Source organism: Felis catus, chromosome E1 (assembly GCF_018350175.1).
Source record: "Felis catus isolate Fca126 chromosome E1, F.catus_Fca126_mat1.0, whole genome shotgun sequence".
NCBI lineage: Eukaryota > Metazoa > Chordata > Mammalia > Carnivora > Felidae > Felis > Felis catus.
In genome coordinates this window covers 36,021,669-36,162,882 of record NC_058381.1, presented here as the reverse complement: position 1 = coordinate 36,162,882, position 141,214 = coordinate 36,021,669, and the positions used below count along the sequence as shown (strand labels likewise).

Here is a 141,214-nt window from a genome sequence, read left to right as displayed (position 1 = left end):
TCGCTGTTTTCGTCCACGATCGTCTCGTCGAAGTCGAAGGTCAGGAGGAAGCGCGGCGCGCCCTGCGCCGCCATCCCGCCGTCCTGGGAGCAGGGGGGAGAGGAGCAGGAGGAGGAGGAGGGAGCAAGCGAGAGGGGGCGCGGCGCGAGCCGGCCGGGGAGAGGCTGGTTAGCGGGCCACGGCCAGAGGCGCTGGCACATCCAAGACCTGAGGAGGACCCAAGGCTGGTTAAGCTGGTCGGAGTCCCCAACGCCGCCGCCCTCTCCCCAGCCTTCCCTGCCCACCCCGTCGGCACCTCTCTGCGAACTGTGCGGGGCGGCTGGCCTCAGAAGACCATCCTCCTCCGGACCCCAGGAGGGGCGTCCTTGGCACCTGTCTCTGCTACTCTCATCTGGGGCCACTGAGACTTAACGGGGTCAGCTTAAAAGAGGAGAAGAGCAGCTTCCAACGGGTCACTCCTTTGGGGAGGTTTCTGGACGAGGCCGTTCTGGAGGCTCCCAGGGACCCCGGTTGTTGGTGTGGAGTCCTCTCCGCACCCTTCTTCCCTGACAAACACAGGCAAGGGAGGCTGGGCACTCATCCCACTGAAGCAGCCTCCTCCTTCCCTTTTTGGGCCGTGCCCCCTCGATGGGACTGTGGACAATAAGGAGCCAGGCGCCAGGGAACGCTGTTGGTATCGGCCAAGGCATGTGGATTGCGAATGCCAGGCCCTTGAGCCTCGATAGGAGCTAAGGGCTGCCAGAGAACTGGAGTTTAGCTCTTGGAATAACCAGGCCGGCGAGGTGACCCAGGACGGCTCTCTGGGCGCTGTGGCTAGCGGGGGTCCAAGGATGGGACACTGCTTCTCCGGGGAGTTGCTAGGGCCCTGTGCTGACAGCTCATCGTCACTAATCACTTGCCAGTTCCCTGGGAGGAACACGTCAGCGGGTGGGGTTTCTGCCAGAGTCCGAAGGAAGTGGGCACCAAGAGAAGTAGTGGGGCCTGGGGAGGTAGGAGCTTCCCGAGCCAGGCTGCGACATACCTGGGAGACAGGTGAGGGAGAGGAAAGAGAGCCGCGTGGCTGAAAAGGCAGAGGGGAGGGGGAAGGGGGCGGGCGCCTGGCAGGGAAGGAGAAGGCTAGGAGGAGGTCGTGCCAGGGGAGCCCGGAGGCGGACGGGACAGAGACACAGAGTGGGGATGGGGGCTCCGGGAAGTGGGGGCCTCGGGCCAGCGTCCCCCACCTCCAGAGGACATGGGAGAGGATAGGGGACCACAGGGCATGTGTGAGGCACAAAGAAAGGCAAGCAGATGGAGATTGCAGAAGCCCTCAGAGGCCTGTCCCTGCCCTGCCACCTTGCCTGCCCGCCGCGGTACACGACCGGGTGGCAGAGAGCAAATCGCGTGCAGCTTCAGAATACCCGCCACGCTGCCTTTCTCCCGCCTGGGCCTCCCACCCCAGTGAGTCCAGACGGGCCCACCCTTCCTTCTGGTTTCTTCCTAACTCGCTCTCTGATAGTCCTGTGATGCTTCTGGCCCGGCCCGCCTTGTGAAACAGAAGTCCAAGCTCTCAGTTTCGGAGCTGGGATGTGAACCGAGCTCTCTGCCTCCCTAATAGAACTGTCCCTTTGAACTCGTCCCTAGGGTCACCCTCTGGTCTCACTGACATCCATCTGGGAGTCTCAGGGGCCCAGGATCCCTGGAGGTGAAGATGTAAATAAAGCCTCAGGCCCCCACACCTGGGATGGAAATTTCCAGGGATTAGTGGAGGCCCAGGAGAGACGAGGATAGGCCAAAAAGGGGCTGGATAGGGCTCCTTCCACCGCAGCAGGGGAAGGGGGCTGAGGCCTCATCCTGAGAAATCCCCAGAGGGACCCACTTACCCTAGACAGGCATCGGAGGCCAGCAACTGGGAAACACCCACTCATCGTTGGTACATCACCCTGGGCACCGCCTGCAGGGACTCTGTGGGGCCTCCAGCCGTCGTCCAGAGCTCCTGACAACCACACAAGGTCTGTTGGAGGGTGCCCGCAGCTAGCTTTGTTTCCACCACGAATGCTTCCGTCTCCCCTGCTGAGGATGAACCACCCCCAGGGGCTCCGTAAAAACCCCTCAAATAGACACAGTTCTCCCAGGCGGCCAAGCCCTTGCGAGGCATCGTCTTCACAACCCCCCGGCAACATTCGAGAGGTTAAAGGTGACATTATCGGAGACCCAGAGAGAGGTGAACCGACTTAAAGGTCACTCCCTGTAAGTGGCAAAGACAGACCGCGAAACCAGAACTTGGCGTCTGAGGTGAACGTGCCCCAGGCTGTGCTGTTTCCACGGGGAGCCTGGTTCACGAACTGCTGGCCACAGCCTTGCGTGCTCTCTGCCCTTAAAGGGGGAGGGGCAGGTGACCAGGCTCATTGTACCACAGGTGGCCGGGGGTGGGGGCAACAGGACCCCTGGGCATCACAAGTGATCAGAGACTGGCCTCCCTGGTGCCTTCAGAGCTTGGCAATCGGCCAGGAGTCAGTTTGGAATTTCTGCGGGGCTTTGCTGTGTGGCTCTGGGGACAGGGTTTAGCTTTGTGGGGGTTTCACCAACTCGGCTACAGAGGATGTCACTTACAACTCCCACTGCCTCCCCGTGCCCCATCCCTCCGCTCTGCCCCTGGGGTTGAATGAGCGACTAGAAGAAGCTGGGCCGGATCTGGAAAAATATTGAGAACCCACGACTAGCCGCGCAAAGGAACAAGTGTCTGGCTGGTTGCTGCCCTCTGGTGGTGACGGCGGATGACACTGGAAACCCCTGACTTTGTCAAGGTGACACTCACCCCAGATCATCCCAGAACATCAGGGAGAACCTCTTGCCCCCAAGACAGTGACTGGGACATCCCAGCAACAGGACACAGGTCAGAGGGACAGGCCGTATCACCTCGAGCCACCCCAATCCCACCCACCCCCACTCCCGAACCGTACGTGCACTGAGCCCTTTTGACAGGGATGGATGTGGGTCTCAGCCTTTCCCTTAAGAACTTTTAATCTAGGAATTGGGAAAGGCAGCCGAAGCCGAATGGGGCAGGGGGCAAAAGAGGGAGGCGGTTGGGGGGGGAGGGATCAAGAAGATGGGGGGGGGAAGGGGAGGGAGGCATGGGGATGTTGGAATGGCATGTTTTGGAGGATGGGAGGGCTGTCCCCAGGCCCTATCTGGAGGGAGTTCCAACCTTCCAGAAGCCTGCCTGATATCCTGTGTCCGTCCCCAGGCCTAGTGCATTGGAGGAGAAAGGTCAAGGGATACCCCTCCCGTGGTAGAAACAAGCAGGGTCAGACACAGACAAGTGCCGCGCCGGGCACGGAGAGACAAGTGAGCGGGAAATACAAAGATACAAAGAGAACACAGGCTGCTCAAGCCGAGAGCAACTTTCATCCCATAGAAAAGGGTCTCCTTGTGTCGGTTGCCCCTTGTTTTTCTTTCTTCAAAAATAAAAAAATTTGGTAGAATATTCTACCGATTTTCAGTTGTGTACAAAACTTATGCATCAGAGCAAACGATACAGTTACATGTTTTTCATCTATTCAGGGAAAATGAGTTGAATATTTACTCTTTGGTGAACTGCCTTCGTTTCTTTTCGTCCCCAGAGCAGAAAGCCAGGCGTCCTGGGTTTCTTCCCCCAGAAGCTGAGCAGGGCCAGGCAGCCACCCCCCGCCCTTCCCCCCACAGCAAGCAGAGGGACCCAGGCCCTCCTGGGACCTCATTCTCGTGACGTTCAAAAAGCGTACTCACCTCTGGCAGCTTTGTCCTAAGTGACCAAATTCTTTTGTGGTCACCAGAAAGAGTCCCTCAGAGAAAAGGGAGACGGGGTCTCTGAGCTTCTCCAGATGGCTAGAGCAGAGAGAGGAGAGAGGGGGTTTCGTTAAGGGTGGCAGGGGGTCCATATTCTAGTCCCCTCGAAAAGCGGCGCCTGCCTACCCGATTCCGTATCAGATCACCGATTCCTCTTTGCTCCCTCCTGCCTTTTACAACAAATGCTTATAGATGACATTTGTGGGAATGGGGTGGCAGACGGGGCAGGGAAACAGGCCCCTCTTTGGCATGGGCCCTAAGTTTGAAAGTCCCCTCTTAATGAATGGGTGGAGCTCACAGGACAGGCTTTGGGGACAGTTTCCCCCAGGAAACGTGCAGAAGAGAGATGGGGGTGGGGAGTGAGGACCCTGGAGATATCATAGTGACAAGCCCCCTGCCCAAGACCGAACCTTCTGGTATCAATCACTAGGAATTGGATGTCACAACTAAGCTGAGGTTTTCTCCCTTTCCCAGGCAGTATTCCCAACGTCACCATGGTCTCTTCCTTCTCACTACCACCAGCAGCAAATAGGAAAAAACCCGAGGCCCAGAGAGGTCAAGCTAACATCCTGGAGGTCGCACAGCGTCAGGTTCAGGATTAGAACTTAGGAGTCCCTGGTGGCTCTTGGGACAGCGGCAGCCAGAGAGCGTCCCCTATCGCCCCGGAGACCCCCTTGAGCTGTGAGCTTACTGTTCTGACTAGCCGGCGTGATGACCTGTAGCCCCGGTGTCGGTGCAGAAGCTGAGACCAGGAGCCTCCTCTGGGCTCACCCTGCCTGGGTGGACAAGCTGGAAGGGGATCCTCAGTGGACAGGGAGGTGGCAGCTGCCGGTGGAGTGGGGGGAGAGATATTTTTAGAGGTGGCTGGAAAGCAGGCACTCTGGCACACCCCCAGCTGGCCGGTGCTTCGCTCCAATGCGGGGCGGGGGGGGGGGGTGTGTGCGCAGCTCGGGGAGCCCAGGGGGGCTCGTGGGTGGCGGGGAGCAAGGGGGGGCACAGATTCCTTCGCTTTGCCCGAGTAGGGGACAGAGGGCTACCCGGGCACGAGGTTCCCGAGGTAGCAGAAAGAAGGACTCATTTCTCCGCTCCAGGGGCTCCCCCCACTGACACGCGTGAAGGAGCGCCCTCAAACTCCACGCAGCCCCCACCCCGCACTGGGACCCCAGCCCTCCCCTGTACCTCCGGGAGCGCAGGACTCACGCGGGGAGCGGCGGCGGCAGAGGTCTGTCCCGGCTTAGTTTGGAGTGCAAAGAGTGGGGGAGAGGGGCTAGCTGAGGTATCTGGGCGCAGGATGGGCTAAGGGGTGCTTACGGGAATTGGAGGGGACGCGGTGTCTTGTCCACCCCCGGATTTCTGGGCTCCGGCTCACGAGTCCCTCCAGTCCCGAGGGGCCGTGGATGATGTGCGTCTGGGCCGTCCCCTCCACCTGCCCCCCATCCCCCCCCCCCTACCACGGGCTGCCGCCGCGTCCCCTTTAAATGCCCGGGAGCCGGAGCCCGAGCCGCGGCCGGCGCTGCGGCTGCCGCAGCACCCGGGCCCACCGCAGTCCCCTCACGTCACAAGCGACTGTCCAATCACAGCGGTGCCGGTGCACATCAAAGGGGCGGGCCGCCCGCGGGCCACGCCTCCCGGCTGCCCTGGAGGCTCCCGGAGCTGGAGCGAAGGTGGGATTGCGCGCAGGGCGGGGAGAGGGCAGGGGAGAGGGCAGGGGAGGCGGGACGGAGCGCGTCCCTCCCGAGGAGCGTGGGTGGGGGACACCCTCGCTGGAGCGGCTGCGGGGCTCTACGTGAAGCCCCGCCCGTACACCCAGAAGTGTCAGGGCTGTGCCTCCAGGGCGCTGAGCCCTGAGCTTTGCAGAAATGCACCCCCACGCCCAGCTCTCCGAAGCCTGGCGGTAGGTACGGCTTGACCCAGCCCAGGGAAAGCAGTTCCTCTCCCACGTGCGCGTCGCTCTGTCCTCCGCGCGCGGAGTCCCAGCACCTCGCCTCTTGGGACCCTTCCCCCGTTACAGGTTACAGGGGATGGCCGGGAGAGAGACTCTCCCACTCCCCCTACCCCATAAACCCTGATTTAAGGACCCAACTGTTTGCCCTTTGCAAGTGATGTTGTAAATAAAAAAACCCGCTTTCGAGAGTCCGTGCCTAGCCACGCTCCCCTGCTCCCCTACCCCCGACTGCCCTGCAGCCGGATGGTTGAAGAGAAGATTCTGTTTTGAGAGCAGAGAGCTGAAACTTGTATATAGTGAGTACGTGCTCTGAACCAGACGCTGTACTAGGTCGCTGCACTTAACGGTTGAATATTCACAACAGGGGAAATTATTTGCCCCGGTTCAGACCCAGGCACACCTGGCTCATGGAGTCACAAAGGAAATGTGTGGATGCAGAGATTAGGCGCTGCCTGGGTCTAACCGCCCCCCCCCCCAACCCCCACCCTGCCCCTGCTCCACTCCTCCAAGAGAGCCAGCAGATGCAAAGGCCCTGTGTGATATGGCATCCGATGGATGGCGCTGGAAACCAGAGAGGGAATGCGGGTCAGCAAGGAATTACCCTGTGTCGGGGTGTGGGGGAGGGCTGGGGGTACATGAAAGAAACGGACAGATGTGTGCCATGTTTCCACATACACAAAGGAGAACGAATGCTTTACGGCTGCTTAAAACCCTCGACAGTGACTTCTAGTGTCCCAACTCTGTCCCTGGCTGGCTGCTCATGCCTCTGTCCTCACTGCCCACCCTTTCTTCCAGCACTCCGGCACACCTGATCTTTCCTGGGGACCTCCGTCCTCAAGTACGCTCCTGCCCCATTTGCTGGGCAAGTCCAGCCTCTCCTGGAGCTCCTTCTTTTTTGTTTTCTTCTTTTTTTTTTTAATGTTTGTTTATTTTTGAGAGAGTGAGAGAAAGCATGGCGGGGGTGGGGGGCAGAGAGAGAGGGAGACAGAGAATGACCGGAAGTAGGCTCTGTGCAGACAGCAGACAGCCTGATGCGGGGCTCGAACTCACGAACCATGAGATCATGACCTGCGCCGATGTCAGGCGCTCAAATGACTGAGCCACCAGGCGCCCCCTGAAGCTCCTCCTGAAACTGACTTGTGTGCTTCCAGAACTTGTGGTTAATGCGGTCAGTATGTTTCCATGTGTCAAGTTCGTGTGATCCTCACCACTCTGTGAAACCGCTCCTTTCGCTGTAGGGAGATCAAGGCAGGAAGAGTGGAGCTGACCCAGCCGGGGATCGCTGGAGGTGGTCTTCCAGCCTGGTTGTCTCAACCATTACCCCACACCTTCTGGCCTGTAAGCAACAGGAAGGCGGAGACCACATTTGTATTATTGGTTCTACCTAGTGCCTCGTTTGTGTCTGCTCGATTGTTGAATCTCCTGGCTACCAAGTCACTCCAGTATCATCCCCATTTCACAACGGGGAAATTGACACTCAGAGAGGTCAAATGGCTTGCCCAGGGTCACATGCCCCAAGGAGGTACCGGATTCAAACCCTGATCCTGATGTAATTAACAGCCCTCTCAGCTATTTCCAGATTCACTGCTGGGGCTGGGGCTGGGGCTGGGGCTGGGGCTGGGGCTGGGGGTGGGGTGGGCGGGTAACTTTTCTGGTGCTGCCTAAGCGAGTTCTTGCTGCCCACCCCTGCCTGCTAGCCAGGGGAGCACCAAAACTCACAGGAGCCACGTGCAAGGCGCCTTTGTGGAATAAATCTAGAAACTCCCAGGTCCCCCTACACGGAAGTTTTCCGGACACAATCCTGCCTCTCTTAAACTTTCCCCCCTCGTTGTGCCAATGAACACAGTTGGGCGATTGGACAAGCCTCCTCCCGTGGGATTCACCTTAGAACTCTCCGGTCGGTCCATCTGGCAGAGAGCGCTTGTGGGGACAGGGGACTCTGGTGAACCCTGATTCAGGTGGCCGGGTACGGGGCTTTCCAGGTGGCCTTCACAAAGAGGGTGTGACTCTTTTTTTTTTGTCTTAATTCAAACTCCTGTGTCTTTCAAACTCTCGTGTCTGACTTGCAATAGATCTCTTCCAGGGAGCTGAAGAGGGCGTGACTCTTGCCTCAGGTTTTGGTGTCACAGCCAGAGAGGCCAGGAATCCAGGACCAGGGACTCCAGCTCCGCAATAGACCTGGTGGGGGGAGGGGCCAGGGCTAGAGGGAGGGGCCGATCCTACACACTCCACCTGCGGGAAGGAGGATTTTGTGCTGGGCACATAATCAATCCCCACAACAACCCTGGCAAGATGGGTTTTTAATATTCTCCGTAATACAAGTGAAAAAGCAGAAGCTTGGGGACATTAAGAAAGCGCCTTGCCCAAGGACGCTGTGTGGCAAGTGGCGGTCAGCCCAGATGTTCAGGTCTGCACTTCTCCGTAGAAGGCGGAGGGCCTTCAGTGACCTGGCGCCGGACGCAGGTGGGCTTAGCGCAAGAGGCCCCCGGGAGCGCCCCCTTCAGGCAGTTCTGCGAGTTCTGTTGTGGGTCCCTTGGGTCTAAGGCGTTGTGCTTGGGGGGCTTAGGGACCAGAGCCGAATACATCCTCTTTCAGGTCTCTTGTCTTCTTCCTAGCCAGCAATCACTAGCATTGATGGAGCGCTCGCTGTGCGCCAAGCGGTGTTCTAGAAGCCTCAGCTCTCTTCCTGCTCGCATCAACCTAGGACTTGTTAGCCCGGCCATTTTACAGACGGAGACAAATGAGGCACAGAGTGGTATGTAATTTGTCGAAGGTCACAGAGCTAGGCAGTGGCGAAAGCAGGATTTGAGCTCAGGCAGTCAGCTGCAGGGTTCCTTTTTTTTTTTTTAAGTTAGTTAATTAATTTGTTTGTTTGTTTGTTTAGAGAGCGGAGGGCAGGGCAGAGAGAGAGAGAGAGAGTGAGAACGGGGCTCCGTCTCATGAACAGTGAGATCACGACCTAAACTGAAATCGAGTCCAATGCTCAACCGACTGAGCCACCCAGGCGCTCCCCGTGTGTGTTTGCATTCATTCCACGAGTATTAACTGTACCAGGCACTGGGAGATCAGACACTGAGGAGACATGGACCCTGCCCTCAAGGAGCTTACAGTCGAGAGAGGAGACGGAGACCAGCCAACAGGCCTTCCCGAAAGAGTGGCGGAGAACAGATCTGTTCTACCTGTGACCACCAGGGCGATTCTGTCGCGGACTTCAGCAGGTGAAGCAGCTGTGACCTGAGGTGCCTCCGGGAGAAGGAGGAGACTCATAATCCAGGGCTCAGTTCCCCCAGGGGTGCCCCCTTCTGACCACTCTCCTTCCCTGTCCCACCCCAACTCCTGCCCTTGCTGTGGCTGCTGGCTTCCCCTCCTGTCTTTCCCCACGTCCCCCTCCCCAAGCAGCCTGGAGACACTCCAGAGCAACCTTCTCCCCACGCCAGGCAGTCCCTCTCCCACAACAGACTCACCCCTAGCTACCTGGGACACACACACAGCAGGTGGAGTGAGAGAGTAACCCCCCAGGGTCCCCTCTGGGCCAGGAAGTCCTTGCAGTCTGACTCAAATCCCACCTGCTAGGGCACTGCCTCTCATTTGGCCTCTAAGACACCTTCCCTCGGGGTAACGGCTATCGGAGACTTGAAATGCGCCACTCCAATTCCTTCATTTTTGCAAATGTCACATTAAAGTGAACAAGGTGATTTCGCCTCTGCCTGCTTCGCGTCCTTGGTTACTTCTTGCATCCTTGTCCCCCTCCCTCTGTGTAATAACCTTCTTTTGGACTTACAAATGTGCTACCGCAGGCCCTTTGCACTTGCTGTAGCCTCTTTCCAGAGGACTTTCTAGCCCATCGATGACCTCCCACTGAGTTCAGGGCTCAGCTCATCTGTCACTTCTTTTTTTGTTGTTTTTAATTTTTTTTTAACGTTTATTTATTTTTGAGACAGAGAGAGACAGAGCATGAACGGGGGAGGGGCAGAGAGAGAGGGAGACACAGAATCAGAAGCAGGCTCCAGGCTCTGAGCCATCAGCCCAGAGCCCAACGCGGGGCTCGAACTCACGGACCGCGAGATCGTGACCTGGCTGAAGTCGGACGCTTAACCGACTGCGCCACCCAGGCGCCCCTCACGTAAACTTTCAAAAAGCTTCCACGACTCCAGCCGTCCTTCCCTCCCCGCTCTGCAAAACGTTTAAGAATCACCGGCTAACTCGGTATTAAAGGACAGCAGCCCCTGTGCTCGTCAGCCCGTCCCGCCTGTTTGGGTGACGAAGGCCCCAACACATGACCACGTCTGGTCCAAGTGATAAACCCGCTGTCTGGCCCGCATGACTCACCCAAGGCGCTTCCGACCTGGGACAGCTGCTCTCAGCCAGTGCTCTGGGAAGAGAACCATATAGAAACACACACACACACACACACACACACGTGCGCGCGCGCGCCACCCCCAGCTCTAAAACGGCTCCTGCCTCCAGGAAGATACTTTGGTTTTTCCCTCCTGTATTAGCAACAGCTGCCCACGATGGTGACATATACTGAGGGCGTGTGTGTGTCAGACACTGTGATGCCTAGCGCCTCATCTTTTTACATCCCCACGGCAGGCCTCCGCGTCTAGGAACTTGCCCAAGGTCACACGTCAGGGGAGAGGTGGGGGTGGGGGTGCGGGCGCCGAGGAGAGCGGCAGGTGTTTATGATCCTTCGGGGCTGAGCCCACACCCTGGTGTCCACACCGTCATGCCCGCGCCTCCCATGCTGTACCAGAGTCGGTCTGAGTGACCAGTGGCGCTGGGCAGAAGCCGAGGCCCGGCTCAGCCGGTGCGGGGTCAGGACAGACGACGCTTCATCTTAGGCGCTCTCTCTCACTCTCTTGCTCTGCCCTCTTTCTGGATCGCTCGCTCGGCTGCCAGGCTTCCCCACGGGGGACGCTCCCAAGGCGAGGAACTGAATTCAGCCTCGGGCCAGCAGCCAGGGCAGACCCGGCGACAACCACATGAGTGAGTTTGGGCGCAGCCCTTCCAGCCCCAGTCAGGCTTCGAGGTGACTCTGCCATCTCGTCGGGGCTCTTGGCTCGCGGGCACTTGGAGAGCTAAGCGCTGGTTTTCAGCTGCTGGACTTTTTGGGGTGATCCGTGACTCAGCAATAGAGAACCAGAAATACACCTGTAAACACAATTGCTATGGTTCTCACGTTCTATTAAAGGAGGCAGACCGTGGAAGGAAGGAAGGAAGGGCGGGGGGGAGAGAGGGAAAGAACCCAGTATGTCAGATAGCAGGAAGTGCTATGGAAAAAAATAAAGCAGGGAAATGGTGGCGGGGGTGGGGGGGAGCTTCGATTTAAATAGGGTGCCTAAGGAAAGTCTGACGGAGAAGGGGTCAGTTAAGCAAAGACCCGAGAGAGTGAGTGCTATAGAAATCTGAGGGGAAAAGAGAATCAGGCAGCACGAACAGCACGTGCAAAGGCCCTGGGGTGGGAGCATGTCTAGATCACGTGACCCGCCCAGGGCACAAACTTCGTATATTTTGCCACTGGATTGATTGTCCTCACCAGGCCTGTCTTGGGCCATCTCATCCTGCGGCCTCCAGGAGTGGGGAGGTGGCCTGCTGAGCCCCCACTGCTCTCTTCTTCTCTCCCTTGACCTTGGCTCCATGGCTGTGGTCCTGGGAGTGGGTCTCAGGTTCTCAGGACGTGGAAGTGGCCGCACAGGCAGATCTTCCCGGCCTCCAGGCAGGGCGGGTGACCTGGGGCAAATCCAAGCGAGACCGCAGGACAAGAGAAATGACGGAGGAAATGCGATTTGGACACACAGATACTCAAATTTCAGGGGCCCTCCACTAATTTATGGGGCTGACTGGTAGAAAAATCTAACTCCAATCCTACTGCCATAGTTGTAGGTTATTCTTTGCCATTTTCCTTTTTTGAAGCAAGCAAAATACAAAGCGTCTCCGTGTCATAGCAGAAAGTGCCCCAAACCGCCCATTTGATATGCACACTCGCCCTCCTTCTCAGTGACAGATGTTGCTTGTAAGCGACCCATGGCCTGAGGACTCCCTCTTTCTGTGCCCTCCTCCTCCTCAACCCAGGGATGCCTGCCATGTCCTTTCTGCATCCTCAGAATCCCTCAGGGCTCCCCACAAGCAGGCCCATGGCCATAGCCACCGTATTTTCCAGATCAGGACGGACAGATCAGTGCAGGAAGCCTGAAGTTACACACAGAGGGCGAAGGGACAGAGCCTGAAGACGGGGTTTCCTGGGACAATCAAGGGCACAAAGTAGCAAGTCTTTCTCCAAGAGACCCACTCATCCCAGGGGACAGAGGAATTGTTTATTTACGTACTCATGTATTCTTTCAACAAATTTTTCATGAACCAGGACTGGCCTTGGTTCTGGAGGAACAATATAAGCAAGACAGAGTTCCTGCCCTGGGAGTGCTTACAGTCTGCTAGGGAGACAGACAAGGCGCATCAGCAGGGGCCTAGTGATTCTGGTGAACATGGGAGGGACATCCAACCCAGTTCAAGGGGGAGGACCAGAGGCGTGTATATGTGTGGTGATGTCAGGGGAAGATTCCATGAGAAGTGCTTTCTAAGCCAAGACCTGCAGGATGCATAGGAGTTGGATAAAGAGGAAAACTTTAAAGAGGGAGAGCTCGTGCAAAGGTCCTGAGGTCCGAGAGGTGGTAGAAAGGGCAGAAGACGGAGGGTCTTGTGAGCTTCCTCCCTAAGGGCCATGGGGAACCGCTGCAGGTTTGGAGCGAGGGGGTGACACAATCACATCTGTGTTTTAGAAAGATCACTTGTGTTGCTGTTACTGGCTGCCCCTCCTTCTTTTCATGGCCCTGTGGCTGAGCAGGGCGGCCTCTGGGGAGACCACAGCCCAGGCCAGCCCAGTTCTCAGAGTGTCGGGAAGATGATGGCAGGCTCTTCTCTTTCCTGTCCCCCCTACCCCGCCACGGCCGACTTCAGGGTCAGGTTCTGAGATCTGCTATATTGGGCTCCCGTGGGTGAGGCTTCCATCCCGCCTCTGGCCACATCAGGCCAGCTTCCCCCAGGATTGAGGGGTTATTTGTATCTTCAGGGTGGCAGGGCCTCCTCCCCAGAGGCAAGGAACCCAAGATAACAGGGCAGCCTGGGAGCTGTTTATGAAAAGGCAGCGTCGTAGGGGGTGGGCAGGGCCCGCGGGCACAGTGACTGCTGCCATAGATATAGCAATTGGGGCGGGGAAGGCCGTCTAAATTACAGCTCCCAGAATAGAGGGGCCCAGAGGGAGTGGTGGGGCATCCTACCAAGGGAGCTGGCGTCCTGCCAGCCATGTCCAGCCTCCGGGCCCTGCCGCAGGCAGAGGTGGGGTGGCCACGGGCCCGGTGGCCGCGAGGTGGAGCCAGGCGGAGGCGCGGAGGCTCCTGGGGGTTGGGAGAGAACCAGCCTGGGGTGACCTTCTGGAATAGTGAGGGTGGTGAGGGAAGGGGGGAGGCGGGGAGGCGCCCGCTTGCCTGCCCCTGGAAGAGACTCACCGTCACATCCCTCCGTGGATATTTCACCCAAGTGTGAGATACGGCGAAATTAACGAGAACGGCGGGCATCCTCATAGCCGCTATGGGCCAGGAACCGCTCTAAGCAATAATGTGCGTCCGTTCCCCCTCCCGGCTCCCTGTGACGTAGGTATCATTGGCCCCATTTTATAGATGAGGACACTGAGGCCCACTGAGGCCCAGTATGTGCCAAGTGGAGCTAGGGAGTGAAAAACTAAGGTGTGTGAGCCCAGGTTTGTCTGACTTCAAAGACCAGGCTTCTGAGCCAGGGATCTGTTCGAAACCTTCGCCTCCCGGAGTCGGTTTTCTCACCTATGACGTGCGTCACGGCCTCTTGCTCTGGATCGGCCTCCCAGAGCTGTAGGGATCACATGGGGACAGTGTGGTGCGCTGGGAAGAGCTTCAAGGCGGGAGGCTTGGCCAGACTCTGTGCCGTGCCCACTGTAGGCCTCTGTTTCCTCCTCTGTAAAATGGAGATCATCATAGGTAACCCACAGGGTCTTCTGAGACTCTAATGGGAATATATATATATGAAAGTACTCATATCTTTGAAGGCAGATTGTAAATTAGAAAGTGCCACATTTCAGGGGCGCCTGGGTGGCTCGGTCGGTTGAGCGTCCGACTTCGGCTCAGGTCATGATCTCGCGGTCCGTGGGTTCGAGCCCCGCGTCGGGCTCTGTGCTGACAGCTCGGAGCCTGGAGCCTGCTTTGGATTCTGTCTCTCCCTCTTTCTCTGCCCCTCCCCTGCTCATGCTCTGTCTCTCTCAGTCTCTCCAAAAATAAATAAATGTTAAAAAAAATTTTTTTTAATTAAAAAAATAAAATAAAATGAGGAAGCATCCCTTTGATCATACTTGGTAGATATTCAGTTTTCCTGTGGGTTAAAGCAAAACACATCTACGTTCTTTTTTTTTTTTTTTTTTGTGAGGATTTGCTGCCTTGAAACTGTATTTCTTCAACTGCTGTACCTAAGGTGCTGATTTTCAGCTGAAACTGAGGACCACCCCCTGCCCCATCCCCAAGTCCCCCACACCAGCTGTTTCCTGGGCTGGGGTGGGGGGTGGGTCTTGGTACAGAGACATAGGTTTGGACAGGATGACTCTTGTGCCGCTGGCTCTCTGAGCCTCCTGCCTTCCTAGGTGTGTTACTTAATGTTGTTCAAGATCCTCTGGCCCGCCCCGGGGCAGGGGGGGGGGGGGGAAGTGCTGCAATGAACCTCAGAGACCGGAACTTGCTGACTCATCAGGGGAGCCAAGGGCAGGTTAAGGGCATTGAGTCCCAGGAAAGGAGGCGACACCCGTCAGGCAGCCTCACCATCACTCCCCTCCTGCCTGACTGCCTCCTCTCTCTCTCTCTCTCTCTCTCTCTCTCTCTCTCTCTCTCTGTGTGTGTCTGGGGTGACCAGGCAGCGTGCAGGGAGCAGGGAACCACGCCTTGCACTCGCTCATCCCCAGCCTTTCCAGGGCCGGTCTTCCCCTCCCCCCCAGGGAGCCTCACCGTCCATGTGAGGAGCTGGTTCAACGTGGCACCTGTACCTCCTGGGGGGATGCGTGATCGGGCTGGTTACCACTGCTCACGACACGGTGAAATCCCACCGGGATGTAGCTGCCTCCCGCCGCCGTCCGCGAAACCCAAGCTCTTGGCCAACAGGAGCACCCGCTCTATCCTAGGGAGGATTCTCTGGAGATTCACTAAGACAGACCGTTCATGCGCTCATTCATTCAACGTTTGCTTGCTGCTTACCTACTGCGTATCTGGGACTGTTGTAGCTCACATCTGATGGGAGAGGCAGCCAACAAGTAAACATATTGAGTGCCAGATGATGGTAGGTGTAATGGGCAACGTAGCGCAGGAAAGGGTACTGAGCGGGAGGGAGGGCTGATACTTAATCAAGGGCAGTTGGAAGCCTTACTGATGAGGTGTGGGGCCCAGTGAGGGATTCAGCTGTGCGGATATCTGGAGAAGAGCCTTCCAGTAGCGGGAAACCAGTGTGGGCTTGGAGGTGAGTGAGGCAGGTGGAGGGAGGTATTCCCTAGGAAGAAGGTATTCTCCCTCTGGGGAGGGAGGGGGGGGGTCTCTAGGTTTGAAGGAGGGACGTTTAGTGCTGTAAAGATTTTCCTAAACTCTAACTCAAGCCCCTCAAGCCAGTGGGTTTAATGAAGCTGGGTTAGGCATTCAGGGCCTGATTTGCTGCTCCTAAGACTCTGACCTCATGTCGAATCTCCAGGGAGCGTGGCCGCGCCTCCTTGGAAGGCAGTGCCTCCTGAATTCCTTCCCTGATCTGCTCTTCCTTCTGTCTCTCCATCCCCGCCCTGTCCCGCTCCCTGGCATCCGAGGATGACCTACCTGCCTGCCCACCTGCCTTGACCCCTCACCCAGCACACGCCTGCCTTATGTCCTTACCGCTTCTTTTGTGTCTCTTCTCTCCCGCCCACGGGTGGGCGGGACTAGTGTTAAACTGCTTGGAGCTTCTTGTGCCGGGCACCTCAGAGGTCTCCATAAATACGCTCGAACTGATCAGGACGCAGATGTTCAAAGGGGACACAAGGGCTCCAAGCAGACTTCTGTGCACAGCAGGCTTCCTATGGACTTGAAGGATGGTGGGGGGGCGCGGCTGGAGTTAACCAAGCACTGGGGGTATCCGGGGCCCCCATTGGGAGAGTTGAGCTGGAACGCCTTCTCCTACCTTGAACTTGACCATCGGGATGCTAAATTCCTGTTGCCACTAGGATGTCCCCCCCCCGCCCCCCGAAGATGAGTTGAGACTGTGTGGTCTTTCAACCCCTGGGTTCCAAGGAGGCAGCCACTGGGGCTGCCAAAAGGCGGCGGGGGGGGGGGGTTCAGTAAATTCCCTCTGCCCCCCCTCCCATGCTGCAGGGGGGGGAGGGGCTTTGCTTTTATTTATTTTACACGTATGTTTCCAGGGATGGTTTCGTTTCAAAGGGGGATTTCCTTCTAAGGACACACATACAGACACGCCGTCTTGAGAACATCAATGGAGCGGAAAGTGATAGAAACCCTGGGTCTAGATCCGGCGTTATTGGAGCGGGTCTGGCCTCAGCCTCCTCCGTCTAGAAACAGGAGGAACATATGGAACGATCTCTCCAACCACAGGACAGTAGCCGTCACAGTCCTCAGAGCAGTTATTTTCTGACTTTAATGTTTGGACCTGGGGAGCAGACCCTCTGGCGATTGTGAGGCAGGTCGTCCGTCCACCACGGCTTGACAGACACTACTTACTGAAAAATTCCTAAGAGAGGATGACTTCTGGAAGGACATGTAAGAAGCTAGTAAGGGCGGTTACCTCCTGGGAGGAGAGCTGGGAGGCCTGAAGGCAGGGGAGGCACGGAGACTTACCCACCACTGTATTCTCGGTTGTACCTTGTGAATTTCGTAGCGCACGCGCAGGTAGCCGAACCGCATACCCGCATAAATAAACGTCGGTTTATTTGAAAAAGACCTTGTAAACGTTTAAAGCACCGCTCAAGCACGAGGTAAAAAAAAAAAGCAACACGCCAAATATAACCCTTGCCTTGTTCCCGCCGCGGACTGAAGCTGAACCGCAGGGAAAGCCAGCAGACTTGTTCCCGAGGCCTTTGGGGTGACAGAGCGACCCAGAGACCTTGAGAGAAGGGGGACGGGGGAGTCACCCAGCCAAACTCTCCCTCGGGTGTGGCGCCCGAAGTGAGCGAGGCGTGGCAAGCCGTGAGCTGTGCGTGTTTCCCTTGAGGGAGCTGCTAATGATGGCAGGGGTGTTGAAACAACAGAACAGGGGCGCTTGGGTGGCTCAGCCAGCCGACGTGACTGCCTCTTGATTTCGGCTCAGGTCACGATCTCACGGTTGTGAGATCGAGCCCCGCGTGGGGCTCAGTGCTGGGCCTAGAGCCTGCTTGGGACTCTCTCCCTCTCTCTCTCTCTCAAAATAAATGCACTTGAAACACACACACACACACACACACACCCCAAAATAAACCCAGTACACCCGGCGGGGAGGCGGTGCTCGTGCCGCACGGCTGTCTGCTTTATAAAAACTGCCTTGAGGTGTCGTGCGAATCGGTGGCCTGGGCGGTTCTCTAGCTCCAGTCTCAGTTCCTCCAAGGCAAAGACCGCGTCTCGTTCATCCTGTGCGTCCTGGGCCCGCGCCCGGATGCACGTGGCTGAGAAAGCTCCCCGTCGCCCCACACCGGGAAATCAGGGGCACCGTTGCTGCCACAGGACCTGCCACCCGGCAGCTGACAGCTTAACAGCCTCTTCTGTTCCAGCTGGGTTTCCCAGAATCCTGTAGGGCAGGCGTTACTATTATCTCCATCCAAAAAAAAAGAGGAAACGGTCTCGTGCCCACCCTCTCGTGTTTTGCGGTGCGTTCTGGGCTGAGTCCCTTCACTCCTTTGGTTTGGTGATCTGTAAAAACGGGAGCCACGGTTTCTGACTTATCCGCGGGCCCGGGAACACCTCAGGATGCAGGGGCTCCAAGAGGCGATGTGGCCCAAAGCAGGAAGCGAGGGGAAAAGATCGAATTCACACCGGCTTCCGCCCCATCAGCCTCGGGAGGTGGCCGCGTCTGCTCCTTGTCCCACGAGGTGATGCGGAGATTCCTCGGAAGGACAGTTAAGCACAGCTATTTTCTCTCGTTGCTTTGGTCATCGTCAGGCATTTGTTAGGAGACAGGGACAGGCAAAGGCAGACCTTTATACTTACTCAATCGCCTTTGCGGAACACCCTCACTTGCACAGGCACTGGGAAGGCAACTGTAATTAAGATACAGAGAAAAGGAAGGAAGGTTCATTCCTCACGGCGGGCTGGTGCCTGCAGCGAAAGTATCCAAGTATCCTGGAATATGAGGGCTGGAAGGCTTCTTAGGGGGTAACATAGCCTCTCTTATACAGATGGGAAAACTGAGGCCCAAAATGGGGTAGGGGCTTGCCCAAGTTCCACAGGTTAGAACACTCGAGCAGTCTTTAATCGGATTTATGAATGAGAAAGTAGGAGAGTTGGTTCTCAGCCTCCACTCCTGATGGACTGAAGCTGGTAAGAGGTGGAGCCTGGAAGACAGATAGGAGGGGGAGGGTGGTGTCATCGACAAAAGGAAGGCGGGGAGCCCCACACAGGATGGGAGCCCTCAGTCTTCCCTCCCTCGGGGCTTGGAAATCCTTGCTGATGGCCAGTTCCTTACCAGAGGTCGCAGAGAAAGAGGGAGATTTCTGAGCCCAGGGCATCACCCCGGGGGGAGGGGGGAAACGGCAGTGAGGGATGGGAGTTCTCTTGTTTCTGTTACTTGTATCTCGAGATGTGCCTTTGGCCGAGTCGCTTCTCCCCTCAGTTTTGCCATCCGTAAAATGGGGTCACCGTCCCTGCCCCGCAGCCTGTGGGGCCAGGATGCCCTAAGGGGATCAAAAGAGGGGAGCACGGAGGCAAGGTTGTGTGCCTGGCTGCTGGCAATCAGATTCCTCCCCGCTCCCCCCGGACCTGCCCCAAAGAGGCGTCTGGAAGTTGCACAGAGCCAGCCAGTCTGGGCGCGAGACAATCAGCAGCCCCGACGCCGCCGCCGCCGCCACAGAACAGCAACTGAGACGGCGGCGGGGGGCGGTGACCCGGCCCAGCCGCGCGAAGTGGAGACGGCCGCGCGTCACCGCGCCTCCTCCCCGCGGTCTACACCCGCGGACGACGCCCCTCCTTCCCGGGGCTCCGTATGCACGCGACCCGCCGCCGCGTCGGCCCGGGCGCCCGCCGGGCGTCCCCCCGCTTCCTATTTGTGGCCGGGAGCGCGGAGCGTGTCACGTCCAGGAAGGACGAGCCGGGCCGCGGCGGGGACCCGGCGTCAGGCGGGCAGCGGCCCCCGCCCAGCCCCGGGCACGCCTCTGCGGGCGCCACGTCCCCGGAGCGGGTGTGGTCCCAGGGCTGACGGGGAGCAGGGGTGGGGGGAGAGGAGCCCAGCGCCCGCAGCGGCCCCGCCCCGCGAGAGGGGGCGCCTCCCGGAGCTTCCTTTACAGCCCCCGCCGCTTGGTCAACGGAGAGCTGGCAACTCGGGCGCCCGAAAGCAAAGCCAACGGGGAAGAAGGGGGCGCCAACCGCCTGAGCTGGGTCCCCTCCTCCGCTCCTGCACTCGGTTCCGCTGCCCCTGCCCCTGATCTAGGACCAGAGCCAGCCCTAGAGCTATAGGATGACATCCTATGGCAGAGGAAGGTGGGGACAGAGCCTACGTACGGGTCAACCCTGTGGTTTGACGGATGCGAAAACCCAGGCCCAGAGTGGCCCCCCGCCACCCCGCGACGTGTTCAAGGCCCCCCACTGTAAGTCAGCGCCTAGCCCACGTTTTTGTTGCCCAGCCCAGGGCCCTTTCTCCAACACCCCGTACCCTACTTCAAATGAAATCAAATCCACCCTTGGGCTAAGGACAGCCAGACTTTTTGCCAAAGTGTGGTTTGGCTAAATTAGTCAAATGCCAGGAAAACAGAATGAAAGGTTTCTAATAAAATCTGTCTCCACCGGCCGGGCAGGAGTATTATAAGGGCTCACCCTCTGGTTCCACAAATCACCTGCACAACCTTGTTTGACATTTGCAGCCTGGCAGCGACAGGCACACCGCACCCCCTCCTTTCTTGCGGCACCCCCCCCCCTCCCGCCCCCGCCACACACACACAATGGCATTTTCTTCTCTGGTACCTGGAAGGGTCAGAAATGGGCAGTGACCTGGTTTGCCCGGTGTTGCCCGTGTTTTTTTTCTCTACCTTTAAAAACTGGCCAGGGCTGGGAAAATGGGGATAGGAAATGGATTCGAATCTCCTACTATCTTATACCTCAGCTTAGGGCTCTTGCATTCTACCCACGGCGAGTCTCAAACGTGTCCCATGATTATATTTAGACCTCCCTTCTTTCCCCCGTCTTCATAGAGGGCTAATTTAGCTATTGTCCAAGCACAGCCAGAAGGCGCAGTTTCAAACCACACCAAGGATGACCCTCTACTTAAAAGGCCCACATCAAAACTAGCGCCTCCCAGATCCCCGCCCTGCCCCCTGGCAGTGCAGTGAGGAAATGGACAGCTGCCCGTGGCGTAAGTTGCAAGCCTTAGCTTGTCAAGACTTCCTTGGTCAACGCCGATCAAGGGTCAACCCCACAGGGGGAACTGCGAATGCTCAAAATCTAGATCACCCTCGGGGCGCCTGAGTAGCTCATTTGGTTAAGCGTCCGACTTCGGCTCAGGTCATGATCTTGCGGTTGGTGAGTTCGAGCCCCGCGTCGGGCTCTGGGCTGACAGCTTGGAGCCTGGAGCCTGTTTCCGATTCTGTGTCTCCCTCTCTCTCTGCCCCTCCCCCGTTCATGCTCTGTCTCTCTCTGTCCCAAAAATAAATAAAAACGTTGAAAAAAAATTAAAAAAAAAATAAACATTAAAAAAAAAAAAGCTAGATCACCCTCAACGTGCATGTGGTTGAGGAAATCACTCGACCCTTCTAAGACATTCTTTGCCTTCATCCCCACGGTCTTGGAGAACCACTCCGTCTTCTCACCTGTTAGAGAAACGCCATCTCGTCTCACAGTGTGATGACTGACCTCAAAAATGCTTTCAGATGACCCATCTATACTCGCGGCAGGAAGAGAGGCACGTCTGAACCCCCAAATCCTTGTCATACCTGTGTGTATAATGTATAAATCTAGTTCTGCGTCCCAGAGACCGGCTTGAGGGTTTACGGATCCTGGGTCTCTCACCTAATGCCTCTCAGCCACTAGGGCCCAGTCTTGGGAGTAAGACTGTGGTCGTCGCAGACTCTTAAATGGGGAAGCCACCTTCAGGATCCCATCCTTCTCATCCTGAAGCAGTTTCGTCATAATTACTTTGCATATCGAATACCTGCCATGGGTTACAGCTAGAGAGTGTTCTTTTCACTCAGCCTTGCAGTCGGACTAGGAGACAAACAGGTCAGATGCTAATTATAAATAATGTGAGAAGTGTGACAGTCGTGGGCAGAGCGTAGGAGGGACAAGCTTGGGGAAGACCCCCATACGCAGAGGGGGTGATACTTGAGCTGGGTTTTTTTTTTTAATTTTTTTTTCAACGTTTTTTATTTTTGGGACAGAGAGAGATAGAGCATGAACGGAGGAGGGGCAGAGAGAGAAGGAGACACAGAATCGGAAACAGGCTCCAGGCTCCGAGCCGTCAGCCCAGAGCCCGACGCGGGGCTCGAACTCACGGACCGCGAGATCGTGACCTGGCCGAAGTCGGACGCTTAACCGACTGCGCCACCCAGGTGCCCCTTGAGCTGGGTTTTGAAGGATGAATGGTTGGCCCAGGCAGGCGGGTTGGGATAGAGGCTGAGTTAGGAAAGGCAGTTTCCATTTCTTTCTCCCCTCGTAGGCACCGGAAGTATAGCCTGGAGAACCTGAGCATTGGGGTCTTGATTATCTGTGTGTGGCTTCTCCACTGGTGGAGAAATTGGTGCCCAGACTCCCCAGTCCCTGCCATCCGGCATGGGGTGCTCAGAGGAGGCAAATGCCTTAATACAAGGCAACTTGCTGTGTTAAACATGCAACTGAGGAATAACTATCCGACAAAAATGAGGTTGGCATTTATTGCTTTTTTGGGGTCCGTCTGTATATTGCTTCCCTTCCTTTAAAATATGCAGAAATTCGGATTTTTGTATTATTTTTAAAGACTGGAATAAGAGAAATACTACTATGCAAGCAAAGGGACGAGAAAGGGGTGCCAGACGGAAGTCCTGGGACTGACTTCCTGAGGGAAGGAGCTGCAGCGAGGCCGTGATCTTGGGATTCGCCAGAGTGGGTTCCCCCAGGTCCGTGGGGGTTTCAGATTCTCCATCCACGGTCTCCTGAGCCCCAGTCCCCAGCTCCCTCCCTGACCTGTCCCTAGGGTCTAAAATCCTGGATCAGAAAGAAGTGGAAAAACCCAAATCCTTTGAAAAGGGTCCTGTTCTTTCATTCAAGACAGTGGGTGTGAGTCCCGACAGAGCCAACCCAAACATGTCACATCATCCCCAAATACATAATGGCGTTCATTCTCCTTGTGGTAGGGATCTGGGCCGCAAGATGGGGCTCCCCACGGCGAGGGAGGTATATAAAGGAGTCTTAATTTGTAACTAGCTAATGTTTGACGTTCTAATTTTGTAGTTTTCCAGGCTGAGCATTATTTTGTGGTCTCAGATTGTCTGGGATATTATTTGCTAACCCAAGCCACCATCATTCACCCCAGCTGGCCTACATGCCTGTTCTTTTTTTTTTTTTTAATTTTTTTAATTTTTTTTTATTTCTTATTTTTTCAACGTTTATTTATTTTTGGGACAGAGAGAGACAGAGCATGAACGGGGGAGGGGCAGAGAGAGAGAGGGAGACACAGAATCGGAAACAGGCTCCAGGCTCTGAGCCATCAGCCCAGAGCCTGACGCGGGGCTCGAACTCCCGGACCGCGAGATCGTGACCTGGCTGAAGTCGGACGCTTAACCGACTGCGCCACCCAGGCGCCCCTTGGCTTGTTTTTTAAATAAACCTTCAGGGAGTGGGGCGCCTGGGTGGCTCAGTTGGTTAAGCCTCCGACTCGATTTCAGCTGAGGTCATGATCTCATGGTTTGTGAGTTCGAGCCCCACATCAGCTTCTGCGCTGACGGCCCGGAACCTGCTTGGGATTCTGTCTCCCTCTCTCTCTGTCCCTCTCCTGTTTGCTCTCTCTCGGTCTCAAAAAATAAGTAAAAATAAGACTTAAAAAAAAAAAAACCAACCCCTCAGAGAGTGATGTTGGCACAGGCCCTGTATCATTCAGGGCTCTACCAGAGAAACTCACCAGGAGAAACTCTAGGAAAGGCAAACCCAAACTCGGAATATGTGTTGATTCCAGTCAGGATGAATTGTTGCTTCGTCCAGAGTGGAAGGGATCCAATCTAATCACCTTGATCTTTTTGAAGCGGTGCCGTATTAGGGGCATGGCACCGGTCTCTTATTGGCAGACTGGTTTGTAGCCACTAGATGAGTCTTGGTGAGTGGATGCTCGTGCTATTTGACCCAGTTAATAGCTTTCGTGAGTTACTCCCATGGATCTCCACTCGTGCATCCATTGAGCGAGCACTGGGCTGACCAATGGCAGAGGCTGGTTAATGTCAAGCGGCCCCATTATTCAGTCTACATCGTTGCCTAAGGGCATCTTCCATGGCGGATGCCCTCGGGGGGGGGCATTAATGTGTAATTCATCTCACATCTTATGCCCATTCCCACAGGCCCATCCCCGTGTCTCTTCACCATGCCTCCTTGTCCCCGACCTTCCAAACTTTATTTCTCAACCCCCTGGCCAACCAGTCAAGCCATTCGCTGCTGTCCATGTCTCTGGTATATTCTTACCTTGGGCCACTTTTCTTTCCACACGTAGCGAATGTCCAGGGACACTGCCAGAGCTCTGCCCACCGGGGGTTTCCCTCACGGCTGTTTTTTCGGGACCCCCCCCCAGAGTAGGACTGTAGTGCAGCCCAAGTCTGTTCCCAGCTGGCATCCAGCAAGACGATCCATCTGCGAACCAAGCTCTGCGTTTTTCCCCTCTGCCTTCAGATGATCGTAAAGGACCCTCCACCAGCGCCCCCCACCCCTGCTCCCTTGGGGCCACCATACACGCAAGCCAGAGGAGAGGCACCAGGGTAAGAGTGGTGGACCGCATGGGGACGGGGCCGGGCCACGAGTTTGGACAACTTCCTCGTATGTCTTCCTTGTGCCCCCTTGCTTTTGCTCAAGTGCACTCCTGGGTGTACTCTTTGCATCTCAGAGTGCTGCTTAGGCCCACGGGACACGACACACGAAGCTCACGAGGGAAAGTTCTGGCTGCGTGAATCTTGATGGCCATGGTCAGGTGTTCTGTGCCTACCAGGATCCAGCATTCCAGAAGCTGTTTCGCAAGTGATTTATGATGATCTTACACAGATAGCATGGGCCACGGTCTGCATCATTCTCCTGATGCGGCCTGCCATGACCTCCACACGGTTTCTTCATCGAAACTGCTAATGTCATCGTTGTCTGGCCCTTACCTGCCCGGGATCATGGGACCTCTACGCGTTTCACGGTGGGTCATGGCAGGTGCTTGAATCTTCTCAACGGCTATTTCCCACCCCACCCCCCCCCCCCTTGAGTACATGTGTCTCAGCAAAGCCTCCAAATACTTGCCACTTGTCACCCACGCCGTCTGACGAACAGGATGTCACCATTGTCGTGGAGCACGGTGATACTCTTCGGGATGTCACAAAGGTCCCTTTGGAGGGTGGGGTGGGGAGGCGACACAGGAGGAGGGTGGGGGGAATTAGAGCACGACGTATATACTTGTACCCATCTAAACGGATGTGGATTTTTCCTGATGCGCCTGGCAGGGAGGGAAAAGGAAGCATTCTCCAGACCGGTGGCCGTGTCATTCAGTGTCCGCCCGGATGCCACAGCTGCATGGCACTTTCAGTGGACCTATGACTTGTTGAGTTTGTAGTGGTCCAGTCGGGTCTCCGAGGCTCTGTCTGGTTTTCGCAGGGGCCAGACTGGGGAATTTAACGAGGCTGTGATGGAGATCACCGCTCCTGGCATGTTGTGCTAATCAATCACCTCCACAGCTCTGCCATCCCACCCCCCACCCCCCACTTCCGGCCCCAAATCTGACGCGGCCGCTCATTATGATAATTGAACTCACTTGCTGTTGATGTTTGCTACCATCTGGCCTCTATTATGCAAGGATCCCGTCATCCCCATCGCTGTTCGGGAGTCGCCTCCAACCCCATGGGACCCCACATCCCTCGATCCAAGCCCCATCACCCCGTCCCGGCTCCTATCAGTACATGTTGGCCGGGTCTATGCAGCTTCAGGATACAGAGCCCACACCAGGCGGGGTCCAATCAGGAGACAGAAGCCACACAGTGATTTGAACAGGGCACGTTTAATACGCAAATAAGGACGTATGACAGGGAACTGGAGTGACAAAGGATTGGCCGGTAAAACACAACGAGAACTCGGAGGTGTATGGGACTAGCAGATGTAAGGACCAGCCGCTACCCCTAATGCCGAGACAGGGCCCTCAAGAGGCTTCTCTGCGGCGGAGACCTAGATCTCATTAAGAGGACGCAGTCATGGCTCATCGGATGTCAGGAAAGTCGTTGGGCTGGGCAACGAGTCTCACTGGAAATTTGTCCAGTGGAACTCGCCAAAATCTGCCCTCTCGGGTGCCTGGGAAATCCGTGCACGAGGAGGTATGTCACAGGAGGTGGTCCACTCTAAAAGTGCCTCGGGGGGAGTGCTGGGGAAGGCTGCTGGCCTCCGGGGGCTGCTGACGGCAGGGTCCTAGGACCAGACAATGGACCAGCTGTCCACGCCCCAGAAGCCAGAGCTGGAGAAGCTGCAGGAACCTGCCAGAAGTTCCACCCTAGAACTGGGAAGGAGAACCCCTCTTCCCCTGCAAAGTTTCTCCACGGCCCTCTAGTGACAAAGCTTGACCTTGCGCCAACCGGCAAAGGTGAGCTGTGTGAAGGGTTCAGATCCATTTTTACAGAGCGGGGAATGAACTGCAGACTTGGAGCCAAGAGGTCACAAGGTGACAACGGGCATCGTCCTTTTCTTCCGTTAGCAAGGCTGTCATCCCTAGCTAGGCTGTGACCGGCCTGGTGGCCAGGAGAAGGGGTGGGGTAGACCCAGAGAGGGGTGAGGCAGAGGCCTCCGCATCTTCTTTAAGCAAGAGGGGAGCACTGGCCTCTTACTGGGAGGCAGGGGGCACTTCCGCAGTCCCAGAGGGTTAAAGGGGATCTGGAACTTATAGGACCCCGATGTCTCCATTACAAACCTCAGGGGTCCCACCCCTTCCCAACCAGGCCCCTGATGAGGATGGTCTCAGATGAGGATGGTCTCAGTGGATAAGAATTCAACTTTATCTGGAGCCCTTTTCTTAAAGTTTATTTATTATTTATTTTAAGACAGGCGGGGAGGAGCAGAGAGAAAGAGAGAGAGAGAGAGAGAGAGAGAGAGAGAGAGAGAGAGAACGAGACAGAATCCCAAGCTGTCAGCTCAGAGCCCACCGCGGGGCTCGAACTCACAAACTGTGCGATCGTGGCCCGAGCCAAAGTCTGACGCTTAACCGACTGAGCCACCCGGGTGGCCCTGGAGCTCTGCTGCTTTTATACTTAAGTCTTGGGCCTGAGCTTCAGGTTTTCTCCTTTCAGGCTGCAGGAGATGAGAGTTGGTCCTTATGTTGTTGCCAAGGCAGTTCGTGCCCGACTGCTGACACCACAAGCAGCGGCTTAAAACACCACCCATTTATCAACACTCGCTTCCGTAGGTTGGGAGTCTGGACAGGGCTGGACTGGGGTCTTCTCAGGGTCAACTGTGCCAGGGAACATAACATGATCATGGGAGCAGAAATTCCTCATACTAACGGTTTCAGGGATCAGGGTGGAGAATCGGGGGGAGGGGGCTGTTTTAGAATTCTGCCTACCCACGGTCTGCAGATTCACAGCTCTCCCAAAGGCAAAATACATTCACCCCCTTCCAGGTCTCCAAGAGTCTCGTCCTATCGGAGCATCAGTTCAAAGTCCAAAATGTCATGTAAGTATCATCGGCTCCAAAGTCCAAACTTGCATCATCGAAATGAAATACACATGGATTCCCCGAGTACAACTCATTCAGGACAGCTTCTGGGCGCCGTTCCTCTCTGCCTACGGACCCGTGAACCTAAGGAATTTAGGTTACGTGCCCCCAACGCTCCCAACATACGTGGCGAGACAGGCAAAAAAACGTTATGTTCTGGTTCGAAACGGGGAAATGTCGCCGGTCCAGCGGAGTTTTAAAATCAAGTCGAGCAAACTCTTACAGGTTTCAAGGCCATGGGATTAACCCTTCCAAGGCTCTGGACTCTGCCTCTGGGCTCTCGGATGTCCCCTCTGAGTCACTCTGCCTTTCTCGTGAAAGATGGCACAAGTTTGCAGCTGAGAAGTGCTATCAACCTGCTTCCTGTCAGTAACACTTGGGGAACCCAAAGGCTTCTTTCATTTTCTACCGTCTCTTTCAATCTATCCTCGTGAGGTTTCTCCAGGCACAAAGTTTTCAAGAACTTGTGGGCTTTGCATGGCATGCACGGGGATCCACTCCATTGGCCAAAAGGCTCTCCCATGGGTCTTTCGGGGACAGTCCCTTCTCTATATCTGCCTTCTGCTGGGATGGGTAAGGAACAGTACACAACCTAAGCTTCCTAGAGCCCCCCTGGTTTGACTGCGGCTATGAAGAATACCCCCGATATAGACTGAATTGTGTCCTCCCACCCCTGAAATTCACATGTTGAAATCCTGCCTCCCGGCCCCCCAGAATGTGACTTTATTTGGAAACAGGGTTGCTGCCGAAGTGATTAGTTAAGATGAGGTCAACCTGGCATAGGGTGGGCTCATAATCCAATATGCCAGGTGTCCTCACAAAAGCGGGAAAGCTGGACCCAAACCCACACAGGGGAGCGCCGTGTGATGGACACAGAGGTGGGTGATGCTTCTACAAGCCAAGGAATGCCAAAGATTGCCGGCAACCCACCCGAAGCCAGAAGAGAGGCTCGGAACAGATGCTTAGCTTCAACCCCACTGACACTTTGATCTCGGTTTAGTAGCCGAGATGGTACATTTTTACCGTATAAGCCATCCAGTTTGCAACACTTTGTGATGGAAAACCTAGCCAGCTGGTACAACCCTTGATCTCCTGTGACTCTGGATCTTTCTCAAGTCTCAGCAAAAACATTGCAGAGACATATACCGAACTTTTTTCTGCCCTGCCTCCAGTGCCAATCGTGTGTCCCTCACTTCCTTCTGAGTCCTGACCAGCAGTGTCTTCAAGTCCAGGCTTCAGGATGCAGCCCAGGAAACATCGTGAACGGTATTCCGAGAGCCTTGCGTGGGGACCGGTGGTAGCTATACTCGAGAGACCTACCCTTTGACTCTGGCACCCCGATCTTGAAACCACCCCCTATAAAAGCACAAATGAGGAACAGATATTTATTGCGGCACTGTTTTATTTTATTTTTTGTTGTTTATTTCGAGAGAGACAGAGAGAGGGCGAGCAGGGGAGGGGCAGAGAGAGGGAGAATCCCAAGTAGGCTCCACACTGTCCGTGCAGAGCCTGACATGAGGCTTGATCTCACGAACTCATGAGACCATGACCTGAGATCACGAGATCATGAGGTCATGACCCATGAAATCAAGAGTCAGATGCTTAACCGACTGAGCCACCCAGGCGCCCCGGGTCGGATCTTTAACATACCTCTGAACCAACCAGTCCCTGGATGTGGGCTGTGCTTGGGGAAGGGGAGGACGAATGACTTTTGGGGAGGTGGCTCTCTTCAGTTGAGAACAGTTCCTGGGGAGGCCTTCAGATGAGAACTGTTGGCACAAACACTCTCGAGCCTCAACCCTGAAAGGGGGGAGCATCTGGGTGGCAGACCACAGCACCCACTTCAGTTCTTGTCTTCTGTATCTCCTCATAGCTAATATGTGTGCTTTGTATTGTCTATTGCTGCATAATAAACGACTCCCAAACTTCGTCACGTAAAGCAGCAATTTGTCAGCCCGTAGTCTCTGTGGGTCATGAAATTGAGCTCGGCTTAGATGAGCATCTCTGGCTCAGGGGCTGTCATGAGGTCATCAGGCTGCTGGCTTGGGCTACGGTCACCTGGAGATTGCCGTGGCTGGCGAGCCCACTTCCAAGCTCACTCGCGTGGCTGTTGGCAGGCCCCAGAAGACCACTTCCAAGTTCACTCACATGGTTGCTAGTAAGCTTCCCGTTCCTGGCCACATCCTCCATAGGCTGCCTGTGTTTTCACGACGTAGCAGCTGGTGGTTGGAGAGAGGCCACGCCCAGTCTTTTTGTAACTAATCTTGGAAGTGACCTCATATCCCTGTGCTCATCTTCTACTCTGTAGAAGTAAGTCACCAAATCCAGCCCAACCAAAGGGGAGAGGACTACACTGGGCGTGAATACCTGGAGGTGGGGGTCACTGGGGCCACCTCGGAGCTGCCTGTCCCAAACGCCACCTGCCAAGCACTGAGCTGAGCCTTCTACCTGCACCGCTTTATTGAATCTCACCATCACCTTAAGGGAGATGTTACGAATGTCCTCATTCGCAGACGTAGAACTGGGCTCGGAGTGGTTAAATAACTTGCTCACGGCCACACGGATCACTGCGTGGGCGAGAAAAGATTGAGCCCAGGGTCTCCCGTGAACAAGCCTGTGTGGCCCTTTTACTACAAGGTCTCCCTCAGTGACATCTCCAGAAGGATCCAAGTTGTTGCAGGGACCGAGGCTGAGATGTACCGGTCAGGGCTCTAAAGCCGAGCGTTCCCTCACTCGGGGAGTTCAGGAATGAGGCTGGGAACACAGACCAGCAGCAGGCCAGAAGACCGGCCGGAGGGGAATTCTGAAATGTCAGTGAAATCAGTTGTGGACGTGAGGAAACCCTCCTTCCTTCCCGGTTCGTAGCTGCTAAGTATGGACTGGAAATAGAGACAGCAGGAATCGAAAAACAAATGAGCTAAAACCATTATTCAGCCATGGCCAAAAAAGGTTAAGCTTCTTGCATAAGGGACTAGGCAAAGCAACAAGCTCTTAGTAACTGCTTGACCTAAATCGGAGGGCTGTTCCAGGTTATCGACTGCTCTGTAACCAACCACCCCAAATCTTAGTGGCTGATGGTAACAGTAATTCACTTCTAGCGATGCTTTGGGTTGGCTGGGCAGTGACCCTGCTCCTAAGCGTGCATTTCACTTTCACTAGAAGGGCAGCTGAGTTGAAGGGTCTGCCATGTCCCCGCCCGCGGGTCTGGAGCCTTGGCAGGGCGCGCTGGGACCTCTGTCTCCACAAGGCCACCACTGGGTGGTACAACCCAAGCTTCCTCATGGGGGTGGTCGGGTTCCAAGAAAATAAAGGCAGACGCCGCAAGACTTCTTGAAGCATAGGCTCCGGGACTCGCACACCTTTTTTGCCATTCTACTGGTCCAAGCAGTGACAAGCCCAGACTGGAGAGTGGTGGGAATGGCCACGCCACTTACTGGGAGCTTACTGGGAGGAAGGTCGGGGGACGCACGGGCGTGAGACGCATCCGGGGTCGTTATTATTCACAGTGACGACGGAGGTCTTGAAAGGGAGTTTATGTTTAAATTGCGGGGAGGTACAGTTGACCCTCGAACGTGGGCTTGAACTGCGGGTGTCCACTCATAATGTGGGTGTTTTTGAAACAGCACAGGACTGTCCACGTATTTTCCTCTTCCTTATGATTTTCCTAATGAATTTTTTCCTCTAGCTTACTTGATTGTAAGAATACAGTAAAAAATACGCGGAACATGCAAAACATGTGTTGATCGGCTGTTTCTGTTATTGGTAAGGCTTCCAGTAAAACACAAGGCTGTTAGTAGTTAAGTTTGGGGGGAGTCCAGAGTTACACCTGGATTTTTGACTGCACAGGGGGTCAGCACCCATAAACCCCATGTTGTTTGAGGGTCATCTGTAGTTCTAGTTGCCCTGGTCCTCGCAGTGGGTTACAGGCCCCATGAGAAAGGACCGCAATGTGCCTGTGATGTGAACTATCTCCACTGCAGGGCACTGGAACGAGTAATCTGTGTAGGGAGCATCAGAGTTGGGACCTAGTCAGAAACAGAAACATGTTAGACTTAAAATGCTGGAACTTTCAGCTACCACAACCTGATTCTACATGAAAGTGAATCCAGGCTGTAGTTGGAATAAAAGAATATACATATACGCTGCTTTAGAACAAGATTCTTTGGACTACAGGTAGGACTTATTCATGGGTCTTAAAATGAATTAAGCTGTTTATGACTGGTATTTAAAAAAATAGAAAACAGGGGCGCCTGGGTGGCGCAGTCGGTTAAGCGTCCGACTTCAGCCAGGTCACGATCTCGCGGTCCGGGAGTTCGAGCCCCGTGTCGGGCTCTGGGCTGATGGCTCGGAGCCTGGAGCCTGTTTCCGATTCTGTGTCTCCCTCTCTCTGCCCCTCCCCCGTTCATGCTCTGTCTCTCTCTGTCCCAAAAATAAATAAACGTTGAAAAAAAATTTTTTTAAAAAATAGAAAACATCAAAGTACAGCACATACAAAGATATTTTTCTTGAATTTTCAATTTCCTTCTGTTGGATTAGCTAGGTAATGAGAACGTACATTTTTTATTAAGGGTCCCAAAGGGTGAGAGCTGCTGAGTTAGTATATATTGAGGCAGGGGAGTATCTACTCTTTATCCATGAAAAAAATGTGTGTTAACCTCAGTCTCTCGTCAGAGTTACACGCCAGAAAGCAAGTATGGTAATTCTATGATTTGGACAGTTTTGTTCCATTCTGAGAGGTATTAAATAGAGGGGACTTGAACAAGATTTAAAAAAAAAATTTTTTTTTTTTTTAGTCTTATTTTGGAGAGAGAGAGAGAGAGTACACGTGAGCAGGGGAGGAGCAGAGAGAGAGGGAGACACAGAATCCGAAGCAGGCTCCAGCCTCCGAGCTGTCAGCACAGAGCCCGACGCGGGGCTTGAACTCACGAACTGTGAGATCATGACCTGAGCTGCAGTCGGACGCTTAACCGACTGAGCCACCCAGGCGCCCCAGAACAAGAGGATTTCTTTTCTACCTCCTTAGCTCCCTCGCTGCAGTCCTTGAAAGGAACCAAACCGGGTGGACCCTGAGCTGGAAAGGAATGTGACAGAAACAGGTGATCTTCCAGCTGACAGTGGAAAACAGTTCTGAGGACCAGCCTCACCCAGCATCTCACCGCCTGACATGGTCTTCGATAATTACTGGTCTCTTGAGTGTCCTCCACTTGGACAGGGTCCACGAGAGCTGGGACCCTGTCCTGCTCACTGCTTGAATTCCCAGTGGCTAGATTAGCGCCCAGCACAGACCAGGCACTCAATAAACATCTGTGGAATAAACAAATGGGTGAATGAATGAATGAATGAATGGGAGGGGCCTGAAGAGGGCCCTCATCCCGAGCGCCATATTTTAAATCCTTGCTTTTCCCTGAAGGTACTTACTTCGTAAGCTGTTTCCATCCGGGCTTGGTTTTCCCCAGACTGGTTCAGATCTTGGCCACGATTCTTTCCTCAAATACTGTGTTCGAGGATATGATCAGATTATTGTTCAGCTGGACAGAGTAAGTGTTACTGAAACCGATCAGCAAGGAGTCGGGGCGGTGGGGGAGGGGCTGGCAGACGAGGATGAGAATGAATCACTTTAACTCTGGCCATGGGCCTTGAAAACGCATCATCCCTCATACGGGGGCGGGGGGGGGGGGTTGTAGAGTTTGTGAGCTGGGTGGGACTGACCGCTGATGACAGCAGGTCAGGGCTGTTCATTTCACAGAAAAAAAAAAAAAGAATTCACTGGACAAGGAGACCTCAGGATGTTGTTGACTGAGGAGGAGGAAGGAATGAAAGACACACAACGGATGTGGCTACTTTTTTTTTTTTTTTTTTTTACTTTGAACATTAGCATTAAGTTTGTTACCGTACACATCCAAAGGCCCAGCATGTCGGAAATATCATGAAGTGGCACACCTTATACCAGAGTCTCGCAAAGAATAAAATAGACAATGCTACATCGAGTGGTTAAAAATACACACACAAAAAGTAGTTTTAACAGTCTATAAATTTTTTATACTTAAAATCATGATTGAGTGGAAATTAAAAAGTGCATTTCAATTGCTAAAAAAATAATATTGGTAGAGTTCACACAAGGCGGGGGTGGGGGGGTGGGGGGTGGGAAATCAGTACATTGAGGGATGTGACAGGATGCCGGAAAGGAGACGACTCAGGGAAGCTGGGCTAGCTTGGAGGTTCAGCGGGGGGTTGGGCTCCGCCTCGCTGCAGCACCCCGGGGCCACGAGCCCTCCTCTCTGCAGGCTCTTTCCCATCTGAAGGGATCCTGTGCCACCGACCTGTCACCACCCCGACTGAAAGACTTCTCTAAACTTCTTTGCAGCAAGAGAGGTACCTGCCCTACGTGAGTCCCAACTTGACCTTCAATTGCGTCTTCGCAGAGGTAGGAGAGGGCCACTGCCCCCTTCTGAACTTGCCACAAGTACCCCAGCCGCGTGGCCTTGAGCCTCGGGAGCTGGCGGGCGGAACAGGGACCAAGCAGCTTCTGTTTTGTCAAACTCCTTTGGACAAAATGTTCAACATTCAACTTTGTAAACCTAATGCTAAACAACTCCTGGCAAGCAAACTGGATTTTCTTTTAAGAAATGAGGAAAAGTGCAAGTGATTTCAGTACTGGCGGGGCGGGGCGGGGGGGAGGGGTAACAAAAATAAAACCCAGCAAGTTACTTCTGGCCACCTGTTACCTAAACCAATCAATCACAGCTCGTTTCGCTTTTTGTCAAGTGTAGGGGTGGGTCAGCCTGGGCCGGGGTTCGGGGCAGGAGCCAGGCAGAGATCTGGTCAGAAGGGAAGGCAAGGCGGCTCTAGGCGCAGGCGCCCCCAGCTCTACGGGGTAAACAGTGCCGTGCGGGGCTTCGCCCTGGGCTGTCACTGACCGGCCCACGGTGGGGCAGATGCCGCCGTGAGTACGAAACTCCTGGTCAGAGAGCGGAAGGGGGTCAGCAGCCCTAGGACAAGTCACTGACAGAGGGAACACGGACTGAATCCTAACCTGGAGAGGGACCTCCCAGGGGTCAGGATGCAGGGTCCAAGGCCGAGGACTTGCTCGCTGGTGTAACAGACATCCACTGGAGCCCAGCAGAGAAGCATTTCCTCGTTCGTACTCCAGAGTCTCCCCCTACCCCCACCCCGCTGCTCTTGTGCCTCTCAGAGATGTGATCGCCCTGTGCTGGTGGCGGCATTTGTAAGGAAGAAGTAAGGAGGGCTGCCTTCCTGCTCTGCACAACCGGGCCCCCATGGGATGGTCCTAGCTTTCAATCTCCGGGCACCATTGTTTGAAGCGGCTAATTAAGCTGCCTGACCCCACTCTTCAATCTTTGTTTGCATCCTGAAGGCTGAGTAACTACTGGACTTTGTAATAAGGGAAAACGTCTTAAAAACAAAGATCTATAAATAAGCACTGAGCCAAGAGGGGACAGTCTGCAAGAGACTTAAAAGCACGCTTTCTTCCGAAGGTGGAGAATAAAGACGCCGAAGTACTTTGTCGCTCCCTTGTGGACAGAGCCGGTACTGCTCATGGGGTAGAATCACACAGCCCTTGCCGAGACATGAATACAATGCATATTTGAACTTATGGAAGATTGAGAAGACTCCGTCGGATTTTCAGAGGCTGCAGACCTGTCCTTTAGGATACAACATTAGAAGGAAACACCAAAATTATGCTACACAGTCTCTTTCTTTCCCACTTTTGGAAAGACCTAGTGAGTTGGCTAACCAAGGACAGAAAGGCTATTTCTAAGACTGTTAAGAGATTCTGAAAGGATCAGCTATTTCCCACCGACTTTCAAATGCAATTACACACACAGCCTCGAGTCCTACGCAGGCTGTGATGTGACGTCTCTGTCTCTGCCTTTCTGAGCACACGGTCCCTTTTCACGTGGAAAAGACAGGCAGGGAGGAAGCTGCGTTCGTTTAGCGGAGCTGGATATTCAGAAACCACCTGATTCTTTGGCACATCCCCGTCAGAGAGAGGCTCCCTGGCTGGTCAAAACCAGCAAATGCAAGTACTCCATTTCCTTCCGACGTGAAGCGAAATTCACCGCCCCTACCCCTTCTTGCCACGTCCCCACTTTCCACTTGTACCCCAGGGTGCTTTCAAGTAACTTGTAACATCCCTGATCTCACCAGAGCAGCTCAAATAGCGTGAAAGGAACCTGCGACCAGAAGGTGGAGGGGACGCTTCTCAGGGACAAGGGCCCTTCGCTAACTTGCGCCAAACGTCTCCTATCACCGAAGACATGACCGAGCCGGCGGTCCGTCTCAGGGATGTGGCTGCTCCGCGTGGGAACCCGCCGTGGCTCTCCCCAACCTGGGGCATGTGTGGCCTGTGACTCCCAAGGGAAGCCACGCATGTCGAAGTGGTTACTTTAGGGAGCCGGTTACAATACAAGAGGCCAACTTCTAGGTCAATCGTGGGGACCATCGAGGAAAACGTTAAGCGAAAAGCCCTTGAAACGAGAAAACTCCTGGTACTTAATTCCATATAAATCTACTTTTTGCATTCCGGGAGCTGGCCTTCCAATTCCAAACGGCCTGGGAGGCCTTCAGAGGTCTTGAATCTCTTCATTTTCGAACGTAACCGATTCTCACAAGTTTGCACCGTCTCACCAACGACATACGGTCGCCAGGCAAAAAAGGGTGGGGAGTTTATTAACAGCTGCCTTCACAGACTCCCCCTTTGTGTGGCTCTTAGTCTTGAAATCCTGAGTTATTAGTATGATCAGCTTTAAGGAAAGGGACATGGCAATTTAGGTCAGAAAGGAAAAATTTTGACTACGACCAAAATACTCCACTTAGCAGATTTCATTCCCTTACAAAAAGAGAAAGGAAAACGCAACCGAGTTTCCTCGTCGTAAAGGGTTCTATTTGTTTTCGGTGTGGGAGGAGAACCGAACAGGGAGCAAGAGACCCGCACAACACCGCGCACGTCAGCTTTGGCTGGGAAAGATCGGCCCGTTGTTAACAATGGTTTAGCGATAAGGTGCTCGGATCACACGGAGAACGTACTGCCAACCCCCTTTTTATTCCATCCTTCATATGTTATGCATCAGTCATACTTTCAGAGTTAATTAGATGAGAGCCAGTGGAAGAGAAAGGAACTGGACGTTTCTGAGGGACAGGCGGATGAGATAGGCATCAATGAAAGGCTGCTGATAAACCCAGAGAGCAAGTTTGAAGTAATTTGACTACACTAAAATGATGGGTACGATCTTCCGGAATGTTCCTGGGAGAGAGAGAGGGCACCGCAGGAGCAGGACGCAGCAACAGCAGCACTCGGGGTCCCTTAATCAGAAAGGGGGGGGGGAGGGTGCCGTTTGGCAAGACCATGATGAGAAGGAGCTGTTCAAAAGAGGTGCTCGGTGACCTTTACTTTAAAGGAACATCTAGTTTCCGGTGAGAGGAAAAGCGAATGAGGGGTAAGGGTAAAATCTCCCATCATTAGAGATGTTAATGCGTCAAGACGTAAGACAGAAGCGAAAGCGTGAAGTGGGATCTAAAAGCGACCTAGGGAAACAGAACAGGGAGAGGTTCAAAGTTCACGTCCAAGGTTTCAGCTAGTTTGCAGGGCCAGACCAACGAGGCCAAGGGTGGCTTCCAACACTCAGCAGAAGGAGATATTCAGAGGTAGGATTCAGACCAGGAGAAGAATGTTCCAGGATGCTGGCTGTTTTGAAGGCACTCGGGAACGGAGTGAGAGAGCGTGAAGAAGCTTCAGAGAGACAGTGGGGGATTCGGGAGAGGTGCGCACTCACGGATCTGTCACAAGGAAATAAAAACCACCGCAGGAACACTGTGACAATACACATTCCATCGAGTGACCCACAGAATAACAAGGTAGTAGAGATCCACTTTGTTAAGTAGTTTCTTACAACAAGATAGCTTCTACACAGGGAGTCAGAGAGAGAAGTCTGTTTTCTGGAGCTGCCTCTCGGCCAAACGGTTTTGACCGAGATCAAGCATTCGGTAAGTGGTACGCGATCTGGTTCTTTAAGCGAATTTCCTGAAGCTAAGGCTTCAAAGCTGGGACGACCGAGGAGTCTGCTTTTCCTTTGCATCTTGCAAAACCGATCCTCTAGGACAAAAAGGTCCGGTCACAAAGTCTATAAAAAGTCGGGGGAGAGTATAAAAGTACAGCGTTATGAAAGGGGACATACTGATGGCAACTTTTATGGCTTCCATAGAAAGTGGAGAGAGGATCTCTGGTTTGCTTTATCGAGGTAGCGTCCAGGGCTGGAAGGCCATCATCATTTAGTACAAATGCCACAGATGACCGAAGCAGGGTGGTAATGTTCCTATTGCATAAGAATGCCACTGACTCCAGTGGCTAATGACCTTTCATTCCTGAAAAAAATGATCTTTTGGGGGGGAATTTCCTATCCGGACTTAGGCAACGGGCAATTAAAACCCGGTATTTACTTGTTCAATCGTATAGTCTGAGGAATTCCAAGCGAGCTGGGTTTTGTCGTGGTAGAACAGCTGATACACTTCTTACATGGAACATATCCCCTTTTCCACTAAGTACTTCCCACAGTCTAGAACAGCATGGAAACGTGCATCGTGTGGATCGGCGATGTAGTACGAGTTGTCTCTTCTAGGCAGTAGCTCGCACAGAAGTTTCTCTAACTTTTTATCCTTTTTTTTTTTTTTTTTTTTTTTTTTGGTACAGTAAAATCCGACCCACCATTCTGCTTCATTGACTGAAATCCGCAAGGTAGGGTAAATAAATATCATCGGCAACAGATTTTTATTTCTGCTCAATCTTCTCAAAATTTCAAACTTCCAGGGAGATTAAAAAATTAAACGAAACGCACATATCCACGTAACAAACGTAAGGACTGAAAAAAATTTCGAGAAGTAGAAAATTCGAAATTGACAAGCATCTCTTTAGCGTGTTTCGCCTTCGGTCAGTACACTAGGGGCAGTCGAGGTACAGGGAGCATTCTGGCCACAATGAAAAGGTGCTTCCAGCAAATGTAGTTTTTTAAATATTTATTTAAAAAAAAATCTTTTTTTAATGTTTACTTATTTCTGAGACAGAGAGAGACAGAGCATGAGTGGGGAAGGGGCAGAGAGAGAGGGAGACACAGAATCGGAAGCAGGCTCCAGGCTCCGAGCCGTCGGCACAGAGCCCGATGCAAGGCTCGAACTCACAAACCGTGAGATCATGACCTGAGCCGAAGTCGGTCACTCAACCGACTGAGCCACCCAGGCGCCCCTCAGCTAATGTAGTTTTTAAAAAGACAACCATGGTAATGCCGTCCTCCGTCATTAATTTAGAACAATGAATGTAAGTGATAGACCGTGAAAAGACACGTGGCTGATTTGCGAAGATTTCTTTGAACTACGCTCATGTCTTAGGTGGAGACTCCCTGCTCGCTGCAAATAAGAATCAAATCACAAATAGATGTGGAAATGAAGCCACGTGCCTTTACACTGCTCCCCTTGTTTTCTTCACTCAAATTAAAACGTCTAACTCAGTCTGAGTCTCCCTGACTCCATTTGAGAAAGCAGCAAGCAGCCTTTCATTAAGGCTAAGGAAGAGTTTATATCTGAATGATAAATCTATGAGATAAGAATGGGGGGGGGGAGGCAATGTCAACTCAAGAAAGTCCTTGGGAAGTTTCCTCAAGTAAGCCTTAACCCTACCAAAGAAAGAAACAAGCCTTTGAAGACAGTGAAATTAAGGAATGGGGAACAGCCTCAATTGGGTATCGCTAGGACGCTGAAAGGTGGCCTTTGTTGTCTTAGCAGACTAAGGACAGAGGAGGGCTAAGGACTCAAACTCCTCCGTGGTTCTTTTCTTCGTAAACAGATAGCAAACGGGCATGAAGTCCTGAAGAAGTCACGGGGTGCTGTACTGTAGGCTGGAGGGAACACACAGGATGCAACTTTTACCTTAGTGAAGGACCCCAATCAAATTTCCAACCCTGAGTTGGAGTCTGAAGCATGTTAAACCTGACACACATATACGTTTAAGGCTTAATCCTGCAGTTCTCATATTCAGAAGCATTAACGTCGTGAATATTATTTAATGCATCTCATTGTTTCTGTGTAATACGACACTGATAAGGAATCGTTACGTGCTGAGCAGTTTTCCTGAAGACTACAAACCCCGAGTCAAGGAAGGTATACCCATCTAGGGGGAAAAACAATTAGAAGTTTCCAGATTGTTCCACAGTACATTTCACTATGAACGGTGTCGTGTGACAATGCTGATTCAAAAGACAAAACAAAAACAAATCCTTTTTTGCTTCTGTTAAGGGTGGTGGTGATTATTTGCTTCATACTGGTTTTCCTATGTAAGCAGGTATTTTCTTATGGCTATATTCACTTGAATGAAAAATCAAATATGACGACCTGAATTTTCCAGTGTATCATTATAGTACACTTCATAAAATGGTTGATTTAATGGTCTCAAGTCTAGAATTCAGAATTGCTACCGAATACCGGAAATTTGTTTAGAATAAAATAAGGTACCAGAACCAATTAAGCTGCGATTTACATCTTTTAAAAAACCATCTTAATATCATAGGCTTGGCCATTAAATAACGGTATGTCTACATAGAGGTGTAGATCCACCCAGAAACTTGCCATGGGAGGTAAAGGAGACTGTGGAGTAAGTAAGGGGACGCAGCCACGAAAGAAATGACAATCACAAACAAGAAATTAATTTTCCTTATTGGTCTGGGTACCTGGGTGTCCGAAAAATGCACGCAAATATTGAAAATTAACATTCTTTAGAAATTACATCCAAAAACAGGAAGAAAAGTCGGTCTTGAGACACTTTTCCGCCCCGTTCCAGAATCTTCCTATGCTCATTACAGAAGGCAAAAGGCAATAATCAGAAGGAAAAAAATGAGGAAATTTTAAACCAAAAAGCTAACAGAGAATGTGATATTTTAGAAAGAGGGACTTGACCTCCATCAAGAGTTCCACATTTTCCTACCACAGAGCTAATCAGCCAGAAAAGTGCTTGAAGTGTATCTGCACATTTAATATTAAAAGTTAAAAAATAAATAAAAGCCAGGGTTCTTATTTAGGCAATGATCTAAGAGCCCGAGGCAGTGTGGGGGGTGGGGGAGGAACTGAAGAAATGTCAAGATTAAAAAATAGAGGGAGAGAGAGAAAGAAAGCAGACCTAGCTTTGGAACTCAGTTCTCTGAGACATATATATATATATATATATATATATATATATATATATATATATATATATATAAAAGTTTTAGCTGTACAGAGTCTGGAGAAATTTGATCAGTTAAGTATGAGCAGTATGTTAGCCCTTCTATTCAGACTTTCCTATATAAGCTCCTGAATGACCGTGCTCTTTCGAAACTTCCCAAACTTGAAAAAGTAACCCATCTAAAAGGTGGTGAGAGATGTTCCCCTCACCACCTGGGAACACCGCTGTCTGTCGCATAATTATCTGCAGAGAACAGGGCAGCAAAACATAGGCAGTTTTCTTTCCCTCGCTACCATTTAAACTGTGTTAGAACAGCTCACAGTTGTGGCTGGATCCATAGCTGGACAGACATTTTAAAAGCTCAGAGTCAAATCTGTCCTCATCCAAACTTCTCAGCTACTGTCAGCAACATCATTCACGCTTGTGATTTTAGTGTACTATTTCGTATCTTCCTAACAATTCTAGGAAAACACAGCAGCCTCGAAACGACCAGTGTCTCGTGAGACTTCCATTTGGTTGTGCCATCGGCTGGACACAAACAAGCCCTGGGGAAAGGGAGACGCAGACGTGAGGGAGAATGATTCTCCATCACTTCCTCCTCCTGACGGTGAACAGCTGGACTCCGATTTTTTGAACATGCAAGTGTGAGGGGACGTCCCTGGAAAGGGTCCAGCTCCCTGCAAATCACCCCACTTAGCGCAGTGACCAAATGGAATCATCCCGCTTCACGCGGTAACCAAACGAAACGAAACACGGCGGACAGGAGCGTTGTCAACGAGCCCGACGGACGGATGCTTGAGTGTGAAGCAGAGATTTAAAAAACTGCCAAGGACTTACACCAAGTGCTGAAAGCAAGACCTCATTCTGCAGTGACCTGGTGTCTGGAGACCCTCCCAGATGCATCTAGTCTCGGAAGCACCTTTGAGTTGTACGGATGTGAAGAATAACTTTGAACTAGAGAAGTTATATGCGTCTTTAAGAATCACATTTTGATGATTATAAAAAATTTTTTTTTTCTATTTTACAACATAGGCCCAGCTACACTGAAAAAATTACACCGCTTATTGAAATACATTTCATTTTAGAAACAGACTACTAAAGAAGTCTATACAAAAACTCTAAAATAATTTCTGTAGTAAAATAAAGAGTGCGTTAGGAGAGCTACACAAAGAAGGAAACTTCTGTCTTTCTCTATAATGCTCGATATACTGTGAAACACGGCCGGCTCGATTCGGAGGCCAGCGCCAAAAGCTGAAAAGAATTGGTTACGATACACAGTGATACAATTAATGCTCTGGATTAATCTCACAGCCTTCCCGATTAGTACAAAGGAAGCCGGGCCTGTCCCCTCTTTGAGGAGAAGCCCGGGATAGAAAAGCAAGCATACCTCATCAGCTGATATGAAATTATAAAATTCCCCAAGTCTGAGTATTCGAAATTTATAAAAGTCCACCAGAAAATGCAAGCGAATTGGGCTTTAGTTCGGTGGTTCCCCTGGTTTAGATGACAGTTCCCTCCGGGAGCGCAAGGCGGTCTTCTCGTTCATTCCCTTGGATGTGTCGATTCCCCAAGACAATGACACAGCTCTTGGTGGAGGCTGAGGAGAGTCTGGCAGCTACAGAAATGCCCACCAGCTCCCTTTCTGCAAACTCACACACGGGCACACAGCTCGTGGAGAACACACTTAAGGAGATGGATGTTAGTGATGCTGTGCTGAACTGTTCTTTTCTGCCAGGTGCCGCAGAAAGTTGTCCTCACCCTGGCCTCGGTGATTTAAAGGCTCGCTCTTAAAGAGAGCTGGGGGCGGCGGGAGGTGCGGGACCGGAGGGATAGGAAGGTGGTGCGGGTGGTGAGGGTGTGGGTGGATGTGGAGGTGTGAGAAGGGGTGCGGGATGGGCCGCGGGGGGAGAGTGCTCGCGGGGCTCATACTGATCGGGGGCGTGGGCGTTGTGGGTGTGTTCGCCACGCAAGGAACTGGGGTGGCCGGGGAGGTCGTGAGTGGGATCTGGACAGCAGGCGGCACGTTCACGGGGCTGGTCACCCGAAAGCACTTCTCCTTGTGGGCCTTAAGCATGTTGGAGAAGCGAAACCGCTGGCCACACACATCACACGGATAGGGCTTCTCGCCTGTGTGCGTTCTGCGGTGCCTCTTCATGTTGGGGCGGCTGGTGAAGCTTTTGCCACAGATTTCACAGATAAAGGGTTTCTCTCCTGAGATGAACACAGACACAAGAAAACGATTAACATACTAGGCGGCAATTATGTGCTCACGCTAGCCCTCGCACTCAACGAGGAGATCACCACCACGTCGCTCCCGTACGGCATGTTATTATAGCCTAAGAGGCGTTAAGAGAGTCTCCCCAAGTTGGGGCTTCACAAGTAAGAGCGGATAGGAGGAGAATTTGCATGCAACCTACCATCTGGGCTTGGTTAAAAAAACAAAAACAACATCAACCCCCCCCCCCCAAAAAAAAATCTACGGTAGTGATCCTTCACATCCGACGCGAAGAACCGTTTAAATCGTTTTCCTGTGCTCAAAGCAGCTAAGGCCGCGGACGCGTCTCTGCCTCTTACATTTAGGCAAGTTAATCTGTTAGCAATTTCTGAATTCCAACCAGAAGAAAGGCTGCTGAAAACATCCTGGGGAGCGCGTAAGTCGCTTCGTGTCTACTCGCGCGGGATCCTTAGCATGTGGCTTACTTTTTGGTATTGGACTTGGAAAATACTGGGTGGCTCGCCCCACCCCGGGGAACCCCCGCTGCCATGGCTCCCGGGGGAGAGCTCCTGGCATTTTTGCAGACAACTTCTTCATCAGGTGGGACCGCCTGGCCCACCCGAAGAGCCCACGGCGTTCCCAGTGCCAGCCCACTAAATGCTCCCAAGAGATTCTATGAAAACTGTCCCTACATCATTTCCAAATGTCCATGCGTGTGTGTCTGGGTGTGTGGAGGTGCTGAGAGGGGGTCCTGGCCCTGGATGAGAAGCATAGGGCCGATGAGTCAAAAAGGAAACAAAATTGGGACACCTAGGTGGCTCAGTCGGTTGAGCGTCCGACTTCAGCTCGGGTCATGATCTCACAGTCCATGGGTTCGAGCCCCGCGTCGGGCTCTGCGCTGCCAGCTCAGAGCCTGGAGCCTGCTTCGGATTCTGTGACTCCTTCTCTCTCTGCCCCTGCACCTCTCACACTCTGTCTCTCTCTCAAAAATAAATAAACATTTTTAAAAAAGGAAACAAAATGCCCCGTCAAGGCACTTAGGGGAGAAATAAGGGCTTGATTTTTAGGGTTCCTAACTTCCTCTGGATGACGACACAGTTCCATGCTGCCAGCCTACCCTTCTACCCAAGCCATAGGGGGAAACAGAACAGTTTTTGAACGCATACATCCATTAATCACTTCATGCGGACGCCGTGCTGAGTACCTGTGTACGTGCCCTTCAGTGGACATATGCTCGTATTTATTAATTCCTTCACCAATTCTCAGAGTACAGAGCTTGTGCCTTTACTGTAACTCCTGCTACAAGAGTCTGTTCTCAGCTCAGGTGGGCTCCCTTTCGTTTCCAACAGCGTCCTCTCCCTACTCGGCGTAAACAATAGCTGTGCTGTACGGACCCTTCCTGTGTGCCTGATACCGTTCCCATCACTTCACGTCTGTGAACTTTGGTGATCCTCCCAGGGACAGACCTGGGTAGGAGGCAGCTGTGTTATCATCCCTGTTTCACTGATAAGGAAATTAAGAAAGCTGCCCAGGGTTCTACAGCTGGAGGAGAGCCAGGATTTAAAACCCTGCAGTCTGGTTCCAGAGTGTGCTTTCGACACATAAAACACAGCCCTTCACGTGGCGGAGCTTTGTGCATCCCTGCACACACGGAGGAATGTTATTTCCTACCATTCTCCGCTTTGGGACCCCTCCGTACACAAGGAGGGAACACCTCTGTACCCGTATCGGAGTCCTTATTTCTTTTTTTAAAAAAAGTGTTTTTTTTTTTTTTTAATGTTTATTTATTTTTGAGAGAGACAGAGCATGAGCGGGGTTGGGGCAGAGAGAGAGGGAAACACAGAACTCGAAGCAGGCTCCAGGCTCTGAGCTGTCAGCACAGAGCCCGACGCAGGGCTCGAACTCACCAACTGTGAGATCATGACCTGAGCCGAAGTCGGACACTCAACCGACTGAGCCACCCAGGCGCCCCTGTAGTCCTTCTTTCTTATCTTTGCCTTTGAAAACTGACATCTCCCATTACCCTCCTTCTGTGAAAGCCAGAATTCTCCTTGCTTCCTCAAGAGACCGGGCTGTGCAGTCAGGAGGGATCAGTTTTGTCTGTAATCCCCAGTATTAGTTTCTGACATCATTTTCCTCTTATCTTTCAGCTTTTCATTATTCAATTGCTGCCACTGCTAGGCTCTTCTCTGTGATCCACATTCAACTTTCTGGGTAAGTTCTGAGCCCAACTTGTTTTCTTTCATTTTAACCCATTTCCTCCAACTACCTTAAAAACTTCAAATTCTCTGTTAAGTGGGGTTCATTAAATCAATATGGCGCACCCATCTGAATGGACAGCACCGTTAACAAATACTACAAAACTGTAGAATTCAAATCCCTAACGTGAGAATCCATACTCTGTTAAGTAAAACAATCAACTTAAATGCAAATGCACACACGGTATTACCCTCTTTTGGTGAAAAACATCTGTAGAAAAAATATGGAAAGAACCACAACAAATGTCAGTGATTACCCGGAGGCGATGGGCTGATGAGTGATGTTTTGTTTTTTATGCTTATGTGTACATTCTGTTTCTCTTAAATAAACACCACTTACTTCCATCATATAATGTTTTAAAAGCACACCTGTTTGATAACCTTTCAACCCCCCTGGGCCCCTCCCTCCTGGACTCTCCAGAACTAGTCCTCGCTCCCAAAAGCCGGTTGGAAACAAAGCCAAAGGACTTACTCTTTGAATTATTAGTCTACTCTGAGCAAACGCTGTCCACCTGACTCACGGACCATGTTTTAGGCACACTAGACCCTGCGCCACAAACAGCATATCCTCACTGTAGATTACTTTCTGTTGTGTGCTCCATTCCGGATCTAATCCTGGACCTCTCTAGCCATCTCTCCTGTGTAGTCTTCTAGGCTATAACGATTTGCCATAGAAAGGGCCCACAACTCTTAGGACCCGCCTCCCACAAATCCATGGGATCACATTTCAATGGGTCCTTTTCATTGCTTAGTAATCTTCTATTCATTTCTTGAAGTCCTACCACATTTTCCACATTTGTTGTTCCAGACGTGAGTCTGCAATCCCACTTGCCTCTAACTCTCATTACTCATCTGGCCCCAACTAACTGTGCTAATGAGTGATGGGAAGGTCTCCTGAAGACCTCGGGGTAAGATGAAAATGAGGCTGAAATAAGGGAGACTCAAAATGTACTATGTGCACGCGGCCACCTGCACAACGTCCCACTTTGCGGAAGAGCTGGTAGATGGGTGACCGGAAGACACGCTAAAGCGAAGTCCATCACAGCAACCAGAAAAGCATCTCAACACAAATACGTCTAGAGAGAAGGCCTATTACATAGAAAGCTAAGCCGACTGGAGGAAGCAGTGTTGTAATGGGTGTGAAGGAAGAGCGTTAGAAATGAAGGCAGAGAATCTACATGGAAGATAGGAAAGAACAAGAATTGGGCTGGCTAGCCGGTTGCCTTTTGCACTGTTCAAAGGGATAAGCGATCTTGGTTTCCAGTCTGCTTAGTATGAATACCCTTGGGCAGCAGCAGAAACCCGCAGATCGATGCGTGTGGCCTAAAATCTCTCTCTTCAGCTTTAAACCCATTTTTTTTACAGACTGCCTACTGGGTATTTCCACTTGCATGTCCCACGGAGGTCTCACAACTAACAGGTGCAAGGGGTGCCTAGGTGGCTCAGTCGGTTAAGCGTCTGACTTCGGCTCGGGTCATAATCTCACGACTCGTGGGTTCGAGCCCCATGTTGGGCTCTGTGCTGCCAGCTCAGAGCCTGGAGCCTGCTTCAAGTTCTATTTCTCCCTCTGTTCCTCCCTCGCTCATGCGCTCTGTCTCTCTCAAAAATAAAGGCTAAAGGGGCGCCTGGGTGGCGCAGTCGGTTAAGCGTCCGACTTCAGCCAGGTCACGATCTCGCGGTCCGGGAGTTCGAGCCCCGCGTCGGGCTCTGGGCTGATGGCTCAGAGCCTGGAGCTTGTTTCCGATTCTGTGTCTCCCTCTCTCTCTACCCCTCCCCCATTCATGCTCTGTCTCTCTCTGTCCCAAAAATAAATAAACGTTGAAAAAAAATTAAAAAAAATAAAAAATAAAAAAATAAAGGCTAAAAAAAAAAAAACCAACCTAACAAGTGCAAAATTAAATTCATTATCTTGCCTAGCAAACGTGCCCCTCCATCCACCGTTCTCTATCTCGACAAATGGCATTCAAGACCCAAGAACCTGGGACTACCCCTTGATTCTTCCCTCGCACACCACCTTTATCCCATCAGTCACCAAGTTCACCTCCCTGGTGCATCGCTTTCATTTCACCCACTGCCATTACCACAGTCCATATCCTCGCCCTCATTCCCCTAGATTAACTGCAATAGCCACCTTTTCCCCGCCCTCCAGCCCAATCTCCACAGGCAGCCAGAGAGAACTTTCAAGAGCTGTGTCACAATCTGCTCAAAGCCATTCAAGAACTTCCCACTGTCATTAGAATAAAGCCCAAACGTTTTTACACGTCTTATGGGTGTGTGTTTGTGTGTGTGGTGTGTGTGTGTGAGTGAGACCTGGCACCTGCTCTCCAGTGACACGTCTCATCACACCCCACACCAGGCCGTGCCTGGCCCCCAAACTCTAGCCAACCTCGTTTAGTTCCGCGTGCTTGCTGTGCTGTCATCAGCGAACCCGTGTGGTGCCTCGTGTGTCTGCCCCCTAGACTCACTGCAAGCCCTGTGAACCCAGGGATGTTTCAGTCCTGTTCACTACAGGAGCCCAATTTGGTAAGGTTCTTTTTTTTTTTTTTTTAATTTTTATTTCTTTCTTTTTAAGTAGGCTTCATGCCCAGCACAGAGCCCAGCGTGGGGCTTGAACTCAGGACCTTGAGATCAAGACCTGAACTGAGATCAAGAGCTGGATACTTAACTGAGTGAGCCACCCAGGTGCCCCCCACAATTCGGTTGGTTCTTTAAATTTTTTTGTACATTTATTTATTTTTGAGAGGCAGAGCACAAGTGGGGGAGGGGCAGAGAGAGAAGGAGACACAGAATCCGAAGCAGGCTCCAGGCTCCGAGCTGTCAGCACAGAGCCCGACGTGGGGCTCGAACTCACAGACCGTGAGATCATGACCTGAGCTGAAGTCGGACGCTTAACCGACTGAGCCCCCCAGGCGCCCCTGGTTGGTTCTTGACTGATGTTTATCAACAACTATGTGTTACTTTAAGACATTAAGACATGCGTGCCCTGGCATGTCAGCATCTCAGAAACGGACACACACCCGACAATCAACGGTGTGGCATTTTTACTTGGCAACATTTTCTTAGCAGTGTGCAAATGAAGTCTGTCTTACGAGGGATGGCTGCAATCAGGTTCAATGACATATGGTACTCACTATTAAGATCTTTCAATTACCTTCCTCTCCTGTAATTCCCCATCCCTACCAATCTTCTGATAATTTAGCTTCCGATATAGATTTTTATTTAGGCAAAGAACATGACGACCAAAGAAATAAGAGCTCCGAGCCACCTGCCGCTCAGCCTTTTCACTGTGAATTAATAAATCAGCGGTTTTGCTTATAGGTCATTAACACTATTTAGCACCTATCAGTTCCTCTGATCCTGGTCTGCTGGAGTACACGGGCACATTCTGGAAGCTGAGAACCAGACTCTGGGATGGTGCTGTCTGCCCTCTTGAGGCCCTGCACACACCCCCCCCCCCCCATTTCATCACTTGCTACGTTAAATTATATCAGAACCGTTAAATATGTGGCTCTGGAGTCAGACTGCCTGGGACAAGTTATGTGATCTCCGAGCCTCAGTTTCCTCATCTGAAAACTGAAGGTAACAATAGTAGGTTACTGAGATAAGTTGGAAATAGAAGGAAAGAGCTTAGAACAGTCTCCAGCACGTAGCAGACGCTCCACGTGTTTTAGTGGCGCATTAGGACTGTTATTATTATTATTATTATATTGTTATTACGACTATTACTACTACACCACAATCATCATCACTGTCCCTGGACTGGAAGTTCCTTGAGGGCACAAACCGGGTCTCAACTCATCCCTGTGTCGCCAGGCACTTAGTGCTGCGCCTGGTACGAGGAGAATCAGCAATTATTCCATGTTGAACTCACCCCATGTCCACACCACCCTAGGGAACCCTGCCTGAGGGCTGGCCAGCTTCCCTAGATAAGATCCGCCTCGAGTCTCTTTAACTGCAAAGAAACAGCCCAAGCAATGTCCGTTCCTGCAATGGCCTTAATCCCCAATAAAACACACTCTAAATGTGGTTTTGCCCAGCCTTAAAAGAGCTATCCCTTTTCTTCTTGAGTGCTAACCCTTCTCCTTGTATTTTCCAGGTACTCCTGTCATCCTTACTTAATACCAAGGAAGCAGAGACCCACTGAGGTTGCATAATTCATGGAAGGCCCCACGGGAGTGAACGGCACAGCCAGGTTTGTCCCACCCCACCAACCAGCTACCCTCCCAGCTCGGGTATCACGGACAACATTAAAAGGCAGATGACAAACCAGGGAAGAGTATTTTAATATTAGTGTTAAACGAGGTCCAGTATATGTAAATATATATAAAGAGCTATTATAAACAATTAAAAAAAAAAAGTCAAGCTCTGCAATGGAAAGGTGAATACAGAAGAGGCACAAGCAATTCAGGAAAGAAAAGAAACTGATTCTCAACAAGTGCATGAAAAAATGTCCACTCTTACCTAGCAATTAATTACACGCAAATTATTACAATAAGACACCATTTTCCACCTATCAAATCAGTGATGATTTTATTTAGCGTTGGAAAGCGTTGGGGAAATGGGTGTTTTCAGGCGCAGCCAGTGAGAGTGTATGTGGATGGCTATTTTCCAACACATACCACGTCTTAAGACCGTGCACGTCTCTTTGCCCTGATAATCCCATTTCCGGGAATTTACCCTAAGTGACTAGTCATGGATGTGTTAACCACAAAGTTGTTTATCACCGTATTATTTAGAAGAGTAGAAAAGTTGGAAACAGAAATCATCTAAATGTCCAATAGGGAACTGGCTAAAAAAAATAGAAAACAACATCTTTTACTTTATGGGACTATTGTTAAAAGTTATATTTATTGTAGGAGGTAACGTATGTAAAGCACTTTAGACAGTGCCTGACATATATGTGCATAGCAAATGACGGCTATTATTACAGCAAATTTACCAGCAGGAATATTATACAACCATTAAAACGATATGACTGGTAATGACATAACACAGTAAAAAGGCAAAGTAGGTTACAATAAAGACCCAACTTTTGTTTTATGACTATACACACGAACACATAAATACTTATGCGCAGGATCTATCTATACGTGTGTTAAGAAAGTAAAGAATTTTTTTAAATGTATGCCAAAATGTTAACAGTCATGGTCTTTCAGCGATGATCATTTTTGTTTTGTTTTCAACTTTCACATTTTCTAATACACTTTAAGAAGTATGTACTACTCTTTTAATGAGAGGGATAAAAATTTAAGTGAATTTAGGTGGCTTCTTTTTTTTTTTTTTTTTTTTTTAGAAGAAACAGGAAATGTTGAACTTGCCTATTTGGTCAAAGAACATTCAACATAAAATTTTATTCAACAAATAAGTTAATCACAAAATACACACTCTGTTTCGTGTTGTGGACATTTAAGGGCCTAGAGAAGGAAGGACGGAGGGGAAGGAAGAAAGAGGAAGAACCGCAGAAGGAGGAGCGAGTCCGGAACCGGGACAGAGGGGCCCAGAAGACACGCAGAGAAGAGCAGGGGCGCGAGGCAGAGGGCACTGGTGGCTCCAGGTTCCTTCCAATCGTGGGACATTTATGGGGCCCCCGCTATGTCCCAGGCATCGTGTGTGAATGTGACACAGCTTCTGCCTTCCCAAGAGCTTATTTTCCACGTAGTTCCACAGTTTCCTGCTTTCCAACAAAAAACTGAATCCTAAAAGTGACTCGGTTACAACCAGGAGCCTATCTGAGAGCCACCAAATTAGAAGAGGAGAATCTGTTAACTACTCGGATATATCCTGCCACCCATTCGCTTGGGCTTCAAAGTTACTCTTTGGGGTGTAACTTATTTAATGAAAATCCTCTCGTGACTCTTCATCTAGACTAATCCTTAAAATCACAGGGTGCGCCGCTCTGAATGGGAAAGAAGCCAGGCAGGCGTTCTTCTCCGGACTTTGACAGAAAAATGCGCACTACAGTGATCCGGCCAGGACAGTTTCCTCACCACTGGCCGAGCCAAACGAGCAGGGCGCTAAGCAAGTTAATCCCGTGGTTCTTTCTAGCTCTGTCACTTTGTACTAACAGAACGGAGAAACCTGTGACTAGATTCTATTTAGAAACCCGGAAAGTGGTTCACACTGTTCGATCGGTGCAAAGACTGCTAACCCCAGAATACCCGGTCAAGGCTGAGATACACTGATGCCGTGCGTCCCTGCGGGCTGGGTGGTCAAGGGCTTACAAGATTCACATCCGTGCTAGGAAGCATACACCCCTAGAAACATGGAATGGTTAAAGTAAGACTTAATCTCATTTGACGGGAGAGGTTCCTGAAAAGCGGTCAGTTTCGGGAAATCCAATCCAATCAGACTTTAAGCGAGCTGAGAGAGAATTCGATCTAAAGCAGTCGGCGGCCTTCGTGTTTTAAGGGTCCGGAACCCTTTCCTTAAAAAAGCACAAACGCACGTACACAAAATAAGTGGCGTACAATTTCAGGAATCCCGTGCCCTAAGCGTCCGATGTCTCGGAGGGACCCACGGGTAAAAGGCACTGGCAGACACTCCCTTTTTAAACGAACGGAGTTAACGAGAGCCCGGTCTCCCAGGACGACACGTCTGTGTTTCCACGTGCCGGGCTTATCTCAAGGAGGATCTGCCCTCAGAACGCGAATGTGTGCTCTCGGGTTTTACGTGCACAGACGCCCTGGTGGTGACCAACCGGCCCCCGGGAACTCTTACCAGTGTGTGTTTTCATGTGCTCGTCAAAGTACTGCTTCATGTTGAAGTCCTTGCCGCACCACTGGCACATGAACTGCTTGTGCCCGATGTGGATGCTCATGTGCGAGCGCAGCTGGTACTTGTACTGGAACCTCTCGTCACAGTTCTGCAGCGGACACGGGGAGACGCGTGAGAGCCACGCTCGCTGGCCTCGCTGGGGCCCAGCCCACGAGGTCGCTGAGGCTCCCTCTGCGGCGCTGCTATATGTCTGCAGCTCGGTTATTAGCAAGAGGGAGGGCTTCTGCAGAATGATCCCCGAAGCACACCCGACTTGTCGGGATGACTGAGGAAAGAGAAACAACTCGCTCTGTGTCAGTCCCGGGGCTGCCCTAGTCTGGGAGAGCTACCGGGGTGTTAGAAGCGGCACCTGGCGCCCGCGGCCCGCTCCCCTCCCTCACCGCGCCCCCCCTCCCCCGCCCCCCGCCCCGCCCCGCCCCAGGGCCGGGGCCCAGCACAGCCCTTACCTCGCATCTGAAGGGCTTCTCTCCAGAATGCTGCAAGGAGTGCACCTTGAGGGACATGCTGCGTTTGAACGACTTTCCACAGGTTTCGCATGTAAACGGCATGTCTTTCGTGTGTGCTGGAACACAGAAGGCGCCGGACTCACGACGGGCCCGCCGAGCCGCTCAAAGTGGCCCAGACCCCGCTCCTACTGCGAGGTAATCGTGCCATCTTAACCTTCCACGCTTTAATTAGTGAGGCCTTCGCAGCAACGTTCTCAAGAGAGGAAGAGGCCACGACGTTGGAAAGAAGCCCGGGTGCGGAAGGCGACCTACCCCGCGCACGCTGCGCCGCGAGTACTCAGAACGGACACGGCGCGTTTAGTTTCAGCGAGTCAGAACCGATTACGATTAGGGCAAGGCCGTTCCTCAGATCCTGCCCAATCCGACGCGTCAAACACACCAAAGAACGAGGGAAAATGACGGGGGTGGCGAGAAAAGCAGCAGGAAGAACTTACCAACCATGTGTTTCCGCACATGAGCCATGGTGTAGAATTTCTTCTCGCAAATTTCACAGGAAAACTTCTTTTCTGCATACCCATGGACGATCTTGATGTGTTCATGAAGGGACCAGAGTTTCTTGAAGGACTTGTTGCAGGAAACACACTGAGCAGGATAAATAGAAATAATCTTTATTTACGGGGGCCTGCAGAAAGCCATAGCTGCCTACCGGCCCGCGAAACGGCCGTGCCTTAGACTCGGGGCACAGGGCCCGAGTCCAAACCGAAGCCAGTCCTCCGAGGAGTCCAGATGCCAACACCAACCTCTGTATGTTCTATTCTCCGAGACGCATCTTTTAGACACACGTCGGGAGTACAAAAACAATGGCAAAAAGGAAGACGGAAAGAAATGGGAAGTTCCACTCATACAGAAGACTCGACTGCTTTTAGCAAATTAGTACAGTACCAACGAGAAGAACCAAGTTTTTAAAAATAAATGAATTACGAAGAGCATCTGTCTCCTACACGTAAGTCAGCATGCAGGTAACAGGTGCTTCCCAGAGATTACAAACTAATTTTAAAGCAGCACAGATAAAAGCAAGATAAAACACACATTAAAGGTTATAGATCTGTGGAAGCGTAACAATGTTTCTGCACCTTAAAGAATGCATTTGGAGCCTCCATTCACACAATCTATTGAGATTTTATTGTATCTTCCCATTATCTCATTTACTCTACTAAACATTTCCCTCTGGCAGAATTTTCTGTAACTCCTAAACCTCCTTCCCCCTTAGGGCCAGCTCCAGATCTCTCGTACACGCATCTATAGGAAACACACGCGCCAACAGTGCTCAGTTCCTCGTATTACGAATCATGGATAGTCTCGAATATCAGGCATAAAGCGTATCAAAATAAAATATTTCTGGTTAAAGCAAAACAATCCTAGAATGTTCTAGGTAACCACCAGACTCTGGGATATTTAAGGGAACAAGTAGTTATTCACTGTAAGTAAAGATCTTGAGCATCACGATCACTTCGGGAAACAAGAACTCGGAGTGTAAAAAATAAGCCTGTGCTTGGACCTGCTTGAGAAAAGGGCAGACCCCCCCACCCCCCAAAGCCATTATGCAGGGCAGGGTTTCGATTTTTACTTCTTCCTGGGTCGCCAGGATTATCAGGATCTACACATATGAACGAAGCAGTGTCCTTCAGGAATGTGAATAGCACTCTTCCGGCGGATTCCAGAAAACCTGAACACAAGTTTAAATGCCTTATGGTCAGCAACAGCGAGGAAAGTCACAGAAGGAGGATGTACTAAATGCTTTCTTTCTGTCACTTCGTAGAGAAAATTTGAGTAGCAACAAAAAAACCACAACTGCATAAACATCAAGATACACCTTTCAGCAAGGGTCATCACAGAGCCGAAGTCCGACCCCTAGGGTGCAGCATCGCGTCGCGCTCCCTTTGGTCTGAACCAGTTGACAACCGAGCAAGGGCAACGGTAGCTACGGGAGGGCAGGGGCGCCACCACTCAGCCTTCTTTCATTACCAAGCGTAAGCGCGAAACAGGTGACGTCACAGCCGACGAATCAAAAGCAGTGAATGTCTAGCAAATGTAACTTATATTTTAAAAAACCTGTTTAGAGTAAAGCAGTGATCTCAATTGTTGATCAAAAGCAAGCGGGAAAGTGAAGACGAAGGAGGGCTCCAGATCAAGCACGCTCCGAGAAACAAACCCAAACAGAACAATTTCACTTTTCAAAAGAAGTTTAGCTTGAATGCAGCACAGCACTTGTATTTTACATATCTTGCGGAGACGTTAACAGACTTACCTTTTATGAACATTCATCGATATGCATTCACGTGTACAAACCAATACGGCTCAACATAATAGAATTAGCATACCTCTTAACCTGTCACAATACCGTCCTTTCAGGACACCAGCCTGGTTTGAATACCACACTCTGTTACCTTAATGATACCGTACGGGAGCATTACGTAACCCTACCGCCAGGCGGGCAACACTTTCAACCAGCTCAGCCTCTGTTTAAAGTCTGCATATTCCCATTGGCTCAGCCTCTTGATAAATTTAATGTTGTCATCTCTCCACTGGTAAAAGCAAACTCACTCCTGGAGATCTTCCATTTTCACCGGTCTGAGTCATTACGGTTTTTGTCCCCATCAGCTGCACTAGCATCTGGCATCCTTTCAAACCCAGAAGGGGACCTCTCTCTATTCCTGACCTTGACTCAGTGTCTCCCACCTTGACAGAGAAGATGCCAGAACGAATGACACATTACGTATGTCTTACGACAGCGAATCTCAGTGCCAAGTCGGTGTTGACTCTACCTCCTGGGCAATCACCTACAACAGATCCCCCTTCCACGTACCTGGCTTCCCACTAGTCCAGCGTCAGTTAAATGCAATGCTTTTGAAAGAAAATGTTAAGCCTGGGTTTTGAAAAGACCAAAGCAGGAAGGAGCTTTTAAAAAGAGAAATCGGTGACAACTGTCCCTTCAGCCTCTACTGTATTTATTCTCTTGGGCAGATACCAGGTGAGTCTGAACAGCCAGGTTGTATCCTGAAAGGTTTGCCCTCTCGGTGATGAAACCTACCTGAATATTTTTTTCACAGTCTGTTTGCTGGTGAAGGGACAGCTCACTTTCCAGGACAAACTTCTTGCCACACTTATCACAGATCTGCATGCGCCTATGAGTAACGTTCATGTGCTTCTCCAGGTACCAGCGAGTATTAAACACCCTGGGGCACTTCTCACAGGTCAGAGTCTCTTTCTCCTCGCACTTAGCTTTCTGGACTGGGGCTTTGGGCTCCTTCGCGGCCCGCTTCTTCCGCTTAGGTGGCTCTACACTCTTCCTACGCCCTCTGGTAGTCCTGGGAGTCGGGGAAGCGGTAGCTGCGGCCACGGAGCCGGCCCTCCTGGTTCTCCTTTGTGTGACGCTGGCCTTCTCCACCGTCTTCTCCTTCTTCTTCTGCCTTCCGTTCTCTCCGTAGTCATTGCTGTCATCGGTGGCCTCCTCCTCGCTCTCTTCCTCTTCCTCCTCACTGCTTGTCTTCAGAACAGGAGTCTCTTTGGACTGAGAAGAGACACCCTTTTCCCCTTTAGACACATTTAATGTTTGATTATTAAGGTTTACCTCCACTATGATCTGCTCCCTTTTGTAAGAGACTTCCTCCTCCTCCTCCTCGTCTGTGTCATCAGAATTCTCCCGGTCTTCTTTAACAGCATGCACGTCAGGCACTGCCCGTGTCTCCCTGAAATACGGCTGTTCCTCTGTTTCGTGGAGATGTGGTTTGCTCATCTTGGTGTCCACTAACACAGAATAAGGACTTCCTGTTTCCCTTTTGTACACTTTGGTGGACAGGTCAAGTTCTTGGTTGGCACCGTGATAAAAGGTAGATGGCGCTTGACCACGACGGCTCTCTTCTTGTGCCATTCCTGCTACACGCGCAGCACAGTTTTCAGCCAGCTCCTGACCAGAACTGGCTGTGTGGCTCATGGGTACGTGGCCCGATTTATTACGCAGTTCAGACTAGAGAGAGAGAGCTCTCAAACAGGGTAGCTGTTAAGCCTCCAATAATTTTCCATCCACAAAGAACCACCCAAATGGAAAAAGGGTATTCCTGGGACCTGTGTGCAATTCTTCCAGTGTTGCAGCACCAAAGCGGAAGTCGGAAGGTTTGGTATTATGGCAAGAGCAGAGCACTAGGGATTTTTCTTCTGCAGACAGCTGCAAGTGACTTGGCGCATCTTATCTACAAAGAAAAGCAAAGAGGAAAAAAGGTCAGATACCACTATTTCCTTCTTACAGCATGAGCTTACATCACACCACAAACACAGCTGAAAAGGATTAGACTCTTTATATATACAATTCTTCACCCTGCTTAAGTGGTTCCGCGTGGGCCATTATTTTACTGGGCTACTGGTTTACTAAATCCGACACGTATTTTGTCAGAGTGTAAAGTCCACGACAGCGGGAGGCATCATCTGTCCGGTACACGGAGATATTTTTAGAGCTTCGCACAGGGCCAGGCGCTTAGTAGGTGTTGGGTATACGTTGGACGACGAACTGGGTGTCTACGCTTGCATGGCGTTCATTATGCTAGGTGCTACGGCACATAACGGTACGGCAGAATATACGGTCTCTGTCCACAGGGCGTTTAGTCTTGGTATATAATACGTGTCATACGCGAAACACACAAGAGCTTTATGCCGGCTGGCTTTCTTTACAACCTTGGTCACCACCATCCACCACGGCGAGGGCTCAAAGAACAAAGCTGGCAGTGAGCTAGGAGGATAGAACAGCTAAGTGACAGAACTCCAGAAGAGACAGAAAATGTCCTCGGCCTTCAATACGGTATAATCTAGGCACAGACATTACTGGATTCAGGTTTGCTGGAGCAATTTCCAAGTTGCTACGTGTTTTTAAGTCTCCTCTAGGTGAACGGACTAGATGCGCTCAAGAGCTGGGTAATTTTTCATGTGTCAGTTGCATGGAGGTCTAAATTCTAAGAAACAGTAACCATCAGGTTGATATGGTTCCAAGAAAAATAAAACCGTCCATTAAAAAAAAAAATGAGAAGGGCACATAATTTGCTTTGTGACATACCTCACATTGCTGTTTAGTCAACCACCTAATCTCTGAATCATGAATATTACTGCAAACACATACCCTGTCCAGTCGACACAAGGAAGGAAACTAGCCTTTGCTGAACGCCTCCTCTGTGCACCGGCAGGTAAAGGTGCTTGTTATTATTTCTATTTGAAAGCCACCACAAGACTTTGGGGCTGGTTTTGAAACTCGCTTTTAATTTCTATTTTTTTTTTTTAAATCAAATCACTAAAAAAGGAAAAGCACGCACAGCTGCCCAAGTCAAATCCATGGCAAGGTTTATAATGGAAAGAGCAGCCCTCTGCCTACTCTGTCCTATCTGAAACCCATCCCCCACAGACGAAGCCATTCAACTACTTTATTAGCCCCTCCCCCCAGGATGTGCTTCCGTATTTGTAAATATGACTGGATTTCTATTTCTTGATTTTTTTCAGTTTGAGACATTACTATTTGTCTCTCACTTTTGTTTTCTTACCTTATTGCTCCCAACCTTCCCTCCATCTTCCCAATAATAGTTGGATCACCGCTTTTTGTTAAATCAGTATTTGTTCTTACGTTATTATGACTATAATATGTGGCTCATAACTACTACTGTCATTCCTCTGTGACTATCTTCCGTCTTCTTTGACCTTATGGATGTATTCTTTTAAAAAAAGTGATTTTACTTTCATTTCAGTGGAATTTCAGAAACGCCTGGCGATAAACACCACTATGTTTTACTTGACATCTGAACAGATATATTTGTACGTTTTTATAGTTATAAATGAGGAAGTTATGCCTGTGAGAGGCTAAGTAATCTAAGATCACATACCCATTAAATTAGAGAAGCAGTGTTTGCCCCAGGCCTGCCTGACCCCACGGCTCATGGACAAATGACGCTCCAAAATAATTTCAACTCAGTTGTCCCTATAAACCGCGTACCTTTTGCCCATTTCAAAATTTCATACCTCATAAGGTAAGCAGGAAGATCCCAGTAGGTTTTAATTCTACTTAGCTTTATTTTGCATGTGCCAAAACTTCTGACCCAGGGAAATAATGTAAACTACTACAAATCACGTTAAACTTACGCTAATTATCTCAAATTTAGCAAGGGAGGAGAGACAGTAAAATTCAGTTAACCAGCAAACGCTAAGAATTAAACAAAAACCGGGAAGACAAAGAACAGTAATTGCGGGGAAATCCTCTGCGGTCATCGTTAAGGTGTTCTTCGCAAAGACCTGTGGGTCCTCAACCTTGGAGGCGTGTGGCAGGACCACGTGTTCTAACCCCACCCCTCCCCTGTCGGTGGGTGCGGTACCATGACTACTTCTGGACTGCACATCGTGAGCACAGGTGACATGCCGGAAGGGCATTTTCTGACCAATGAGACACCCCCCACACACACACACACTCCCCTTTTCTCTCTGCCTCAGGGACCACCAACCGTCAAGATGACAACTGCCATCACTGGTATCAACCTGGGACCCCGAGTGACTAGAATGACCTACAGGATAGGCGCGGTGCAGGGGATTTTACTTTTATTTTTTATTTAATTTTACCCAGGGTGGGTTTTTAAGACCTCTGAGATCTTGTGTTGTTTAGTACTATTGCACGCATCATCTGGCCTGGCCTAGCTGGTACTGCCTCATCCACAAAAACGAACACATAGGGCAAAGGCTTAGGAGCGGGTGAAAGGGGGCAAGGGAGGTTATGGGAGGCGACAAGGACAGCAACTCTTATTATGCAGTGGTGAAATTACTGGTGAGGCTTATCACCTATTTGTCTCCGAAGAGAGAGCACTCACCGCTCCACCAGGAGAATGGGACTGTCCAGAGACAGTGCTGCTTACCATCGGCTGTCCGTGACAAATCATGACATGAGAAGGACGAACGCAGAAAAGCATTGATCGGTTTGCAGTCAGGATTAAAGGAGTCCAGAAAGTCAGCGGTTTGTAGGTTAGAAGAAGCAGATGCTTAATAAAAACAGGGAAAGTCTTTGAGCTACAGACGCTGATTAGAATTCAGTCCTGAGGCGGGATCAAGAACTACTTACTGATAAAACCTCCCACTGGATTAAGGCGGGGCCCAGCAAAAAAAAAAAAAAAAAAAAAAGAGACTAATGAGGAAAGCAGTCTCTTAGCATACGTAGCTACAAAGCCTAGTTCTCTAATGTGAATCAGTTGAAATGCTATTAGTAAATGGGGGAAATGATGTCAGTGTAACACCCAAGTTCTTCTGTTGGTTTCTATGAGATGTTCCCCTGCGAGTTCATGTTTCAAGTGATCAAGAGAAAGCTTTCTCACAATTAAAGAGAGAGCCTTAGCAACCTACGAGGACCTTAAGAAAAAAGCTGAGCATCCAACTTCCGTGCCTTCCTTGAATGCTAGGAGCGGCTGGTTCAGCTGCTTCGTGAACCACCACACTTTCCACTTTATGGCTCGTCAAGTTGAGGCATGTGTTCCCCTCCCGGGTTACAAAATTGTTTTGGATCGCCAAAGCCTACCCCATCTCATACATCAAAATTTTAATTGTAATGAAACTGGTCTCTACCGTAAGCGAATGTCTTCAAGACCCCAGTCTCCGGGGAAGAAACCACTACCCAGGGGATTAAGTCTTGTAGAGGTTCGACTGACTGATGCTGGGTGCACATGCCTATGGCGATTTAGTATATTTACATTTAGAACATATTATTTAATATATTTATTCTAATACATTTACTTTAATTATTGTTTTTATTGGTACACCGGTTACAGTGTTTCACAGATTTTGAGTGGTCTGCCCCAAACTGATTTTTCCCATAAGCCTCATTCATTTATATATATATATTTTTTTTTAATTTTTTTTTCAACGTTTATTTATTTTTGGGACAGAGAGAGACAGAGCATGAACGGGGGAGGGGCAGAGAGAGAGGGAGACAGAATCGGAAACAGGCTCCAGGCTCCGAGCCATCAGCCCAGAGCCCGACGCGGGGCTCGAACTCACGGACCGCGAGATCGTGACCTGGCTGAAGTCGGACGCTTAACCGACTGCGCCACCCAGGCGCCCCTTTTAATTTTTTTAATGTTTATTTATTTTTGAGACAGAGAGAGACAGAGAAGCCTCATTCATTTTAATGTATGATTCTGCAAAATCCAGGAAGACATATATGGCATTATAGCAGAAATACCTATCCTCAAAATTAAGTCCAGGAAGAAGTATGGGACCAATAAGACAGATCTCTGTAGCAAATTTAAGTAGGATTAGAAAAGAACTGTGGATGTGGCTAAGGCCCACAGGGCTGACTGGAAATAAACTTTTTTAAAAAAGCCAATTAAGGGGCGCCTGGGTGGCACAGTCGGTTAAGCGTCCGACTTCAGCCAGGTCACGATCTCGCGGTCCGGGAGTTCGAGCCCCGCGTCGGGCTCTGTGCTGATGATGGCTCAGAGCCTGGAGCCTGTTTCCGATTCTGTGTCTCCCTCTCTCTCTGCCCCTCCCCCGTTCATGCTCTGTCTCTCTCTGTCCCAAAAATAAATAAAAACGTTGAAAAAAAAATTAAAAAAAAAAAAAAGCCAATTAAGTTTTTAAGAGTTATACGGCCAAAAGAACCTCCAGACTGGATTAAAAGAGACCATGACTGATCAAGACTTAAAATGCTCCTCTCGGTCCTCAAGCGTCTATGGGAGGAGGCAGGCCAAGAAAGCTGATCATTCCCCTAAGGGGGCATCTTCTTCGTGAGTCCATTCTACATACAATTAAGAAGATTACAGGAAAAGAAGGGGCACCTGGGTGGCCCGGTCGATTAAGCACCCGACTTCAGCTCAGGTCATGATCTCAGGTTTGTGGGTTCGAGCCCTGCGTCAGGCTCTGTGCTAACAGCTCAGAGCCTGGAGCCAGCTTTGGATTCTGTGTCTCCTTCTCCCTCTCTCTCAAAGATAAACAAAATGTAAAAAAATAAAAATTAACAATTAAAAAAAAAAAGAGGATGAAGCGAGGGAGCAAGGAGAAAACAGACCTTCGAGTTACTCCTAAGGAGCCAATCAGAGTCTATTCAAGAACATTCTCCCAACCTGAGGAGGCCCTCTCAATGACTGCTCTGAGATTTTAGAATTTGCTATAGTGCACTGACCGCTACAGTTCTATTCTTGCCCCCTTTCAAATGGGAGTCCAGTAGATAGTCATGGCTGCACTTTGTATGTCGGGGCAGTGACCATCTGTCAGTTTCTTTCACACAAGTCTCTAGATCAAGAAAGGCAACATCTAGATCCAATGTAGAGACTGCTGTGCGTCATCTCCTCACAAAGAGACCACCAATCGTCATACCCTTGAGTCACTCTGAGGTCCTGGACTTGAAGCTTGATGCCCTTGATGAGGCGGCCAAAGGCAAGCTCAGGACAAAGCACAAGCTAACACCCTGCAGCCCTCCCTCCCCAAGTGCTCCCCCCCCACTTCTCCCCATGGGATACGTGTGACATTCCTCAGGCACTCCTGGCTGCCCCGGAACAAAGGAAAGGGAAAAACAAATGGTTAACTGATAGAGATCACAGTCATGCAGGACATGAGTCTCCATCAGTTTACAAATGTCTCAGCAAATTACAAGAAAAAGGCAATCTTATCAATAGCCTAGCCTCCAGAAACGCACAGGCTCAATTTCCTGGAGCCCTAAAGTGTGGCACTCCCCTCCACAGTGATGCGGGGCACAACGGCAAGAAGAAAATGTAGATAAAATTAAAATTCTTTACAACCTGCAGCCCACTGACAAATACTTGAGGCAAATACAGAGAATAATAGTCCTCTAGGAACCCCCTACCGTCTTAATGTCAGTGCTTGGCTGGAGGGAAAAAGAACTTTAGCTCAACAATAGCAAGGCCTCCAGTATCTTATGAGTCCTCTTTGGCCAATAAAAGTCCTTTTGGAAATGTCCATTCTTCCTTAGCCACCCATCCCCCAACTCCGTAGTATATAATCCACTCCTCACAACCCAGTGCAGCTCTTTCTGCCCGCGGGTCCTCTCCCCTCCCCCCCCCCCCCCCCCCCCCCGCACTTTAACAAGTCAATCACCTTTTCTGCACCAAGAATTCTTTCTTGGCCATTGGCCCCGGACCTCCCCCCACCACTTCAAAACCGCATCACCATGACTGGCTAGACCTTGGGGTTCCCTACCTTGCAGAGGAAGTGAGTGTATTTTGCCAATGAGAGAGACCAGACAGTATCTGATGAGCAAAAGCGTGGTGCTGTTTATGAAGTATTCTCAGCTGGCTCCCTGGCAGGGCTGAATTCCTGCCCCTACCATAGCCATGCGGGGACTACCTGACTAGTTGTGGGCACCGTGTGAAATAAGACCTGTGCATCACTTCTGAGCTACTGTAGTTCATTGCCAAGAAGAGGCCCTCCAGACCGCTTTTCCCTCTCAGGCATGGGGACCAGACGGTTGCTCCATCAATCTGCATCCCTGAGTGATGTGAGCGGAGCTTCCCTGCTCATTTACCATGGCCACGCAGCGAGAGCGAAGTCCTTCACTGATTTCAGCCCAGGGTGGGCAGTGATCTGTTATGGCAGCATAACCTAGCTAATGTAGTTCTTTATATGTACGCTTATACATATTACACGGATCAGCTGTCTCGGTCCTCAGCTAGACAGCACAGACAGTAGAATTACTAAGTGAAAAGTTAAATCCGAAAGACAAAGGGCTTAACACACAGGGGAGTTCTTTACTTAGTAGGTTAGAAAATGAGACTATTCTTTCTTTAAAAAAAAATTAGAGTTAGAGGGTTTTATTCTATTTTAAATGACACACGCATAAACGCCTTCCCACATGAACCTGAGAGGGGCATCTCACCACCATTACAATCAGGGACACTCACAGAAACATCAACAAACCACACGGTCGCAACGGAAGATGCAGTCTAACTGTTCGCTTTGAAACACACACGGGCTCTCTGCCCGCATTTTACTTGCTTCATTTGATTTTGGCACCTTTACCCTTCACTCGATTTTGGTAATGATCTTCCTTTATTCTCTTTCCAGAAGACTTAAACTATCTCCTGAGAGCACAACTGAGTAACCTTTGCAAGACCAAAAGCACACGAGGGAAACGGAACATTCCATGTTTCGTTATCCAACTCCTACTGTGTATCCTCAGTTCTAACTTACTTATTACAAATCATCTTAGCTTCATTTTTTAGAAGGGTCTCGAGGTGAATACACGGAGCTCTAAGAACCTGAAAGCAGACAGAAACAGCAACGAAGAAATAACTCTCATTGCTATTTAAAGCCGTTTAAATTCATCTCTCTTTGGTGTTACAACAACACAAGTTCTTAGACATTGTTTTCTACTGCTTCTTAGATTCCAAACTAAAGCAGGTCATTCCTTCGTGTCCTGCCATAAGTAACGTACACAACTTAGGAAAAAATGTGGTACGTATGCTAAGGGGTAAAACAAACTGAGAAGCAAGCAGTCCTGGCACTCTATGAGCTTGACCAGCCACTGGGAAGAAAACACAAGTTTAAAAGAAAAACTAGAGAACGCGATAGCATGTTATAAACAGCAAAGTACAACTTCCAGAATGCACGCTTCTCAATGCCACGTTCCCCCCAAGTGGATTACAAAACAAACTTACGTAGTCTTCGAGAGTGTTTATTTACATTTAGTTTTAAAAGAAAAACCACTTTGTCCCCTGAAAAGTTTTAATAGTTAATTTTTGACAAACCCAACAGGTTTTTTTTTTCCCCTATTAAAATATGCAACTATACATCCTCCTCGTGTACTTGGGGCGAGTCGCTGCAAGTTGAAAGGGCAACTTTGTAAAGCGTATCACTCTGCCACCCGTCCTGACTCCTCTTGCGGAACCGCTTCCTCCAGCCTGTTTCCAAGGCCAAACTACCTGGTGCCCAACCGTGGTCCCGCTGGACGGAGGTTTCCAGAACCTACACCGACTGAGGAGAAGGCCAAGACCACAACAACCAAGAAACGGAAAGGAACAAGGAGGGAAAGAGAGATGTGTATTGGCAAAATCCTTCCAAATAAATAAATAAATAACGAAATAAATAACGAGATAAATAAGGTCCACCAGGAAGAAGGGACAGGATGACAACTGGGTCTGTGACAATAACTGTCTGATCCTTTATTCAAAGCCCTGTGGCTTTTGCAGAAGGCCACTCACTTCTTTCTTATTAGGAAAGTATGTTAGTGATACATTTGCCAAGTAACAACTAATCTTAAAGTCTCTGGACAGTCAAGTAATTATTTAACAACTACTATATACACTGGAGTTTAAAAAAAAAAAAAAGCAGAAATCTGAAAGTTTAGAAGAGAGAAAAATTTCTCCAAGTTGGAGAAATTGGAAAAGTCTGTGAAGGATAATATGTTTCGGAAAAGTCTGAATGGCAGGTATATATATGCATATTCTATTATATATTACATATAACAAAACTAATACACAGTTAAGCAAGATAGAGTAAGTTTTAAAAAAAGTTAAAAAGTTGAAGTAGAAAAAAATAAAAGTAGGAAAGATAATACCTGGAATTTGGATAAAATAAAAGCAAAAACCGCCTTATACTAATTATCAGTATTGACAAAAATAAAAATTTTAATATCTGAATTGCAATTCAAAATACTGTTTTACAAGAACGTGTTCCTTATGAAATAATTATTTAATCTCTCTACCTGGTAATTAAGTAGAGTTTAAAATTCATGTCCACACTAAAAGCTGATTTTTTTTTTCTTAATACAGTAGGTTCTACTCATCTGAAATGAAAGAAATCTCACCAAGTCCTTGTCTTTTTCTTTCTTTTTAATGTTTATTTACTTTTTGAGAGAGAGAAGGGGGGGGTGGGCAGAGACAGAGAGGGAGAGAGGCAATCCCAAGCTGGCTCCACACTGTCAGCACAGAGCCTGACGTGAGGCTCGATCTCACAAACCGTGAGATCGTGACCTGAGCCGAAATCAAGAGTCAGACACTTAACTGACTGAGCCAGCCAGGTGCTCCTGTCCTTGTTTTTTTCTTAAAAATAATCTCTAAGAGTAAGACAACTTTCAAGATACCTATGGTGGACACTCGAAGTCTGACTACTTCAGATCCTAAATTGCTAAGTAATTTTAACAAGCAGGGTTAATGATGGGACCAATAACCACAGTTCATTTTTAACCCAAGTTTTGGTACTGTCTAAAACTTGATCAGTCTGTGTACCTCAGTCTGTCGACCTGTAAAGTGGGAACCAAGAACAAGCTGCAAACCTGGAAAGCTCGGTAAGGTCTACTCCCTGATTTACAAAATGCATACGGTAGTGGTGATAATTTGCATTTATACGATGTTTTACAATGTGCACATAGCATATTTATCATACATTTGTTACACATTTATTAAGTGCCTACTATGTGTTAGGCGCTGCAGGAGTTGGAGCCATCAAGGTGTGCAAAGGTCTAACCAGGGAGACGGACGTGAAAACCAGTCATCGCAGTACAGCGTGATAAGGACAATTGCAAAAGACAGCACAGCCCGGTGGTTAAGAGCACAAACTCCGAGGCATTAGAAATCTGGCTCTGACACGTTCCAGAGCTAAGTGGCTTTGGTCAAATTACTTAACCTCTCTATGCCTCAGTTTTTGCATCTGCAGAATGAAGACAATTATTGTGTGTACCTCATGGTATGTTACTGGGATTAAATGAGTTAATAAAATATAAACGCTTACGAGAGGACTTAGCCACAGTAAGTCCTATTATAAGTGTTTCCTGAATAAACACACTCACCTATACCTATAATGTACAGAGGCAGTGCAGGAAAAGGAGGTGACTGACTGGTGTAAAGGGGGGGGTCACCTGTTAGGGGAAGTTTCAGAGATGAGATAAAGCTGGAGCTGGTTCTGAAGGACAAGCAGAAGTCAGAGAGATGGAGAAGGGAAGTAGGCAAAGTTACAGGCAAGAAACTCACATGAAAAAGACAGGAATGAAACCACATAGGGTTTTGTTTGTCTTAGTTAAGCAGCGTTGCCCTGCAGTGGCTTGGACTGCAAGTTCCTATTTCACAGCTGAGGCTCAGTTTGATAACTTTCCCATTATGGTTGCTGGATACGTGATGGAACAAGGGCTGGAATTCTGGTGTTCTAACTCCTAGTCCCGTTTACCAACGGCCTCTCGTTGCGCTATGACAATTATTCCAAAAGATGTAGTTAGGCCTTGAACCACAACAAAAAAGTCTCTCATGAGACAAAGTAAAAGAAATAAAATGTTATTCAGGGGTCCAAGTTTGAAGCTTCGCTAGTGAATGCCCACCTCCCTGCACGAGGCCCCCAGTGTTGGGTCACTTCCCAGGGACACATCTCAGGTCTCAGCACGCCTCGCCTGCACTGGGTGTTCCACAGGGACCAATCTGACAAGGTAAAAATTTAATGTGGTTCAGTTCGTTTTCTCGCACCAATACTGTTAAGTTTTCAGCAGATGAAACCTTAAGAAATCTGTAGACTTTAAACTTGGGTGTGTAAAGTGGGAGTTACAGATACAAAACTGACAGTAAAAAACGTTCTGAGTCACAAGATCAGTAGCACGTTGTAAATGTCCTTCATTTCCAAGGGTAGGCACAGAACAAACCTGGGACGCACTAGAAAAGCCACCGACACAACACGTAAAAATCAGCTTTACAATAAGCAAAACCTCAAATGACATAGATTACTGGGCCATATTTTAGATCAATATTATAAAGTGTTCTCAGATGCCTGTATTTCATATAGGTGCAAAATACAACTAATTTAAAATTTTTTTACTGTTTATTTATTTTGAGAGAGAACACGTGAGAGCGAACAGAGAAAGGGCAGAGACAGACATGGAGAGAGAGAGACAGCAAATCCCAAGCAGGCTCCCCACTGTCAGAGCAGAGCCTGAGGTGGAGGTTTGAACTCACGAACCCGTGAGACTATGACCTGAGCTGAAACCAAGGGTCGGACGCTTAACTGAGCCGCCCAGGTGTCCCTACAACTAATTTTAATGTAATCTCACCTAATAAGATTTCATATGTCCATTCTTTTTTAAGCAGTCCATCTAATCCGTTGTCTGTAAGAAATGGAATTGAGAAATGCTTGTCACCTTTAGTTTTAGACAAAGCTTTTGCAAAAAATAAAATTTCACTGAAGTTTTGTACACCTACATTTAAATGAGACTGCCACTGTGTTTCCTCAATAACACACAGGAGAAGCTAGGAAAAAGAGGACAAAGAGGAGGTACTCCTCCTAAGGGACTCCCCAATTACCTTCGAAACATCCACAGTCTCCACATTTCCATTCAAGACAATAAAAACTAACGTGCATTACTCATCACAGTGGCTTAGGCAACCTTAACTTTTACCAATAACCCCTGAGGGCCAAAGGAGAAATCAAATACTAAGCAGGCTACGCTGCAGGGCCTGGATGATCACAGTTATATTCAAAACATCTTTCCATTATTCAACTCCCAAACATCATCTACAAACAGGAGAATATAATTTAAACGAAGGAGCTCTTTTTAAAAATTTTTTTAGGGGCGCCTGGGTGGTGCAGTCGGTTAAGCGGCCGACTTCAGCCAGGTCACGATCTCACGGTCTGTGAGTTCGAGCCCCGCGTCGGGCTCTGGGCTGATGGCTCCGAGCCTGGAGCCTGTTTCCGATTCTGTGTCTCCCTCTCTCTCTGCCCCTCCCCCGTTCATGCTCCGTCTTCTCTCTGTCCCAAAAATAAATAAACGTTGAAAAAAAATTTTTTTTTAATTTTTTTTAAAGTTTATTTATTTTTGAAGGAGAGAGAGAGACAGAGTGTGAGTGGGGGACGGGGCGGGGGGGGGGGCCAGAGAGAGGGAGACACAGAATCTGAAACAGGCTCCAGGCTCTGAGCTGTCAGCACAGAGCCCGACGCAGGACTCCAACCCACAAACCACGGGATCATGACCTGAGCTGAAGTCGGACGCTTAACCGACTGAGCCACCCAGGCGCCCCACGAAGGAGCTCTTTCAAAAAGAAGAGTAAGAGTTTTTGCATTCCTGCTATCTCTTCCGTTAAAACCCGACAAAGTCCTGGCTGCAGGAATACTCAAGTAAAATTCTGTGCCCTTAAAAACAACCAGAACGTATCCACGAGATACAGAATCTTGGAAAGTCTCAGGCTAGCCTTGACCCAAATTGCTTTATGGAATGAAGCTACTTAATGCACTGGTCCATTTTCAAAATGGCTATCTGTGTGAGGACCTGATCATTTTTTTTTTTTAAGTTTATTTCTTTCATTTTTGAGGGGGTGGTGCAGAGAGAGAGGGGGAGAGAATCCTAAGCGGGTTCTGTGCTGTCATCCGAGAGCCCTACACGGGGCTCAATCTCATGAACCGTGAGATGATTACCTGAGCCAAAATCAACAGCTGGACGCTTAACTGACTGAATCACGCAGTTGCCCCGGTACACTGATCAATATAAAATTCAGAGACTTAAAAGGTCTTATAAATCTTTCTTGTTCTCACTGTGGCCGCCTGTAATGTAAGCCATTATGAGAGGCCTATACGTATGTCAACTGACTAGACCATTGTGAACTTGAATGGAAAACTCACTCAGAAAATGAAAATAATGGAGAAAGGCCCTCATTATATTCCTATGTTTCACAGAAATAAAAATCGCAGCTATTCCAGACGTGTAAACAAGGAAATGCTGGAATTTACCAAAAGACAAATGACTCTTACTGTTTTCTCATTAACTGTTCACACTTCAAAAAGTTAACACTTGGAAAAAAAGCTGAACTGAAATAGTCTTAAACCAACAGGTATAAACAGTCTCACACAAAGATATCTGATGACAGATGGGAAGGTTTAACCCAACCCTAACATACCCAAAACATGGCCAATGGGAAGAGACAACTGCTCTCATACTGCCTGCTTTTTCCCTCCCATAAGGTCTGTATGTTGCTCTAGTTGGCACAGCAATTTTTACACTTCTGAGGATCTGTGGAAAATTAAAGATCTTCTCCCCGAGAAAAATGAACACACAAAATTTCACATGCCATTTCAAGGAGTTTGCCCATTTCCAGAAACCCATCCATGGAACCCTCAGAGGTCCAAAACCCCCAAGCAAAGACCTCGTATCATAAGCAGATTTTACTTTTCCTGATTTTGTAACATATATGTAGTGAGGTTTACAAATTAATGTTTTCTCCTCTTCCTACCCTTTCTCTCAATCTCTACAGTGTATCCACGATCAGAAGTGAATTAACAGCTGAACGAAAGAACACTGATGAGTGACATCATTAAGTATGGAATAAAAGATCTTGTATGAACACCGATATACTACTTAACCAGGTATGTGACTTTGGACGAGGCAACTGATGTCACTCAATCTCACCGCATCCCCTCATAAGACTAGAATAAGAGCGCCCACACCTACGTAATCTGGTAACACAGGCAAAGTTCCCAGTACATGGGGGGGCTTTCAGTGCTGGCTCCTTTCTCCTTCTCAGTTGAGAAACTCTTTCTCAAAGAAGTTATAAACTATAGGTGACAGAGTAGAGATTTATGTAATTTTAGAGTTTGTTGCACACATTTTTCCATAGTGAACATGAGGTAATGAAGATGAAAAAAAATGCAAAAGATAGGGAAGGGAAAGTAAGGTTCAAAAATGAAATGGGCTAATTATCAACAATAACCAAACTATGGATAGAGTTCAAATGCCCATCGACTGATGAATGGATAAAGAATGTGGTGTATATATATAATATATACATATATTATACACACACACACACACACACACACACTCACATAGACCCCCCCCACACACACACAATGGAATATTAGCTATCAAGAAAAATGAAACCTTACCATTTGCAATGATGTGGATGGAGCTAGAATGTATTATGCTAAGTGAAATAAGTCAATCAGAAAGAAAAATACTATAGGATTTCACTCATACGTGGAATTTAAGAAACAAAACAAATGAACATATGGAAGGGGGTGGGGAGAGAAGGGAAACAAACCACAAGAGACTCTTAATGACAGAGAACAAACTACGGGTTGATGGAGGGAGGTGGGCGGGGGATGGGCTAGATGGGTGATGCACCTGTTGTGATGAGCCCTGAGTTTTGAATGGAAGTGATGAACCCCTGAATTCTACTCCTGAAACCAATATTGCACTGTATGTTAACTGACTAAAATGTTATAAATAAATAAACTAAACAAAAACCAAAAAACGAAATGGGCTAAGCAGACCCATGAAAGAAAAGATACTCATCATCAGGAAAAGGCAAATCAAAACTACAATGAGCTCCCATCTCACACCTGTCAAAAGGACTAAAGTCAAAAACTATGATGTTTTTGTGTTAAATATAGTAACAGAATACAATATAATATTTATGTGTAGCACTGTATAAATTTTGAAAATGCAAAAAAATTTACAAAGTGGCAAATTTAGAATAAAATCTGTAATCCTAAAAAACAAGCAAAAAGCAAACAAAAACAAAGAAACAAAAAAAAACTAAAAAAAACCAAAAAACAAAACCAAAACCCACCAGCAGCAACAAGGGTTGGTGAGGGTGTGGAGTGAAAAGAACCCTCATGTGCTGTTGACGGGAATACAAACTGCAGCAGCCACTTTGGAAAACAGTTTGACGGTTCCTCAAAAAGTTGAACACAAGAGTTACCGTATGACCCGGCAATTTCACTCTTAGGTGTACGCTCGAGAGAACTGAAAATGAATGTTCATATAAAAACTTGCACATAAATGTGCACAGCATTACTCACAGTAGCCCCAAAGCGCAAACCATCCACAGGTATACGAACTGATGAATGCACGAAGAAAACGCACATCCGCATGGTGGAATATTATCAAAGCAAGGAATGGAACAGAGACACAGTGGAACATGGATGAATCCTGAAAATGTTATGCTAAGCGAAAGAAGCCACACACAAAAGGGAATCACCATAGGATTCCGTTTACATGAAGTGGTCAGAATAAGCAAATCCAGGGAGACCGAAAGTAAATCAGTGGCCGACAGGAGCTTGGGGTAGGGAGGAGCAGGGAGGACTGCTCGTGGGTTCCAGGTTTCTTTTCGGGCGATGCAAATGTTCTGGAGTCCGACACTAGTGACGGCTGCACAACCTTGTGAACATACCGGAAACCACTGAGACCGTACATGTTTAAACGGCGAGTTATATATGGTAGACGAATGATTATCTCCATAAAAATAAATAAAATGAAATAGGCTACCTGGACACGAATAGTCCAAAGGTGGTCTGAGAAAATAAGATTACCTGAAAATTATGACAGCTTACATAAAAATGACACTGCTGGATGAGTGGCTGGGCCATAAGCTAAGAGCTGGGCTCGGACAGCAGAGTGCAGTGAGACCAGGGAAATTAAGGCAGGGCTCTGCCGGGCTCTTCCGTACCGCTGGGCAGGCTACTCTGCCTTTCCAGCCCTCAGTTTCCTCAACCATGAAAATAAGGGATTCCCTTCCAACACTCACATTCACTCACACTGTGTTGATCATGTGTTTCCATTCTTTTGCCTAATTCCTCTGGTCGCCACGTCATTCCCAACCGTCTGAACATGAAGGGCTGTCGTACGCGCCTCTCTCCACCCCCAGTTCCCCAGCCACGTTCCCACAGAGCACTGCTTTTTAAATACTGTGTCTCAGAACCTGCATTTAGGTCGTACTTTTTAAAAAATGTCTCAACAACCAAATATAAAAAAAGAGCCTATCATAATTTCTCGGTCGGACTGTCCAGCTTTACCATAATTTCCATTTGAGTTTTCAACGTTAAAATTGGCTTATGAATCTCAGGTTGGGGACACCTGTTAAGGGAATATATTATCTATGGTCTTGAAATAAGTATGATACTAAATGAGATCAAGCCCACAAGCTGGCCTATGGTATAGGTTAGGTTTTTCCAAAACTGGGTCCACTACGCTTTCTCAGTGTGGAGACAGCCACGACCACACTTACCACCCTTCCTTGGATTATTCTATTCAGTCCTCTGCCTTGGTAAGAAAGCATTTAAGGCAGTATGCCAAACAGGTTGTGGAAGGAATCCAGGAAGCCTCAGATACCTCAGAAATCCAGAAGCCTTTTTCCTTTATGTTAATGGTCCCTTTTGTTGGTGTTTGTTTTTCAACGTAAGTTGTAGGCCGTAGGCCGAGTGAAACAAAACCGGGTAACAATGCCACGACTATGTCAAAATTAAAGGCAAAAGGGCCCAACCACTCCAGAGGTAAAGGACAGTGCAACTTGACTCGGTAGAGGTGTTTCTACATTGGAGGCTGGCACACTGACCCAAGAGATCTTCCCTCCCTCTGGGGAAGCACGGCTGAACACAGAGAAGTGGATTACTAGGGTTCGATTCGGGTTTTTACCCTCGCCACACTGAGTTACGGTTTTGAATCTTCACAAGACAGTATACCCAGGATATCACAGGCTTGGAAGAGATGGGACTCTGTTTACTACAACTGTTACTCAAACACAGGTTTATTTATAGGTGCCCAGATCTCCTTTTTTCCTCCAAAGAGAGAAATAGCTTTTTGATTTTTTTTTCTGATTAAAAAGGTGACGTTTATAGTTCAAAAGGGTTTATACACTAAGCATTTTCTGTGCAATTCTCACTCTACTCTGTTTACAAGCTGTGACTATCATCTACATGCAAAGCGCCAAGAGCCTAATATAAGGTGAAGATATGTTTTTTACTCATTCCTTCAAATAATTACTGTGTTGGCCCTAACCATCACAAGCTTAAAATTTGTTTGAGGAGCAAGAACTATACACAAAAAATAAGTCACAACTGCCAAATAAAACAAATGGTATTTTCTTTTTTTTAGTTTATTTACTTTGAGAGAGAGAGAGAGAGAGAACATGAGCATGGGGCAGCGGGGGGGGGGGGGGGGGCAGGGAGAGAGGGAGAGAAAGAGAATCCCAAGCAGGCTCCGAGCCGTCAGCACAGAGCCCAAGGTGGAGCTCGAACCCACAAACCGTGAGATCATGCCCTGAACCAAAATCAAGAGTCGGATGCTTAACTGACTGAGCCACCCAGGTGTCCCAATGGTATTTTAGAGGTGCCATAAAATTATTTAAAAGGGCAAGAAAGATGTAGAATGCATGGGCTATGGAGGGCCCTGTGCAGAGCATGAGATCTGAGCTAGGTCCTGACAAATGGGAGGGACGTGAAAAGGCAGAGAGGAAATGAAAAGACAGGTGGAGGAGAGGGCTATGCAAGTAAAGTGGCCATCAGGAATAAGAACAGTATATTCCAGGGGCGATGAAGACACAGACCTGGCCAAAGGAGTCTTGCTGGGAATCAAGAGGCGATCGGGTTAATAAATACAGAGCAGGGACAGAACATGGAGGGTTCCGATTGCAGAGCTGGGAAATACATACATGACCAAAGGTGGCAGAGAGGGCTGAAAAGGGAGAAACCAACAGAATATGCTTATCAGGCGTGATGGATAAAGAAAGAACATGATCAAAGATGATTCAGACAGTGTGAATGTCCATCTTTTACAGCTAACAGGAAAATACAGGTTGGAGAGGCAAAATAAAAAATATAAGATCATCAGCCTCAAATTCAGAGAGGGCATCTCTTTCACACAGTAATGAGAGAAGTTGTTCGTGGAATATCACTAAGATTCTCTTACGATGACAACCACTGCCATAAAATTACGTCCAAACTTCCCTCCAGATCAGACCCCTCACCTTACTGCGCGACTCTCACTTCCCTCCACATCCCTCCACAAACCTATGCATCAGCTTCAGGGTCCAACGTTCCCTGAGCATCGCAGAATTTCTCCAGGCCAGGCATCAGTGTATCCTGCCACCTCAGCCAAGAGCGCCTTATCTCCCTCCCTAACAACCGAATCTTGCTAATTTTTTAGCATTCGGTTCAAACACCACTTACTCTTCCTGAAATTCCCCAGCCCCATCACTTCCCCTGCATCTATACTCTGCCACTACTACTTCTAACATACTTATTCATTCTATTTTGTCCAAAAATTGCTCATCTGTCCACATTCCCATTGCCAGTGGCTGGTTTAAGGGCGGGCCCATGGCCAAGTTTTGTTAGTGAGATGTGAGTGAAGGCCAGCTGGGCGGCTTCTGAGAAACACTGCCAAACTCTTAAAAAGCGAAAGAAAGTATTAACCGCCCCTTGCTCGATGTTCTCTTGTCTGGATATGATGCCTGGAGCGGAGGTGCCCATCTTGCACCCACGGTGGGAGATGGATAAGGGACAAAGACATTTCCGAGATGGCAGAGCAGAAAGACGGAAAGAATGTGGGTCCTTGATGATGTCTCTGAACCACAGTCCTAAACCGATCCGAGGCTGAGGCATCTTGTTACTTGTAATGATGCATTTTCCCTATTTTAAAATCACTTTGAATTAGATTTTCTATCAGTTGAAACCCAAAGCATCCTACTTGACACAGTCATGTTTAAGATGCAAACGAGACAACTAAGGACACAAGTCAAGTGGCCAGCTGGCCAAAAGAGTGTGGGGATGGGAGGCGGGGGGGGGGGGGGGGGGGGCGGTGTCAGGCCCGGGGCTGAATATTTGGGAGACATCAGCACACAGAATTTAAATTTGGGGGCGGGGAAGACGGGATAAACAGAGAAAAGAAAACACCGCCGCACCTCAGGGCAGAGGAGAAAGAGCCAACCAAGAGGAGAGGAAAAACTCACGCGGAGGTGAAAGGAAACACTAAAAAGTGCAGAGCACCGAAGCCACGAGATAAACACATTTTCCTCAAGAAAGGACTGGTCAGCTGCATCAAATGCTGCTAAAACACGGAGTAAGAGAGAAAACTGACCACCGACTTTAGGGGCTGAAGTCATTCCCGAAGCTGAAGGGCCCCCTGTCCTTCCGCGAGCCTCCCCCCTCCTCCCTGGACAAACAGCAGTGTTGAGTTAATGAGTATACGGGCTCAGGGCTGAGGCTCGGGCTGGGTTCTGGAGCTCTCACCCCCCGGCCGTGGGGCCTCCTCAACCAGCTGGCTCAGGTGTGATGCGGAGGGCATGGGGGCTGAGGAACGGAGGCTGGGGGTGGGAGTCGGCCCGGGGAGAAGGTCTGAGTCGGGTTTTTAAGGGTGGGGGAGACCTGACTGTGTCCGAACGCCAGTGGGTAGGAGTACCTCTCACCGCAAAGGATCCATTACAAGAAACCATCTTGCAATTCATTACAGTGGGAGGTTAGTTCGTTAAGCTTTCAAAACTTAGATACAGGAGAAAAATATGATAAAGCCTCAAGCGCTGAGCTCCACCTCCCTTCAGAACATGTCAACCAAAAGAAAGAAGACGGCGCCTTATAAAAAGCAGTAAGAGTAAACAGCAAATGAAAAGTGCTCAGTTCTCTTGGTTTACGCCATAAAGATGGTTCGCACCCTGAAACCCAAACTCAAAATACTAAACCATGAAAGTCCAGACAGCTAAAAGCTAAGGACACCTAGAACAGAGCTACCAGAACCCGTCTGGAATACCCACCTAAAACACTGTCCGTCTGCCATCCTTTCTCAAATCCTAAGTATTTTTTTTTCCTTTTGGTCTTACTGAAGAAATACGTCGTCTCGAGATAAGCTTTCTATAAGCTTGTGTACAACAACCACATAAGAAAATATTAAAACATTTTTATGTTCGCTTCAGGAGACTCGAAAATTTAAAACCACTCCAAGTTAAAATAGGACCACTTCAAAGAAGACGGGATAATCTCAAAGTTAAGACCAAAACAGCTTTTGATACAAACCACGGCATGTTACAGAAACAGTAACCTAGTTTCATTTTGAGTATAGTGTTTGCTGCCCTCAAGGGACCTGCAACTTTCGAGCAAGATTTTTTCATTAAATGCCAGATAAAAGGTAAAGTGTAGGGGGAATTTTTTCAACACATCTTCATGCTTCAACACATCTCAGCTCTTCAGGTTAAGGAAAGAAAGACCCAATCGTTATGCGCGCGCGCGCGCACACACACACACACACACACACACACACACACACACACAAAACTGACAAACCTCTGTTAGTTACTGGTGACATAACACTAAGATTTTAACTCTAGGCTAAGCTATAGAACAGCTAGTAATTTAACAATCTACTTGGGGGGGGGGGGTGGGGAAGCCCTCAGCACCACACAAAATTGCTCTCAGCTCTTTGCTCCCTGGCCCAACAACTGGTCAGTAACAACCTGAGCAGGGAAAGCGGATGGGAGATGTTCAAATACAAAAGTTATTTTTCCACATGGAAGTCTTAATTACCTTTTCCCCAGAATAGGATTCTCCACATTGAACTGGTAATGACTATACATGTTTCAGGAGGACAAAAATCCCAAATGTCCAAGTTTCTGAATGAACAGCCTATTTTAAGACGCGATTTGCTCTCGAGCTCCAGAGAAGTTACTTTTAAGGTATAAAATAAATTAATTAGTAACAATACACACTTTCGAGATTCATATTTTAACTGCACTGGAATGTCTTAAAAACATGAGCCTATGAGCAAAGGCCCCGAGCTCAAGAGGAAGTGAACAGACTCCTGGCTTTGCAGACAAATGAGTAGGTGGAGGGAACATTCAAGTGATTTTTTTTTTTTATACCATGTTTCTTAACCTAAAGAAAACCGCAGCTCTTCACAACACGTGTACTATAAATAGATGTTAATAAAAAACTGAATAAATCTGTATTTGCTTGCTTCTTTGGTTTTTTTAAATAACTTTTGTCTTGAGTGGTCAAGATAACCAAGCCAACGTGACCGAGCAGGGTGCCCAGTCAGAGGCCTGAGGACACAGGACTGCATGTAATTCCCCTTCATCTGTTTATGTTGAAGGAAAAATCTTAGTTAGTAGTGTGGACTTTGACTGCACATAGACTTCCTTTACCACCATCAAAGAATTTTCACAGAAGTTCACATCAATGCAAATTTTCTGGCACTGCTTTTGGCAATATCTTTAAGACACGTGGCTAGAGAGACCCAAGATAGTTCTGATCACAGAAACGTTGTTCAAGTGATCACTCCCTCCTTCCTCAGCTCCTCCCCACTAAAAACCACATTTATCTAAGCCTCGACAAAGTTCCTGTCAGATAAGTACTCGTCTCTTATAAATGGAAAAAACTAAGGCCCGGTGGCTAAAAGGTGAGTCCGAGGGATTCTGAAAGAGCAAGAACTAGTTGAATATATAACTGCTAGGCTCTCTTCTCCCTTTAAAATCCAACCAGAAGCCAGATGACTTTTTTTTTTTTTTTTTTTTTAGAGGTGAGGGGTGGTGGTAAGGAGATTATCTAGATTTTCTGATGTTTTTATAACGAACATGGATTGATTCTATAATAAACAAAACAACTAATTCCAAACTTAAAAAAAATGAATTTGGGGCTCCTGGGGGGCTCAGTCTGTTGAGCGTCCATCCGGCTTCGGCTCAGGTCATGAGCTCACGGTTTGTGAGTTCGAGCTCCAAGTCCGGCTCTGTGCAGACTGCTTGGAGCCTGGAGCCTGCTTCAGATACTGTGTCTCCCCGCTCTCGCTCTCTCTCAAAAATAAACAAACATTAAAAAAAAATTTTAACAAGTAAATGAATGAATTCACCACACCCATTCAGATTCAACGTGTCGGATCATTCAGATGCAAGTGTTAATGAGAGAAAGTTGGGGAAAAGGCGCAATCGTAATTTAACTAAGCATAGCAAACACTTAAAATCTACACCAACCCTCCAAACATGAGCAGGCTTTTCCTAACAGTCAACAAATACTTACTGAGCACCAACTACGTGTCAGGTGCCACAAACATAACTGTGAACATAACAGGTATGTTCCCTGATCTCAAGAGGCTTATGGATACTGTCAATTTGTTTATATTCTACTTCGCTGGGCAAAGCCCTGGTTTACTTGTTTCTCTCAAAGTAATTGTTAATAATGCCCCTCTCACACATCTCCCAGGCTGGCCAATAAATTATATGGTTGCCTATTTATGCAAAAACAAAACGATTCTTCCTACAGGGCAACAGGTCTGTAAAATGTAGATCATTTCAAGGTTTTAGCTTTCTTTTTAAATTCATTTCATTCCTTTTTAGTTCGCATTTTCTTAAATGATAAAATGTAACTTGTTTTAGACATTCATCTCGCTTTGCTGTATGATTTCACCTGGTATACAATGAAATCCACAACTTGCTTTAATCAAGTAAGAAGAAATCAAAATCTGATTTTATCACCTCAAAAAATGTATGCAAATAAGTAAAATGAAAAAAAAAACTTTAAAGACTATAAACCCCTTGAGGGCAGGCAGTTCTTCTCGAAACACACTACTTCAACATTCTAACCTGTGTTGAACTCAGTACTAAGAAGCCACTGTGGTTTTCAGGTATTTCCTACTAAAAGGAAAGAGGACAGGAAATGCATAAATCTGGAACTTCTTGTCATAATGAAAAGCAAGGAAACTATCAAAGGCTACCAGGGCTGGGTCAAAAGACTCAGGAGCCAGCCTGATAAGCACCTAATGGACAAAGACAGAGGCAATTCAGTATCAACGAGGATTGACAACATTAGTGGGCTGACACACATCAAATATGCTTAAATCCATTTAAAGTCACATTTAGAGCTTGCTGAGAGAACCAACTCATTCTTTTGAAAACTGGTAGGTGAGGGGCGCCTGGGTGGCTCAGTCAGTTGGGCGTCCGACTTCGGCTAAGGTCATGATCTCGCGGTCCGTAAGTTCGAGCCCCGTGTTGGGCTCTGTGCTGACAGCTCAGAGCCTGGAGCCTGCTTCAGATTCTATGTCTCCCTCTCTCTCTGCCCCTCCCCTGCTCACACTCCTTCTCTCTCGCCTTCAAAAGTAAATAAACATGAAAAAATTTCTTAATAAAAAAAGAAAAGGAAAAAGAAAGCTTGTAGATCTAAGAACAAATTTATAAAAGGTAAAAGGGACTGAGGAACATGTTAAATGACACCACATGGATGCAATCAGCAAAATCCAGACTATGAGAAACTACACAACAAATGATCCGGATCCTTCAACTAAAACTGCAAAGAAAAAAAAAAGAAAAAGAAAGAAAAAAAAAAAAAAAGAAAGGAAGGAAGGATCACACCTATAGATTAAAGAGACTGACCAGACATAATTAACTAATCACTCTTCTTTGGACCCTAATTCAACATTCTAGCCTATGTCTGTTGAAAAAACAAATTGGAAAAACAATTATGAGTTAATTGAAAAATATAAATGCTGATTGAATACTTAATGATGTTCAGGAAGTTTTTAAATGTAATAATGGTATTGCAGTTGTCTTTTTCAGAAAGAATATAAATAATAAGATATGATGTCTAGAATTTTTTTTAAGTAATCTCCGTACCCAACCTGGGGCTCGAACTCACAAACTAGAGATCAAGAGTTAGATGCTCTGCCAACTGAGTCAGCCAGATGCCCCTAGAGTTGCTTCAAAGGAACTGGAAAAGGGAGTATAGTGAGGGCAAATATATATATGCATGAAACAAAACTGGCCATGTAGAGATAACTGTTGAAGCTGAGAGATGGACATATTAATCACATTTCTCTCTTTTTTCTTTTTTATATTTGAGAGTTTCTTTTTTTTTATTTTTAAAAAATTTTATTATTATTATTTTTAATGTTTTTATTTATTTTTGAGACAGAGAGAGACAGAGCATGAGCAGGGGAGGGGCAGAGAGAGAGGGAGACACAGAATCTGAAGCAGGCTCCAGGCTCTGAGCTGTCAGCACAGAGCCTGACGTGGGGCTCGAACTCACACACCGGGAGATCATGACCTGAGCTGAAGTCGGACGCTCAACCGACTGAGCCACCCAGGCACCCCGAGAGTTTCTTTTTTTAATTTTTTATTTATTTTTGAGAGACAGAGAGAGAGAGAGCGAGAGAGCAGGGGAGGGAGACACAGAATCCAAAGCAGACTCCAGGCTCTGAGCTGTCAGCACAGAGCCCGACGCGGGGCTCGAACCCACGAACTGTGAGATCATGACCTGAGCCGAAGTCGGACGCTCAACCGACCGAACCACTCAGGTGTCCCTATATTGGAGAATTTCCGTAACCTAAAAAGGCTTTATTCAAAAGCAGCCTTACCTCCTTTTAAAGACCAAAAACCAGGATCATAACTTAGAAACATACAGAACCCTAATCTGACAACGTAGAAAAAAATATAACAACAACTACAATTAAATCTAAATTGGCATTCTGTTCTACGGAATTAAAGAGAAAGTAAAATATTGTGTGAAAATTCCTTCACATTAGGACCACTGCTTCATTTTCTCTTTATCCAGCTCAAAACTCGTTCTCTCTAAAAACTATAATGTGGGCAATATGGTGTATTTCTGCCTTAATAAGACTATAATCCCGAATACGTTCACACACAATGATCAACTATAAAGGAAAAATTAAACGTGATAGGAGTAAAACAACTGCCTGGGAAGGTCACCGCTCGGTCAAGACTGGAATCCAACCTTCGAGGCGGTAGCCGCCGCCGGGTTTTGCTTTTTAAGTTTTCAAGGACAGAACGGTAACACCACAACCTTCTTTTGCCTTTACGTGGAACTATGTACCTCTGGCTGCAGGTAAGGTTTCAGACCTACACTGCTCAAGGACACAGCCGAGGTTTCCGTAGGGACTGGCGTTCAAGCGGCCTCCTGCGTATTCTCTGGCTGATACACGACATAGCAGGGTCTGGCACTTTGCATACACGGGTCCAACGGAAAGACCGTTGCGTAAAACTTGCTGTCCTGTGAGGGGACCAGGATTCTCTTCTTGTTCAGTCAGCGTGGCAGTGGCGGTGGCGGGGTTACCGTGCGCACAACGGTCTGAAGCATTTCACCGCACAAAAGCCGGTCGGGAGAGAACCGCGGCTCTCAACCGTTACATAAAAACCTACTCCTTCCATTCCTGGTGTGCTCCCTCCGTCCTAGGTCAGCAAATACCACGTGTCCTCAAGTCTACGCGGCACGTTTGTTTTCTGTTTCGAAAAGCACAACGCTACGTGTCTGACCCCAATTCCAGGACGCTATCGCCTTTCGGTTTTTATCTTACGGTCAAGTCTGCCGAAGGTCCCAGTGAATCAGCTGCAGCCTCTGACCGAGGCTCCAGACCTCGTGTTCCTTTTTGGCTCTTCCCTCCGCCTCACTCCTCTCTCTCATGAGCCGGCAAGTGCTCGTTTAACCAAGTGCCCTGTCCTCTCTGTTCCGACGGCTAACACGACCTCCGGTTCAGGCCCTAATCACCTCGTACACAGGTTGTAACGGTCTGTCCGACTCCCTCTCTCAAACCACATTACACACAGATCTTCTAAACCCCAGTTTCCTAAAGAATGTGGATCATGTAACTCCCCAGCTACAAAATCTTTATTGGTTTCTAAAGCCTTGGAATAAGCTACCACTCCTCAGCAGAGCATTCCAAAAGTTTTGAGCCAAACTGACGTTTTCAGTTTTAGCTCCCAAGGGCCTCCTCGCCCGTCTAACATGCTTGTGCCCTCTCTCAAACACACCTTGACTGTTTCTACCTCGAAATCTTTGACTATGCCATTTTTTCCATCTACCTAAAATATGGCTGCTCCCCCATCATTCAATTATAAAATCCTAGCCATCTCTTAAGACCTAGCTCAAATGCACCTTCTTCTTGAAGCTTTTCTGGATCACATTTTTGTTTCCTAGAATGCTTAAGAGGATTTTTTTTTTCATTAAAAAAAAAAATGTGGCGTGTTGATGGAGGGAACACTCAAGGAGTCCCACTTATTCTGGAAGAAAAGTGATTTTTTTTTAAATCCACATCTATTTTGGGGTGCCTGGGTGGCTCAGTCGGTTAAGCGACCGACTGCGGCTCAGGTCATGATCTCGTGGTTTGTGAGTTCAAGCCCCACGTCGGGCTCTGCGCTGACAGCTCAGAGCCTGGAGCTCACTTCAGATTCTGTCTCCCCCTCTCTCTGCCCCTCTCCTGCTCACACTGTCTCTCTCTCTCAAAAATAAATAAATATTAAAAAAATAAATAAATCCACATCTATTTTAATGTTCCCAATTCCTTCCTCCTCTTCCATAAACCAAATAGTTTCCAGGAGTGATTCAAATTAGTATGAGTTTAGATGCCATGGTTTGCCTCGGGAAGGATTCTCTGCATTAGAAAGCGTAGAGTCAAAGATACCCAAGTATAATGGTGTTCTTTCTCAAGGCCAGCACCTGTTTCTCCCTCAAGAACCACCTAATACTTGGAGTGCCTGGGTGCCTCAGTCAGTTGAGCGTCAGACTTTGGCTCAGGTCATGATCTCACAGTCCTCGAGTTCGAGCCCCGCGTCGGGCTCTGTGCTGACAGCTCGGAGCCTGGAGCCTGCTTCTGTTTCCGTGTCTCCCTCTCTCTCTGCCCCTAACCCACTCCCATTCTGTCTCTGTCTCTCTCAAAAATAAATAAACATTAAAAAAAAAAAAAAAACGTTTAAAGAACCACCTAATACTTAAAATTCTCTCAGAGCCAGTCATTACAGACATTATAGGCAGCGTAGACTGGTGACCACTACCTGCGATTAAGAGACAAGTTAAGGGGCGCCTGGGTGGCGCAGTCGGTTGGGCGTCCGACTTCAGCCAGGTCACGATCTCACGGTCCGGGAGTTCGAGCCCCGCGTCAGGCTCTGGGCTGATGGCTCGGAGCCTGGAGCCTGTTTCCGATTCTGTGTCTCCCTCTCTGTCTGCCCCTCCCCCATTCATGCTCTGTCTCTCTCTGTCCCAAAAATAAATAAACGTTGAAAAAAAAATTAAAAAAAAAAAAAAAGAGACAAGTTAATTTCCCAGTAAACAAAAGATGGCTATTTTTCACATGCTCCTGGAGACAGCAACTCGTAACTATATCGGAAAGGGTACCCCTGTGCAAGAGTTACACTCATCCATGTTATAGATTGTATTTCTTTTCTTACTTTTATTTTAAAAGTTTGAGAGAGAGAGAGAAAGAGAGAGAGAGAGCGAGCGCATGAGTGGGGTAAGGGCAGAGAGGGAGAGAGAGAATCCCCAACAGGCTCCACACCGTTAGTGCAAGCCCGAAGTGGGGCTCGAACTCACGAACCGCATGATCATGACCTGAGCCAAAATCAAGAGTCAGACGCTTAACCAACTGAGCCACCCAGACACCCCATATTTCTATATGCAACACAGACGGGTAGAGAAAAAAATCTTCAAGTTTACCTTAAAATGGCCTTGGGCAAAAGTGTCTGTAAATGTCAAAAGATAACTTTCAGAGATATTAGTGCTAAAGACGAGTTATATTTGTCTAAATACAGACCCAGACACATTACGTATGGTACATACAATGTATGACTAACATTAACCTATGAACAGATATTCAAGTTCATTTAAGCACAGAGTTTAAAAGCCTGATTTAGGATGTTTCCAAATAGAGAAAGGATAGTTGTTGATGAACTAGTGAACTCTGGGTTAAATATGGAGTTGATAGTAATATACCAATGTTGTTTCCTTAGTTTATGTAAGACTTTAACATGGTTATGTAAGAACTTAACAGTAAGGGGAACTGGATGAGGAGTCTACAAATACTCTTTCTACAATTTTTCTGAAAGCCTAAAATTATTCCAAAATTTAAAAATTATTTTTAAAAAATGTTTAACAGAACTTACTGGAATAACACAAATTGAGTTATTTATGATCACTTTAATTAAAAGATTCCCTTTGAATTCAAAAAGCAGGTTGCTTTATCAGTTAACTTTTCTCCAAAGTAATTTTTAAACTTTGTTTTTTAAGGCTTTGATGTTTTTAAACATTCTCAGGTTTACTTGGCAAAGACTGTCAATTAGCGAATGGGCTGGTTTTGTTCAGCAGGACCCATGTACAAACATGTGTACATATGTTTTATGGCTTTAATCCCAAACTGGCTAATGCCCAAATAGCCTGATGTATGACATTACCTGGCACAGCAGACTGTCTAAGCAGGGAGTAACCTTCCTTAGAGGGGTTCAGTGCTATTTTCCTAAGTGTGACGTGTGCATTCTTTTGGACCTAGCCATCAAGGAATTCACCATGAGAAGATAATGCCACAAACATAAAAAGATGTGTATACAAGGGCATTCACTGTAGCATTATTTATTATAACAAAAAAGCTTGACACATAAATAATGGTACACACAGACACCAGCATACTACGTAGCCATCCAGATGTGATATGGATTTATATTATTTAACACTGAAGTATGTCCACATCAGAAAAAAAAAAAAAAAAGACTAAAGAGCCGGCTCATGTCATCTCATTAATGTAAAACCATGTCCTTACAAGTATGTCTTGTACAGTCATACCGAGAGATATCTCAGGATAGAGTAAGGATGGGGAAGGAGATACTTCTTTTCTTTGTATTTTTCTGAAATCCTTACCTAGTTTTAAATAAGCATGTACAATTCTTTAGAAAAATAATAAAGCTATTTTTTTTAATGCTATATCGAGGCAATTTGGCTCCTACTCAAAAAAAAAGTCATTAAGGACAAGTAGCTAAATACGTAATCTTTTTTAAAAAGTGATCCTCTGGGCACCTGGGAGGCTCAGCTGGTTAAGTGCCTGACTCTCAATTTCAGCTCAAGTCATGATCTCGTCTTCCTGGGATCGAGCCCCGAGTTGGGCTCTGCGCTGGGCATGGGGCCTGCTTAAGATTCTCTCCTTCCCTGCCTCTCTTCCTCTCCCTCTGCCCCAGCCCTGCTCACACTCACATGCTCTCTCTCTCAAAAAAAAAAAAAAAGAAAAGAAAAAGAAAAAAAAAAAAGAAAAGAAAAAGAAAACGGCAAAGTATTTGCTATTAAATTTCGCAAACTGTAACCCTAGAGAGCTAAGGAATAATTACAATATAAAAATATCCAACATTAGCCAAAAGATTATAGGCTGCCAACGTTAACTGTAACATTAGCTACATGACTGTTGCTTATAGATGTGACACACACCATCACAATGTCACGTTTAGCTCCAAACGACTATAGTTATAAATATCAAGTAATTTCATATGGATTCTATTTATAAATATGTATACTGCTTACAGTGTTCTTACTTTAGCTCAGAAGACGGGTCAGTAGGCTTTTTCTGCACAAGCAAACACAAATCTGTCCTCTTATCAAGGACTTCTCGTTCCATATCAATGGATTTGGGAACTGCAGGAGAACTTACAGCCCATTCGATATTCTCGGTTATAAGAGAGACCAGGAAACAGAGGCTCAGAAAAGTTAAATGGCTCCTTTAAAGGTCAACAGCTAGCTGACAGTAGAGCTGGGCCTACTACCCAGATTCTGGTCATAAGGCTCCAAATGATGACTAAAATAAAAAAATGTTGACCATTATTAGGTGCTGACAGAGATGCAGAACTGGAACTCTCAGGTTTCTGGTGGGGATGCAAAGGAGCACGTTGACTCTGGAAAACAGACCGGACATACACACTACGTGACCCAGCAACCCTGTTCCTAGGTATGCACTCTAGAGAAATGAAAACTTAGTCGCTCTGAAAGCCGTCTGTGAGCGTTTACGGAGGCTTTGCTTAGAATCACCAAAAACTGGAAACAATCCAAACGTCCTTCAACAGGTGAATGGAAAAACAGTGCGATCCATCCACAGAATAGGACAGAATATTACTTGGCAATAAAAAGGAGCAAAATGTTGATACCTACAAAAACTAGGACGAATCTCAAAGGTATTATGCTAAAAGCAATCTCAAAGGGTTACACGCGGTATGATCCCATTTAGGTAACACTCTCCACAAGAGAAAACACTCACGATGAACAACAGATCAACGGCTGCCAGGTTCGGAGGGTGGGGGAGTGCACTGCGGCAGGAGTGTTTCCAGACAACGGAACCGTTCTGTCTCCTGACTGTGGCAGCAGTTACACGAGTCCATAACATGTACTAATGTTCACAGAACTGTACACGTACCGAAGTGTCAATGTCACTGTACATGAACTTAAAAATTAAAACGAATGCCTTACGCAGTCTCTGGGTTCTGAAAGTCAGAAATATTTCTGGGCTTTTAAATTCGGTTTTTTTAAACTTCAGTTTTTAATGAGCAAAATAAAATGATTTAATGGGTCCTTTCTTATAAAATCTCATTGCCAAGAAAAGAACATATTTAACTTGGCAAGTTACATAACCTCACTTTGTCTCAATTTCCCTGCTGGTAAAATGGGGTAATAATACACTACCTCAAAGGGTTATATGAGGATTACATGGCAAGTGCTTTGTAAAGGTTGATAAGGAGCAAAAATACAGACACTATATATAACTTTGGGTACAGAAATGAAAGACAATGCCAACCATGTAACTTTTAAGTTTTTATCCTTCTGGAGAACGAGGTTCTGATAAGTGCTTTTCTTTTTAAAAAAAATTTTTTTTTCAACGTTTATTTATTTTTGGGGACAGAGAGAGACAGAGCATGAACGGGGGAGGGGCAGAGAGAGAGGGAGACACAGAATCTGAAACAGGCTCCAGGCTCTGAGCTGTCAGCACAGAGCCCGACGCGGGGCTCGAACTCCCGGACCGCGAGATCGTGACCTGGCTGAAGTCGGACGCTTAACCGACTGCACCACCCAGGCGCCCCTGATAAGTGCTTTTCTGATAGGGCGGTCTCTGAAACACAGTTCGACCCTGGAGTCTGATTTTCACACAGAAGTAAACACTCACCACTGAGTCCTTGCTATACGTTTATTCTGTACTCATTCTACATAAGCAAATGATTGTCTAAACCAGGCTCTGTGTTAAAGAAAGTTATACTATACAGTTAAAAATACCTTTCTATATGGGGCGCCCGGGGGGGGGCTCAGCGGGTCAAGTGTCTGACTTCGGCTCAGGTCACGATCTCGCAGTCAGGGGGTTCGAGCCCCGCGTCGGGCTCTGTGCAGACAGTTCGAGCCTGGAGCCTGCTTCCTCCGATTCTGTGTCTCCCCCTCTCTCTGCCCCTCCCCTGCTCATGCTCGGTCTGTCAATAATGAGTAAACATTAAAAAAAAATGCTTTTTGTTAAGGACGATATAGGGAGGTGATTTTCAAACTGCCCGACCCAACCCAATTTTTTTAAATGAAATAGAATTAAAAAAAACACACACACACAACAGAATGCTTCACAAATAAGGTAAGCACTGTTTCATGAAATCTTGCTTCAGCTGCGGGTAGGGGTACTCAATGTGAGAGAACACACATGACCACACACGCACTGCTTTTTACTGTGGGTCACGGTCAGAAAGTTTGAGAAAGAGCGCTATGGGGAACTCAACAAACAGTTTTAGATGGAGAACGGTCCAATTCTGCAACATCTGGCCTCTGTGGACAAATCTTTTTAGTGTTCACTAAAACCTGTTCACCACCTGACCTTAGAGACAGAAGTCATCCTCAAAGAAAAAAATCTAACTTTCCACTGGAGCTGATGAAAAGGGCAGAGAGAGAATGGGAGGCAGAACAAACTACCTCTTGGACATCGTTACAATACCCGACAAGGTGGAACAGGGGCACAAGTGTACACGTCCTTTACCACGACCTGACAGGAAGAAACCAGCCACATGGAAGTAGAAAAATTTTATACTATGCATGTATTTTCCAAATTTAATTTGAACATTGTTGTCACTGAGCAACATTAAGTTTAACTTACAAGATTTAAATATATTTTATATAGGGGCGCCTGGGTGGCTCAGTCGGTTAGGTGTCCGACTTCGGCTCAGGTCATGATCTCGCGGTCTGTGAGTTCAAGCCCCGCGTCGGGCTCTGTGCTGACAGCTCAGAGCCTGGAGCCTGCTTTGGATTCTGGGTCTCCCTCTCTCACGCTCTCTCACTCTCACTCTCAAAAATAAATAAACATAAAAAAATTTTTTTTTTTAAACACCTTATGTCAAGCAAATATTTTCTTTTGGAGCAGAATGAGATACCTATTAGGATCAGAAAAGTTAAAATGTGTCTGCTTTGGGAGCGCCTGGGTGGTTCAATTGGTGACGCGTGGCACTTTTGGATTTCGGCTCAGGTCATGATCTCAAGGCTCCTAAGTTCAAGCCCTGCACTGGACTCCAGGCTGACAGCTCGGAGCCTGCTTGGGATTCTCTCTCTGCCTCTCCCCTGCTCATGTGCGCGTGCACTCTCTCTCAAAATAATAAACTAAAAATAAATAAATAAGTAAAATAATAATAATAAAACCTTATTACAGTTTAGAAAACTACCTAGCTTATTTCTTTTGTAGACTAAATAAACTAAATGTGACTTCGGTGTGCTAAATCCAACAAAGTCAATGCTAAAATTGCTACCTGCCTCGTAGCATCAGCTCAGTGAGGTGCCTCATAGCAGTGTTTCTCAACTCCAGCGCGGCTGACGTGTTAGAGCAGAGAGATCATTCTTTGTTATGAGGGGCCGTCCTGGGCCCTGTAGCATGTTTAGCCGCATGTCTGGCCAGTAGCCCCACCGCTCCCCCCCCCCCCCACCCCCCGGCCCAGGGCCTCCTTATGTCAAATCAGAGCTATCTCCAGACCTTGCAGAGTATCTCCTGGAGGTAAAATCGCCCTTGGTTGAACTACTGCTTTATAAATTTGTATTTTAATCGTGATTTCCACGTTTGGGCAGTAAGAGGGAGAAAATGGCAATACTGCAATTACAGCAAAAAAAAAAAATGTGATCAAATGCAGTTTTCAATGGAAATGACGACGCCTCAGCAGTTATTATGGTTCGTGGGCACATACAATTACATTCCACCGACCAACCCGGCAGGGCGACCAAATTTCAAAATATTCAACACCAGGTTAACTGTGTTTCAGTAAATTTCTCCTGTTGCTATGTGTTTAAAACCCCGAGTTTCCAAAAAGTTTAATTATACCACGGTTATCAAAATATTAAGTAAACACTTTTAATAACTAGCAATGCAAGAAGGATTATTATATGAATATTCTGCAATGAAGCAGTAAAAGAAATATTTAGCAGTTACAAAGACAAACCTTTCAAGAGATGTAACTGTTTTTAAGACCTATTCTGTCACATTAAGCCCCTCTTTTAGGATGAAAATACATAGGGTTTGCTTGTAGACTGACTTCAGAATTCTCTTAATATGGTAAAACTCCAAGCTAGGTTTGAAAATTTCAAACCATTTAAAAAATGGTTTGAAATCACTCTGTCCCACTAAATATTTCAAAATGTAATTTAAAATAGGGCATTATCATTTCCCTCCGGAGAGGTGAGGGACACTTTTTTAAATTAAAAAAAAAATTATTTAGTAGGTATACATCCGCATGGATCAAACATTTTAAGAAGAAAGTATAGCGGATAGAGCACCACGACTCACGAGAGCCAAGACCAGAAATAATCCAAATGCCCATCAATGGGAGAATGGACAAATACGTTATTACAGTATATGCAACTGAATATTACGTGAGGCAAAATGAGTTATTACACGCGAAAGTAAGAGTGAATGTTATAAACATAATTTTGAGTGAAGGACACCACACACAAATCAAATGAGCACATCCTGTACTCCACTTATACACCGCTTAGAGATTTTCCACAGCCATACGTGGTTTTCTCATTCTTTTTTACGGCTATAAAATTTACCCTGCTGCGTGAACATACCCTAGCTTATCTACCCAACTTCTATACAGATGGACATGTAGGTTTTTTCCAAACTTGTGTTGAGTTTATTTGGAGGACTCTGTCTGCTCTGGAGGCTACAAAGAAAGGTGCACGGCTCTCTATAAGGATCTTTCAGGCAAGGGAACTTCAAATCCCCTCCTCTTAGGAGGAACTGGGTAAAAAAAAACACAGATTTATCCGTACAACTGAAACAGCGTGCGCGCGCGCGCGCACACACACACACACACACACACACACACACTCCTCACCTCCTCCAAAAACCCAACACTTTATCATATGTGTCAATGTCCACAGGCCACTGACGTGACTTGAGACACGTTAAAATGGCACATTTGAAAGGACGAAAACAATTCATGAGGGCCTGCTTATACTCATTTCGTAGGCCACACGGGGTAATTAAGAAGTTATACGCCACTGAATCCCCAAAACCGAATCAAAATTCCAAAGCTGAAAAGTCTAAATTCCAAAGCTCTTCACGACTATATCCTTCACTAGCATCCAAGACAAAAGGGAATCACCCAACACGGTTTTTACCCTTATGAAATAACTCCGGCTGAGAGTACTGACCCTCGGATGCCACATGCAGAGCAAGACCCCGGAGTCAGGCAATGGAGCCGCACCCTGCCTCGTTTCTATCTCTGTTCCCTTCCAACAACCCCTTCTCACCACACGGACTGGTTTACCAAGAAACGTTCAGAAGCACCTCGCTCTCCACTAGGCCCCGTGACGCCAGCACACCAGGAAAAACAACAGTTAAAAGAAAAATAGGCGCGCCTGGGGTGGCTCAGTCGGTCGAGCGTCCGACTTCAGCTCAGGTCACGATCTCCCAGTTCACGAGTTCGAGCCCCGCGTCGGGCTCTGTGCTGACAGCTCAGGGCCTGGAGCCTGCCTCCGATTGATTCTGTGTCTCCCTCCCTCTCTCTCTGCCCCTCCCCTGCTCATGAACTGTCCCTCTCTGCCTCTTAAAAAATCAAATAAAACATTTAAAACAATTAAAAAGAAAAAAAAGAAAAACAGCACCCTCGTCCCCAGAGAAAGTTTACTTAGCAAAACGTAGTCTGGTTGAGAAAAAAACACGTAGCTCAATCATCCCAATTTTATTTGTTTAGTCAGTCCGGGCTCACCTGGCGCGAGTCCTCTAATTATTATACATCTGGCCAAGATTACATTTTTTCAAGTGTTCTGCAAAACCTAAGGCAAATCTAAGGCCATTATTTGCCAATCCCTCTTTATCAGCAATCCAACACTAGATTTCCATTGATGGGAAAGCCCCTAGGTGGCTCAATAATAAAAGAAAACAGGGATTAACAGATTCCCTTGAGGTAAATCCTAATGCATTACTGATGTGCCTACCTTATTCTGAAAAGTCTCTACGTAACTCTTGCGGGTTCGCTGGCTTATCACAACGATATCCTGCAAAAATGACAGAATAATTTAATTCTATGGAGCCCAAGAAATTCTATTTTCAAAGCTCTGTGCACCGAATAGAACCGTACACATGCCCTCGAATCTACTTTTCAAAGTAATCAATCTCTTACCCTATGTTTTAAAGAGGCAAAAAAATGTCCTATTTTTACAAAACCACCTTTGGGGCTAAAAACAAGGCTAGGGATACACACACACAATCTGTACGTACAGGCCAAAAGTAGAGAGTTGATAAAATCTGACAGGTAAGGCGACTTGACTGTTCTTTCCTTCACCCACCGAAGCAAAAAATGCCTAAGGCAGTCAGACTTATAACCCTAATGACAGTTTATGATCAAAACCTCAGATGAGCAGTGGGGATTCTTCAGGAGAGAATGTCCCTAAGTGTTTCTTAAAATCAAACCTAACTGCTCTATAAACAAACAGATTAACTAAAATAAGCGTCTGATGTCTTCACTGATTCTACCAAGCACTTTACGGCTTACGTGAGCCGTGGCAATTTACACAAGGCTTTGCACATGATTCAACTCTGGACACAGAACGCACCGAGATACGTTCACGTCCTGAAACACCCCTTTCACCACAGAAGCTCTGAACACGCTTAAAACAAGCACGGCCTGCGGATGGCGCTGTAGACACTGGAGCTAAGTCTTACGGTCTCCACCACATTCAGCCGGCCACAGAGCCACGAATCGAAGTTCCAATAAGCACACCGCACCTGCAAGACTTCGGTGTGCTCCAAGTCAAATATTTGCAATTTTTTCCTCCCAAATCGGCACAAGTGAAACACAGGACCTCTTGCAAACCAGAATGATCCGTATGTTCCCACATCAGCCATTCCTGCCATTTACTGCCTCCTTAACAGGTACACGCGCCAGGAACTGCCAGAAGCTTGCACACAGCATCTCTAATCTTCATAACAAATCCCATTCTCCTGGTGAGGTAACTGAGGCCAGAGAGATCAAGGTGATACGCCCACTGCCATACAGCCAGTAACTGCTAAAACCCTGGAGTGAAGGGTGATTTTTTTTTTTTTTAAACCGTTGGCTTTCACAGTTTACTTCTTCGACAGGCTCCAGACAATTCAAAAGCAAAATCCCATCAGCAGCGCTGCTGATCAACTTTTTTCTACAGGCTTGAAAAGTACCGTCTTACCACACTACAAGATTACTTCCCATACTCAGAGCAGAAATGGAACCGGCTCTGGGCGTCGCGACTCGGATCTTGAGGCCACAGTTGCGGAAAGTAGGTGCTGTCTCCCTTGAGTAGGAGCTGCTGATCTGAAACGTCCTAAGGGAAGGGTGTCTGAAGAAGGGTGTTGAAGAAGCTAAAGCAAGCTGTTTGTATTAATGAGTGACCTGCTGGCGCTACTACTCCTTAAGCGTCCCACTGCTAGGCGACTGTTTCCCACCCTTCCAAGCTCTGAATCTGGCAGTCAGAACTCCGGTCTCACAGCCATAGGTGTTACAGGATCAGCTGCTCTGCGGTGTGTGGGTGTTTAACTAGGTAAGCGACTAGTTAGAAGCCGTGCAGCAATATTCAATCAAGGAAGCACACTGCCCCCCTGAGATTTTAACGATCTGGCACTACACTAGGCTGACAAAGAAAAGTAACATATTTGCAACTCTGAGATGGTCTGGGCTTAGGATAGGCAAATAATTTCCGACAGTAAAACTTCAGGCATGACATGAACAAAAAAATATAAAAAACAAGCCTGTAATACAAGCCACTTCAAGCATGTTTATGAGATAATAAAAAGTGCAATATTTGCAATCTCAGCATGCTTTCAAACTTCATAGGGTACACGGCATAATTATTAGAATAAATGCTATTCTTCAGGTGTGTGGAACAGGTTCTTTGCAAGATTCCAAGGCTCCCTTGCCTTCCAAAAAGCTGTTAATACCATGAATTCCTCGGCCTCTCAGAACCCCCAAAACGCAAAAAATATGAAGGTCTCAAAGGATTCTTTATGTAAAAAATATTGTTGGAAATGGAAGCTCCCAGAAAGCCGGGGCCTGTGTTCCTTTAATGTCACTGCCCATCACAGCACGATCACAAGCTGGAATAAATCTCTCTTGGTTGAAATATAATCAGAAGGCAAAAGCTGGATGCAGAGTGATTTAAACAAGAATAGCTGATATTTATCCCAGGATGGTGCAACGTTACTCTCCAGTTCTAAGTTCTAAACACGGAGACCGAATTCCCTAACTGCAGCTCAGATCTTTCCATTAAAACAAAACTTTAAAAGAAGATGATTCTGACGGCAGTGCCACCCTGAATGAAGACATGAAATCGTATTTAATAAAGGTGGAAAAACTCTGCACGGAGAAGGTGCTCTACTATGGGAATGATCAAGCCTTCTTTTAAGAAATCAAATCAACCTCAATCAACACATAAACATTCCGGATAGTCATCATGAAACAGACCACCGACTTTGATGCTGAAATGTGCTGCATTTAGAATACGGTGCAAGGAGCATGCATCATCCATTGGTCACATTGGGACAAATTGTTTTGACTCCAGTTGTAACTTTTTCTGAAATTCGCACATCTCCTTCTTACAGGAAGACAGGGAATGATGCCTTACAAATACGTGACCCCCTGTAATCAAGGAACAAAACACAAGGATACATACATAATCCACTTTGTTATCTGAGCTTGCTGCTCAGAACCAAAGTACTGTAATGCCAAACCTTGGGAAACAAAACACAGAACTCAAGTTCCTTTCACTTTTGCATAATATAGATCTTAACCTGAGGTCCCAGGGCTAGCTTCAAGGGGACTGTAATCGCATACAAAATTGTGTGTGTCTCTTTCACTAAGAAGACAGCCCCTAAAGGCTTCGGTGACCCCACAGAAAGGTTAAGAACCGCTGAAGCAGACATTTCCAGAATCCCTACAACTCAGAGGTGCACATTTTAAACAAAATTATACTAAAGGTAGTATCTATCTGAATACATGTGCACAGTCCTGATACAGGCAACCAAGATGCCCTGCCAGTCCCGACCATCACAGTTCAGTTGACCACTCTCAAATCAGCCCGAGGCGGGAACATCACCTGCATTCAACACACACACACACACACACACACACACACACACACACACACGCCGGCCCCTCATTCCTTACGCATACACATGTTGTCAACAAAGCATGTGCTAGTTGCCATTCCCAGAACAATACAGGCCTGGCCATCTCTGGAAAAAAATACACATTCTTCCCCAAATTATTACCCTATTTATTTACTGCACCTTGACGACTGATGTTAAACCTCATCACAAAATAAATGAAATACCCACACACCCTATGTATCTCATCAACTGAGGAAAAAAGCACCACTCAGTGATTACTGAGGGTACACAGGAGATGCCTATCAGCAAAATACTCTGATAACGACGCTTGAACATGGGGACAATCAGAGACAGACTCACGCAGGAACATCCTGAGGACATGGTTGTGGAAAGAATCCTTTTCCAAAGGCAAGAGCACATTCCTTTGATTGGCACAAGCCATTCCTGACAATGGATCCGCGATGACAGGGGCTGCTCTGGCAATCAGGAAGTGTGTGTGTGTGCGCGTGTGTGTGTGTTGTGGGGGAGGGATGTACTAGATGTGATCAAAGACTGGCCCTCTTCAAAGAACAGCATATGGGATCTCAAATCGTGAAGACAGACTTCGAGGGTGAGGCAGGGGCATTTATCATTTCTACAGGAGACATCCCTCGACAATGAACATGTTCCGCGCAGATGTAACGGGGGTGTCACTACCTTCAGTGTCTCCCATCTAAGAATCTTAAGTAGAGCCTGATTGGAGGGGTGGAGGAGGTGGGGGAGGAGAAAGGTCTGCATTACCCTCTGGGGTGAGTGCTGGGCGGGTATACACTGGATGCATTTTATCTCAGGCGGCACAATACTCCGGGGGTTGGAGGTTTGGGCGCAGCCGCAGGGCCGGGGAGGCAGTGGGTGCAAGCCACCAGCTGCAGGGCAGGGGAAGGCTCGCAGGAGGACCGGTGCAAACCTCCCTCGGCCCGCTAACCCAGGCAACCCCAGCCTCCCCTCGGGCCTCGGGGCGAGCGGGCTCTCTGCAAAACTGGAGCCCGGCCCGGGTCCGGGAGCGAGGGGGCGAAGGAGCAGGAGCGGGCGCCCCCGGCCCGAGCTCGCGGCCGGAGGAGCGCAGCGCCCCGGGCCTCCCCGCCGGATGGGGGCTGCTCCGGCCTAGCGCACGCAGCTGCCTCGGCGAAGGGTTAACCCGGCGCCCGAGCCCCGGCCGGCCCGGCGGGCGGCGGAGAGGAAGGGCTGCTGCAAGGGGCGCAGCCGCGACTGTGGCGTGTGCGTGGGGGGCAGGGGCCCCTACTCACCCTGGCCGGCCGCCTCCGCCTCCGCCGCCCCGACCGCCGCCTCGGCGGTCCATCCTGCGGCGGGGGGCCTGTAGCCGCGGCGCTCGAGTAACAACCGCCGGCCGGGCCGGCCCCTCCCCCCCGCCCAACGTCTGTCCTCAGGGCCGCTCCGCAGACCCGGCCTCGGCCGCCGCCGCCGCCGCCGCCGCCGCCGCAGCGCTACGTGGCCGCCGCTCCGACGTCTCGCGACTCCCTTCCGAGCGCGCGAGGGCGAGCGGGGCCGGCGGGGCGGGCGGCGCGCGGGGAGGGAGGCAGGGGAGGGGGTGTGCGTGTGTGGTTGTGTGTGCGGAGCCGGGGGCAGGGAGGGAGGGCGAGCGGCGGCGAGAGCGCGCGCGCGCCCGCGGCCCCGTCCCTCGCCCGCCCCCCCGCCCAACGGGGAGCCGACACCTCCCTCCGCCCGCCCCCCTGGCATCCCGGCCGCTGGGCGCGGCGGCGCGCATGCGCAGCCCCCTCGGGCCGGCCCCGGCGCACCTTTTCTCCCCGCTGCCACAATGTGAGCGCCCCGCCGCCCAGATAACCGCCGGCTCCCGCTCCACCCCCGCCCTCCCCCACTCCGCCCACTGCCGAGCGCCCAGGTAAAGGCGTGGACTGCGCGTGCGCGCCGCCCTCCCTGGGTCTGGGGGCGTGGTTGCTGAAAGGAAGCCAAGTCGCAGAGTGGGAGGGAGCTTGGGGCAGAGGGTGTGAGCCTCCTCGAAGTAGGGGCGGGTGAGGATTCAGGGGAAGGTAAAGTGAAGAAGGGGGACCCAAGTAGGAAAGCGGGCCCCAGGGAGACTCAGAAGTAAAAGAGCCCTTGGCTTATGAAATTAAAAAAAAAAAAAAAAAAAATCTTGACTGCGGCCTCTGTTCCTGGAGGGTAGTGTGAGTGACAGAGGACAGAAATAAAGGAGGTAAAAATATAAGCAGAAGTGGTCGTTCACTAGATAGATGGGACAGCTAGTAAACGCTGGAGAAATTTAGAGATTGCCGGAGTGGTCAGAAATACCAACTTAGAGCCACGTTTGTTCTGCGGCCAGGAATAGGGAAGGGGATGCGTGTGTGCTTGAGGCAGAGAACTGCTATAAGAAAGGAGCCCTCCATTGAAAGGATTACAGCATTATGACTAATTAGCTATTAATCATTAATATAATTAATGGTACTATTAGCTAACAAGGTAGCATTTATCCAAGTTCAGAGCCAAGAGCGGGTGATCATAATTACAAGTGCTTGGAGTACAGAGAGGGGGAGTAAAGCAGGTGAGGCGAAGGCCTAAGGAGTAGAGGACCCAAGAGGGCAGCTTGGAGGGGGAGGTTGACCTTTCCCCACCATAAACCAAACCCCCCTGACGTTTCCCAAATCTTACCTCCATTGGAACTCCTCATCCTCCTTCCGTTATTAAAAGCACGCTTAACAAATGTCCTGGCATTAAGACCTACCTCTCTATACATTTTCAACACGGTGCAGCTACTTCGCGCCAAAATAGCCACCCTCGCCCCTCAAAACTAGTCCTATAGCAAGTGAAAGGACCCGAATCTGGCATAGGGTTAGGGAAGAGATTGAAACTTGATACACAAAAGGATTCAAGGCCTAGCTCTGTCCTTGGGCCCTTCTGAAAACAGGTTTTTTTTATTACACTTGGACTCCACACTTCAGAGAGTGTAATTTGGCACCTTTGGGTCGTGTTCCTCAGTAGTGAGTGTCTTCAGTGGATAGACACTAAAAAATGATGTCCTAATTCGGCAAGTAGAGAGAAAATCTTCAGGGCAGAGCAGGAGGAAATAACCATGCATTACATTAGACTTAGGGGCACCTGGTTCGCTCAGTTGGTGGAGCGTGCGACTCTTGATCTCGGGTTGTCAGTTCAAGCCCCATGCTGGGTGTGGAGATTACTTAAAAAAAGAAAATCTTAAAAAAAAAAAAAAGGGAAGACTCAGATTTAATGTAAGAAAGGACTTGGCATCCATGGGGGGTGGTGAGCCCAGAATATCTGACTGGGATGTCTAGTTTTGCGTTCTAGGACATTTGATCAATGCCCTACTCTGCCGATCAGGGCAATCCAGCTTGGAAGAGGGAAGTGCAGAGCAAAGGCTAGAGAGGTAACCTTCCAAGCTTCTATGACTCTCCACTCACAGGCCAACCCTCTGAAGGGCTCCTAGTAGTTAGAATAGTCATATTATTACTTTCTATTTGAGGAGTGCTTTATGGTTTCTGCAGAGAGGTTACGTCCATTATCTCATCAGATCTTCCAACAATCCTGTGAGGCAGGCAAAACAGGAATTATTCCCAATAAAGGAAATTTGGGCCAAGGAATGTTTAATGGCTCAGTCCATCACTCACCCCAGAAAACAATGGAGGGTTTGACTCCGAAAAACTGCTGCCTGTTCCTGTGGAGTAAAAACAGGTAGCCTTGGCAAGCGAGAGAGAATAATTTTAATATTCAGTTCTACATTTGCATCTCCTTTATTTCACGTTTCCTTCCCCCACCCCCCTTTTTTCAATCCAGGACCCTAGGACTCGTCCCCGTGTATTGGAGGCCTTGGTGACTGGTACTTTGGAAGGCGTTGGGTCTTGGGCTAGCAAGGAGATCCCGGTTTCTCTGCTGTCCCTTAACTTTTCCCTTTCATGCATCGACCCCCAGAAGAGGGCTACCGGCCAGTGTCCTCGCTCAACATGTCACAAGAAGGAGCATTTGCTCTCAGCCGGACTCCCTCATTCCATGCCTCCCTTCTTCAGCTACTGGCACCATAGCTCAGCAGGCATCACAGACAACATTTAGCACCTACATCTGGCCTTACTGGAAGATTAGGCTTCTTTCACCCTGGTTTCCTGGCCTTGGATAGTCCTTCGCTAATTTCTTCATTAAGAGAGTGGACAAAGGCAAACCGTGAGAGACTCTTAAAAACTGAAAGTAAACTGAGGGTTGATGGGGGGGGTGAGAGGGAGGGGAAAGTGGGTGATGGGCCTGGAGGAGGGCACCTGTGCAGATGAGCACTGGGTGTTGTACGGAAACCAACGTGACAATAAATTTCATCTTAAAAAAAAGAATTATTGAATCAATACTGTATACCTGAAACTAACATAACATGGTATACCAATTATACTTCCATAATAAAATAAATTAGGAATAAAAAAGAGAGAGAGAGAGTGGGAGAGTGGACAAAACCCAGTACAAGCCACCAAAAAAAAAAACAAAAACAAAAAACAGTTTAGTACACACACACACACACACACACACACACACACACACACAGACACAGGAATATTAGCCATAAAAGCAGATGAGATCTTGCCACTTACAATAAACAGGGATGGATCTAGAGGGTACTATGCTAAGTGAACTAAGTCAGAGAAAGACAAATACCATATGCTGTCACTTAGAAGTGGAATCTACAAAACAAAACACAACAATGAATTGACCAAGCAAAAGCAGAATCAGACCTACGAAGGCACAGAACACAGTGGTGGTGGCCAGGGCGGAAAAAAGGGTGGGGTTGGGCGAAAGGGAAGGAGGGGAGTGGGAGGTGCAGGTTTCCCGTCCCGGGATGAATATATCGCGGGAATGAAAGGCGCAGCATAGAGAATCGTGTAGTTAATGATAGGGTAATGGCATTATATGGTGGCGGGTGGTAACCACACTGGAGGTGAGCACGGCATACGGTGGAGGCTGAATCCCTGTCGTGGCATTGAAAGGAACGTGGCGTTGCACGTCGACTCTACTCCGACGATAAATAAACAATAAAAAGTTTTAGTATGAAGTTCTGCACACTTTGACGGTTCTACCAGACTTGGAGCTGGGGGCCCTGGTCATAGTCCCTTAGATTCTCATTCTCGTGGTGCCGCAACCCTCGCTCCATCCCCTCACCTATTAGACTTTGTAAAAGCCTACAAATAGGCTTTGTAACAGCCGGGCGTTACCCGGTTCTTACGAGTCTTCCAGATCTGATGCCCGGAATTCTATTCGAGAAAGTTGACTTTGTTCGTTAGTATCTTACAATGCCATTCCTTTGCTAAGAAGCACTATCCAGTTCCTATCTCGAAGCCCTCGGTACAAGAAGCTGCCCCCTTTGCAGAATGGATAAAGCTGTCCCGGGCTCTCCTTTTTTTACTCACTTTTTCTCGTATCTCCAAGTGACGGTGTTTAGAGACAAGTCAGAAAGCTGGGCTTTTGCGTTTCTGCCATAAGGCTTGCGTGTGTATGAGGTGTCGCGCACAGGTCTGTGTTTATGTCCAATCTTAAAGGGATGTGAGCCAAGGGCACTTTCATTCGGTGCCCCCTCACCTCCCCCCACCCCTACTTGTTTTAAAAAGGTAAGCTAGGGGCGCCTGGGGGGCTTAGTCGGTTAAGCGACCGACTTCGGCTCAGGTCATGATCTCACAGTTTGTGAGTTCGAGCCCCGCATCGGACTCTGTGCTGACAGCTTAGAGCCTGGAGCCTGCTTCAAATTCTGTGTCTCCCTCTCTCTCTGCTCCTCCCCGGCTCATGCTCTGTCTCTCTCTCCTTTCAAAATAAATTAAGGGGCGCCTGGGTGGCGCAGTCGGTTAAGCGTCCGACTTCAGCCAGGTCACGATCTCGCGGTCCGTGAGTTCGAGCCCCGTGTCAGGCTCTGGGCTGATGGCTCGGAGCCTGGAGCCTGTTTCCGATTCTGTGTCTCCTTCTCTCTCTGCCCCTCCCCCGTTCATGCTCTGTCTCGCTCTGTCCCAAAAATAAATAAAAAAGGTTGAAAAAAAAAACAAAAAAATAAATAAATTAAAAAAAAACATTATTAAAAAAAAAAAAAGGTAAGCTAAAGGCCAGGGTGTCCTAGAAGAAGAAGAGAGGATACCCTCAAAGGCCAGACCCACGAATGCATTTGTTCTGCGTTGGGGACAGAGATGAGGGAAGCTATGGGGATGGTCAGTGTCCCTTCGGTCCAAGCTTGGTTTCCGGCTGCAACATGGCCTTGGGTCATCATCTGGCTTACAGTCCCCCCACCCCCCGAAGCCATGGTCTCTGTACATGAAAATGCGTTTTATAATTTTTTAAAAAATGTGACATGTGTGGGGCGCCTGGGTGGCGCAGTCGGTTGAACGTCCGACCTCAGCCGGGTCACGATCTCGCGGTCCGTGAGTTCGAGCCCCGCGTCAGGCTCTGGGCTGATGGCTCGGAGCCTGGAGCCTGCTTCCGATTCTGTGTCTCCCTCTCTCTCTGCCCCTCCCCTGTTCATGCTCTGTCTCTCTCTGTCCCAAAAATAAATAAAAAACGTTGAAAAAAAATTAAAAAAATGTGACATGTGTTCATGTTCATGTGACAATTTCTACAAATCTATAGTCTACATCACATCGTTTCATCCTTCCCTCATCGTTGGCAGGTAGGAAGGGCAGAAAATGCTGTTTTCATTTTTTTTTTTTCCAACAGCCAATAAAAACGAGGCCTGGATTTGAAGGGCCACACGGCCAGAACTACAATGTAGGTCTCCAGGATTCAAGTCCGGGACTTCTCCGTGATACTGCGCTACAGCCCTTTGCTGGATACCCTACAAAGCAAAATGTGGTCTACAAAGCAGATGTGGTCTCTGCTCTCTGGAACTTTGGACTCAGATGGACAATTCTGGCACACATAAAAGGACAAGGTGATTACGGTCAACCCGCATCTGCCAATAAATAAATGAGTTAAATCGATAAGGAAAGCCATGGTTACCTGCTCTACTAATATTGTTGGTTCCCCCCCCCCCCATTTATTAGTAGAGAAGGTAAAGAGGACGTTGTTAATGAGGCTAAGGTCTTAGGCCAGTCCCCTCTTTGCCTACTGGCTTTGTATGTGGAAAAAATACTGTGGGTGTTCCACACTGGTTCCCCTCTTTGTGGTCAACATTGTATCAACTTTCTGGGAACCTCTACCAAGGGTCACCCAAGGTGGGAATCAAGAACCATCATGAAATCACGTCTGCCCTTGAGCCACGTCTTCAACCATTTTCCTAAAGCTAACTGCTGTCCAAGCTTCAATGCACCCCGCCTTCACCATCTCTGCTGAGAGGAAAAGGACAGATCACCTCCGTGGCCGTCCTATTGTCACAGGGCCTGAGATTCATCCTTATCCACGCAAGACGGCCAGTTAGGACAGCGCAGCAGTGGGCTTGGAATTTGAGGGACATTGGTGTCAGAGAAGCGAGGCCAGGCCCCTCCTACAACAGCTCAGTTCCTGTGTATCCTGAGCAAAGGCAGAAGCGACCCTAGCGTTAGGGAACAACGTGGGCAGCTGAGGGCAGGGATCCAGCAGGAGAACATCCTCGTCCTCGTATCTCCAACAGTTAGTAGCAGCCGGCTTCCTCCCCTGGGGGTTCTGCCTGGAGGACTATCTCCAGCAGAGTGATCTAAGGCAGTTAGGTCCAAATTGTGTTAGAGTCTTTAAAGAGGCTCACAGATTCTTTTAGGCAGCACGCTTAATTGTTGTCTGTAATTGATGTGACATATGCCTTGGAGGCACGCACTGAGGTCCAACTGAAAGTGATGGGTTGGGTTTTTGTTTGTTTGTTTGTTTGTTTAAATTGGAATTAATTAATTAAAGAAGGCAGCTGTCCTGGGCTGTGAGTTAGTGCCAAACTCCGTAACCCTAAACCAGCCAACCCACCCAACCGGCCTCACCACCTGAGGAACAATCCTGAGGTTCTCACGGAGGTGGGTTGGGAGACCCGGGACGCAGTGCAGAAGCAGAAAGGGAGGGCTGCAACGGGGAAGTTGGGAGGGGGTGGTGGTCAGGGGACGCTCTCTTAACTTTCCTAACACCCCAGAATCTTGGCTCTTGAGAACTGTTGGGAACCATAGAAGTGTGTTGGGCGCTAGGAAATTGCAGGAAAGGGAAGGCAAGGTCCAAGGAGGTATGTGAGATTTGGGGGAGCGGCAGTCAAGTGGCAAGAGGATGCTTGGGGCTGGGGGGGGGGGGGATGTGAGGGGGAACTGTTGGCAGGAACCAAGCAAGAAGAACCTGCTCAGGTAAGGACCACGGAGATTGGGGGTGGAGAGGACCCTGTGGGTGGAGCTCACAGGAGGTGGAGCCCGGATGTGGGGGCGGGAGCACGGCGCCTGGGGCCTCTGGCGTTCGGAGGAGGTATTAATTAAACCCCTGACCTGAGGCGGTGAGCAAAGCCATGGCAGCTTTTCATATGAGTCGAGCTAATAACAATAATAACAATAATAATAACAATTAACGGATAATGAGACCTTATCTGCAGCAAGTTGTTCCTAGAGCTTTGTAGGCATTAAGTCATTAATTCCCCCGGCCCCTCGGGCCACCTTTTTCTGGAAGTAACGTGGGTGCAAGAGGACGCAGACAATCCTTGGGCAGTTAGGCCCGCTGCTGGTGGCTGGGGGGGGGTTGGTTCATTTACGGAGGGAGAACACGCAAGGTTCTTTAAGGTTTCATAAACTGTTACACGCTGTTAGATTTCTTTACAAGTGATGTTTCAACGGGATGAGTAGGGGAATGTAGAAATCGATCACCACAGATGCCCGAACAACTTTGATGCGGAAGCTCCAGTCCCCCCAAAGAGCACCAGGTTGAACAATGTGCTACAGTGGAGAGTGACCTGGGGGTGACCCGGAAGTGACCTGGAAGTGAACAGCGACCATCTGTGAAGCCCTAGCTAGTGGCAAGGCTGAGCGTCTGCTGCAAACAAGGTAAATCGGAGGACTTCAGACCGAGGAGGGGAATTTAGAGTGAAGACTCAAGGCAAGTAAGAGGAGGAGGATTATTCTGCGTTGCGGAAATCACGTGGGATGGAGCCTGGGCGCCAAAAGCCTTGAGCAAACCTGAGTGCCATCCGTGACCAGCTTTGTAGATTTCAACTGTTGTTTCACGTTGTTTGTGTGTTTCCCGTAACAGTGAGCACCACAGATTGTATGCACCCAATGCACTGACAAGCTTTGGATCGCATCCCATAGATGGTGAGAGTCCTCGTCGTTATCCTAGTCAAGATCAAAGATAAGGATATAGAGCATGCAATGTATGGCACATTAAAAAAAAACTTTTTTTAATGTTTATTTTTTAGAGAGAGACACACACAGTGCGAGCGGGGGAGGGGCAGAGAGAGAGGGAGACACAGAATCCAAAGCAGGCTCCAGGCTCTGAGCTATCAGCACAGACCCAACATGGGGCTCGAACTCACGGACCATGAGATCATGACTTAAGCTGAATTCCGACGCTTAACCAACTGAGCCACCCAGGCGCCCCCACCTTTTTAAACAAAAAATTTAATGTCTATTTTTGAGAGAGAGAGAGACAGAGTGTGAGCAGGGGAGGGGCAGATAGAGAGGGAGACACAGAAGCACGTTTTAAACAAAAAAAATCTCAAGTTATTTAAGCAAGGTATCTTGGGGGTCCTTCGGTCATGGAGTGGTAGGATGATTCTCCCCACTAATTATTAATAAAGGGGACACAAGAGATCCAGAGCAGGTGCTGAGCTTGTCTGAATCTCAGCATCGAGTGGCAGAGGAATTTGTGTCACAGTTCATGACAGTGAAATGAGAGGGAGCAGACCTCACGATTCTGACCCTTGCCAGCCCTCCAGAACCACAGCCTTCCTTCCCTTCCCTGTGTCACTACAGAAAAAGCCACCGGTAAGAAGATACTAGAACTTGCAGGACTTAAATACCAATCCGTCTTGTAGATTGTATCAAAGAACATACAGTAAAGTGTTCTGTGGTGACATTAGGAACGGAATGTTCTGGTTAATAAGGTAATCTGGTTAACAGAGTAGTACTAAATATATAGTACCGAATACTAAAATTCTTCACTGTTTATCTGAAATTCAGATTAGCTGGTTGTCTTATCTTTTGTCTGGCAACGCTGCTTGTAGGTAAACTACTAGGGAGATTCATATGCACTCTTCTGAAGTTCCTTAGAGAAGAAAACAAGGAGAGAGATACTTTGAGATCACTTCAGATTTATTGGTACAAGGAAATGGGGACAGAGAAGATGGCCAGAGATGTGTTAAGGAATCATAGGGGATACTGAGAAACACACTCATCATCATACTGGGTACATGGGTAAAATGTCACCAAGGCTTTGGCCCCACATCAAACTAACTGCCTATTTCAGGGATCTCAGAGAATCAAGCTTAACCTCCATCCCTCATTTCTTTCTTTTTTTTTTTTAAGTTTATTCATGTTGAGAGAGTGTGTGTGCATGGGAGGGGCAGAGAGAGGGAGAGGGGCAGAGAGAGAAGGAAAGAGAATCCCAAGCAGGCTCTGCGCTGTCAGTGCGAGGAGCCTGATGCGGGGCTTGAACTCATGAACCACGAGATCGTGACCTGAGCCGAAATCGAGAGTCAGACGCTTAACTGACTGAGCCACCCAGGTGCCCCAATCCCTCATGTCTTTATGCCAACAGAGAGGAGGCAGGCAAATGCTCACGGAGCAACGTGCCATTCGGAGGCACATGCATGTTTCCTCTGGGCCAGGGAACCCCCTGGTGCTTGGATACCTCCTTCCCTATCATACTGATGGTCGTGGGGGAAATGGGTCTCCTGGGAAGCTAGGTTTCGTCCTTCATGGCATCAACCGTGACTGGCCTTTTCTTGACCAGGTTGCTATTTTTAGCAGTTACTAAGCACCAAGATGTTCCCAATGTGTTGAGTGCTTTCCATGGTCCTGAGTGTTCCGCTGGAACCTGTGACTACATTACCCTACCTGGCAAAGGGAACTCGGCAGATGGGATTAAGTTAAGGATCCTGAGATGCGGACTTTATCCTGGATTATCTGGTGGGTCCAGTGTCATCACGAAGGTCCTTAGAAGAGAGACACAGGGGCTTTAGTGTCGGAGAGGGAGATGCGATGCGGAACAAGGGCCAGAATTATGTGAGCGCTAGCTCTGGAGATGGGAGAGAGACGGGAACCAAGGAGCGTGGGCAGCCTCTAGAAATGAGGAGGCAAAGAACTGATCTCCCTGAGAGCCTCCAGAAGGAACATAAGTAACCTGCCAACCCTTTGATTTTTGGCCCAGCAAAACCTCTGACCTCCAGAACTGTAGGATAATAAATCCGGGTGGTTTTAAGCCACTCAACTGGTGGTAACTTGTTATGGCGGCAGTAAAAAAAAAAAAAACAAAAACAAAAAAACACCGAATTCAGCTCCCCATTACTTAAAGGGAAAACTGAACTGCTCTGCAGGGCATTCGAGGGCTTGGGGGTATCTGCCCGGCGCCCCGCCCTGCCTGCCATGCTTTGGATACTGAACTTCTCCAGGATCCTCAATGGGCCGTGCCCTCTCTTACTCCCGTGCATTTGCACGTGCTCTTTCTTCTCCCCGGAACACCGTCTCCTCACCTGTTTGCCTGGCAAAGTCCTCATCCTTTCCGTCTCGGCTCAAACAATACTTTGTCTGTGAAGCCTGACCTAGGGTTCCTTTCCTGCATCTCATATGCGCTCCCGTTAAAGGACCTGTCTGTTCCCTCTCTGGACTATAAGCTGCTTGAGGGCATGGGACGTCTCTTTGATCTCCCTTTGCCCCCAGCATAGTCCCTGACTCATAAAATAAAGGTCTCCAGAGACTAGAGCTCTTGTCCTGACTTGTGCCCTGGATGTGATACAGCCCTTCCGGCCCCACCTCTCCTTCGATAACAAACACGGGGAAGGGAGGAATCATCTTTTCCCTTCCCTTCCCTTCCCTTCCCTTCCCTTCCCTTCCCTTCCCTTCCCTAGTGAGAGATGAAGACAAAGGAAATCAGGCAGTGTTTCAAGTTCAAAGAAGAAAAAGGTGGGGGCGCCCTGGGTGGCTCAGTCAGTCAAGCCAGCCGCTGACTTCAGATCAGGTCCTGATCTCACGGCTTGTGGGTTCGAGCCCTGGCACGGGGCTCCACACTGGTCCTACGGAGCCTGCTTGGGATTCTCTCTCTCTGCCCCTCCCCCCACTCATGCTTTCTCTCTCTCAAAATAAGCTTTTTAAAAAAAAGGAGAAAAAGGCACAAATCAAAGTTTTGTAACAGTGCAGTTATGTCCACAGGGTACAATATTCTTTTTTTTTTTTTTTTACTGTTTATTCAGTTTTGAGAGAGAGAGAGCGTGCGAGCATGAGTGGGGGAGGGGCAGGGAGAGAGGAAGACACAGAATCCAAAGCGGGCTCCAGGCTCCGAGCCGTCAGCACAGAGCCCGACGCGGGGCTCGAACCCACAAACCATGAGATCACGACCTGAGCTGAAGTTGGGCACTTAACCGACTCAGCCACCCAGGCGCCCCTCCCTACAGTGTACAATATTCTTCAGGTCTTGGTTTCTTCAGCGGGGAAATGGGTCTAGAGACAAGCTACACAGAAACAGGAGCTGTGGTGGCTTCGAACCCGGTTGTATCCCCTCATGCCTACCAGCGCTCTTTCCTCTTAAGTGAATTCCTGGGTGTTGGTTGCCGAAGATCTTGGGGGAGACTTTCCCATATTCTTCGGATTCATGTCTTCTAATAGGCACACCGATGCTAGGTGTCGTCTTGAGCAAAGGTTTCCCCACAGTCGTTGCATTCATGTAACTGAGTTCCAGAATACTGAGTCAGATGTCAGCTGTGCCTTTTGAGACTCCAAACTCACCTGAGGGCTCTCCCATGGACACATCAGATACAGAGTTTCTTTCCAGTAGGAATTTTCTGATGTTGTAGAAGATGGTTACCCCACCCAAATAAAGGCTTATTCACATTCATCGCACATGTGAATTTTGTCCCCTGTGTGAATTCTCTGATGTTTAATGAGAAGCGAAAGGCCACTGGAGCTCTCAGTAAAGGCTTATTACGTGCCCAGTACTCAGTGTTCGGAGGGAGCCCAAAATGTAAGGAACAGCCTCTGCCCTCTAGAAGTTTACAACCTGGTTACAGAGACAAGAGTCGTGGACGTGAAACGGGGGGGGGGGGGGAGCACGGGACGTTGTGTAATCACACCAAGCTGCATAGTTTAATGGCATTAAGTGAGAATTCAGAGAAAGAGGCATTCACCCAGGGATTAACTAGATGGGAAAGGTGACGGGAAGGCTGCCAGGCTTTGGCTCAACCTGAAAGGATGGTAGGGCTGAGGCTGGAAGACAGCAGAGGAAGGTGTTCAGGATGTGGCTGTAGAGGGATAAAGACGCCCTTGTAGAGGAACTCACTGGTTTAGATTCTGGAGGAGAGAGGGGGAGTGGGGGAAGAAGGGAAGGAAGGAAGGAAGGAAAGAAGGAAGGAAGGAAGGAAGCAAGGAAGGAAGGAGGGAAGGGAGGGAGGGAGGAAGGAAGGAGGGAGGGAGGGAGGGAGGGAAGGAAGGAAGGAAGGAAGGAAGGAAGGAAGGAAGGAAGAGAGGAAGGAAGGAAGGAGGGAAGGAAGGAGGGAGGGAGGGAGGGAAGGAAGGAAGGAAGGAAGGAAGGAAGGAAGGAAGGAAGGGAGGAAGGAAGGAAGGGAGGAAGGAAGGGAGGAAGGAAGAGAGGGAGGGAGGGAGGAAGGAAGGAAGAGAGGAAGGAAGGAAGGAGGGAAGGAAGGAAGGAGGGAGGGAAGGAAGGAAGGAAGGAAGGAAGGAAGGAAGGAAGGAAGAGAGGAAGGAAGGAGGGAAGGAAGAAGGGAAGGAAGGAAGGAGGGAAGGAAGGAGGAAAGGAAGGAAGGAGGGAAGGGGGAAGGAGGGAAGGAAAGAAGGAGGGAAGGGGGGAAGGAAGGAAGGAAGGAGGGAAGGGAGGGAGGAGGGAAGGGAGGGAGGAGGGAAGGGAGGGAGGGAGGAGAGAGGGAGGGAGGGAAGGAAGAGAGGGAGGGAGGAAGGAAGGAAGGAAGGAGGGAGGGAGGGAAAGAAGGAAGGAAGGAAGGAGGGAGGGAGGGAGCAAGGGAAGGAAGGAAGGGAAGGAAGGAAAGGGAAGGGAAGGAAACTCTTTCCAGTACAGTGAGTTGCTCCTCCATTTAGGAAACTCCTGAAGACTTAGCATAGCAGCCTTTGAAAATTGTATTTCTCTAATGCTTTTCTTGTTTTAGAGCTCCAAACACTTTCACTTCCACCTGGCGCACCTAAGAAAGAATTCTCTACCGCTGCAATTCACATTCACAGTCCCATCCCCCCCAACCCCCCCACCCCGCATTCGTGGGGTCCATTTCGGTTCCTTGACCATGCACGGTCACCCCGTGTGACAGAAGCGCCAACTGGGGAGAGAATGGCCCCTGGGAGAGCGCCCCCTGGCAAGCACCGCCCCCCTTCCCGGGCCTTCGATACCCTCTAAAACAATTCCTTCTGGGATATTCACACTTAGAGAGAAAGGGGGTCATCAGATCCAACGGCCCTTTACTTACGTCAGCTTTGCTGACGTTTCTCGGGAGCATTCGGAGTAGGGAACACTCCGTAACTTCCTTGCCTTCTCCATTCCACAGAGGGCGGCCGCTGAGCACGAAGGGTGACATTTACAGTGTCTGTCTCATCTGGGTTAGACAGTAGGAAGACGTTTCTACCAGTAACAGTGGTTAAACCCTGACTCAACATCCAACAACTCGGTGAGGCGTCAGAGCCGTCATTCCCAGACAAGTTTCACAACAAGACACGACAGCACCACCTGTCACGGGCAATGCAGAGAATAGAGGCGAGTGGATCTCACACGCGGTGAGGCAGCTGCTTTCTGGAGGGATCTGACAGTTCCTGGCGCGGTGAAATCCTGAAGGGCCTTCTCAGTGCCGCTGCTCAATGAGTTTGTTTGCATGTGGAATTCTTAGGCTCTTGATTCTGTCCCTGCTTCCTGCATCACTTCCCTAGGAGACTGAATTCGGGAAGGGAGGGACCTCACCTCGGGGGGTGGGGGTGAAGAGTGGGGGACATCCTTTTGCAACATTCCCCCCCCACCCTCCTTAGCAAGATACGCTCTGCTCTGTGAAGAAACCGGGCAGGAAGTCAAGGAGATCGACGAAAGCCACAGTAGAAATAGAGCCCAGACTCTCGGGACCTGGGTGGTCATCGGTGTCCATCTTCCCTGCGAGTTCATGGGCTCCCCCCGGGCAGGAGGCAGGTCTGTCCTAGTCGCCGCCAGAGCCGTCCCCAGTACCCGTCACCGTGCCTGGCACACAGCCGCCGCTCGGTAAATGTTTGCTGAAAAAAATCAACCGTAAACTTGGAGGCGATTCCCTTAAAGCGCTCCTCGCTCCGGTTCGGATGTAGAGTTACGTTACAAACCCTGGTGTGCTGGGGGACAGGAAGGGACACCGTTGGGTGACGATAAGAGCTAGAAGCACGCGGGCGGCCCCCGGAAAACAGCCCCAAAGTTCCAGTTGTATCTGGTAAACAACAGGGAAGCCCACTGGGGGCTCTTCGGGTCACCAATAGGAGAAGGCAAACGGTGGGAGGCTTACCAGGCCGCATTTGATCCGGAAGAGGGTAGGGGCACCAAAGAGCAGTGCGTCTTGGAGGGGCCTGGTCACGGTGGCAAACTCCAGGGATGACTCCTGTGGCTGAAGGCTGAATGGTTCCGACGGGTGGGCGTCAAAGAAGGACGCTGCTCCTGGGCGAACTCAGAGAAGGTGGCGGTTGGAGCAGAGGCAGGGGCCAGTGCAGTCATGGCCAAAAATGGCCCCGGGGAGGAAGAAGACGCCTTGGGAATCTGGTGTTGTCTTGCGTGGAGTGGGAGGGAAGCCCCAAAGGCAAGATCTGACTTTCTCCAGAGGGAGCTTTCTGAGGACAGGGGGCTATGTCTTATGCATCTACAGCCAATCGGAGCGGAGTGCCTTGCCCGTAGTAGCTGCTCAACTAACACTCCGTAAAGGAATGCTTGGCTGGTTGGCCGACTCTGGGAGGCACTGAGGATCTGAGAGCATGTGGAGGCCACCAGAGCTCTGTTGACTGTCTTCTCGGCTCCAACTTCCCTGGTCTAATCTTCTGTGTCATATCACCTGTGCTTTAAGCCAGAAGATGTTCCCAAAGATTGCTACTCTGTAGGTGGACAGCCGATACTAAAGAGGGGGACTCTAGCACCTACGGGCTGCGTCTCGGCCTGTAGCCTTGTGGGCCGTGCCCTCCGTTCTCCCGGGGCTCCTGCTGCCAGACGGGGTCCACGCATTTTGGACGATCCCGCTCGGCCCCCCACCCAAACATCAGATCATCATTCACGTTTCCTTGCAGTCTTTCTCCCTTTGATCCTATCTTGGCAAGCAGGGACGTGTCACCACGGGAGCCTGGTGTTAGCAAACACACACACACACACACACACACACACACACACACACACACACGCCCCACTTTCCCTGTCTCTGAGCCATTGTCTGTCCCTCTGCCTCTAGGCCTGGCCCATCTCTATGACTCTTCCTCTCCCCGGATGCTGAATGTGGCCTCTGATGTGAGAGAGCTGGGCATTTTGCACGTCTGTAAACACTGGCCTCCCTCAGGGGACTGGGGAAGATCCACCCATATGGCAGGACCTTCCAGGGAGACGCGAAACCAAGAGCCTGACCTCATGATGCCCGCAGCGTCTGGCAAGTAAGGTACCAGCTCTTCTGTCCTGGCCACAGTCCAGTTCTCTCTTCTAGAATCCACACCTTCCCTGGCTCCCCTCCAGGCTGACAAGATCTGCCCCAGTTGGGGAAGGATAAGCGTGGCCTAGTGAGTAGCGGATGGTGGGGGGGGGGAAGGGGTCTCAACTCTAGGATCTGGATCAAATCATGCCCCAGCTCTGTGCCTCAGTTTCTCCCTTGAGACATTCTGCCCATGCTTCTAGAGTGAGGAGGCCGCCCCGTGCTAAAACGTTCCCTGAGCTCATGGGGGAAGAACCCACAGTCTCGTGTTCCTTTGCAGCCAGGAGCCGCCCTCCCCGCCCTCCCCCAGAAGGCCTTGCTAGTTGGTGACGCCGGGCCGGCAAGGCAGGGTCCTGCAGGATGAAAGCTTGGAGAAGCCAGAGCAGGAATAATAATGATAATCATCAGCTGCGGGCGGCTTAACCATCCAGGAATGCAAGGCCCCACGCCCTGTGCGCCTCACACCCCAGGACACTCGAAGGGCTCCTCTCCCTTCGTTTTATTGCAGCGATCCCACACTCTCCCATTCCCAGCCCAACCCATTTGGGTTCCCAAGGAGCGCGGTCCAGCCACCGGCTCATCCACCACCCAGGTTCCATGGGAAGATTCCGCTTGACAAGACCCAAGCCAGCAGCCTGGTAGAACGCCCAGCTACTTGGAAACTCGGGCTCCGGGTTTCCCAGAGAAGCATCCTCCTCGCGCCTGGCCCGGAGCCCTTTCCCACAGACCCACCTGCGTCTGGTCACCGTGAGGTCCGGGAGCCTTGCCCGTGTCCGTGCAGCTCTGAATTCAAGGCCTGGCCGGCCCGCAGACTAAGCCGGCAGAGGACCATGGGCAAGTTCTGTTGTGTTTTTGACTTCTCTGGGTTTCCGGCCTCACCTGCCCCCCGAACTTGCCAAGACTCCCCGTGGCTCGCTGAAGCTAAGCCCTGGATCTCGTAGGGCCAGCATGTGGTTGTTTCAAATCTGGTCTGAATCTGATTCTCAACCCTACCTACTCTCTTCACCCTCTAGATGCCAGCCGGAAGTAACCACTAACAGTTGGTCATACATACCCCATGCGTTTCCATTTGGGGCTCCAGTCCCTCTTGGGGAATGTCATTTCCTTCACCGACACCCGGCCAGACCCTCCTAGCCTTCAAAGCCCAAGCCTGAGTTCATTGCCTCCATGAGCACACCTGTCCCCCATCCCACCTGGGCACGCTGGTTCCTCTCCACGTGACGCTCTCAACTCCTGTGCCCGCCTCCTGGGTTGCTTGCGCGCCTTTCTTAACTCACCCCGTGGATCATCACCATGCTGAGGTCTCATTCATCTCTGCGTCCCCATGTGTCCAGCACAGCACCTTGCGCCCGGGGCACCTGCTCAATAAGTGTTGGACATAAACTGTGGCCAATGATCATCCCCCCAGCCCCCCGCCAATCACTTCCCCACGCATATGTGCTTTGCAAAAGTACAAATAGTTATTTTAGCGTAAAAGTTGACGCCTGTGTGTTCCCGCCAGATTCTTCTCGCGTGGGGTGCGGGTACCCCAAGTCTCCCGTGAAGGTGTAAGGTCCGTGGCTTCGAGGTTCGTTTTTAACAAGGGTGGAAGGGTAAGTTCACGTTTCTTTTATGTATTTGCTCGTTTTTTTAGGAAGCTCCACGCCCAGTGTGGGGCTGGAAGTCACAACCCCGAGATCAAGAGTCATAGGCTCTACCGACAGGGCCAGCCAGGCGCCCCGGGTTAGCTCACCTTTCAAATAGTCACCTCGTGGGGCACCTGGCTGCCTCAGTCAGTGGAGCGGGTGACTCTTGATCTCTGGCTTGTGTGTTCGAGCCCCACAGTGGGCGTAGAGATTACTTAATAAAATCTTTAAAAATATATATTTAAAAGGGGCGCCTGGCTGGCTCAGTCTGTTAAGGGTCCGACTTCGGCTCAGGTCATGATCTCAACGGCGCGTGAGTTCGAGCCCCACATCGGGCTCTCTGCTGTCAGCACAGAGCCGGCTTTGGATCTTCTGTCCCCCTCTCTCTCTGCCCTTCCCCGGCTCGTTCTCTCTCTCTCTCTCTCAAAATAAATAAGCTTTAAAATATATATATATTTTTCCAAAAATAGTCACCTTGATAATTACAAATTACAAGTAAGTTCTGTGGCCCTCTTCATGTTAGACCTGATCCAGACTTGCCATTTTCATCTCGTGATGGGGCCTAACAAAGAGCTCATTTGAGAAGCCTCAGCTTTGTCATTTTCTTCTGTGCTGACTTAGGAAGATCTTTATCCTGAGGTTTCTTTGCAGGAAACTTTTTTAACCGCCCCCCCCCCCCCCGTTCATTTTGTGAAGGTTAATTTAAAAAAATTTTTTTAACATTTTATTTATTTTTGTGAGACAGAGAGAGACAGAGCGTGAGCAGGGGAGGGGCAGAGCGAGAGGGAGACACAGAATCCGAAGCAGGCTCCAGGCTCTGAACTGTCAGCACAGAGCCTGACTCGGGGCTCGAACTCACAAACCGTGAGATCCTGACCTGAGCCGAGGTCAGACGCTTAACTGACTGAACCGCCCAGGCGCCCCTTGTGAAGGTTAATTTAGTTTAAGTTCGATAACATGATCCCTAGTGTCATTTAACCAGGTAATGTAAACTGGGATATTCTGTAGTTTTTTGCTTGATTTTGTTTTGTTTTGTTTCGTAGAGAAAGAGAGAGCACAGCAGGGGAGAGGGGCAGAAGGAGGGAGGGGTGGAGAGAGAGAGAGAATATCTGAAGGAAAATGCACGCTCAGCACGGAGCCTGATGCGAGGCTTGATCCCATGACTGTGAGATCACGACCTGAGCCAAAATCGAGAGCCGGGCGCTCAACCTACTGAATCACGCAGGCATCCCTGCTCTGCAGGTGTTCAACCATGATCTGTAAACAGCGAGGGAGCCTTGTCCCCCTCTCTGACACACTCCCATGCTTCCCCCAGGAGACCCTGTACTGTTCTAGCATCCCTAAGTACATCAGCTCACTGAATGGCCCACGGCTCGGTGTCCAGCCCTATGTTAGAATATCAGTGAGGCTTCCTTGACTCAGTCTGAAAGGGGGCTTCTGTGACCCCCACCTCATTTCTATCAGTACATGTGCCAGTTCTACGATCTCCAGCGCCCCCCCTGGCTCTCTCAGCCGCCTCAAGGTCACTTCCAAAACCTTCTTTGTAAAGCCCATTTCTCTCCATTTATTCCCTAAGTCCATTAAGGGCCCCACTAAATGCTCAGTTGCACCGACTAGAAACCACAAACCAGTCCAGTGTCTTTTCTTTCTTTCTCTCTTTCTTTCTTTCCTCCTTTCTTTCTTTCTCTCCTTCTTTCTTTCTTTCCTTATTTCCTTCTCTTTCTTTCTTTCTTTCTTTCTTACTTTCTTTTTCTTTCCTTCCTCCCTCCTTTCTTTCCTTCTTTCTTTTTCTTTCTTTCCTTCTTTCTTTCTTTCTTTCCTTCTTTCTTTCTTTCCTTCTTTCCTCTTTCTTTCTTTCTTTCTTTCTTTCTTTCTTTCTTTCTCTTTCTTTCTTTCTTTCTCATTCTTTCCTCCCTCCTTTCTTTCTTTCCTTCTTTCTTTTTCGTTCTTTCCTCCTTTCGTTTTCTTTCTTTCTTTCTTTCTTTCTTTCTTTCTTTCTTTCTTCTTTCTTTCTTTCTTTCTTTCTTTCTTTCTTTCTTTCTTTCTTTCTTTCTTTCTTTCTTTCTTTCTTTTTCTTTCCTCTCCTTCTCCTAAGTAGGCTCCCTGCTGGGCATGGAAGCCCAAAGCAGGGCTTGAACTCACAACCCCGAGATCAAGAGTCAGACTGAGCTTAACCGACTGAGCCACCCACGTGCTCCAAACCAGCCCAGTTTCTAAGGGCCTTGACCATTGCTAACCGGTCGGCCTCCCTGCCACTGTGCTCTTCCCTTCCTCTGTGCCCTCCACATTTCTGCCAGAGAATCTTCCCGACACACGTCTGATTTGGGCCTCCCCTCTTTCCTAGCCTCTCCTCTTGCCTCCTGCCGATAGGACCAAGTATGAACTCCTGGCACACGGTTGCAAGGCAGGCCCTGCTGACCTTTCCAAATTGGTCACCCCGCCAACCACCTGGGAGCTGCCATCTTGAATACCATGTTCCTTCTTACCATAGCTTTGCGCGTTCCCTCTTCTCGGCCTGCTGAACTGTATGACTTAACCTTCAAGGCCAGCACTCCGGGCACCTTCCAAACACTGAGGGCAGAGAGAATGCACTCCGTCTCTCTCTGCACCTTGGCGCTTGGTGCGAAACTCTCTTGTATTACGCTGGAAGGTGATTGCTCGGCGGTTTGTATCCTCCCCATGATGGTGGATCCTGAACACCTGGACGCATATCTCATTTCTGTCTATACCCTCCTTCCCCTGCTCCCTCCCAGCCTGAGATGGTGGCAGTCTCTCTGGAAAGGGCTGTCCCATTGACCTGAGGTGTCAGGCACTTTTTTCCTATTGTCACCTGGACCGCCCCCTACCGCACCCCCAACACCCAACACTCAGAAAGCAAATTTCTAGGCGCCGGGTACTGTTCTAGCATCCTTAAGTACATCAGCTCACTGAATTCTGACCGCAAGGCCATAAGGTTGGCACTTCCGGCATCCCTGTTTCATAAATGAGGCAGTCCAGGGTCACATGGCGAGTAAGGAGCAGAGCCAGGGGTCCACCTCTGCCTCCTGGGTCCAGAGCCCTGACTGTGACCTCTACAGCCTAGGGTCAGTGCTGTGTGAGACCTCACTCGACCTCGCTGTTCTCGCTTTTCCTCGACAAGAGTGGCTGCTGTTCCCAAGGCCAGCTGAACACCCTTCCACCCTGCGCAAGGCGGAGGGACAGGTGGCTCGGGTAGCTCTCTCCCCACTCCCCCCCCAGACAGATGACGCGCATGACTATCTCCCCGCCGTCCATGGGGGAAGCCCTCTGCCGGGTTCACTCCATTCCTGGACCAGGGCTCTTTGGGGAGATCTGAACATTGGTATCAGCGGGGTGCCATCACTTCTCCGGGAGGGCCCACAGGAGCCATGCCCATGACCCCAACGCCTGCCCACCAGCCCCTCGGGCACCTGGAGGGGGTTCCCCACCTCTTCTACCTGATCAGCTTCCGGCCATTAATAACAGCTCATTATCCTTCTCCGGGGCTCTTTGTCTACTCTGCCTGCCTCCCCACGCTTCCTTCCTGTTCTTTTTCTTTACAAGACTGGGTATTTTTTTTTTAATTTTTTTTTCAACATTTATTTATTTTTGGGACAGAGAGAGACAGAGCATGAATGGGGGAGGAGCAGAGAGAGAGGGAGACACAGAATCGGAAACAGGCTCCAGGCTCTGAGCCATCAGCCCAGAGCCTGACGCGGGGCTCGAACTCACGGACCGCGAGATTGTGACCTGGCTGAAGTCGGACGCTTAACCGACTGCGCCACCCAGGCGCCCCAAGACTGGGTATTTTTAACCTGAGGTTTTTGCTCACCTCTCACTGTCCCGTTGGGACCGGGCAGGGCTGCTGGCGAGCTGGAGGGCTGGGAGCGGTTTGCCCACCTTGGAGGCCGCAGTTGCGTCCCTCGCTGCTGGCTGCGGGCCTAGCCCTCACCCTTCCCCACCTCTGTTAAGCTCTCCCTCCTCTGCTTCTGGAGGAGACACCGCGAACCGGCCACGGGTTGAAGCTTTGGAAACTGGACAGGACACACAGGGAGCTGAGCTCAGCCCCGAGGTGTTGTGGGGTGGGGGGGGAATGCCGTGAAGACCATATGCAGAGCCAGGTAAAGGTCAAGGAGGCCTAGAATGTCGCACGTCCCCAGAACAGCCACCAGGGTCATCTCTCAGTCCGCCTGTGTGACCCGCATTATTGATGCCCTTTGGAGGCCTGAGGGGACCTTCAAGGATTCTCTCAGCTTTGGAGGTGCAGCGCAGAGAGCTCCCCACTCCCTCCCCGTCCTCCTCGAAACTTCTCGAAGGTCTCTGCTCCCAGGAAGCCCTTTGTGCTTCTAGTTCTCCTTACCTCAGCCCTCAGCCTGGCCCACCGACCATCCTCCACTCTGTCCTCACCCGCTGGTGTCCAGCCCCCACCCCTCTCAACGTCTCAACGCTTCTCTGCACCCCAGGAGCGAAACAGAGAAACTTTTGTTTTGAAGCTTCAGTAACGGCAAAGGGGAGATAACTGGGCTTTCGGGGTTTTGTCGTAATTGCTGTTGGTTTTGAAGTTCAGTGTCTATACCCGGCTTTCTTTAAAAAAAAAAAAAAAAACAAAAACAGAACAGCTAAACAGCAACTAAACAAATTAATATCAGAGATTTTTTCTTTAATGTTTTATTTATTTTTGAGACAGAGCATGAGCAGGGGAGGGGCAGAGAGAGAGGGAGACACAGAATCGGAAACAGGCTCCAGGCTCTGAGCCATCAGCCCAGAGCCTGACGCGGGGCTCGAACTCACGGACCGCGAGATTGTGACCTGGCTGAAGTCGGACGCTTAACCGACTGCGCCACCCAGGCGCCCCAAGACTGGGTATTTTTAACCTGAGGTTTTTGCTCACCTCTCACTGTCCCGTTGGGACGGGGCAGGGCTGCTGGCGAGCTGGAGGGCTGGGAGCGGTTTGCCCACCTTGGAGGCCGCAGTTGCGTCCCTCGCTGCTGGCTGCGGGCCTAGCCCTCACCCTTCCCCACCTCTGTTAAGCTCTCCCTCCTCTGCTTCTGGAGGAGACACCGCGAACCGGCCACGGGTTGAAGCTTTGGAAACTGGACAGGACACACAGGGAGCTGAGCTCAGCCCCGAGGTGTTGTGGGGTGGGGGGGGAATGCCGTGAAGACCATATGCAGAGCCAGGTAAAGGTCAAGGAGGCCTAGAATGTCGCACGTCCCCAGAACAGCCACCAGGGTCATCTCTCAGTCCGCCTGTGTGACCCGCATTATTGATGCCCTTTGGAGGCCTGAGGGGACCTTCAAGGATTCTCTCAGCTTTGGAGGTGCAGCGCAGAGAGCTCCCCACTCCCTCCCCGTCCTCCTCGAAACTTCTCGAAGGTCTCTGCTCCCAGGAAGCCCTTTGTGCTTCTAGTTCTCCTTACCTCAGCCCTCAGCCTGGCCCACCGACCATCCTCCACTCTGTCCTCACCCGCTGGTGTCCAGCCCCCACCCCTCTCAACGTCTCAACGCTTCTCTGCACCCCAGGAGCGAAACAGAGAAACTTTTGTTTTGAAGCTTCAGTAACGGCAAAGGGGAGATAACTGGGCTTTCGGGGTTTTGTCGTAATTGCTGTTGGTTTTGAAGTTCAGTGTCTATACCCGGCTTTCTTTAAAAAAAAAAAACAAAACAAAAACAGAACAGCTAAACAGCAACTAAACAAATTAATATCAGAGATTTTTTCTTTAATGTTTTATTTATTTTTGAGACAGAGCATGAGCAGGGGAGGGGCAGAGAGAGAGGGAGACACAGAATCCGAAGCAGGCTCCAGGCTCTGAGCTGTCAACACAGAGCCCAACGGGGGGCTCGAACTCACGGACCGTGAGATCATGACCTGAGCCAAAGTCAGAAGCTTAACCGACTGAACCACCCAGGTGCCCCTGAGATTTTTTTTTTTTTTTTTAAAGCAACTGACGGTGACTCACTACAGGCTGCTGGGCCCACAGCTAATGTTCTCTAAAGTAAGCGATAGTCTTAATGATTGCCCGGGGCATCGCCACGTCCTACTGGGCTCTGAGTCACCGCCAAGGATCAAATAGCTTCAGCTTTGTTTTTCTGTGGACCGCCGTCTTGAAAATTCTAGTTCTTTAAAAAAAGAGTGCCCCTGTGTAACACACCTACTGATTGAAAGTCTTGGAACCAATTCTCCGCGTGGCCTTGAGGCCTTGCTGATGAGACAGAATACCTGTACCTCTCATCTCCAGCCTCCGCCCCAGCCCCCCCCCCCCCAGGCCACACCTCTGCTTCACACTCTGCTGACTGTCCCCACCCCTCCCTCCAGTGGAGCCGGCCCAAGGTCCCAAGTAGCGATGCCTTCTGGCCCCACTGAACTGTGGCTGCAAACTTGTTTTCCATCTCCTTTGTCCCTGGCACCTCTTTAGGATTTGGTCCCCCGTTCAGTCTATAAACAGTTCTTGGGCGTCACCCATGGGCAGAGAGAGACAGGTTGGGTGGGTACTGGGATAAGGCAAAAAAAAAAAAAAAAAAAAAAGAATATATATATATATATATATATATATATATATATATATGTCAATGCTCCTTCCAGGGAGAAAACTCTCCCACCACAAACCTAGACAGTTGCTCACTACAGATTCAAGAGAACTCCATCTCAGAACGAAGGGGGTGAGGGGGGGGGGGAAACCCAAACACGCTGGGATTTATCAGAACTTCCCGAAGGGGACAGATCTCAGCCTAACTTTGACTGTCAATAAGGCTGTCCCAGCTGGGCACATAGGTGCACAGAGAGGGTGAGCCCATCCTGGCAGTGGGACCCAGAATTCCCCGGCCACCTCTGCCAGGAAGCTGCCTTAGGAATCCTGAGCTGCCCCTTCCCCTCCGGCTAACTGGGTGATAAGGACGGGGGGGACCAGCCCCAGCAAGGAGGAAGTGGACTGGCTTCCTGTTTGTTTGTGAATCTCAGAGCAGCCCCGTGCAGTCATGAACACCAGCTAAGCAGAGCACCCAGCTAAGCAGAGCAACCTTGGCCTGAGCCAAGAGCTCCAGGGAGCCCGTCCGCCAAGCCAGCAAGCCCTCAGCCAGCTGGGAGATGCAGGGACTCTCTCCCAGGACAGCCATGCTCAGATGGCAAGCCCCGTTAGCAGTTAGGCCAGCTTGGCGGGGACAGGAGGTGAAGTAATGACTTCCCTAAAAAAAGCCAAGAGTCACACATTCATAATATGAGGCCTCTGAGCAGCTTGGGGGTGGGCGTGGGGGGCTCCAGCATCGTTATCCCTCGACCCACCCCCACCCCCACCGCAAATTACTCCCAAGGACCCTGGGCACAACTCTGTTGCCCTCTGGGGAAGTCTTGTGCAAAGATCACCAATCACCGCGTCCTTTAAAAAAAATCAGGCAGCACGCACCGCGGTTTTGTTTGCAACAGCAAAACACATGCAAAGCACCACCTAGTCGTCCAAAAGCCAACCGGTTGACAGCAAAACTTAGTAGATCCACGCCAGGGAAAACGCCGTAGCCATTCGAAAGAACGGAGTGGATCGGTCTATGCCACTGCGGGGAGAAGGGCAAGACATTTCCAGGAATGAAAACAGCAAACTGCAGAAAACCGTGTGATCCCTTTCGTGCAAATAATGAGACGAGCAGAGGGCACGTCCCCACAGGCTGACAGATAGATGTGCTGCTGAATGCACCGTCTCCCTTCTCGAGAGAAATTTAAGCAACCCGCACCAGGGGCCATTTTGAGCGAGAGGAACTGGGAGGACAGTGGTGGGAAGGCTTCACTTTTTTCATTATTTATCTTACGGTGCTGTTTCCGTTTTTCAAGTTAAGGTTTATATATTTCGAAAAGATTACCTCGGGCAGTGGAATTCGGGTCCGTTCCGTTTCCCTCTTTACACGTCTCTGTATCGTTTCGAATAAAACGTGCTGGGGCGCCTGGGTGGCTCAGTCGGTCGAGGGTCCGACTCGATTTCCGCCCAGGTCTTAATTGTGCGCGTTCCCGGGTTCGAGCTCTGGGTCGGGCTCTGTGCTGACAGCGCGGAGCCTGCTCGAGGGTCTCTCTTTCTGCGCCTCCTCTTCTCGTGTGTGTGCTCTTTCTCAAAATAAATAAACTTCTTTTTTTAATTTTTTTTCCAACGTTTATTTATTTTTGGGACAGAGAGAGACAGAGCATGAACGGGCGAGGGGCAGAGAGAGAGGGAGACACAGAATCGGAAACAGGCTCCAGGCTCTAAGCCATCAGCCCAGAGCCCGACGCGGGGCTCGAACTCGCGGACCGCGAGATCGTGACCTGAGCTGAAGTCGGACGCTTAACCGACTGAGCCGCCCAGGCGCCCCTCAAAATAAATAAACTTTAACCAAATTAAATGAAATTACATTTAAAAAATTGGGGCGCCTGGCTGGCTCTGTCGGGAGAGCGTGCCAGTCTTGATCCCCGGGTCGTGAGTTCGAGCCCCACGTTGGGTGTAGAGATTACTAAAAAAATAAATAAATAAACTTAAAAAAAAAGAAGTATTGAACCACTAAGTCTTATCTTTAAGGCAACTGAAAGAATCTGGCAGTGAGCATTTACGAGCTGAAACAGAGCCTGGATGGCAGATTCTTCGGGAAAATTTATGGGAGAAGTGGGGGCGGGGGAGGGGGAACGCTCTGCTTTAAGATCCGTACCCATCAGTGACAGACAGTGTCGCCCGTTCTGCATTTCGCCTTGTGGATTCCTTGCGGCAAACGTCTGAGCTGTCTCGGGCTTCCTTCCAACCCCTCCCTCCCCAGCTTCGTCCCCCATTTCGCGGCCTCCTCATTTAGCTGTTGACCCACGCCGAAAATAAGGAAGAGAACTCTGAAGGGAGAAGACAAACAATGTAAGGCACTTTGATACACGTGACCTGATCGTCTGTCATCTGGACCGAGTGGCAGCAGCCTCTGTATAAAGGACCCGTATCTGACTCATCTTCTGATCCCAGGACTGAGCACAGTAGGTACTCAGTAATCACCGGGGGGGGGGGGGGGGGGGGATGTTGAACGAATGGAGCAACTTGTGTGTCAATTCCGAACTTGCTCTTTGCAGGTCTGTCTGCTCCGCCTCATGAGTGTTTTGAGAAATTGAAAGGAAACCCCCGGAACCTCGGAAAGAGACCCTGTCTGAGGTCTCCCTTGTTGTTTCATTAATTCAGCAACAACGGAGCGAGCTGCCCAAATTGACCTCAGGCTGCCAAGGCCTGAGGACCCAGTTCCCCGGGAGCCTCCCGGGTTTAAGAAAGAGGTAAAGCTGAGCTGGGTGGCTGTCTCCCACGTGGCCAAGAGGGGTAGCAGCCGTTTGGCTGGTGGTTGGGCCGGGACACGTGGTATATTTACAGCCACAGATGCCCCCGGGGGTTCCGTATCAGGAAGCCGTCTGCAAAGGGTCACCTCGACCTGTGGACTTATCCTCGGACCTGCCGCTGTTGGCCTCCTAGTCCCTTCCCCGAGGTCTTTTCCTGAATGTCTTGTACTTGCCCACAAAGCCTGGGGTCTGCGGCAGTAGGCTGGTTGCTGCCATCTGGTGGACAAAAGAGGCCATGGCCTTCCCAGGCTGGCCTGAAACCCGGGAGCTGAAAGGAACCTTTGACCACGGACCTTCCAGGACCCTGGGTGTCAAAGTTTTGCAGCCACGGAACACTTCCCTCAAACGACAGCAAGGACCAAGGTGACAAATGCGCTGCTGTGGCTGTAGCAGGGGAAGGAGGGACTCGGAGCCCCACTGGACCTGCCGGACACTCCCCCAAGCTCAACTGGTAGATTCACTTCCGCTGTCATTGTAAGGATGGGAGAGTGGAACCTTGAAGATCAGAAGCTACTCGTGCAGGGGCGCCTGGGTGGCTCCGTCGGTTGCGCGTCCCAACTCTTGATTTCGGCTCAGGTCATGATCTCACCGTTCATGGGTTCAAGCCCCGAGCCGGGCTCTACACTGACAGCACGGAGCCTGCGTACGATCTACTCTCTCCCTGGCTCTCTGCCCCTCCCCCATTCATGCAGGCACTCTCTCTTTCTCGAAAATAAAGAAATAAACATAAAAAAACAAAGAAGCTACTTGTGCAGACAGTGGCATAGCAGACTAAAACACAGGGCCCTTGTGCCAAACATGCTTTGGCATTTGCCCGGCCAAGCTGCACCGTCAACCTCAAACAAGGGCCCCACACGGCTTCCTGAGTGCTCAGCCAAGCCGCCTGTTCCAAGACATCTAGGCTCCTGGGGAGGAGAAGCCCAGAACCCAATTCTTCCTGCATCTTCTTGTTTGAATCAAACCGGGGTTGGACCCATGATGATCCCTATGTCCCCTTCTCCATAGCCAGCATGGAATCAGGGCACAGAGATGCCCATTGCTGTCTCCGGATTCCAAAGAAGCTTCCTGTTCCCTGACATTGGGAGAGCCAGGCAGCCCCCTAGAACACAAATAGGAAAGGCAACAAGAATAGTTTGAGCATCTGTGCTCAGAGCTCTGTGCAAAGCATTTTCACGTCCGCCATTTCATTTACTCCTCAACAACACTGCAGTGTGGATATTCATTTCCTCAGGGTTTTTTTTCATATTTTACTTATTTATATATTTAAGTAATGTCTACACCTAACACGGGGCTCCAACTCACGACCCTGAGATCAAGAGTCGCATGCTCTACCGACTGAGCCAGCCAGGTGTCCCCATTTCCTCAGGTTTTTAATAAGGGGGGGGGGGGAGGATGCTTGATGTATTTAGGTAAGCTACCCAAGGTCTCCCAAGCTAGTAAATGGCAGAGTCAGAATCCAGTCCCAAATCGTTCTAATTCTAGAACCCACGTTCTTTCCAGTAAATGGGGGTTGCTTCCTGGAGCAAGAGATCTAGGAAGTCGGGCCCAGCCCAGAGTTCCATTGTATCAGTCAGGATCGCTGCAGTTCCCTGGCATGGAGAGCCTCACGAAAGAGAAGACATTGTCTCTGCCTCCCACCTGTGATAGTCTAGCTGGGGATAAAAGTAAGCTTGTGAAAGTGATGAAGATTTCACACGCACTCACCGACTTGTGAGTGCCAAGAAGGATTGACAGGACAAGGAGCCTCAGATCGAAAACATCTGGAAGCTAGAGATGGGATGGAAACCGCACTAGACAGGGAGCCCGCATTCCTGGATCCCACCCCTGGCTTTGCCACCAGCATCCAGTGGGACGCTGGGCAAGTCCCCTCATGCTCTTCACCTAAATGAAGGGGTTGTCCCTGAGGATGTGAAAGCCTCCTGCTCAGTTCTACACTGTTGTGGTTTCAGTGGGGGCGGAGTTAGGGAAGGGACCCTGAAGGAAGTGAGTGTGGGACAGGATCTTGAGGAGGGGAGGGCTAGGGACATGGGAGAGGGAAATGCTCACACTGACAGGTTGGTAAAGTCAAGCAAGGACAGGAAGCAGTTGCTAGCTAGAGACGGCGAGCTCATCTGCTGTCGGACGCCTGGTAGAGATCAGGTTTGGCACAATCCACAATGAGTAGCATCTGCGGCTCTTTGGGGATCTCTGGTTATCCAGGATAGATGTGGCCTTAACCAAGAGACTTTCTCCACCCAGTGGCTGAAGCTCCCAGAGGCCCCGTTTCTGGGAGTTATTGTGCACTGGGCTCCCTTTCTTGACTGTGGCCTCTCCTAGCTTTGGAAGGACTGTCCAGCAGCAAATCCCTCCTGGAGGGAAAGGAAGTACTTTTATCCCAGGCCTGGAGAGCCCCAGATCTCTAAGGAACCATCGGTCCTCCTCTCTTCCTAATTCCCACCTGTGTGCTACGGTCATTCCTGTCTTCCGTCCTGTTCAGAAACATGTGCAAGCCAGGGAGAACGGCGGGCATCATAAACGTGTGTGCCAGGGCCCCAGCAGAACTTTGCTCTCCGGGACACGATCGAGAACTCTGGTAGCAATTACACTGTGTCGGACTTAAAGCCCTCAGCCCCCTTGGTCCCTGAGACTTCCAAATCTCACGCTTCTTTTTTTTTCTTCTCCGAGGCTATCCAATCCCCCGAGTCGGGGCTCAGCAAACTTGTCCCATAAAGGGGCAAAGAGTAAATACTGTGGGTTTTGCAGGCCACGTGGGGTCTGTCGGAACTACTCAGCCCCGCCGTTGAAGTGCAAGGCGAATGTGTTCCGACGAAGCTTCGCTCCCGGACAACGAAGTCTGAATTTTACATCGCTGTCATGTATCACCAAATTGTATTTTTCTTTTGATTTTTCCCAACCACGTAGAAGTGTAAACACCACTGTGAGCTGGTAAAAAACCCCCGTGAGTCGGACTGCACTCGGCCTGCCGGCCGTGGTTTGCCCGCCCCTCACCCAAGTGTTTGCAGCCGGTTCAGCCGAACTGAGACGGTCCAAGCCTCTGCGTGATCCTGGCCTTTCTGGACCAGATCCTGGATCTGGACGGCTCCTCTTAGCCGGCAGGGATGACGACAGCTTTAAGCTCCCCCAAAGTGGCCTTGTCCTTTCGGTTTTTCTCTCTCTCTTCCAAAGTAGCTTGATTGGAGGGCGCTGGAAAGATACCCTCCTCTCTACCCACCCAGCGTTCCTTGCAAAGGCGTTCTCTTTCGGCTGTATTAAAGTGGTTTCCCCAGGCCAGCACTTTGCCACGTATTCTCTCTTCCAGCTCTGTGCACCGGGCCTTGCCAAAGCATCCGGGCCTCTACGGGCTCGGGCAGGCCTCACGGCTCTTTTGTTGTCCAATTCTCAATCCCCGTGTTGCAGGCGGTCTAGAGTCAGCGTCCTTTTTATAAAGGGAGACCTTAGCCGCTAGGAAAGCTGGGGCGCATCAGCCAGAGGCGCATTCCCGGAGCGGAGGCATTTTAAGTCAGGCTCAAGATATTGAGAAGGACGGGGATTGAAGGAGGGAGGGAGGGAGAGAGAGAGAGAGAAGTTCCAGACAGAAGCGGGAGAGACTGAGCTGCGGGCAGGCGGCGGCGAGGGGAGAATCCCACACGGAGGCTGTTTGAAGCAAGAGAGTGATGGCACTGGGGGGGGGGTTGGCCGGCCGGGGCAGCCCAGCAGTGGAGGGGTTGGTCTGCTAGACCGAGGGCCTGATTCAGGGGAGCTTGGGGTAACAGCACGATGGCGTGGGAGTAGAACGCAAGGACCCGACTTCGGTCCACAGTCCTAACCTCGGTCCTGTGCTGGCTGCTCCTTCATTGGTTCCTTCGACGGACACCTGGGCGCTCCCAAGAGCCAGGCGTGCTTGACTTGGGGAAAAGACCAGGCAGTGGTCGGGGGAAAGAAGAGGAAGGAGGAATGTTGAGTCCTATGAAGATCCTGCCCTTTATAAACATAGAGTAGAAGAGTACACACACATACACACACACACACACACTCCAGCTCAATGAAGAGATCGCTAAATGCCTCATGAGAGTGTGGATGAGGGATGCTGAGCAAAGGGGGTGCGGTGAACATGTGGGGGGGCACAGAGAAGAGACGTCAGTCCGGTGTGCGTTTTCAACGCGGGGGGGGGGTGTTACTGGCATTACTTTGGGGGCGATTCTTCGTAGTAGGAGTCTGTCCCATACAAAGTAGGTCTTGTAGCCTCACTGTCCTCTACCCGCCCCCTCCCCCAGTGCCCATCATGGCGTCGTCAAACAACGCTCCCCACCCCACCCCGCGGGAGCCGCTAGGTTGGCCTGGGGAGGCAAGCAGTAAACTGTAATGTTGGACTAGAAAAGTAGCCAGCGGTAGCCAGACCATGGACAGCCTCGTACTTCATGGTATTTTTTATTTTTTATTTAAAAAAAAAATTTTTTTTTCAATGTTTTTTATTTATTTTGGGGACAGAGAGAGACAGAGCATGAACGGGGGAGGGGCAGAGAGAGAGGGAGACACAGAATCGGAAACAGGCTCCAGGCTCTGAGCCATCAGCCCAGAGCCTGACGCGGGGCTCGAACTCACGGACTGCGAGATCGTGACCTGGCTGAAGCCGGACGCTTAACCGACTGCGCCACCCAGGCGCCCCCTTCATGGTATTTTTTAACGTGAACGTATTTTAACAGAAGTTTTCTCTCCGCTGCCTATCCAGGGTCCACTGCCTTCATAGCAAGCGACCTCTCCAGGCCCAAACAAGGAAGCAATTCAGCCTGACCCAAGGAGAGAGGGAGGAAGGCACTCCCTACTCTGGCTCTTCCCTGGCCAGGACAGGACTTGGCTTTTTATTCAAGGCCCAGAGAATCCCAGAACTGATAAAGGCTCATTGTGGCAGCTTCTGGAGAAATCTGGAGAAGCCCAGAGGCCGTCGGGGGGCTCTGGGGCTAAGGAGCCGGTTAAAACAGCCCTTGAACATTTGTGGAAAGAATTAGTTGGCGGCAGTCAGGGCGGAACGAGGCCCCCGGGCTGTCACTGGCATCATCCGCTGGCCAAAGGCAAACCCGGTAGGAAGCTGGCCTGTCTGTGGCCAGAAGGGCTGGCCTGCGAGGCAGAGGGGACCCAAAACCCGTGGAGGGCTCTCCTGCAGACACCTGGAGGATGAAACCCAATCTCCCGCCCGGTGCAAGAAACACAACTGTTCTTTTTAAAAAGGGCCTGGGGAGGAGGGAGTCTCCCGCCGCTGGCCCCTGCCGCCCCCCCCCCCCCGCCCCATAAGGGTGTCCAAAGCAATAAACAGCAGGAAAGGAGGAAGGCGGCAGAGTAGAAGCCCTTCTGGAAGCTATTGAGAAGTTATGTTCTCTGCTCACGTCTCTGTCGCGCTGAGTCCAGGCACATGGTTCTCGGGCCTCACTGTTCTTACAGCAAAGAAATAGGAAGAGACACCCTGAGATAGAGGGTGCTGGGGCAGGGGCTAGGGGGCTGGGCTAGATGGGAGCTTCGAGGCTATCACCAGGCTCTGGTGGGAGGTGGGAGGTGTAGCCCGGCCCATCACACCTGTCTGAGTGCTCTGGGGGAACGGGAAAGGACCAGACCCCCGCTGGGAGGCCCTGGGAGGAGGGGGAGCAGGTGCAGGGGCGGCGGAGTGGGGGGGCGGTGGGAGGGGGAGAGGAAATGCGGAATTCAGGTCAGAGACTGGCCTGCCGAGGTCTCTTGGGCAGCTCTCCTTGGCCAGGTGGTGAGCCCAGGGATTAAACTGAGCGCAGAGGGTAAAGCACAGCGAACGGGAGTGCTCCCCACCACTGCTGTTTCTGCGTCTAGTTCCTAGAAGGATTTCGGATGGGTCACTGGCTTGTTTCTCAACAGTCGGTTGGCTTTCCCTCCCCACCATCCAAAATACATCCGACTTGGCCCCCTCAAAGGCCAAGTCCTTTCTGCATCAAAGCAAAACAGAGTAAGCAATACAAACCGACCTCAGAGCAACCTGGGGCCATCGGAACACAAAAACATAAAAAAGCGAACTCGCGCGCAAGAAAGGCAACTGCACGCGCGTAGCATGTGACGTCTGTCCGCTGCCAACAGGCTGGTGGGCAGGCCTATGGCTCCCAGTCAGAAATGGGGGGGGGGGTACCAAAAGCCACAGGGGAAAAGTGAACTGATCTGCACCCACGTGGCCTCCGAAGAGCCCATCTCATGACCCCCCCTCACCTGGCACGACTTGAGATTCATTTCATTTCAGGCCGGGTTACAGCCCAAAGTGGCGCTTTCTGAAACCGAAGCATTTTCTGCCTCGCTGGAGAGTCTGTCCCAGCTGGCGACGCACACACGTGCACACGCCAACTCTAGAATGCTCGGTTCTGATCCCACGGCTCCCACAAACAGAACCACAAACCCTTTTAAGACTGGGCTGGAAGGCCTGGGTGTCATTTATTGACGGCAATTTACACACATTCGCTTTCTTCCCAAGGTCGCCTCCTTCAAAGCGCAGGCACAGAGCCCTCGAGAAGGGCAGTCTCTGGACAAGGGAGCCAGGAGCACAGGATGCACGTCTTTGGCAGGCACGTTCGGCCCCCGGCAGGATGCAATCCTTCAAGTTGGAATCCGTCGGGTGTCCTGAGACACCGAGGTGGGGGGTGGACAGGAAGCCTTCGGCCGGACTCACATCTCAGTCCAGGCCCGCTCGCTCGCTGTCCAAGCCTGTCCCAGTTGCAGGACCCTGGGGGGGGGTGGAAGGGGGGGCAGCGAATCAGGCCCACCCACCGTCACAGGGGCAGATTCTTCAAGCCGTTCACACCTGCTTCCACCGGCCCCACAGTTTGAGAGCATCAGCCTTACGGCAAGAGACAGATTACTTCCTCTCTGACCCTCCCTGGCACCTCTTCAGCCGGGCCTGTGTCGGAACCGCCGGAAAACACGGAGACCCGTGCTGTGCACGACAGCCCTTTCTTCTGCCCCGGGCTGCGTAGGCACTTGGCAATCTGGGGGAAGGAGGTGGCTCAGAAAGTGGGTGGAAATGGGAAGAATGAGAAAGCTTCGTCTGCTAGAGTAATTAGAGATCTGAAGTGATTCCACTTTATTTCCTTCACTTTAAGCCAATCATGAAATTTCACAGTGATTTCTGGGGCAGGGGCAGAAGGACGGCGGTGTTGAGAATCCTCGGGGCTGTGGCCCAGGCGGCCCGAGGAGGCGCGGGCCGGGCAGGCCTCACTGGGGCAGCTGCAGGAGCACGGACTGCCCGGCCGGCAGGTAGGTGATGTTCCGGGAGCGCGAGAGCTGGTAGGCGATGTCCTCCGCGGCCTCCAGCTTGCGCAGCTCGATGAGGCCGTCGCCCGCGGTGGCGAGCGAGTTGGCGATCAGCTCGGCTGCCTTGGAGTCGCCCTCGGCAGAGATGATGGCCGCCTTCTTCTGCTGCTCAGCCTAAGAGAGTGGGGGGGTGGGGGGGAACCAGGATCACACTTGAGGGTGCTGAACGGCGGGCAGCAGCCTCAGAAGGACTCGGCGAGGCACCCTCACCGGCTCCTGAAGGAACTCTGGGAATCTCCCTCCTCCTCCTCCTCCTCCTCCTCCCCCTCCAGGTGGGGTCAACAGGCACGTGCACCCAGTCCTCCGCTTTCCTGCAATGCAGCGCCACCTCTCATGGTCGCAGGGCTTTCTGTTGGCTGCGCAAGTATCTGTCTTATTTCAAAATTCTCGTTAACGTCAACGGCAATCCAGTCCGGCCACCTTACTCTGAGCCAGGAGGATCCAAGCCGCGGAAGACGGGAGGGAGAAAAAAAAGGCAGAACCCACCCTCAGGCTCACCTTTCCCTCCAGCCCCAAGTCGAAGGGACTTTCATCAAACAAACGAGATCTGTTTGATGAAAACAGGGCAGCTGGGGAGGAGCAGCATGTATGCGTGACGGGCCCTAGAGTCGCCCCTGAGCTAAGCTGGATCCTGACCGGAAGCCCAGGCAACAACCAACTGAATGCGATCTCCGAGGCTCTCCCCACCCGTTATTAGCAGGGTGACACTGATCAGCGGGGCACAACCTGTCCGAGGTCACGGGAGGCGGGTACCGTGTCAGCAAATGTTAAATGAGCACCTAATATTTCCAGGCATGGTCTTAGGCGTGTTCTAGGCTCTGGAGATTAGTGGGTGGGGGGCGGGCAACAAAGTTCCCGTCCACGTGGAGTTTACACTCTCTAAATAAACGCTGGCCACCAATACATCTCTCTACCTTGATTCAAAGGACGAAGGGTTCTTGGATTAGGACTAACCCGAGAAAAACCAGCAGCGGCGGGGGGGGAAGCAACAGCAAGAAATAAATACACGTCTGCAAAGACCAGAAGACCAGGCTGCTAGGCAACTATCTCCTGTCCCACCATATTCTGCCACATCTGGATGGACTTAGGGCTGGAAAAAAACTTCAGTGACGATAGCACATCTGGCCCAACATTTGATCCTTTTCGCTGTCAGCTTTCACTTGTGTAACCACGGTTAAAAACGACTTCTCAGTGAAGCTGAAAATATTCCAGGAGAAAACATTTTTATTGGGAGGAGGAGTGTTTTTGATCTTAGGGGAAGTGGAAGAAAAATTACCCTTCGGTGACTTCGGAACCTAAGTTCACATATCCCTGACTAGCCCCCAAAGACTCTGGAACCAATCGTAGGAGTGCGGTTCCTTCAATCCCCTTCCGAGGATCCCGGAAAAAGAGATGACAGATGATGAGTTTCCAGGCCACCCAGCAAACGGGGAGGCTGAGCACAGGAGAAAGGGGAGAGAGGCCCCTGCCATCTGGTTGAACACTCACCTTCTCCACCACAAATCTGGCCCTCTCCGCTTCCTGCTGGGCCACCTGTTTGGCCTCTACTGCTTCTGTGAACTCCTTCCCGAAGGTCAGATGCGTCTAAGGGGACAGAGGGAGCGCGAGATGAGGCGGTGGGATTGTTCAGGCAGCGCTGCCGCGAGGCCCCCGTGGCCGCTGGAAGGAAGGGGCCAGGAATGGCTCTAGCAGCTGGAGGCCTCTGTGAGGCCAGAACGCCCTTCCACCTCCACATCCGGGTCCAAACCGAGGGCACACCCCAGAAGCCTCGGCTGCCTCGACGGCTCCCGCACGTCATTCTGTCACCCTCGGCGAGGAGATCTGAAGCAGACAACCACCCGTGGGCACCAGAAGGCACCTACTCAAGTGACCACCTCCCAAGGGGAGGAGGCTGCGGGTTCCAGGACCCCTGTCCTCCGACTAGGGCCCATCCTTTGATGGCCTGTTGGAAGCCCCCAGAGAGGCCAGATGGAAAACTGAGCCCCTGAGAGTGAAGGAGGCAGCCGGTTCTCAGGGATTCAAGGGCGTGATGCTCTCCGCTTATGGATTAACCATCCCCATCTTTCGCACGGAAGCCCCACCACCAAACAGGAAGAGGGTGAAAAATGGTGGAACGCGAATCACTGTATTCCTCATGTGTGAGCGCTTCTGGTAAAGGGTTTAGGAGGGAAGGCAGGTAAAGCTATTGCTTAGGGTGAGGGCTTACAATGGACTACCCACAGACCTTCCCTAAGAACACGTACAACCGAGACTTGGCTGGGGCGACGGTCTGCAATGACGACAGAAGACAGTGGGAACAGAGCTCAACTCTTAATGCCGAGACTAGAGCGACTTACTTATTATTTAACCCACGTTTTATTAAAAAGGAAGAAATAAAGGGAAGAATGGCACTGGTTTTGCTGCCAAATTGTTTGCTTCATCCCCTCCCCCCACCCTCCCAACCTCTGCTTTTAAAAAAAGGAGGGGTGCCCGGGGGGCTCGGTCGGTTGAACGTCCGACTTCGGCTCCCGTCACAATCTCATGGTTTGTGAGTTCGAGCCCCGCATCGGGCTCTGTGGCGACGGCTCAGAGCCTGGAGCCTGCTTCGGAATCTGTGTCTCCTTCTCTCTCTGCCCCTCCCCTCCCCAACTTGTGCTCTGTCTCTCTCTGTCTCTCAAAAAATAAATGTAAAAAAAAAAAATTTTTTTTTTAATTTTTTTTTTCAACGTTTATTTATTTTTTTTGCGACAGAGAGAGACAGAGCATGAACGAGGGAGGGGCAGAGAGAGAGGGAGACACAGAATCGGAAACAGGCTCCAGGCTCTGAGCCATCAGTCCAAAGCCTGACGTGGGGCTCGAACTCCCGGACCACGAGATCGTGACCTGGCTGAAGTCGGACGCTTAACCGACTGCGCCACCCAGGCGCCCCCAAAAATTGTTTTTTAATTAAAAAAAAAAAAAAAAAAAAAGGAAAAGCAGGGGCGCCTGGGTGGCGCAGTCGGTTGAGTGTCCGACTTTGGCTCAGATCACGAACCTGCGGTTCGTGAGCTCGAGGCCCGCATCGGGCTCTGTGCTGGTGGCTCAGAGCCTGGAGCCTGCTTCGGATTCTGTGTCTCCCTCTCTCTCTGTTCCTCCCCGGCTCGCATTCTGTCTCTCTCTCTCTCAAAAATAAAGATAAAAAAAAAAATGAGAAAAAAGGGAGAAACATAAGCAGCTCAACACTTCTCCTCGAGAGTAAATCCTAGTCCCGCTGCCTTCCACAACTTGTAACGCTCCTCACTCTTCCAACTGCAGCTGTTCTACTCTGCCTGTTCCATTTCTGGACTCGTGTTCAAAGCCCGGGGAAGAAAACGCGGTCCTGAGAAATTTAAAATGAGATGTGTAACTAAGGAATAAAGTTCCTTTCTAAAGGGGCCAGGTGAGGGCAGCAAATCCCCCCCGAAATCTAATTTTCTCCTCACACCTCTTAGATATGGTTTCTTGTGGTCAGCCCGCATTTCCCCCGAATGGAGTATGTGGTTAAAAGTCTAGCAGAACGCCAAGCTTCTCCTTAGGTTTTGGCTTAGCACTGCCTCACAGGCGAGGCGTTTAGGTTAACAGTAGGTGGGAGCTGCTGGGGTTAGAGGGGAATGGCTGCAGCCTGGCATCCCGCCAGCAGAGGGAGCCCGCAACTGAAACAGGGGGGAGCGGGGCGCCCCGAGGTCAGTGCTGGGCGTCTGGAGAGCAGGACTGTTTAAACAGCTGCACAGACGCCGAGAGGGAAACGGTGCCTTTCCCTAGCGACGCGCAGGAGAACGAACAGGAAACCCTCTACCTCGCCACCCGAACAAATCACTCCCAGTGATTTTTCCCAGGGCATCTAGAAACACGACCCCTTCCCCATCACCCTCCTTGATCTGAAATGCTATCCTGCCAGTATTGCTTTCTGAGTCATGGCATTCGGTGTCATATAAATACACGCACTCTACGGTCCCGAGAGGATAACTTACACCTCAGAGATGTCCCCTGCGCCCCCTACCGGGCTTTGGGGAAGAGAACCATTCATTTACGCTCTATCCCCTTTCACCGGGGGTTCCCAGAGCCCACCTCACTGAGCTTCAGACCCTAAATGTGAGGACATCCCAAGGGGTCAGGCTGGGAGGTGTGCACTAGGGAGGAAAACTGTGAGCCTTCTCTAGTCTCGCTAGGCAGCTTCTTCCGGCATCCAAAAGGGTTAACAAGACACTACTTCTCACGGAGCTCTGGGGAACACTCACAGTTTGGAGGAGGTGAAAAATCTAGTGGTTAGGGACCCTACCATCAGGTAGGGCTAGAAGTCAAAAGAAAAACGGGGGGGGGGGGTGCCTGGGTGGCTGAGCCAGGTGAACGTCCCAACTTCGGCTAAGGTCATGATTTCATGGTTCGTGGGTTCAAGCCCCTCATCGGGCTCTGCGCTGATGGTGCGGAGTCCACTTGGGATTCTCTGTCTCCCTGTCTCTCTGTGCCTCCCCGGCATCATGCTCTCTCTCAAAAATAAGTAGGAAAAGGAAGAGAAAAAGGAAAAGGAAAAGGAAAAGGAGAAGGAAAGAAAGAAAAGGAAAGGAAAGGAAAGAAAAGGAAAAAAAGGAAGGAAAAGAAAAGAAAAGAAAAGAAAAGAAAAAAGAAAAGAAAAGAGAAAAGAAAAGAAAAGAAAAGGAAGAAAAAAAAGGAAAAGAAGTATGTGTGTGGCAGAGGGAAAGGAAAACAACTCTCATCTGAAAACAAACCCACGGAGACCGTCTCACAGTCGAGAAGTTTCCACGTTTTCAAGTCGCCTGTCTGGGCACGTGGAAGGCAGGACCTACTAGCGTCCACCCGGAAATGGGGCCAAGCACCTGAACAAGAACCGCAGCCCCTCCCTCGCGGGCTCCCCCCCCCAACAAGCATCTTACCAAGGACACGTCATCCAGGATGAGCCCAAAGGTTGCTGCTCGCTCTGTGAGGTCATCGCTCACCTGCCTGGAGACCAACTCTCTCTGGGTGATCAGTTCCCCGGCATCGAAGCGAGCCTGGTTCCAAGGGAGGGCGATGAGGAAGCAGAGAGGGCAGGAGGGAAAAGGATGAGCCACATCCCAAGCCTCCCGCCACCGCGCTCTTCCTGACACCTGTCTATCTCTGGGGGACCGCACTCTAGGCTGAGGCCCCGTCACTCACCACCACGGACTTGAGGATCTCCGTCGTGATGGACGGTAGCACCCGTTCATCGTAGTCCTCCCCGATGCTGGTGAAGATGCGGGGAAGCTGGCTGGCAACTGGCCGGAAAAGGATGCGCAGGGTGATGTTGACATTCTGTAAATCTTAGGGTAGGGGACAAAGGCCGGAGTTAGCGATCCGAACCACTTCTATGTGACCCCTCCTACCCCAAGGGTGCCACAATTGCTGCGTCAAGTTGCCGATTTTAAGACCCTAGAGGGCAGGGGCCCCTACGCACAGCTTCCTGGTTAGCGAACCCAGCAGAGCCCCGGAGTCAGGAATTCTTAAAGGTTCCTGGGGGGGACAGCTTCTCAGTCTGTCCTGAATGAATGTCCTCCGATAAAAGCAATTCCGAGTACGTGCGTGACAGGTACCGCGGGACAGTGGAACAGTGCGTGTTTTAATGAAACAGGCCAATGCCAAGAGTTTTAGCGTGAAGCCTTTCCAAGGCCCCACTCAGGAGTCTGCCCTGGAGAGGTTCTCGTGGGCCCAGCGGAGACAGTCCACTCTGGCTGGACCGGCAGTCAGTCCGAAGGCCTGGGCTGCAGTCCCGTCCTGTTTACTAACTGTGTGACCTCAGCCTCAGCCAATCTCAGCTTATCTCCCGGTCTGTAAGAACGGGGGGTGATTTCATCTGCCTTCCAGGAACGCTAGGGGAAAGCGAAGGAGAAATTAGACAGGACAGCGCTGGGTCAAATGCGAACAGATGGAAGGGGTTATCGGACTCATCTGGAACATGCTTCTCGTGACCTGATCCAGGCGAAGGGGGGGGCGGGAAACAGGGGGCACAACATTAATTACAACGTCCCCTGACAGCTCAGGCCTGCCCGAGGCTAAAGCACGGTCAGCTTGCTTGCGGTCATCAATGACACGGACGCACGGGGAAGTTCTGACCCAGCCACCCAGGGAAGCGGGAGATGCACACACTCCTGATTTCTGGAAGTTCCTACCAACAGTTCTGAAGACGTCCTTACAACGCGTCCTTACAAACAGGTGCCGCACAACAGCGAGCGCAATCCCGAAGAGGTGGGAAGTTGAGAGCTACGCTTTTAAGTTAAAATTTTGTGTTTCTCGATTAACCCCACCCTTTGATCTCCCTTTTGTAGGACTCGAGCCAGACCCCGTAGCCACGAGCTACAGGCCAGGTTGCGAAATGCCAAACTGACCTGTCCCCTCCTCTGCCCGACACAGGTCTCTCGCTAAAGTCCCAGCTCAAGCTAAGGTCCTCCCGGGAGCCTGCGCAGCCACCTGTGGGGGCGAGCTGTTTTCTTCTCCGCTCGCCTCCACCCCACGCCCTTGCCTGCAGGGCAAGCCACGCTTACCGTAACTGTCTGTCCACGCGTCTACGTCCCTAGCGACACTGAGCTCCCCAGGGGCCCCCGCTTTAGTCACCTCTGAAATCTCCGAACCACCCCCACCCTGCGACCCAGCCTGACACCTGGCACGGTCACCGTAAGCACACATCGGCCAGGGAATGGCACCCGAGGCCTCGAGTGTTCCCCAGATAATAAACCCAGCAGCCACACGACCCTCACCTTTCGCCGTGCAGAAAGATCCCTGCTATTCTGTTTACTGCCTGGGCACCCCTGTGGGTGAGGGCAATTCGTTTGGGGCTCGCTGGGAACCCAGCGGCATGCCAGACACAGGAGACCGCCCTCAGGGACCCGGCCCCAGCCCGTGGGAGGCCAGCACTGCTGGAGACAGAGGCCCTGAAGAACAAGGCCAAGGGGAAGCCGGCTGTGAAGGCACAGGGGATGGCTGGAGACTGGCTGACATCGTCACCCTGGGGAACGAGAACTGACCGGAAGGGGTGACTGACGGAGCAGAGGCACATCCGGCATATTCTTTAAGACCGGAGCACTCCGTGACTCTCGAAGTCTATCTCTGTGGATCTCCCTAAATTTGTACAGCTGTCTGTGCGCTGTACATATTTCTCTGAATCCGTGTTAAAATCTCTCCGGGAGGAATTTACAAGGGAGTTCTCCGGGGAGGTCCGGCCTCTTCTGGATCCTACGGTAACCCTTCCACACGCTACCTCGCGGGACCCACGGGCAAGACTCACCTTTTTTTTTTTTTTAATAAATACTCTGCTTAGCATTCTTTTTTTTTTTTTTTAATTTCTTCTTTTAACGTTTTATTTATTTTTGAGAAAGGGAGAGACAGAGCATGAACAGGGGGAGGGTCAGAGAGAGAGGGAGACACAGAATCTGAAACAGGCTCCAGGCTCTGAGCGGTCAGCCCAGAGCCCAACGCGGGGCTCGAACTCACGGACCGCGAGATCGTGACCTGAGCCGAGGTCGGCCGCGTAACCGACTGAGCCACGCAGGCGCCCCCGAGACTCACCTTTGCTACCAGTGATAACTGGTACATTACGCGGTCGAGAGCGGCAATCAAAGATGATAGGTTTCTGTACCCAAGGGATGAGGAAGTGAGTCCCTTCTCCCACCACAATGTCCTGCACTCCACGGAACCGGTCAAAGATGACAGCTCTGTGCCCAGCGTCCACTAGGAGTGAAGGAGAACAAGACAAAAAAAAAATCCCTTCGCCTCTTAACCAAAAAGGCTACCTCTGAAAGCTCCTTGGCGCTTTCTTGTTATTTTTTTTTTTTAAGTCTCCCCTCTCCCGGCTCCATCTTGCCACACTTCTGCCTCTAGAGGCTTCCACGCAGCTGCAGAACTCAGCCATCCCTTCCCACCCCACGGTCTTCCCAAGGACTCTGGTAACAGGATCGATTCCTCAGCATCCTTTCCCTGGAAACTGGCGGCCGCTGTTCCGATTAACCATCCCACCCGCCAACACGTTTCCAGGAAATCACCTCCCCAAACTTCGTTTCCAAACTCACCAAGGTCTTTACCGTCCCATCCTGGTTCCAATTTAAGCCAGTGCTCCCAGAAGCTGCACCCTAACCTAGCCACGGACCCCCTAACATTTGGAAGGTCTCACTCTTTCCAAGGGCACAGTTTCTCTCAGGCTTTAGGGATTTCTGGGTTCAGAGAGAAATCAGTGACGGTGATTACTCTCCAGTTGTGCTGCGGACATCAGAGCATAAAGCGGCGCCGTTTAAACCAAATTAAGCTTTTCGCATCGGCGGCTCTGTGTCTCTGCCTCAGGAGACTTCAGAGTTGCTCCAAAGATCTTCACTCTAGACTTATCCTCCTCTTGCTAGATAGTCACGTACGAGGGAGGTCCATCTATCGCCGCTTTCCAATCACGAAAGCTAGAGACTACCGGAGTTGGAGGGAGTCTCAGACATAAACCAGTTTCGTCCTATTGCTTGACCAATGAAGAAGCTGAAGCCTGGGGCGGGAGTTGGAGGGGGGGAGGGGATGGCTCGCCTAAGGTCGCACAGGAAAGCAGACAAAAAGCCAGCGGGAGCCCCTGTCGCGCTGTTAAAAGCTGGGCGATGCGCCTCAAAAGATATTTTGTCTGGAACGACCCAACTGCAGCAGAGCCAAAGATCCGGCTCCAGACAAGGTCACCGAAGGTCTAAAGCCCTCGCTGGGTTACTTCACACGCGGCCGAGGGATCCAATGAGCTCTCTCCACTGGGTCTCCCGTGAGACCCTGACACTCAGCCGCAGCGTCACTTCAAACCAACAAGAGTAGCTGGAAATGTCCGACCGGCACGTGGTCTGGGAGGCTCTTTGTGAACAAAGGCTCGCCAGAGGACCTGCGGCCACGAGGGCAGAGGATCTAGTGACAAGGCAACCGTATGGTGTGGGATGGCAGGTGAGCCCCCCTCGGTCTCACACACGCCGCCACCACAAGTGTGACACGGGCCACGCAGGCCAATGGAAATCCGGCAAAAGGCAGTGCCCCACCACCACCCCTCGGAGCCTCACCATTATACAAGGCAGAGTTCACCACTCCTCCTGCCACGGCTAAGGCCAGGCCGAACTTGCCGATGGACTCAAACACTTTGGCAGCCATGTCGCCTCCTGCTGGACCCCACTCACACCTACGGCGGGGGGCGGGGACAAAACAAAACAGCTTGATCCCGAAATCCGTAAGAGAAAGCCCTCTCTGAGGCACCACATTCACTTCCCAGGCAGGCTCACTATTTATTTCTCCACTCTTGAGAGCTCAAAATCACGCACTGAAGGCCACCTAATAAATAACTCTACAGCTTGGAGAAGTGTACTATCAATTCTTCTGCTTTAAATTTTTTTCCATCTCTGGGGCGCCTGGGTGGCTCAGGCAGTTAGGCGGCCGACTGTTCAGCTCGGGTCATGATCTCACAGTCCGTGAGTTCGAGCCCCGCGTCGGGCTCTGTGCTGACAGCTCAGAGCCCGGAGCCTGCTTCGGATTCTGTGTCTCCCTCTCTCTCTGCCCCTCCCCTGCTCATGCTCTGTCTCTCTCTGTCTCAGAAATAAAAACATTAAAAAAATTTTTTTAATTTTTTCCATTTCTTGGGAATGCAAGCTGGTGCAGCCACTGTGGAAAACAGTATGGAGGTTCCTCAATAAACTAAAAAATAGAACTACCCTACGACCCAGCAATAGCACTACTAGGTATTTATCCAAGGGATACAGGTGTGCTGTTTCGAAGGGGCACATGCACCCCCATGTTTATAGCAGCACTATCGACAATAGCCAAAGTATGGAAAGAACCCAAATGTCCATCGAGGGATGAATGGATAAAGAAGATGTGGTATATATACACACACAATGGAGTATTACTCGGCAATCAAAAAGAATGAAATCTTGCCATTTGCAACTACGTGGATGGAACTGGAGGGTATTATGCTAAGTGAAATTAGTCAGAGAAAGACAATTATCATATGACTTCACTCATATGAGGACTTTAAGAGACAAAACAGATGAACATAAGGGAAGGGAAGCAAAAATAATATAAAAACAGGGAGGGGGACAAAACAGAAGAGACTCAAAAATATGGAAAACAAACTGAGGGTGACGGGAGGGGGTGTGGGAGGCGGGATGTGCTAAATGGGTAAGGGGCACTAAGGGATCTACTCCTGAAATCATTGTTGCATTATATGCTAACTAATTTGGATGTAAATTTTAAAAAATTAAAAATAAAATTAAAAAAAAATTTTTTTTCCATTTGGGGACTGGGGCACTTGATTCAATAATGGGAATGAGACGTGGGCCTGACACCCACGGAGAACTCAGCACCACACTAAACCACCCTCCCATTTCCTGGGCAAGCAAGCCCCAAGACAAAGGCTTGCTTTGTGGTTGGTTCTGTGCAATTCTGGTTTGGAAAAGTAACTCCCAGAATGCGCTACATGGTGATTCCAACAGCAAAAGTAACAGTAACAGCTAGCTTTTATATCAGGAGGCAGTCTTCGAATGGCAATTATTTAATCCTCACACCGACCCCTATGAGGTAGGTTATTACAGATGAGGAAACTGAGGCACACAGCAAGGTTACAAGAGGAGACTAAGATCACACAGCTCTTTAGTGGTGGAACCAGGATTAGCACCAGGAGGTCTAATCCTGGCAGGCACAGCTTAACACCTCACTGTTAACATGGAAGCGGGAGGTGGGCGACATTCTGGGACCAAGATACCAGAAGAACCAAAGGAGCAAAAACGCTCTCCATAGCTGCATTGCAAGGGAGAACCCTGGAAGAAGTGGGAGGGCGGGGCTGAGGCGGGGTGGGCGGGGCTGAGGCGGGGTGGGCGGGAGCCCGACTGACCTAACTGGAATCTACTCCCGCACTTAATTTTTTTAATTTCTTTTTAATGTTTATTTATTTGAGGGGGAAGCAGAAAGAGAGGAAGGCACAGAATCAAGAGCAGGCTCCAGGCTCTGCGCTGATAGCACAGAGCCCATGTGAGGCTTGAACCCACGAACCCCGAGATCATGACCTGAGCTCAAGTCGGACAACCAACGGACTGAGCCACCCAGGCAGAGCCCTCCCCCACCCCACACTTAACTTTTTAATGCCCCGCCCCAGCGTCGTCGTCCACTTCAGATTCAAATCCTCCCTCCCTCCCGGCAAGACCTCAACTCCCGAATCTTCCTTGATCACTCCCCGCGCATTTCTGTTTTCCTTTCCCGAGGCCAAGACACCCAGTCCCGACCTTTCCATTTCTAATACAGCTTCTGGATTGTTCCTCACCCCGCCCCCATACACACCTTCCTCGCTCGACGCAACCCCCGCTGGTCCCGGGGTCACACCCTCTCCCCTCCAACACGAGGCGGACCCATGCACGCACCCCACCCGCCCAAATTGTGAACGAGAACGCAGCGGGGAGCTGCAGAGACGCCCGGATCGCGGCCGGAGCCGCTCCCTTCCATTCTCACCTGCTTCCACTCTGACCTCCACATGAATTCCCCAGCCACACGTACCACGCATGCGCTGCTCAGCTCTTTCTCTTCCCCGCCCCCCTTCCAAGATCCGGGCCTCCGATTGGTGGGGGGGGAGCGCTGTGCATTCTGGGAAGGGTGGCTTTCGGCCTGACCCCCGGTTTCCCGGCTCTTCCCAAATGAACTACGATTCCCAAAATGCCATTCGGTGTCTGGCCCGTGCTGAAAAGCCTTTCCTCTCTGGTGGTAAACACGGAGGGGTTGTCGCAAAGCCTTTTGGGGGCTGTAGTTTCTTGGGGTTACATGCACGTGCCTGTCTAGAACCGATGCTAGAACCTGCCAGGAGATGGGCCCTAGGGCCCCGGAAAGAGTGGCTGGGCGCGCGGCCGGTGGCAGGGATGGGCTGGGGCAAGTTTACAGCTCGTGAAGGAGGACGGGTGAGCACCTTGGAGAGAGTTGTGGTGAGAGAACTGGCGGGCTGAGGGACCTGGAGGGAAGCAAATGGGGCCATCTTTCCAAAGTCCTTCCAGGAAATGCCCTGAGTCGTGGGACGTCAATTGCCAGAACCAGAAAGAACCTTAGAACCATCTGGACTAGAAAACGTGGGCTAGAGACCGGAAGGGATACATTCAGGGTCATGCACTGATTTAGTCAAGGGGCCCGCTTTAGAGTCCGGGCCTCTTGGACACAATTAAACAAACTTATATGGAAAAGTTGCAAGAATAATACGGAGAACACATAAGTCCTTTATTCAAATTCATCTATTGCTAACATTTTGCTCCATTTGTTTTTATTTGTTCTCTCCCTCTCTCCTCCCGTCTTCTCTCTGTATTTTCTAAGAATAGGGGCCTCCTCTTACATGATTTAAGTAAGTTTATCCTCTGCGTTCCAATTTTATCCATT

At 49.9% G+C, this 141,214-nt stretch overlaps 3 protein-coding genes and 2 long non-coding RNA genes across 20 annotated transcripts in view; 1 reads left to right on the top strand and 4 right to left on the bottom strand.

The window, feature by feature from the left end:
- The window catches only part of PHOSPHO1 (phosphoethanolamine/phosphocholine phosphatase 1), a 6,855-nt gene extending 1,590 nt beyond the window's left edge, over positions 1–5,265 (bottom strand). Inside the window, exons 1-6 of one of the 15 annotated variants that reach the window (XM_045044481.1) lie at positions 5,116–5,265; positions 4,496–4,629; positions 3,745–3,843; positions 1,860–2,049; positions 900–1,021; positions 1–207 (exon numbers count right to left, since the gene is read on the bottom strand). The exon at positions 1–207 is cut by the window's left edge and continues 1,590 nt beyond it. In XM_045044481.1, coding sequence (XP_044900416.1) covers positions 1–207; positions 900–1,021; positions 1,860–1,904 — 374 coding nt within the window. In that variant the 5' untranslated portion in view covers positions 1,905–2,049; positions 3,745–3,843; positions 4,496–4,629; positions 5,116–5,265. Of the gene's footprint in view, positions 208–295; positions 546–899; positions 1,022–1,859; positions 2,050–3,744; positions 3,844–4,495; positions 4,630–4,983 lie in introns of all 15 variants that reach the window. The other 14 variants (XM_045044482.1, XM_045044480.1, XM_023243413.2 and 11 more) reach the window with 14 other exon arrangements.
- A 4,567-nt stretch (positions 5,266–9,832) lies between these two features.
- Positions 9,833–15,871, bottom strand: LOC123382052. Its single transcript, XR_006589817.1, has 3 exons — positions 14,767–15,871; positions 13,582–13,732; positions 9,833–11,479 (listed from the first exon to the last, which is right to left on the bottom strand). It is a non-coding gene; the product is annotated as an uncharacterized LOC123382052 (long non-coding RNA).
- Positions 15,872–38,916: 23,045 nt separating this feature from the next.
- Positions 38,917–95,441, bottom strand: ZNF652 (zinc finger protein 652). Of its 2 annotated transcripts, XM_023243410.2 has the most exons (7): positions 95,152–95,441; positions 90,724–90,783; positions 54,875–56,033; positions 52,278–52,425; positions 51,784–51,899; positions 51,281–51,425; positions 38,917–42,301 (listed from the first exon to the last, which is right to left on the bottom strand). In XM_023243410.2, exons 3-7 carry the CDS (start codon positions 55,775–55,777, stop codon positions 41,790–41,792), a joined length of 1,824 nt encoding a protein of 607 aa, XP_023099178.1. In that variant the 5' UTR covers positions 55,778–56,033; positions 90,724–90,783; positions 95,152–95,441; the 3' UTR covers positions 38,917–41,789. The 2 variants fall into 2 exon arrangements, with proteins under 2 accessions (XP_023099178.1, XP_023099176.1); XM_023243408.2 differs by lacking the exon at positions 90,724–90,783.
- A 15,637-nt stretch (positions 95,442–111,078) lies between these two features.
- Positions 111,079–122,839, top strand: LOC123382008. Its single transcript, XR_006589729.1, has 3 exons — positions 111,079–112,207; positions 121,003–121,204; positions 121,298–122,839. It is a non-coding gene; the product is annotated as an uncharacterized LOC123382008 (long non-coding RNA).
- A 5,752-nt stretch (positions 122,840–128,591) lies between these two features.
- PHB1 (prohibitin) lies at positions 128,592–137,984 on the bottom strand (the record flags this gene model as incomplete). Its single annotated transcript, NM_001110448.1, is given in 7 exon segments — positions 128,592–128,762; positions 128,765–128,959; positions 130,334–130,429; positions 133,735–133,851; positions 133,997–134,139; positions 136,379–136,540; positions 137,878–137,984. Coding segments are annotated over 6 exon segments (801 nt in total), but the record flags the coding sequence as incomplete, so codon positions are not given.
- Positions 137,985–141,214: the final 3,230 nt, after the last annotated feature.

What these genes read in the sequence shown, in the direction of transcription:
- ZNF652 (XM_023243410.2), bottom strand. Translation starts at nt 55,777, where the DNA reads ATGAGCCACACAGCCAGTTCTGGTCAGGAGCTGGCTGAAAACTGTGCT. An exon ending in ACTGTGAAAAAAATATTCAG is followed by an intron (nt 52,426 to 54,874) that starts GTAGGTTTCATC and finishes TATCCTGCTCAG; the next exon opens with TGTGTTTCCTGCAACAAGTC. An exon ending in TGTGCGGAAACACATGGTTG is followed by an intron (nt 51,900 to 52,277) that starts GTAAGTTCTTCC and finishes TCTGTGTTCCAG; the next exon opens with CACACACGAAAGACATGCCG.